Genomic DNA, 144,179 nt, shown 5'->3' on the forward strand with positions numbered 1-144,179 from the left:
TTCCACATAGACAAATTTTATCACACTGATATCAAGAAATATGCAATTATTGCTCAAAACATATATAATTTACAGTTTTAAGACTGACCATGGCTAAAAGGATCCTAAACATTTCCTGAACAGAGTTATTTAGGGTGAGGTTCAATTTGCAGTTAGTGGTGTTCAGTGCTGTGCTCCCTGTAGTTTTCCATCGCAGCATATTCTTTCTCTTGTGTCATATTTGGGTTTTGACAGATTGCTGTAACATAATACGAACACAGGATAATGTATTGCCTAGCGACACATGAACTCATGGCACTGTGTGACATGCAATAGGGAGGCCATATATGCAAACAGGTCTTAATAAGCAGGTCTTGGATTAAATGGCAAAGAAGAACCTAGGTCTGAAATACTTCAAAGTTTGAACAACATCTCAGACTTTGATCTTGGCTGTGAGTCTTGCAGAATCAGTGCAGAGTCAGTGCAGAAACAGTGATGGTGAATCCACTGCTTGCTGTTTACATCTTCACGAGAACTCTTGCTTGCTTGCTTAGTCTCACTCCCCAAACATAAGGCATTTGCTTGTTTACCATAAAGGTAAATACTGTCATGTGATTACTGACCTGGATGCTTAGTAACCTACTTCTTCATTCTTGCTAATAACTGCAAGAAGTGTTTCTGGCCTACAAAACATTGCATAATTTTTAGGTGGCCTGAATGTATTATGCTGATAAGCTTAGTTTCACTGTTTTTTGTTGTGATCCTACATTACATATATACACAGATCTAGAGAATCTCTTCTGAATTTTTTCACTTAATCTTGTGGTGCCCTCAGATCCATGCAGGAAGATTTGAAAATGATACACTAAACAGGAAAATGTCATTACACCAAGAGTCAATCCTAAGCTGTCAATTGGAATCCTAAGCTGCTTTGGGGTTTCTGGTTGGCAGCTCTCCAGTACTGGACAGTTTGGGCCATGTTTAGCATTTTGCCTGTATTGTTCTTGTAATTAAGTTATATCAATGCCATCTCATGCAAATTGTGTATGTAAGAAATATATGCATTGTACATCCAAATATGAATTTCAAAATCGGCTAAGATAATCATGGCACATTAAATAGCATAAAGGGACAGAAGGTTCAAGTGGGAGGCTTTTGGCAGTTTGAGCAGACATCCTTAAATCAACAACATAAATTTTAATATAGTAATTGTATTACACCAAATGTCTGTGTTAACAGGATGCTGCTTCCAGACTATTTACAGAGAATGCAAGAGAGAAGTAAAATAATATTAATGCATTCATATTTTTTCTATCATCTTTGTTTTTTAAATCTTCTGCAAACAACCCAGCCCAAACAAATCTTTGTTTTTATAATCTACTCAATTTCTAAAACCCCTACTGGGTTAGATTTTCCAATTAAATTATGATTCTTTAGGCTTTTTTTCATAGGAAATGTTTACTCAGACATTGCACAGTGTTTTCTTCAATATATGACTTCAACATTGCAAGAAACTAAAATTTCCAGTCCTGTTTAAACTCGTTTCTAATAACAATTCACAGACAAGTATCCAGTAATTTATCGCATCAGTCAGGAGCACCAACACATTGAGACACTCTGTGGGGATGTAAGCAGACTAAAAATTGTAAAGATTATCCCAGATTCCTTTTTTTTTTTTTTTAAATAGGATTGTGATGAGGTGAAGAGAATCAGAAAATTCCCTGATTTTACACAAGAAATCCCAAGACCACGTGTTCACCTAATCTTGGTTCTGGTACCATTCCTCAAGCCATAAACAATTGGTAGGAGGGCAAATTCTGCGGTAAACCTGGAGGACACAAGTAACACAAAAATATTTGATGCCAAGCATTTACTTTGTGCTTTGCAAGGGTTACTTCATACCCACCTTGGGTGGTCTTTGATTGGTGAAGTCCAGCAGGAAAGCTCTTGGAGTGTGAATCTTCCAGTTTTGTTTCCACCAAAAGAAGTTCCTTCTCTATCACTGAGTCTGTCCCACAGTTGAAGAGAGGTGGGTCAGGAGATTAGTTTTGTGTAATCCCAAAGCCATTGGCCAATGCCTGTGTGGCATACCAGGGCTGCTCAGAGATGGTGGGTAGTCAGTCCACTGGAATTCTCAACACCTTGAAACAGCATTTGGTTTTTATGTGGATGAGAATCTGGAAGAATATGGAGAACCCATGAAGATAACTCATTTCAAGCAGTGAGAGCTACTCAATGCACATTAATTAAGGTCTGACACCATGCAGATCACATCCGCTTTCCTTTCTCTCCCCTTCTTCTTCTCTCTCATTTCCCAGAGCCAGTAAAACCACACAAAGAAGAGAGATTATGGTGTCTAAGTGACCATCTCAAAGTTAGAAAGCCACAATGATATAAAAATTGTTCTAATTTTAATAAGCAGTTAAAGAGATTTCTTATTATGTGAAATCCTCAGATTGGGTTCCTAATGCTACAATATATACAAACACCAATAAATGCTCCAAATCAATATTTTGTATTAGCATTAAACTGGATAACCTAAAAGAAAGGTAATTGCTACTTAATTCTAGCATCTTTACAAGTGTCCATTTTAGCTGTTGTCTCAGGTTACTGAGATTTATACTTAGTTTTGTAACTATGTATATTCCATGTTATAGAGTTAGTGTAGAGTGAGACTAATTGAGATCACCATGGGAGTTAAGATTACGTATTGATAAATGTCAGGATGATATTGTGTTTCAATAATCCTCATCAGTGGAGCCGTGAAGATTAATGCTATTTCTGTATTGCACTATTTTCTTCTAGAATTTTGAATGGAAAACATCTGATCTGGAATTGTTTGCAGTAGATAAAAGCAGCTTGCATATTCAAGGATCTGACATATTTGTAAACCAGCAATTATGGCATATACCCAGCAATTTGAAATATTTCTGAATTGTTCAGCACATCCCCAAATTGCTCATGTAATGAAAGCACATGAAAATGTTATTATCATTGTTTCTAGTTGTCTTTCATTTCCCACTGGAAACTTTTTTGTCAGCTTAATACATTTTTGTTTGTTTTCAGCTCTAGCTTTATTTGGTTTTGGTCCTGGAATGAAAATGAGCTAATGACACTTTTTCTCAGTCTGCAGAGGCTTCCTCTGTCTAGCAAGAGCAGATTAGTTGCTCACTGCACGATCTCAGAATGAGATTGAGTGTTGTTGCTTTATTTGTTTATTCATATTTATTTTAGAGGGAGGGGATTCAGGATGTATCTATACAGGACAGTGTGATCTACACCATCTGAATCCTATTAATGGAATTTTGTATCTTAAAAATAAACACAATTGAATCTTCACTGTTTTTTGTTTCTTTTTTTTTTTTTAATTAATAAATTAAAAGAATAAATTAAATAAAAATCTGAAGAACCTCTTGCCAAAGGCCCAATTTAATAACTCATAGTATTTTTAAGAGTTGAAAACTCTTAAAGAGACTCAAGGATTAGAGTGTTTTACCTTCAGATTTTCAGTCTGAAGGTAGTCAGATTGGTGACAAGTATTAACAAAGCATTACTTAAGAGCTTGGAATAGGATACAAAAGAACAGTCACAATCCCCCCTACCCCATGCTCCAAATGTTCTATAGACAGTTTTCATGCTGGAAGCATAGAACATCTGTAGCCCCCCCAAAAAATAGCTCTCAGATGACTCTCCTGCCTAATCCATAAGTAGTGCTGAGTTGCTTTATTCTCTGCAGCATGGCCACACAGCCAGGGACAAGCAGGGATGGCTGCAGCGTCTCCATCGTCAGCTGCTGCCAAAGGAGAGCCTCGGGAGCTCAGGCAGGCTCTTAGAAAATGGAGTGGTTCTCTGGATGCACTGATCCACAGGGGACTGGGCTGGCACATACTCAAAAGAAGTGGTGAATAGGGGAGGCTTACCTCAAAAGCAAATAAGCTGGTACAAAGAATTTTGATGATAATGCCCCAATGAAAGCTTATAAAGAATTAAAATATGACAACTGTCATAACAACAGAAAACATTGTTACAATATGAAATTGTTTCACTAATTTGTCCTGGCATCCCTGAGGATAAGCAGGCACTTTGGTTCTCCGTTTTTCATTTTGTATGTGTGATATCAACCTAAGCATCTAGACTTCAGTGTTTTAAAACACAAACCTTGTAGAAGAATATCAAACTGTCTGCAAACATACTGGAGATAGATTTTCCAGTGCACCATATTGTCTCTGGTACAATCACTCAATTACTAATAAAACCTCTGCAAACAAATGTGTCTTCAGTTTAAACAAGAATATAATAATACATATACTTTGAAACTGCAGAGCCTTCATAAACTAAATAAATCATCAGGCCACAGCAAACAAAAGGATTACTCTAACTCCAAACCTAATGATAGAAGCAGTTTTTAAAGATGTTCTTAACAAGGGACGGAAGAAAATGTGGACAAAGTCAGATTATTTGGATCGCCAGTAATTTTTTCTGGGCTTGTGCAATCTTCTCAGCCCAGAGATCTCATCCATGACCGTGACCCCTGAGCAGTATTACATTACAACCACATGAAGAAGATACAAAATAATTAGTACAGACTTAAAACCAATCTGAACAAATCCATATCCATAGCTGACACACAGGGAAAAACATAGGTATGCTTGTAGTGAAAATAAATTTGTAAGTACAAGAGAAATACACGTTCCTGTTCTCTTTCTCACATAAATTCACAGACACCCTGCTGGCATTCATAAATGTTTTGAGAAGAAGTTGTCTTCACTTTCCATTACTCAATTAAAAACTACTGTCAAAGGAACTATATTTCAGAAGCTATGATTCCATGTAATGTCAAGTTCAGACTCTTTAAAGAGATTTCAGAGTTCCGATATAAAAAAGAGTAATAGAAATTAAACTTGATAAGCACTTCTAGCTGTCACTTGTTAGAGATTTTGGCATATAGATTTTAATTTCTCCATTGTATCATGTACAATGATACAATATATTGTATTTTATTAGTCCACGCAGATGATAAATAGACAATGTCTGTGTAAATTTCCTTATTTTCTTGCAACAAGGATCTCTTTACATTTGTGGTTTTCCATTAAATAGGCTGAAACTGCAGCAGCTAAGAAGTTTGCAACATTAAATGCTGAAAATTCTCAGCATAATCTATTTCTATAGTAACTGGTGTTTGGTATAGTCATGGTTTTGAAAAAAAAAATTACTTGGTTTTTGTTCACAGCTTTTGATAAGAAGATGTTACTTTCATATTATTTCCCAGATTTACAGCAATAAGAACTACTAAAATTAAATAAAGATTTTAACCGTATAAAGTATATAAAAAAACTGAAAACACACCTAGAAAAAGAAAAACATTTCAGACATGCATCTGTATTTAATTTTACCTAGCACTTCCTTCCACTTTTTATATAACTCTTTTCTCCCCTAGTTTTCTTCTGGCACTCAATATTTTCTTGATATTATTACTAAGAGTTTCTTCATTCTTCTCCACTTTCTCCAAGATTCTTCTGCTCAATAAAAATTAATCTCTATAGGTCTTAAAACTGTTTGAGACTTTTTTATTTACTTCTTTTTAACTATTTCTCCTCTTTTTTTTGTGCCCCAACAGCTAAAAAAATTGAATAATGACAAAAAAAAAAAGTTTCATAATTCTACAGTTGAAGATAAAAGGAAAGGAAGGGCAGTACTGCATATGTCAATTGTGAAAATTACCTTGTCTCCATGATCAGCCAGACCTTGGATTTATTGAACTACAGGGCACTCTACAAGGTCTATTTAGTTTCTCATATTTGTTTCACAACACTGAACTGAAGGAACCAAATGATTTGAGCATGGTTATTGATTAGTATTTTTTACTGCATATATTGTTCCAAGCACTTCAGAAAAAATATAGGTATGTTTAAAAGAAAATAAATACATAAATAAGGTGGCACACTGGACTCCTTCTCTCTTGCTCTTTCTCTCCCACCACATGTGTATCCATTAGCCCAGCTCTGGAAAACTCCCTGAACAATTCATAACAATATCAGGCACTTAGGAAAAAGCATAGGGATATTTAAAACTAAGACATATACATAAATAAGATAGTAAGGCAGGCGGTATGCACATGTCAGTAGAGATGTGAAAGCTGTCTGAAGAATTCTGTCAGTAGTAAGTGTGCCACAGGGCAACTACGTGAACACTCACATGAGATGGACCAAAATAATTCCTTCCCTGAGCAGTACCCTGCAAGAGTGAGACTGAGAGATACAAGGGACATTCACGGGACACCAGGGGATGTAAAAGCTCTGCCTGGAGGAGCACTGGCTGCTATTTTAATTTATTTTTTTTTTGCGTATTAAATCGTACCTGAAATGCTAAGGGAAAATTTAAAAATTCAAAATTTGAGACTCACACTTCAAAGCTGTGTACTTAAAAGGACAGAACTTTGCCATGTTTTTATGGTCTTGTCAGTTTAATTCATGGCAAGAGAAAAAATTTCTCCTTAAACTCTCTTTTCTGGAGTGACTTGGGTCATGGATGTATTCTAGGACTGGTGTGTCTGTTACTACTTATTAAAGACATTTTCTAAATGCCTTTGGCTAAATCACAGAGAGGATGCAAGTACTTACTAATATTTTTCAAACAGAGTCTGCAACAGCTGCTGTTTCTCAATTCGCACACTTCCCAGTTTCTCACTAGCGCCTTTGTGTAGACAAACCCTTCCTAGCGACTGAAGCAGATTTTCTGCATCAAAAATGTCTCTTATTTGTGTTGCAATGAAGAGATTTCATACTTCAGTGTCAAACCATGTCACTACAAGACAAACAGAAAACACTTTAATCTCAAACTATGTCTACACAATGTACTGAAGGTGCGATGACAGTACAGACATCCCTTCTAGTTTGAAATTAGCTAGCATAGGAAATGAGAGGAGCCTGCATGTGTAAGTGTAAGCTAGTAGAAACCTGATGGAGACACACCCTTGGGCTGCTAAGGAATAAAGAGGAGTCACACTTTGGGATAACAGATTCCTGACAGAGGAATCATCCTATTTTTGCAGCATGCAAATAGTGAGATTTTCAGCCAATTGATCTATTATCTTCCTTCTTATGTCTTCTCTGACCCTACAATGAATAATCCAGTCTTTTCCCAGAATATATTACTGTCCAGATTTTATATCTACTTGTCATTTCTTGGAATTTTTTCCAGGTCTGTGCAAATTTAATGATAATAAAGGTTCCTGGTTTATTTCAGCATGCCCCCTTTTTTTATAAAATAACCTGGTTTTGACTATTTTGAATATTCCGGTCAACAAGTGTCAAGCAGCCAGTGACAGATGTCAAAAATAAAGGATATGTTAGAAATCTTGAGATGTTTCCTCACGTCAGAGTTTCAGAAATCTATAAACATTGTACATTTGTACATGGCCTGTGCCTCTGCAATATAATCAAATATATTAAAAAAAAAAATACTAAAGATTATAAATAAAACTCAAAAGAAAATGTTGAAGTTCTTAAAAAAATCTGAACATTTACAAAACATTTTCAAGTGCTACACTGATTAAAAGGAAACTCTTTCCCCACTGTAGAAAGAATGAGATTTAATCTTGTTATGAATTAGAATAGAAACATCTAGAAATATAACTTCTGGTAAAATGGAAAATCAAAATTTGGAGCAGGGCTATTAATCCCTATACTAAGTGTGGCCTGTATGACATGAAAAAGAGTCAGGTTCAGCCACCACAGGAGCTGGAAGCTCCACTTGTTTGATAATGAAGAAACAAGTAGACGTTCTCTTTTGTTACAGTTCTAATTCACAGACTGTTCCATCTAACAGAATACTAATTACCTTAAGTGGATTTCACAGTTGACAGAGACCTTTGCCGGGAAGACAAGCTTGACAAAGGCAATTGAAACTTAGCTAATGAAGAATACGTGATCCACCTTTGAGGAATGTTAAGTAAGTGCTTTGCTTTTCATGAAAGGTACCTCTTTTATATGTAAAGTAACCATAGAAATGTCAACATTTCATTTTTAGATACCTTGCTAAGTTCAGCAGAGGGTTATCAAATTACCTTTAGGTTTTCCTTTTCTGTAATTACATTTATTCATAGAGCATTTCCTTATAGTGAAGCTGTGTGAACCAATCCTGAAAAAGGCACACTTAATATTTGCTTAACACAGCTTAATCAAACCCGTCTTCATATTGACAATCACAGGATGGCAGAATTTTTTCTTGCTAATGAGGGCTATGCAGATGTGTGTTTAGTTATTACACAATTACTTGAAACACGCAAAAGTGCAGGTGAGTGCCAGTACTGAAAAAATGTCCTTTTGGGATCATCTTACCTTGGGTAGCTCGAAATATGCAAATAACTGCTGCCTTTGGTGCTGCTCATGCCAGCTTGGAATTTATATGAATTTGGGATGCTTTAGAAGCTACTGAGAAAGGCAAAACCTTGCTTGTGTGGTTGGCCGGCGTTCTGCTTGTTCAGTCAGGATCAAAACCACCCAATCCAAAAACTTATTAACCCCTTCCTTTTTATACAAAAAGTTTCTTCCTCAGTATAGAGGATCTGATGGTATTAGAGAGTTCCTACATACTGCAGGGTACACTGATGTGGTCCTGTGCTACTGTGAGTGTTTTATGGCTCACCTGCATTTTTCAGGGAATTAAGTCTTTAGGTTTCAGCACCAGTAAGATGATTGATATGCAAATAAATTAAAGTTGTTCATGTAGAGGAAAGTTTCAAAGACTTCTTAAAGCCAGAAAGCAGTTTATTTTCCAATACAGGTTTTACAGAAGAAGCCAATCAGAGAAAGATTCCCTTGAAAATGATCTAGTTTAGAGTTGTTGCTCTCCCTTTTCTGAATCATGTCCTACATGATAGTTTCAATTATTTATTACAAGGCAATGGTAAAAAAGTGTTAATTAGCAAAGATGAAAAAGACTGACTCAATGGGAGCTCCTGTAAAGGAGCTCTTATTTCTAATGCCTGAGGTGACCACTAATTTACAGCTTATGATAGCTTGCATGCATAGTTCACAGAATAAATTGATCTTGGGGAAAATACACTGTACACCTTACTCACTGTGGTTAATAAAGAAGATCTAGTTTTTACTGTTGTTTTGCTTTTATTTTTTTACTTCGTGCAATTGAGTTTTGATAAAATGAGAACTTGGCAGTGTTAAATATGCAAGGAGAGAAAGAATGACACTGGAACTGCAAGGTTTTCTCCATTCAGCTGAAATGCCCATACCCAGCCCAAGAGGCCAGCTCTAAAAATAATCATGCTTTTTTTCTCATTTCTGTGCTGATGTCAGCTAGTCTTTTGCATCTTATTAAGAGCTCTTTTAAAAAGCTTTAGAAATACTAATATCCCAAGATCTTTGCTTTTTTTGTTTGTCTTAGTGACAATAAGAAAGAAAAATAAGTCATGACTAGATGATTATGCTAATAATGGAAATCATACAGAAGAGTGAAACTAAAATTTCTCTTAATCTTAATGCATCAAAAATATTTTCGTATTTTGTTTTTTATATTTAATCACAGCTAGGTATACACAACAGTCTGAAACAGGTTTCTTAACAAAATTAAGTATTTCAAGTAATTAAAACACTGAGCAAGGGTAAACAATAGAGTTCTCAGAGGTCTAGTTTGACTCTGTTTGCCTGTAATCTCCATTTGAGATATCAGCTTGTTTCTTGAAAGTTAGTACACAGCAATTCACGTTTATCACTGGTTGAACTAACTGGATTTTATGTAGATGTGGCTGATTAGATGGTAGAAATTACTGGAATATTTTTTTCCAATGATGTCTGAAAATGTGAAATTTTTTGACCAAGTGCCTCTTCCATTAGTGCTAACTCAGAATCCAGACTGTTCATTTACTTCTTTCCAATCCTGCTGCCCTCGCTTATGCCTGTATTCATGTTGTTTCCCAACATCCCAGTCATGCAGGACCAATTCAAACCTCCAAGCAAATGAATTCATATGAAGAGATCATTCTTTTCTAAACTCTTTATGTTTAGATCTTTCAAGCCTTTCAAATCTTCCTCAATTAACACCTCTCCACTTGTTTATTCCTTGTTTATTTGTTCATTTTGTTGTTGTTCTCTTTATTAATGAGATATTAATTGACAGTCTGTGATGTTTCTCATGCTTCAAGGTTTTTTCATCTCCTGATGAGCCTTGCTGAACATAAAATGAGAACAATGAACAAAGTCATTTTAAGAGTTAAGCTGAAAAGGACTATAAAATGGTAGAGTCCAGAATCAACAGCAACAGATAAAAGATTAACATGATGCTGCTGTTGTGATGAGTTCATTATCACCATGTTCTAGTCAGAACAAAGGTGTGAAAGGAGATGAAAGTTTAACAAATTTAGAGTGTGATGTGAAAATAAATGAGATAATCACAGTCTATGGTAAATTGCTATGGGCTTCAGGACATTTAAAATCCAGGCACAACTAAAATTCAGATACTTCCAAACTAACTGGAATATTTCAACTATATAGACAGAAAGGTAAATTTATTGGTCTGAGTATCTGAGGTGCATGGCCTCACCTGGAGCGGAGTTTTTGGTAACTCAGGTTTTTGAAAAGATGTGGTAATACTTGATTTTATTGTTTTAATGACAGAAAGTAATGATCTTCGTTTAATTGACATTCTGTTCTTCAGGTTTTTAATGTTCTGGAAAATATTTTGGATATTTAGTATTACTGAAGATAGACAAACAGTGATTGACCCAATTTTCTTATAGAGGCTTACAGCATTATTTATTACTTTTTATTACCCTCTATGCATTGATCAGAAGGCCCATTAAGAATGGATGTATATTACTTACATAGCTGAGGCTGGATGCCATGAATTTCATACCTGTTGCCATGTGGCATGGTATCACCTGTGAAACTTCATGCAGCCTTTAATTCCCCTTCTCTGTTTAAATCCAGAAAAGCATATGTTTGGGTTTTTTTCATATTTGCATGTCTTCCCATGCAAAGTCTTTATTTTACCAGAAAAGGGAAGTACTAGTAGGTGATTTCAGAGATTGGGCTCAGATATTTCTTTCAACTAGGGCAAGTGCCAACACCAAACAGTAAAAAATAACTTGAAAATACAGAGAGCAGAGGGTATAATATGATGGTGTTGAGGTTTTATACTGATTCTTTTCTCTTTCACTTTCTGGTGGCATAAAAAACATGTCACTCAGTTTTAGAGATTGGTTCTGGGAGTAGGCAGTAGGCTTAACCAATCAGGAAATTAGAGTCCCTATCATGCAGCTTCTCTTGTGAATCACAGAAGGGAGTGAAACAAAGCAAAAGGGGATTTATTAAAGATAAAATTTAATTAAAAGGACAGAATATGAAATATAATAAATATTAAAATAAAGAAATGTCTTCTGGGGCAGGTAGTGACATGAACATGGGATTAGTTTTAATAAGGTGAATAACCCTTCACTAATATGAGTATTGGGGTCAGAGTCTAGCCTTAGCATTTGAATATTTTCTTGGGTTCAAATTATTCTTTTCCAGATATGAAACAGTCAGCTTTTTTCTCTTCTAGCTGCACATAATTTTGAAAATTTTTTGGCAGACAAAAAAGAAATAAGAATGGGAAACTACAATTTTTTTCTTCATAAGGAGGGGGAATTAAAGCCTCTTCCATTTTAATTAAGTTCTTCAAGTTTCAGTTGAGATACCAGAAGTACCATTGGTGCACCAGAAGACACAAAAAAATGAGTTAACTCATGTTCCTGTACAAAAGTGGATGACAAGTAAAACTAAAATGGCAAGGCACATTATGCAGATTTTTTGTGACTGGCAGCTAAAGATTTACATAAAATTAAAATAACCTTTAAAATTAGGACAACCAGGTCACTCTAATGTGATCTGAATTACTGAGCTAATGATATTCTTATCCTTCCATGTTTTATAGCCACTGCTGCTGAAAGTCCAAACCTGTGCAAGAAAAGTTAAGCTGGAAGAGCTACTCTGAGAAAACTACCCCATATATCATTGGTGGTACATCTGAAGGCAAAATACAGTTCTTAAATAGATACTTGAAGACAGAAATGTCTACAACTAAAAATAAACAAAGCAGTTAGCATTTCATGTTACTCTTCCTTCTACATATCAGACCAGTGGGTTTTTTTATGCAGACAGAGATTTGATTTTGGTGCATGTTCTTAATATACTGTAAAGAACAAGGCTGCAAAGTCATCAGTTCAGCAGGAGTAATGAAATTAGCAAATAATCATTAATTGATTTTCTGAAAAGTATAGTCAGGATCCAGCTGCATAAAAGGTATTTTTATGCTGTACTACTGGTAAAAACAAACCCAAAACTGGATTAAGTGGCCAGCTGGGGATACCGACCCCATAATTGAAGACCTGAGTGGTAAACAAGTATTTTAATTATCTCAATGAAAAGAGTGTCCAGGGGAGAAGGGAGGAGTGACCAGAGTACATGGTATTCTGGCAGTCTTCTGAAGAGCCAATCATTGCTTGAGACTATAAATTAGAGGAATCATAAAGAGTATATAATGTTTGGGATTTTATAATCTCACATTTCCATTTCAGGCTCTCCAATGGATGGCAGAATCCAGCCTACTAGTTGTAGATAACCAGGTAGGCAGACTTCCTTGCTTTCAGGACAGGAATTTTAACTCTGTTTTATGAGTGTGTCTCTTTGTGTGGGAGGCTGTTTTTCCCAGTCTCTTAATGATAAAAATGGTGACACATTTTTTTGTATGGTTTCAATAGGGTTCTTAGATGTGATTTGTAAAAATTCATCATTAAGAAAATTATATATAGTTGTCTATGAGCTTCTCTTCCTATTAGAGAATGCTTCCAACCATATATAAATACATACATACGCTTGCAACCTCTACACAGCTATAGGTACATATTTCTTAAGTAATTTGATTCATACACTCCAAACACTGGGCAGTGTTCACAGTGATGGCTGTGGGATACATGCATCTCAGTATTTTGTGCAATGATTTGGATGTAAGCACAAAATCACTGCTGATAAAACGTCTGGCTGATGCAAGGATTGGTTGAGTGGTAAATAATTATAATCGTGCCTTGCATTTGTCTGGAATGATCTGGATCACAATGGTGGTATTTATATGACTTGTGCTAGGTCTGTCTGTGCTGTGAGGCAGCCAGGCGCCGGTGAGCTTCAATTCAAAGGCAGGCAGCCTAAGCAGGGTGTTTGAACTCTCAGCACTGTTCATTAGCTCATTGAGCTCACAGCCCTGCTGCTCCTCACTGCACAGACCCTGTTTTGCTGCTGTCTGCGTTTGCAGTGTTAGTAGAAAGCATTTGTGTCTTCCCTAAAATCCCTTGATACTCTGGGCTCATTACAGCAAAATCAGTTCTAAAACAAGAAAATGCAGTTCTTTTCATCTTAATAGAAAAGAACTGGAGTCCTACCTGTATTACAGGGGACTTAGCTGAGCTAAGGTTCCTAAGGACAGACATCTGTTGTGGGGTTTATATTGGATAAACAAACTTAGTTATGGAAAAATATAATTAAAATAAAGCTATCTTATGGTCTTCTAAACTCAGAAATAATGGACAGGAGCAGTGAGGTGGTGAAAATCCTTTTAGTACCACTCAAGGTGTGGATGCCTGGATGTTCTATCCTGATCTCATGTCCACAGTAAAAAAGAAAAGCTAAAAAATTATGAAAATAACAAGTCAAAAATACTAGACAAAATTTTTATAGTGAAAAAAACATCTCAGCCTCTGGTGTTTTCAGCAAAAGCATTGGGCAAAACCTGATTATAGACTTCTTAGTGAAAGACAAGAAGATACTGAATTTTGAAAGGTTCTTTTTTATTTCTTGGGGAAAGGTCCTTCAAACAGCTGAGCACCATGCAAACGAATGAATGATTGTTTCAAACAAGGGCACTAGCTGATGTGATTTTAACCTAATGATTTCAGATTGCGTTGTTGGAGACTGTAATCATATACTTGTGTTTTATAAGTTTGTAAACAGTGAATATTAACTGTGAGACAAATAAAAATCAAGATCTGTTTCTTTGGGCAAAAGACCTGTGAGTAGCTGAAATGTAATACCTCTGGTACTGAAGAGTTCAACCTAAATTATCTAATGCTCCCTTCTACATTTAATATCCATGAATCTGTTTTCTTGTGCTTCAAGAGCACATTAATGCATCATTTACAATTAGAAGCATTTTTATGTTTTAATGACACGTTTGTCCTGAATATGTGTGGTGTGTGACCGTGTGTGTTACTGTGATATATTAAAACTCCTGCAGCAATATCATGTCTCCCAGATGCAATACTGCAACCTGTATTTGCATAAGCACTTCAGCTATGCAATATAGTACATTTCCTTCTCCTATCAGCACAGATTTGCAGAATTCACTTACATACAAGTCTGTAGAGAATAGAAGAGTACTTCAGGTTCCATAAAAGTTACGCTTAATGACTATTTTGAGTGTGGTGGTATTCACCTCAAATTTTATGTTTAAGTATTCAATGAATTTCTTCCAAATCTATCACAGGAGAATTTTACCCAAAATGACTCAATAATCAAACTGGCAGTTTTTTTACTTTTCAGTTTTTCATCCTGAATGTAACTATCTTATTATCAATTGGCCTATTAGCACTACTGCTTGTTAATTATTGTTTGTTAATTATTTTTTATCCAGATAACTAGTAAATCTTCCAGTAGTCCCATATAAAAGAGAATTTAAAAAGAACACTTTTCAGTTCGTTGAAAAATCAAATCTAAAAAGAAAGGACTTTCTCATAGATCTGTGTAGAAATAGAAGCATACTGATAAATAAATATACTGGGCTACATACAAAATTTGATTTTTAATTAAAAAAAAAAGTTTGCCTAGGAGAAAAAGTCAAAAAGTCTGACATATTAAAAAAAAGGGCCACCTACCCAGTGAAAATCACATCTTTTGAAGTTGATGTTGTTAAGTTACTCTTAAACTTGGGGATCTAAAATTTAAAATAAAAAAAGGTAGCTAAATTTTAAGATATTTTCTGTTATATAAAAGGTTCTGATTAGTGGGGTGTGACATGGACACACAATGGGACAAATATTAATAAGCCACTTAGAGAATAAATATCTAAAAATTAGTAAATATGCAGTTTCTAAGCAACTCATTATATTCCTCCCCAGGTTTCCATTATAGATCTGTGTTCCACAGTCCTCCTCACTAGCACATTTTGACATTGACTGTTCAGCAGTGATATTTGAATTGAGTTTTTGCCTAGGAGCCTTAAATTCAGACACTATATACTCATTTTAGTACAATCTGTGACCACAAAAGACACACAAGAAACTGTTTTTAATTTCCATTTTGACTATGCAGTACAATTACCACAGTTCAGTCACCTTGGACATTTCATGCCACATTTCTGTCTTACATTTTCCCTATTTCCTGAACTCTTCTTACTATACCCTTCTTCATAAAATATTCTATGAAGGCTTTAAATGAAAGGTGAAATATGGAATTATTTAAATCAGGAGAAAGGCTAAAAAGCTGCAGGGTAAAGCTGCCACTCAAAGAGAACTTGGCAAGCTGAGAAAACCTCATGAAGCTCAATATAGGAAAGCGCAGAGCCTTGCACTTGGAGCTCAGTATTCCCACACACCTCTGCAGTCTGGTTGCTGATGAGCCATGGGGTTATCTAGAGAGGCTGGAATACACATCTGAGATTTTGGCTGGGCCAGAGCCTGAGCAACCTCATTTGACTCTAGAGTGGAATCAGAGTTGAAGTTGCTTTGAGTCAGGTGCTGGATGAAACATCGCCAAAAACTCCTCCTGAAAAAACAAAATAAAAAATTCCATGTCTCCATCTCTGCACAGTTTCTTTCAGTGCTGTACCTGAAAGAGCTACAGTGGCTCTTGGAATCTGAACACATACAATAGAGTTGCACATTCTTCCTCTTATATTCCCTCCAAAATGTATATGGTAATTTGGAGTGCAAAAGAAAGGTGTTGTCTCGTCATTTTATTGATTTTTCATCTCTTTAAAATACAACTGAAAAGAATGTTTTTCTTCCATGATTTGATCTGAAATGCCACGAGACTACACAGCAGGTTGCTCTTTCTCAACCTTAAATTTTATTGCTACTACTTCCCAAGTTCTCTACTAAACATGGACAGCTTGTGAAATACTTCAACCTGTCTGGCTTCTGACAGGTCTTCCTACAAAACTGACTTTTCCAAGAACACTCTGTAGCTGTCATGACTAGCACTCCACAAACCTTTCTTCTACAGAAAAATCCAGTGGGAATCATAGAATCACAGCAACATTAGCCAAAGTCCCTCTTTCTGTGGAAGAGCACACAAGCAGAATTTACTTCTGTGTCATAACTGAATTTGAGAAGAGTGCTGCTCCCAATTTCATATGAATGATCAGACCACTGCAAACACTAGAATACATACATACATTTTTTCAGGAAAACGCAGGTAAAGATCAGACACTGTCTAAAAAAATAAAACATAGCAGAACCTTATTGCTAAGTATGTTATTTAATAGCTATTGATAAATTGGGCATATGGGGTTTTTAATCTACTACTAATAGGAATAATAATGTGGATGATGATGAAGGCAAATAGTTTAATACTCTTATATCTAGCTTTGCACTAGATATGCTCTATGACTTGGACACCACTATGGAAAATCCAGGTTGCACAAGGAAATATTGAATTTGTGTCAAGAAAACTGCTTACATAGTAATACACTTATTGACTTAATCAAAAAAATGCAAAATGTCTGTGCTTTACAACACTTAGAAGATCATTAGATTTAGTATCTCTCTTCTGACATATTAACCTTTCTACAACCATGGCAATATATACTTGTCAGGGGTGTTTTTCTTTGGTTTTTTTGTCTTTCAGTAAATATAAAATTAAGCAGCATAACTTTGACTTTCAAAAAAATCAGTTATACTGAGATTGTTGGATATGATTTTAAGGCTATGCAGCTTTAAATGTGTTCCAATATTTCTAAATTGCTGGAACCATAGAAATTATATGTACTTTTATTCATGGCTTCCCCACAGTTTTCTCCATCTGTTTTTTGGGGTTAAATGCTCCAACTTCTATTAGGTTAAAGATTTTACAGTGCAGAATGCTTTTCTAGAGTTTCTGATGTCAAATTTCTCCAGTCGCATTAACAAATTACCTATATTTGTAAAATGCCTTCAAAACACATAAAACTGGCATTCCTTGAGAGAATTTTCTTGCCAGTACATTGATTAGGAAAATGTTCCTTAATATTATCTATTTAAATTACCACTGTTTAATTAGCTATTATTGCTGAATTAGGCATTGATTTCTTATGTCAGGATTTATTGGTCCAGGCTCTCACCTATTGTAGCCAAGTTTTCTCAGAATAAAAACAAAGTGCGGTGAGCTTGGATCCTGGTGATGCTGGATGCCAGCTGATCCAATGGTAAAAGGCCAGATGAATAAAAAAAAGTTATTCCAATTCATTTTAGTTGCCAACAGCAGACCGAGATTGTCCAGGTAGACCTACCAGCTTTGAGGAGAAAGGCTTTTCCTTTTTTAGGAGTAATTAAAATAGTTCTACGTCTTCACGCTTCCTCCAGGAAAACACTTTTGCTGCAGAGCATTGAGCTGGAAGTGTCTTTGTTCTGGGGGAGATTCAGCACTGCTAGTGAAATCCACTCTTGCATCTACTGCCTTCTGCACTAAAAGTGTGGGCCCTATTTTGAGGAGTCACTTCTCTATTGAATTAACTACACTTCTAGCAAATGTTGGGACAAATACCTTCGTTTTTTTGGAATGAAAACTGAATTCATCTATTGGCAAGCTAATCCATATCTCTAGGGTTATGAAATAACAAAAACTGTACCACAAGAATTTCTGAAAACTATTAAAGAAGATGCAGTGAAGAAATAGAATCATCATCTATCTTCTGGTTTTCATGTTCAAATTACAATTTATGAGAGAAAATGGCTATAGTAGAGTAAGAGTAAAGTCTACAGAATGAAGACTAAAGGTAACAGTTTCTAAAACATACAAATGAACATACAATGAAGTCATATTATTCTCCTGAGCTTCCAAATTCACAGGGTTAGATTTTACTCTCATTAACATGAGCAATTATTGAAGGAATTTCTATGGTACACCAGAACATAGATCTAAACTGTCAATTCATAGTCATCCTGCTTTCATTAAATTTGTGGTTTAGACATGATTAAGAAAAAAAGCTACAAACAACAGAAAATAGCTTGCTATTGTAACATTTCTTGCCTAGAGAAAATCAAATATTGCAAAAGATCACTCAAAGACATGCATATGTTTGAGTCTGTGATTTGGAACTCCTATTTATTTAAGAAGGACAGATGCTTGAGTTAAAAAAAAAAAAAAAAAAAAAAAAAAAAAAAGGAAAAGAAAATGGTAAGAACAAAATGAATTTGTGCATCCTTACCCAAGGTGATTGATATGCATGTAATGAATTGAATGACTTTCTGTCCTCGCACCATCAGAAAAAAAGAACCTTCCATTTCCTGTTAAGAAAATAAAATTAGTTCTACCCAATACTGACCTTTTACTAGTTTAACTTTCCCAGAACACTTTGGTCTAATTATTTTAAGAAGGTGATAAGTAATGGCAGTATCTAATGCAATGATGTCTATAACGCATCATCTCCTATACCAACAAAACGATAATCGTTACAAAGGACTTGCCTGCGGTGTTCTCTGTTCCCATGGCAGAAGGTAATGACTGAAGAAATTCAATATTGGGTCTAAGTTGCTGCTTCTTCAGAAAGAAAAGGGATGAACATCTTGGAGAACTGAAAGAGCTGCATAATCAATGGCTCTTCAAGGTGCATGTGGTGAATAGAAAATAATAAAACAATAGATGTGTCAGATGTTTGAATTCAGGATCCATCATTTCACAGGTTCACAGTCATTATTTGATCTACATAATTATGCCGAACATTTGAATTAAACTAAGAATAATTAAAAAAGAAAATGAGCTGAAACTCATTTCAAAAGAAAACTTGGCTACAGTTAGAAAATATTTTTGCATGTATACCTTAAGTTTGCATGACAGTGGAAATATGATTACATCCAAGAATAGGAAGCAATATATGCAACCATTATTTTCAGATGTTATATCAGAGAATAAAGAAATAATGAAAAAATCGCAAATGAACCCCTGACAAAAAAAAAAAACAACAAAAAATCAAAAAAAAACCAAATTTTTTATGTTTTAAGAAATCAGTTTCCCTGTCCAGTTCACTTCTAAGATGTGGACACAGTGGTACCAGCACAGTACCAAGAGGGGCAGGGGGCAGTGGCTGGAGATAAGGATATTTAAGCCAGTATTGCCTTCAGAGAAATTAATGTGGCACCCTTCTCCAGGGAGTGAATTCAGTCCTTGGGAAGAGTCCGTGCTCCTCATTTAAATGAGACAGCAGCTCAAAACCTGCCATGCGTGGGCTGCACCGTGACCCCAATGCCTGTGAAAGCACTCTGGCTCTGACCACTCTCACCCCTAATCTGATCCCTGAAAACCAAGCCTTAGAAGATGTATAAAGTACTTACTCACTTCTGAACATGCTTTAAAGCTATCCCTTGGAGCAGATGGAGTTTATTTTGTAATCTCTGTACAGCAGCTGAGTGACAAAAAATATACTGCAGTGCAGACCAGAGTCAGTGTTTCTCTTCAAATTATTTGAAATATTATAAAAATTACTCTGTCTAATGGAGGCACCGTTTCCTGTCCAAAAGGAAAGGTTATGTATTGTCAATGACGTTTGATTAAATATTTGCTAATTTATTTTTCACTAAAGGATGTATTTTGTTAGTCTCTGAGATAGCCTCAAGAACACAGCACTAGAAAATCTTTGACCATCAGTTTAGAGATTTATGAATGTTTTTGTGATCTAATCAAAGTAAAGGAACAATGAAATATGATTTAAGTAAATGTTTCAAAAAGAGCTAGTGAACAGCTAGTCTATCTTTGCACAATCTATTTTTGAGTAATTTTGAATAAGAATGAATTCCTTATTTTCAGTCTGTTTGAAAATAATTTATGAACAGAATTAGGACATACATTCTTGAATATGTTAAGTTTTGTAAGTTGTTTCCCCTGTTCTAATAAATGCTAAAAATAATTTTTTTTAAAAATAAAATATATCCTCATTACAGCCTGAATTTCTCACAAAGAATATGACACAATCTGGAAGCCAATTTTTTTCTATCTTGTTTTTCCAAAAAATTGGGACAACTGAAAGTGGAGAGTGGTGGGGGGAAAAGAGGCTCTGTACTATTTTGTACTAAGAACATAATATTATATTATTATATAAATTCTTTATCTATGTATTATAATAAAAGCTCTACAGTATCATTTCAAAATGACTTTACTTTTTAAAACTTATCATGTACTTGAAAAGATGAACAGAAGACGTGATGGTGTACTTCAGTTACCACTTACTTATTTCCACATAATATATGCTTTAGCTGATATTAGTTGCACTTTAGCTTTTTATGGTAATTGCCTACTTATCCTGTTCTCATCAACTAATTGTGAGTAATTATTACATCTCTAATTGACCAACAATAACTACTGTATCTTCTTTTGCTAATTAAAGGCCTATTTAGGAGAATATTTAATTTGCTCTAGTAACTTTTTCTTTTTGGCCAGCAAGTCAATGTATTTATTATATTATTATTTTTTATTTTTTTTCTGCTTATATGAGGCAGTGTATGGAAACCTGCTTAAGAAGATTATGTATAACACCTTATATCTGCCATTAAAGGGCTCAGCTGAAGCTTACGTTATTGTTAAATGTCTTGTAAAAGGAATCTGTGATAAAGTTTCAGTTACAATATGGAAAGTGTTCTAGCACTCAAGAAAAACTCAAGAATATAAAATGATTTTTTTCCACAGACAATTTGTTAGGGGTCTTCTTTTCAGCTAACTCCCAGTTTACACAATCTTTAATGAGATCCCACAGATAACATTGTATTGGTGAAGTCAGGGCTCATGTTCCTAGCACAAAGGTGACAGTCACCATCAGGCAGAGCTGTCCTCAGGCCTCAAAAAATAAGTGATTTCAGTCATCTTGGAAGCAGACTGAAGCTTCCAAGACCCCCGTGGCTACTCTTCCAGCACACAAGCTCTGTAAGAGTGCTGGTGCTGCACTCTTGATGCACAGAAGTAGAAGATGTGTAGGAATCTCTGGGGAGATGTTCTGAAGGTGCTCATGGAGGGCGGGCCTTCACACCTATATCAAAGCACTGTGGGAAGTCAGGTGGCAGCCTCAGGTATACAAACAAAGAATGACATGATTTCACATTCAGTTCCTACTGTTACCACTTCTTGCCAAGGACACAACATGGATTTGGCATTGTCCAGTCCTCAGATTTAGCAAATCTATGTATGGGGATGAGCAAATTTATGTTTGACCTCATCTTAGTGTAATTTAGTTCCATGAGCTACACCCCAACTCACAAGTTAAAGGCTAGTGTAAAACCCAAGGAGCCACACTTCACATGGTGTTGACTCAGAAACTGAGGACGGCAGAGTTTCTTTGTTCAAGTGTTAAAGGCCCACAGCTGGTTCAGCTAGAGCTCCTAAAAAAGTGCACTCTCATGTCATTGCTCAATGCAGTACAATTTATGTATGCTCATGGACCAAGACAATGTACACAAGCTTGTTTTGTTGACAAAAAGGAAGAGGTCAATTGGGACCCCATAAAGCATCATCTGGGACTTAAAGAACTACAAAATAAAGTCCTTCATATTTCCTCCTTAATCAATTATTAATAAGTTAAAAAAAAAATAAGTTAAAACAGGAAACATTTGCCGTAGTCTTACAATATCTGAAGGGGGGGAAAAAAAAATCTTTTTTTAATATACCAAAGGTTTTGCTTTCTTTTTTCCCAGGGAAAATTGTCTTTCCATGAAGAAGACAAGGACATTTTATTCTTACAGAAATCTCTACAAATAAGTGTATTACGATAGAAAATAGGGCCAAAGAAATATGCTTGGCATAAGGTTGAAATAATTTAAACTGTGTAGTATATAGAATAATAAATAAAATCTTTTTCTACTGAAAAAAAGAGCTGTTCTGCCCTGACCTTGCTCAAATTAGAGTGGTTTTCACTCGTAATAAACTACTGATGTTGTCTTTGAGAGGCCACACCTTCCATAAGCAGCGACCTTCACTTCCCTTCCAGCATCCTGGGAAGACACAGAGGCCTATTGAGTGCAGACATGATTTTCCTGCTATCCTGAAAATTAATCTGTACCTTATTTAGCAGAGTGCCATTTTTGAATCAAAACATAAGCAGCATCCTTTCACGTCCCATGTGATGCGTCTGTAGCTCAGGTTCTGCAACTGCACAGGTTATTCTTGTCTTGGTATGTCAGATTTGCTGCATAAGGGCAGCTTTTTATTTCCAGTAATAGGGGATCCTTGGAATCTCTCCAAGCTGAGGTAGTTATGTCTGACCATGTGCTTACAGGAGAGGGGACTGTCGTTTTGTGTTTTATGTGTGTCCTTGGTCTCAAACATTTACGACCAGCTCTGAACAACTTGGCCTGTTCTTATCTGTAAAGGCAGAAGAGCATGGAGACTGTTTCTGAAGGAAGGCTTAAAAGGAAAGTAAATCCAGGACGCTTCTAGCAGCTAGAATGGAATTAATTGGAATAATTAATAAATGCTAAATATCATACTGAGTTGGAAAAAAACAGTTTGAATATGAAGAAGCTTAAAAAAAAAATATAAGAAATTTTCTGTGATTGGGGGAGAGAGATTCAAAGTGGTTTTTTTGGCCTAATACAAAATTATTTTATACTAAGTTGCATAGAATAATAATTGTAACATACAATTATTTCATACTATTTCAAACTACGAACAATTAAAAAGAGAGATGTAGAATTACACATGACCCCAATGAGTAGCTCATAAATAAAGCAAAGGTTCTCAATGCAGTAGTTTATAAGAATGAAGTAGACTCAAAAAATTCCCTCTATTTGCACCTATTTCTTAACATATTCAAGGAAAACCAAAACCACTGAGGAGCTGCAGCTCAAAAATTTGGCTGGTTCTGAAGTTTCTCATTGGAAGTGGAACATGTTTCTAGCACCCCCAAGCTAATTTCAGGATATTGCAGAATCTGCTTGTGAATTCAACACCAAATTAAAGGTGACTGTGCTGAATCTAAGTCACAGGCTTTATTCAAATTAATTGATTTTTTTAAAGAAGTAGTCAGACTGGGTTAACTGGGCTTATTAATTAATAGTGACTCAAGCATCTGCTGTTTTTACACACTGCTAATTCCTGGGTTTCATAAACGTGTAACTTATGAGCTAAATCTACAAAATTGTCCCCTACCACTCAGCTGATTAATATCTTACTCAGTGTAAGGTTTCATGCCAATAAATGTATGTTTAAGCAGGCGATGTAGCTGAATAAAAACAATAATAAGTTATAATATGAATAAATAATAATATAATAATAGTATAACCTGAATAAAAACAGATTTTCCCATTTGTTCTAGTGAGAGTGGCTGACTTGAACACAAACTTAGAAAAAGACTCTGTAAATAGGTAACTTCAAAAAGAGTATTCAAAAAAATTTGGATTCAAAATATCCAGAAGAGCTTGTTTTCATGCTCAGATTATCTATACATTTGAAGTTACACAAGATGCAGAGGGAGAATTGTAAAGCTGAAGGGAAAAATTGCTGTTATAGGCAAAGAGCAGCTATTTCTCATTTTATATTGAAATTCAAACCATTTGGGGCCTGAGTCCTTAGGCAATTTTCTACATAGGAATCCATTTAATGATGTTATTATTTTCCCCTCAAATTGATGAAATGGAAGACATTATACTTTTAAATACTCCTTTCATATGTGAAAAAGATCAGAGAACATTGAACTCCTCCAGATCTGATTTTCTGCTAGAGCAGAATAGGATTTCTGGCCAGCTCAGTGCTGTATGAAGCATAACCATCCATTCACAGAATATAACAGCGATGTTAACATTCCTTCCTCTCTATAGGCAGCTAGAATGTTTTAGTATCAGAGAGTCATAAAAGAGGCTGAGTTGGAAGGGACCCATCAGGATAATTGAGTCTAACACCTGGCCCTGCACAGGACACCCCAGAAGTCACACCCTGTTCCTGAGACTGTTGTTGAAATGTTTCTTGAGCTCTGTCAGACTTGGTGCTGTGACCACTTTCCAGGGGAGCCTTTTCCAATGCCCATCCACTCTCTGGATGAAGACATTTTTCAGTTACCATATAAAACCTAAACCTCTCCTGACTCATCTTCACTTCCTTGAGTCCTGTCACTGGTCAGCACAGAGAAGAGGTCAGTGTATGCCCCTTCTTTTCCCATTGTGATGAAGTGGTAACTGCATTGAGGTCTCCCCTCAGTCTCCTCCAGGCTGAACCTCAATCAGTTCAAGCTGGCCACCCAGCACTTTCTCATGATATCCACTCTACTGACAGCAGATCAAGGAGAGCATCTTCCCGAGTTGGCTCCCTTAGGACCTCTCATGCAGGGTTTTTAGGAATCTTGTGGCCCGGGTGATGCTCCCAGATAATTTTTGGCAAGCTGAAGTGACCCACCAGGACAAGGGCAGTTGACATGGAAGTGTCTCTTTGTTCCTCAAATAATAATTCTTCAGCATTAGAATCCTGGCTGGGAAGTCTGTAGCACACTCCCACATCCTCATTTTTTGTTTTTTTCCTTGATTTTTTTCCAGGGGCTCTTAACTGTGCCATTGCCAGCTGTGAGCTCCATACATTCTGTTCCTTCCATTGCTACAATGCCAACCCTGACTCCTTTTGGCCTGCTTATCCCTTCTGAAGAACCTGTAATCATCCAACAGGGCACTCCAGCCACTGACTCTTCCCACCAGGTTTTACCTATGCCAATGATGTCAAATCTCTTGTAGTAGGTCAAAGTTTTGAGCTCATCTTATTTGTTCCTCATGCTGCTGTTAGTGTAGAAACATTTGAGGAATGATGCTTTGTAGCCTTGTGAAGCAGATTGAGGGGTCCCATTAATATTTGTTTCCCCAAGTTTTGGCATACTATCCCATCGCTCATCACTAGCAAACCAGTAAAACCATCCCATTACCTAAGAGTCACTGTAATAATAATAATAAAAAAATCATATGCATTTAATTGAAAAACATATGAGTGTAATACATTGAACAGAGTCTTCACTGTCTAAAACCAGAATACTGATATGGACCTAAAAATCAGATTTTCAAAAGCAATCATGGCCAAAACAAGCTAAGCATATCTTTCTAGGCCAGTTTATACCACACTTACTTCAGTTTCCCCAAACCAAGTGCAATGAAAATCAAAGTCCTGTGCATTTCTCAACCAGTTTTGTACTGACATAAACTGAAAAGGAAGCTACTGTGGTGTGGTCTGTGAACCAGTGTGGGTTTGGCTCCTCAGTTATACATGTCCCTAGAAGTGCAGACACTTTCTTTACTCCTTACATACTTTATTCCTACCTTCTCTACCCCATTTTTCATGGTTGAATTTTCCCAAATATTTGACAAAAATCTGTTCCAACCTCTTGTTATCCTGGTCCCCTGCCTCTGTATCTTGTCACATTTTCTTGTGCTGTGCCCATACACTGTGCCCATTTTGCTGTGCTGTTCTGAGACTGGGCCTACACCCCGTGCTCATACTAAGGTCACGGCAGCTGTGTGTGCAATGCTCATAATGCTCTCTGCTTTATTCTCTCTTTTTTTTTTTTTCCCCTAAAAATATTTGGATTTTGTGACCACAGAGGAAAATTAAGCTGAATTTCATAAAAATATTCAAGGATAATATTCTCAGTGTAAGAGTTAATTCATTTCTTACCGTTAGGTATGTTTAATTGCAATTATTTGTCTTCCTTCATTTACCCTGCTACATATATCAACACAGATCTCAATCTGCTATTGTACCACCTAGTCCTTGTGAGCACCTTCTGCATCTTTTTGTCGTTACCCTTGCCTTCATTATCCTCAGTAACTTAGCAAACTGTGTCACTTCACTGCTCATTCTCTTTTTCAGATCGCTGATGAATACATCCCCCAGGGACTCCATGGTGATTTTCTTCCAGTAAGAAAACTGACCATTAACTCCTACTCTCCATTCTATAAGCTGCTGCTGTGCGTGGTAAGTGTGCAGAGTGGGAGGCTTCTTTATATACTTACACTTTTTGAAAATTATTGCATCTAAGTTATAATTATGTCTAATATACAAATGATATTTTCATGAAATAAATATATTACTGAGAAGACACTCAGCAATTATGCTTTTAAAATGAACTCTTTTTCCTCTTATTGGAAGAATTTTGGATTTGCCCTCTGTCAAACCTTGACATTTTTGGTCTGCTTCTATTTTTTATGTATGTGAATCACTTGCTTTTCAATACCAAACTGTCAGAGACTTGTATATTTTGAAAAGAAGCCAAGTTTCAGTATCATTATACTTACACATTCACCCTGAGGCATAATTGTTCTAATACACAGTTTTCATCCTGCAATTTAAAGGAAAGTTAGTGTGTCTTTCTGCCTTCCAGTAACTGTCACAGGATTTTCAGTATGCATTGGAAAACACAAGACCTTTCCTGTTCCCATGGAAATCGATAGTAACACTTCATACCCATTAAACTATATCAGAGATAAAAAATGGGATCTACATAATTAGGACCCATTTTTTGTTTGATCACTCGTTCATTTGAAATCAGGAGAACTGTTAGTCAGGAATGCACAGGGTGGGTTGCCATGAGCTAAAATTTTCAGACAGCAAAAAATAAAGGTGAAATTCTGGGATCCCACCCATTGGGACCCATCCTACTCCCACCCCCTCAGACACGTCACACCATGCTGGGTAACTCCAAGCTGAAGGAAAAGGGACTCACCTGGGCCCAGATGTTCCCCTGGGAGCAGTGACGCCTGAGGCTCCTCCAGGAACAGCAGAAGACACCAAGTAAGCAAACCCTGTGCTTGCAGATATGCTAAATGAGAAGTTCACTGAGTCCAGGCACCAGAGACCTGAGCAAAGGTAAACACTTGTTTTTTCTAGTCTCATATCTCACCTGAGCACTGCTCAGCATCGTGACACTTAATTCAGAGTGTGATGCTTCCATGGGTGCCAAAGGACCAATCCAGGATAGAGGGTAAAAGTAATGAAAATTCGTAATCCGTGTATTTATTCTTCGGGTTTCTGCATCAGGGAGGTGTGTCTCAGAAGTTCTTCAGAGATTTAAAATCTCAGAGATTTAAGGCAGTTTCAATCCACTTCTCAGAAACAGTGAAGCCAAATAGCGGACATTTTAGATGTACTGCCATCATCTTTTGGTTGGCAAAATAAATTATGTTTAGTTGAGATAAGATTTGGGAAAAATAAATGTATTTTCCAAAAAAATACCCAAGTTTTGAAAAATTTACAAAAGCTAGAGCATCACATACAGGATTAATCATAGACAAGTTAATATTTTTAAAAAAGTGAAGAAGAATTTGCCAGATTTACCAAAACCTGAAAGATACAGAAAGCTCAGAATCAACCCAGAAGTAATGAGGTACAATAAAAGAGCAGAAAGTAACATAAAAATAGAGTAAGACTCAGTAAAATAAATTTATTTACCTCTCAAAGGAATATATATACACAAATATTGGTCAGATACAGTGTATTCAGGAACTTAAAATCCAGCCCTCACAGTAAGTGCCTTAGGATCACTGCAAGGTTTCTTGACAGCGTTTTTTGACTCCAATGAAGGTAGTTTAAAGCTTTGTAGAAACACACAACTACTCTGCCTTCTTGCTGAGAGTCAAAGATGCAGCTCTAAGTAATGAATTGTAACTGCACCCCATGTAGCTACACTGGTCAACTCTTGCCATCTTCAATGTCTTTAGTTGGTTTCAAGTAAAAGTAAGTGATTTTCTAAAACTATGAAAATACAGTTATTTCTTTAGCAACACATTTCTTTATTTTGTATATTTTTTTAGAACCAAAACATCATCTAAGACACACTATCTAAAAATAAAATACATGCTGTGCACGTGCTATTCACATGAAGTAAAAATCAAATACTTTTTTTTTACTGTATATATAGTGCAGTTCTTTTTCTGACTGAACGAGTATCTAAAAAGAACAGAAGCAAGCAGGAAGGCATTAACTTGCCTGTCCACCTGACCCCAAACATAATTTTAAAACACAATTCTCAATTCTTGCAGACATCATTTATCCTCAAACTGTAACCCCGTATTCAGTTTTAGTATTACTTGTGATTACAGGGTCCTTAATAAAAGGTAGGAAAAGTAAAATTTCCATATAAATCTCTTAAGCAGAATAAAATAGTTTGCTCTGAAAATTGGTGTAGAGATTGGTATATAATTGGTATCAATTTAATTCTTCATAAAGCTCACTGTGACTTGCAGAATTTCAGATTTGTGGTTCTCCTTATGTTCCAGCCTTGCTTGGGATCCATAAAACTCTCAAATTTAGAAACTAGCACTTGTGTAGATGTTCTGGGAAACTTAACTGTGAATGTTGCCAAAATGTGAATAAAAGCCTCTAAATATAAAATAATGACCTGGATATTCTGAAAGCATCATTGTGTGGACATTGTAGGGCCACTACAAATCCTGCAAAGCCTACAAAGCTAATTAAAAATTCTGCTCAATTGAAAAAAACCAGCATGACACAGAAAAGTACCCATGAACAACCATTTCATTTTTACATTGTGTTGTTGCTCTATGAACTAGAACACTCTTAGTAATTAAAATATTCCAGGACCACATCCTAACCTGACTATCTCACCCTTTCTTTCACCTGTCTTGCTCTCCAATTTTTCACCCTTTAGTTTTTTTCACATCAAACCATTGAGCCTGCAAGCTGTAACTTTTCTATTATTGAGCCTTAAAAAAATATCGGTATTTTACAAGACTGATTTTGTACTGAACAGGTCTGAAATAGCAGAACAAGTTATTAAAATAAGTATAATTGTATAAACAAAATGTTCTGCCTGTTCTTTAGAATGTATTACACCTATGAAATTACTAAAGAAAAAGAAAAGAGCACATTCTTAGCCCAACTTTTACCTTGCCTGGTTATCATAATATTTTTACAGTTGTAAGAGACAACTAGAAAGAAGCAAAATAATTTAAATAGTGATTACTACCCCGATACATTTCACAGATCTTCTCTACCTTCTCAGCTGTCAAGTACATGGACCTATTTTGGTGCTCTGCATTCAGTATTTGTTTTGATTTCTTTTCAATAAAATCTCTGTGAAAAACGGATCTGCTTACAAAGCCTGCAATACCATATGGAAAGGCATTTTAAGAAAAACCTACTTTTTAAAATAGGGGAGCCAAAACAACAGAAAGTCTGCCTGTATATGACTATAAGGAAAAGCAAATGAGTTTTGATAAAGCTACTGAGATGGAATAAATTCATATAACATCAGATGATTGGTCACAATAATTCTGGTAGCCAGAGAACATTTTCATTTTTCTGAGCCAATCAGTATCCCTCAAACAAAGCCTGTTACAAGGATCAAACCATAAGATTATCTTTCGAACTATAAAGTGTTTATAAGGAATAGGACATGTTGCAGTGGGTTGAATACAGCCTTTACTTGCAGAATAACCCTGGTGGATGTGAAAAATGTTATGCAGAAATACAACAGAGTGAGTTACAAGATGGAAGCATAGTAAGCATGTCTGTGAGCAGTATGCATCTATTTCCAACCCATTTGAGGTTATTCTGCTGAAGCTAGCAAGATAGAAAAGCAAGGAAAGTTCTGATCCTATGACTTTTGCCAACCTCCTTCCTGTAGTACCACTACTGCTGTAAAACAGGAGCAGAAGTAGGTATAAAGGCAAAAAAGTGCAAGGTAAAGTTCAGAGGTTTTTTAACATCAATAGTTTTTTCAATAATTGTGGTGTGACTGACTTAGTGAAAATGTTTTTTAAGACCAAGTCAGAAGGCAACTCAAACATTTCCATATGGTTCCTGTTGAGTTCCAAAAGTAAAATAGATTCAGGTCTTTGTGAATTTAATGGAAGGTATGGCTCAAACCAAGGCTACAGATGATCACAAGAGATAATTCTGATTTTAAAGAGCTTTACATTCAATAGATGAGGCAGATATCATCTATGTGATATTTTATCAGCTTCTTAGCCTGGTGAAAAGAAGGAAATTCAGTTCCAGAGCACTTCCCTGGTTAGCTTTGTTTTTTCTTTATCTTATTTTTATTATTTTTATTTTAAACTAAGGTAAAACTTGTATGCATATAACTTAGACATGTGAAGTTTTAGTACAGCAAACATAAAAGAAGTGCCTTTCAGTTTTGTTGTTTGTTTTTTTTCCTAGGTAAAAGTAGATAAATGTCAGGAAAAGTCTTTAATTTTATATTCTAAAAAAGAATGATTTATGGGGAAGACAAATCAAAATACTTACCTGTAGCGGAAGATTTTTGAAGGTAGTTCCTTGGTTCTCTAAAGGTAACATTGAAAAATATCTGATTATTCACCAATTTGTACTACAAAGTTAGGAGGCAGAAATTCCATTATTATTCCACTTTACAAGGAGGAAAAAAGAAGAAAAAAAATAGACCATAAAGAAAATAGGAAGAAAATTAATAATCAGGAACATGGAGATGAAAAGAAAAACATTCACCTTTACCTCACCTATCAAAACCCCCTGGAAGTTTCAATTGAGAAAGAAAATTCAGGTAAGCTGCACCTTCTGGAAGAAACACTGCTAAATTCACAGAAGCAGAGTTTTCAAAAGCACGATGTCATTCCTTTGGATTCTTTGTCCTTTTGGGTCCCAACAGAGCCAGCTACGTTTGCATCTTTTAGCATGTAAGTACACGTCTTAGTCTGACCATTTGCATAACTGAGCTGGCAGCAGTATGGATAATTTCCTGGGGTTCAGTGCTCTGAGCAGCCCAGGACTGCAGTATTTGCTTTCAGCATAAGCGACAGCTTCAGCTCACTTAGCTCAGCAGCCTCCTGTCCACCCTGGTGCAGCAAAATTTACTCACCAAGTACTAACCCTTAGATATTACCAAATACCTGGTCATGGCAGAAAGATGCTGTGGGCACATAGCAGATGATGTAGTGTGCATGTCAACCCAGAGGTAAGGATCACAAATCCATAATGCAGAAATTGAAATGCCATTTAGGAGCCCACAGCTGGCAAAGGTTAAAAGCAGAGAGGACAGAGAAAATGCACTGAAAGCAAAGTCTCACTATTTCTAATTTATTGAGCAGTGAATTATTATTTGAACATAAAAGAAAGGACTTTTAAACATTAACTAGGACAGTTTACACCAAATTTAAAAGAATGTTATTTTATGGGAGATCTGATGAAGTTCGTACCATAAAGAACTTGATAGAGTTCCTTAAATCCTGGGCATGTATCAAAACTGAATTGAGGAACCAAAATCCATATGATTTGTAGTCAAAAATTCTACAGACAAGCTTTGATGGATCACTTGTTAGATAAAATGGCTCTGTAAAACTGTCTGATATACATGGTCTTTCTTAACTCATACCTTTCTACATTTCATGTGCCCAACACAATGTGTCTGAATGTCTGCTTGCATAGTCCATTATTTTAATTGATTATCATTGATGGCTAAAAGGAAGGTAAAACGATTGCACATCTCAGGAGAACATGATCGATATTTCTCTAGATCTGTAGAATTAGCTTGTCCAAAAAGGAACTGTTAAAAAGTCTTATAAAACCATAAGATCAGTTCCTCAAAGTGATAGTTAAATCAATAACATGTGCAACCTATTATTCTGATTGACATAAGCCTTGAGTAGTCTGTCAGCAGAAGGTTATGCTATGAAACATAATTAAAGAAACATAAAATTGATTACATATCTCAGTCTTGAAACTGGAAAGGATTTCTGATTATTTTTCAAATATTGAAGTGTTTCTCTTCTGTTTGCACCAAATCAGTAGAAAAATCTCTTTTGAAATTTTAACATGTAGCTCCCAAATTTGCTTTTATAATAAGAATGTACTTTTGCACCCTAAGAAGTGGTTATGAATAGATAACTGATATTCTTTGAAAATACCAGTTTGAAATGTATGGTAATGAAATTCAAATGAATACTTCCTAATACATTCTTTGCTTAAATTTCTGTATCTCTCTAAAAGCATTTTTTGTAAATTAAAACTTAGAATATGAGTAATTTCTAAATTTATTTAAGATAGGTTTACTCTGAAGTTTTCAGGACAACAAGAACAAGGCATGTATCTTACTTTCATGTAAATCTCTGGGATGATTTGGATTTTAATGGGTCTTGAATAAGGGAGAATCCCTACAGTGTTACATCTGACAAAGTCTTTATATGGAGCTATGTAGGATGTCATTGTGCAAAGCCTATTTATTTTTCTTTTTGTAGAAAAGAAAGTAATTTTATTGGTCTTTATGCAGACATCAGGGTAAAGATGATGAGAGATCTGGTTTCAGATGTGTGTCTGAAGATACTTTAAATAGGTCAGTTAACTGTTGTACAAATCATTTTGCCTTTTTGTACAATCAGAATAATATAAGAGATAAAAACATAATACATCATAATAATATTTATATTATCAGTAGTTTTTTATTTGCAAACCTTCTTATATAATATGTTTCAGTTACATTGACATTGTGCGGCAACTGTCACAGAACTATGATTAATCTATGGCTATAATGAAAAGACGACCTGGATTCCATTCTTTTTTTATTATACATTTTTATAATAGTGTAACTTCAAAGATTTCAGTGCAAAGACATTGTATTCACATACCCTGACAGGAGACTAGAGCTCGTATATCATTCCCACCCAGTGCTTCTCTGACTGATTTTGTTTGTTGGTTTGTTTTAAATTGATGAGAAAGTAATCATTATTCAGCATCATAATCAAAAGCCATCTTTACATAGGACACTTGTCTAATTTAATCTTTTTCAAATCCATTTTAAAGTGCCTTTTTTCCCTAAATGAAGAGAACGGAATTTCCATGAGCTGAATTAGTTCTATCATTTCAATTGCATTAGAGTGGTTAATAGTACACATTGTGCAAGACGAGGGGAGGGAGCAGAGGTAACAAATTCTCATCAGCCTTCACTGATAGCCAAAGGTAGCAACTGAAGAAAATAAAGCATCATGCACAAATTCTGTCAGGCACACAGGCAGTCAGACTATGAATTTCAGGACTGTCAAGACTGCATGTTTCAATCAGTTTTGATATCTCTTGCCATTTCTCTTCAAATTCTGCTTTCTATAAATAATTTCTTTACTTAGGTGTTCCTTCTAGTTCACTTTTGAGCATATAGAAATGCATCTCACCTCTTACCGCTGTTATTCTTTGTCTTCACTTTGGCAACCTGTATAAAAAAGAATTAAAACTTATTTTGCATTAAAACAGTCTAGAACATTTGGATTATGGAACATATACTGCATTTTCAATTAGATTTTGCATTCTTATACCAAAATCTTGAAGAAATTACCAGCATCCCCTCTTATTTGAGATAGTCTGAGTTTCTGCAGGATTTGAGTGTCATGAGCTTTAAGCACATCAGTACATAAGCTTGGCATTGCTGGAGGTCTGATAAAGTCTTTGGATTTGTAAACTTTCAGAAAAGGAAGTGATAATCCTGTGTTACAAAACCATGGGAAAGCTCTGAAGTCTGGAATAGGGACAATATATGGGAAAACCTTCACAACTTTGCTGAGAAAAACACAGGAAGTTCTAAATGTCAGAAACTGGCTTCCTGTGAACCTTGCAAACAATCTACTATGTCTGGCTTAGCTGAGACAGGCCCCTAAGGGCTCATTTGAAGGCCTCAAGTGAAATATCCCCAACAGTTGCTACAGTAATAAATAAACATATCCTATTTTTCATCTGAAACTGGATTCAACTTGTGAGTTCACAAGCTAATTGAAAAATTAACAAAAACTTTTAGTAGGTACTAGAAGAGTGTTCTTCATGTTTCTTTACTTTCCTGCTGATAAGCAGATATTTTGAACTTCAAGTCATTCCTGAAGTTCCTTCTTGAATTTAATTTAAAAATACAATGAAATGTGACTCAATAATTGGCAATGCTTTCTTGAGTATCGCATACAGTAGAATAGTACATATTTCCTTTATTCCATGTTCTTCTGAGGCTTCATCCAGGACTCCTATCTTACAATTTTAAACAAGGAGCCTGGTTTAAACCAATGTTGCTCCAATTCTCCTCAGTAAGTGCAGCTTATATTATTGTTTCAAGAGAAATATTGATCCATATACATGTGTAACAACACATTGGAAATACAGAAAATGTGATGACCTAGACAATTCTCTAAAAGCTGCCAGTATCATCAGTTTACCTCCATGAAACTCTGTAAAATTTTTCTATTTTTTTAATGCTGTGGCCTAGAGTTAGTCTGCCAGGCCAGTGCAGCCAAATGCAGTTTTCATTTAGAACAATTTGGCCTGTGACTTCAGTTAATAGATATATTGGTATTGCCTAGGATTTGGACAAAACCAGATAGATGCAGTAACTGTTAGAAATTCTCCCAGGAGATGATCTCCTATGTACAATTACTTTTTAAGGTCTATCAATCTATATTATAGGCATCTGTTATTTAGCATAGTCAAAAGGGAAAGTGAAGCTGTAAAACATGTCTTTGCTGATCCACAACAACTGGGAGGTCATGCCATTCCACTCAAGTTAGACTATGAATCAGAGGTGGGAAAAAAATGATAAAACATAGTTTTTAACATGAATCTAGAAGCTGTAGTTGCTATTAGTGTTTCCACCCATTTCAAACAATTATTTTCAGCTATTATTCACCTATTGATCTCTTGTCTATTGGTGGAGTAGGGATTACAAGACTGCAGAAATATTTCTCAAGGTGCAGGATCACTGTCAACAGAATTAGCAGAAAAATATGTTTTCCTTATTGTAACAAAAGGATAAAGAAACAAAATGCCAAAAGCCTTTTTTTGCCTTTCTTTTCAGCCACCCTCAGTGTCTAGAATTCTTTTAGCCACTTCAGCTGGGAAACCTTTTCTTCCTCATTTATTTACCTCTGTAGATTATTCACTGCTGGCAATTAGCAACCAGAAGAAATCCTGCTGAGGAGAGCAAGTTAAAAGGGGACTTAAGAATAACTGTGCCTGGGAAAAAAGCAGGCAATCTGGAGTAGCAGACTTCCAAATTTCAAATACACTCATTACAGAGATGAACAGCCAGAACAACCTCTCTTTTTAATTCCTTTTATCTGGGGCTCCAATCTGCTCAGAACAGTGTTTAGTCCAAAACTTAGTCCATTTCAGTGGGCTTGGAAAGGAAATTACTAAGATTCCAGCCTTCATTCTACTCCCCAAAAAAGAACAATTTAGATAATGGCTGGCTACATCTGGATAATAACCAAATATCACTTTTCACATCCAAACCCATTTCAGTCTGGCATCTTCCAGGAAGCCCTGGAGTCTACATGATGAAAACAGGAGGAAGGCTTTTCCTGCTGCCCAGCTTTCATCTGCAACAGGAAGAAACTGAAAACATTTTCAGTGATTTCAGTAAATCAAAATAGTTGGTCATATGCACTACGTTTATGAGAAGGAAAATAATCTTACCTCTGTGGATTATTTTGGGTTTTTTTCTTAAGGTTATAAAAGCTGCATAAACACAAGACATTGGAGAAAAAACATCCCCCAAGTGCAGCTCTATTACAGCTGCTATTGCAGAAAGTGAATTTTTGAACTTTCAAAGATCTTCTTAGTGTCCTTATTCATGAAGCCTGCATGATATTCTAACAGAGTAAGTGACAAAGACTTTAGGTAAATTATCTTAAAAATATTGCCAGAACACTGTTAAATAAAAGATAGCTTTTCAAACAGAATGTAAAATGTCACATAAAAATATTATCATTAAATAACTGGTTTTTGAGGGAAAGCAAAACCAAAGATGTAAAAGCCTCTTTAGGAATATTCACTTCTCACAAATAAAATCTGAAAATACAGAAAATATTTCAAAACCCAATTAATTTCACAGCTTCCAGCATAAAAAAAAAAAACTGGACATGCTTCATCAAGTTGCCTAATTCTTTTTTGTTTGACTCTAAACTACCACAGCATAACAAGTTCTATAAAGAATTAGGCAAACTTGGGTTTTTTGGTTTTTATAATAAGCTAAGCAGAAATGGTCCAAATGATACAGGAACTCCTTTTCTAGCTGCTCCAGCCTGCTGGCCTCTATCATTGAAACTGTGATTTTGTATTCATGATCCTACCTGCTTTCCAGTTTTGAACAGTTTCCTGCCTCCCAAAATGCTGAATCTTCTAGCCCAGCCAAATTAAGAGACAGAGTGAGACCATTCAGTCATCACGTTAAAGTCTCATGCACTTTGGAGTGATTTATTAACAGGATTTTTAATAACCTGAACATTTCATAAGGGACACAAAAATGTGTCCCTAATTAGAAACATTTAAGGCTGGTCCTGAATTACTAGATTTGATTTCTGATCTGAATTTTCATCTTGTTTGGAGAGAATTCCATCCAGGCCTTTGATTTTGGAATATTCTTCACAATAGTTTAGGTAAGAATGCTTAACTGAGAAAGAGGACGGGATTAAAGCAGGTATTAGGAAGAAATTCTTCACTGTGAGGGTGCTAAGGCACTGGCACAGGTGGTCCAGAGAAGCTGTGGATGCCCCATCCCTGGAAGTGTTCAAGGCCAGGCTGGATGGAGCCCTGAGACACCTGATCTAGTGAAGGGTGTCCCTACCCATGGCATGCCCAGGGAATCTTTAAGGTCCCTTCCAACCCAAACCACTCCATGATTCTAAGGTTTTATGCCTTTGCAAAAGGCTTTCACAACTGGTTTAGATGTGTCAACCATGAATAAGAGAATTTTTAGCTGTCCATTTCAGGTGAAAATTACAAGTTGCAGGCAGGCACAAAGGTCACTGGCTCCAGGAGCTGTAGATGTGCCATCAGAAAGCCAATTTCCATACTGACAGGCAAATCCAGCTACTATTTAAATGAATGCTTCAGAGGTATGTGTGTAGTAGAGGAGATGCAGATTATTTTCTAAGCAATTGACCTATTTAAGAGTTTCTACTTCTTGAATATCTAGAAGAGGTGTCCATGTATGGTATAACCTGGACACCCTCCCCCAGCATTACCTACTCCAATAATAGATCTGTGAGATTTGCAGCCTTTGCCACTTCAGTAATGAGCACAAAATTCTGACTGGATGTGATGTAATTGTGGGACATCAGGTCAGCCAGTCTTCATATTAATCCTTTGCTCCTCATTTCAGTTAAGAGCAATGAAACTGAGAGTGCATGAAAAAGATTGAGATAATTTGCTTCAAGACCACTTTCTTAACATTTTTTTGTGTCTTTATACAGGGTTTTATCTGGGTTTCCATCACTCCTTTTGGGGATGATGGCAACTTGGCCTTTTAGGAATGACAGATCTATAGATACATGCTCTTACATCACTGTATTTTAAGGCTCCAAATAACTAGTACAGTGAAGTTAATTTTATAATTGGAGCATACTTAGATGTTTAAATTATAAACCAAACTACACCAGTTTAAGCCTGCAATAAGGAGAAAATGCTGCTTTCTTTCCCTTTCAGAGTAATATTGGGCAGTGGTTTTCTTTAGGATCTAATTGCTTGGAAAATTCAATTGGTCAGAAGCATCTTTTCTTTAAAGACAAGAACTATTAACTACTTCAATTAAATCAAACCTTCTAAGCTCACATAAAAATTCTCTGTAATCATTTTCATGACATGTAGATTTTTTTTGCTTGTATTAGAGAGAATCTAATTTTGCACACTAAGTGTTCCAAAGGACTATTTGCTACACATGGGGTAAATGACTTGCATTTTTTGTTTTCTTTGTTCATCGATGATGCCAGAAAATACCATAGGAGGGGGAATTGTATGTTCAGCATGAACATACTCCTAGTTTTTATAGTTTCTCCTGAAAGGGTTGGAGATAATAAGAAATAAAGCTCATATTTGCTTTTTGCTTTGTTCATGCCAAATGCAGAGAGGCTGAAGTAGTCAAGGGATATGATATTAAAAGTCAAATTACAATAAAAAACAACAAATGATTTTTTATAACAACCAGAAATTAAAAGCAAATAACAAAAAAACACCCTTTGGGGTCTTTGATTTGGTAATGTCCTAAAATGTGTACATAGATTTATGCAAGAAAAAGAAATGCAATGAAACTGAAGATAAAGTAAAATTGGGCCTATGCTTGATAGCTTTAAACTGAGTTATAGATCAAAACATATGGATATATTTCCCCAAAAAGATGCATGTCCAGCTTTACATATATATACACACATACATATATATACATACATATATATATATATACACACACATATATGAGTGTTTCTGTAAAACTAAATATGTTGATAGACAACAGTTCTGGTTTTGTTCATCCCTTACTAAAGAAAGCCAAATTACTCTATCTTTATGCATTACATTAAGACAAGTAAAATATCCCCTTTTGTCTGAACTTTCGAAGAGTTTCTGTCATCTTTCCCTTCCTTACAGTGAGAAAGTTCCTCTGCAGTAAAAGCAACTCATCACTGGAAATCTAAAATGCAAGCTTATGAACCCCCACAGAAGAAACACTTCCTTTAATTAAAGATATACCTCGTTGCTGATTTTTTTAATTGAAAAAAAAAAGAAGATTTATTTATTTAATAAGATATTGAGAGAATTATTTTTGTCTTTTCTTCCTCTGGGAAGTGTTTTATTATTTGCTTCCTTTCTCTTGCCTGCTTGCTGTGTAATTTAAGACTGATGTCTCCTTCTGGGAAACAAAACTTGATCAGAGAACAGCCTGCACTGTCACCTAAACAAATTATGTTTTAGTCACTGCTGATGTTGGCTCTGTCATAATGGAAATGTATAATTAATGCCTTTGCTTTTACTGCTTTGGAAAGACAGCTCACTGAATCTGGTTCAAGAGAGGGAATTTTAGGACTGCACCCTTTTCCCTCTCTAACCATTATCACAATGGATCCCTACCATTGCCTTTAGAAATGAATAATCGGGTCCCTCATCTCTACAGTTATTTATTAAATTTACAGTCCAGGCAATTTATTATTACTAAATAAAAAAATCTGCTGTGCAGCAAAAATTTGGCAAGGAATAAGAGAGGAGGGAAAACTCAGGAACACAGGTTAAATCCTACATTTCTCCTTTCAGCAGAGCTTGAAAAGATTAAGCTATTTCCATTAGTTTCCTGCAGAGTTGCAAGCAGTGATAATAGACATGTGCTAATTTTGCTACTGCACTGTGCTATGAAGCAGCATTTTAGATCATCTTTCACCTGTGACATGACTCCAAATACCCCCAATTAGCAGCTCTCTTTTTGTTTTCAGTTTTTGTTGTTGAACTTATAGCAACAACTAAACATCTGGTATTATGACTACAAATAGCCTCCATCTCCTCACCTCTGGGATGCAGTGTAGCTTTAGACTATTTATACTTTGATCTAAAATTCTAAATGACCAAATTATTCTTCTGTAATAGGTCCTAAGTGACACTAAATGGATGGTCTCAGCTTTTTCTTTCCAAAATGGACATCTCTCTCACCTCTTTTAGCTACTGCACTGCATAAAGAGCTCAACACAACAAAATAACAGAAACACCATTTTCAGCACTGAAATAACCTTTGATTTCTACAAAGATACATAGAGACCAAGAAACACAAAAGGCAGTGTGCTTTAATCCCATTCTAGTGACATCAGAAGCTCAACATTTTTATTTAAATTCACTATCACTGTGTCTGGGGCTGTATAGAAACCAGACCAAGGCAGCAAAGGTACCCATCCCCAAAGAGTTGTGATCTAGATTAGTTGAAAACATGGACAAAATAGACTTGGCTTCTAAAATTAAGCTGATATTCTATTCCATTTCCTCATCAGGTATTGCTATACATCATTTGCATAAAGCTTCCTATTTCCACAGAAATATTCCCACGTTCTGAAAATCTCTAATTCCGTAGTTGGTGCCGCTATTCAAATAACATTTTTAATTATCATCATCACCATCATCATCATCTTGTTTTATGAAATAGAAAACTGGTGTGGAGGAGTTAAGTCGCTTGCTGTGCTTCATACACTTTTTTTTTTTTTTTTCTCTTTGAGTTAGAGATAGATGAGAATAAATTGTAAACCACAAGTTCTTGAGCTAATGTAAATTGGGTTACTTTTTCTGAAGCCATAAATAGCTAAGATTAATTCCAACAGATCTTGAATCTGTCCCCAAATATCCTGACTTCTAGTCTTGTAACTGAACCATTGAAGTATTCTTGGTCTATTTAGAGATTTAGGAGGCAGATAGATAGATCTGCTGAGTGTGATAGTATTCATTGATGTGCCCAAAACAATGAAACTTGCACTAAAAAAAACAAGAATAAAAATTATACAAGTTCAAGTTAACAGTGGTTCTCCCTAAGGAGAACTAAATCTAAAATGCTATCTCCTTTTTTAATGAAAAGAACCAAAAAATTCAGCCATTCATTTAGAGAAAATAAGTGATTTTTTTATAGAATCGAGACTCAGTCAAAGTGTCTCTCATATTTTGAATATGAATTAACTTCTTTTTTTCCCTTGTGAAAACTTTCCTTGAGTTCCCTGTTTTTTTATTATTCCTCTTGTGTGGGGACTAGGATCTCTTGAGAAAGAGTCTGGGACAGAAGGAGGACAGGGCAGTAAAAGAGACTTCTTCTTACCAGCTTTATTCAGAGAAACCTAGATCATCTAAAGATTACAGGCCAACAGCAAATTAACTTTCTGACCTTGATTAAGGCTGGGTTCCAGGCACTCTGAGTGACATAATCTTCTATTCAGGCATTCGGGTAATGACAGTGGGGACAGGCTTGGCGGCTGGCTCTGGCAAAGTCACTGATACCCTTTGGAGTGGCAAGTGTGCAAACATGATCTCCCTTGCGAGCCTTCTTGACCTGGTCCTTCCAGTTTTCTCCTTTTCAGGTGATGATAAGCCATTTAAGCCCATTTATATATCAGCTGCCAAAGACTGATTTTTACAGTATATGCAGAACTGCAAGTGGGCCAAGACTTTAGGAGGGTGATATAAGCCTTTTGGGGTGCATGTTGTGCCTACAAACACCCCAGTGAGATGCTCCGTGGGCAGCACTGCTGAGGTCTGGGTGTGCCTCAGCAGCTCATGTGTCAAGGGGCCTGATGGGGGTGGTTTGTGCCAGCAAGGCAGCACAGCCCAGCCTAAAACCTTCTCTTCTCTTCTGCAAGAGCAGCAGATTGGTGAAAACAATGATCTGATATGTCTGCAGACAACACAGCTACAAGGCATATTAAAGTACAGAGAAGGCCACTTGGCCCGTGCTGCTTACCTTGTTAAAATCCTCTCCCTGTTCCAACTCATGCGTCTCCTTCCTCTGACGAGCAGCAACAGACAGATATTGGAACACAAGGAAAAGGCTAAAGAGGATGCTTTGCTGCAAGCTCATAGTTTTGGGATTTTAATGTTGTTTTCCCCACAGTAAAAATTTCATTGCCATTAGCCATCCAGCAGAGCAGAGGGAGCCCTCAGAGCTTTCAGCATTACTAATATTTGGGACCTAAAGTTTTGAGACCCTAGAAAGTTTGCACTGAACGCTGATAAAAGGTAACACAGGAAGAAAACTAGAAGGAGCTTTGAGGATGAAACTACAACAGCTGAGAGACACTCATCATTATCAGAAAAACAGGCACACTTCCACACAGGCACCTATAGAAAGTGGCTGCTAGCTGTGTTAAAAGTCACAAAATCTCTCTCCTGACATCAAGCGCGACCCCATGTAAGCAGAAAAATACCAGAAACAAGCAAACCCAAGAGTTATATGCACAGACACACATACCTTCATGACTAGAGAAGAAAACAGGCCAAAGTGTCTCTGTATGTTCAAATAATTGAGAAGAACACAATACCCCTAGGGAACCAGATTTTTTCTGAAAATCTATTACTGGAAATCCTGTTTGCTAAACTTAACAGTCTGACATGGGATTCCTCACATAAATCACTGCAGTCAGGCAAATGTAGGAATCCCTCTGAGGTCTTCATAATACTGTCAAGAGATATCTGTGTGTTAACCTCCCTCCTGTGCAGCTATTTTTGTTCTTCTCCTTATTTTGCAGACACGAAGGGTATAATTTATTTTAATTATTTGTTTTCAAGTTGAATGGCTACAGACTCTGAACAAGAAATATTAGGCTCCAGCATATCACATAGCATTGTCAAGATGCTATTCATTTGGTAGGCACACTGAGAAAATGACAACAATTTCATTTAATATTGATAAGCTGAATGTATTTATGTATAAAGCTAGCACACCAATTTATATTTCAATAAAATATATTCGATACTATTGTGGCAGAGATCTGGAGCTAACAACATTATCAAAGGACAAAAATACACAGAGAAAGTAAATATTATAGCACATTTATAATTTACACACCTTGTGAGGTTAGGACCTTTATCTTTCTCACAGTTTTTTTACTGGAGTGTGATAAAGACAAATGTGCTGTAATGTACCTTTTTCTTCACAGTATGGATAGTGGCATTCTTTACTCATTATGGGCAGAGATAGAAACAGAAGTATGTTTCAGTGACCTGTATTTTATCCATGATGGATTCCTTCTTCATCCTTGTATGTACTGCAGCACTTGAAGTAAATTACTTAATATACATTTAGCTGAATTTGCATCTCTGCACATTATCCATACAGATAGTTCAGAAAGTCCTATTTCAATCCAAATGGGGAGCAATACCACTGGAGAGAAGGAAATTAATCTGAAATAAAAATATTGCAAGACAAGAATTGGGACTAAAACCTCACAATGATAGCACAGAATAACTGTGAGGTTCCTTTATTATTTTAGAAATACAAGGAAAGCATGGACCTGACAATTAAGACTCAGAGGGTGAAAAAACAGCTCTTAGCCATAACAGCTGTCTCAGAAGACCAATACCACTGAGAGTACCTTGCACTGTGCCCTGTGCTTCCCACTGCTGCAAGCAACCACTGTGCCCCCTTGCCTTCTTTCCTTCCACAGGACCAGCTGTATTTTCCACAGCAGGCACAGGAAGGTTTGACTAACACCCACCCACCCAGCCAGGGAGGCAGGTAAGGGAGTTGTGGAAATTTCCACGTTACCAAGCTTACACATGGGAATCCCTAATGGAGGCTGCTGTGTGGGTTTTGTGTGATAGATAAACCTTAATTATCCACCCTATTTACATTTTACCCCTATTTACCAGGAGTTTCTGTGTCATGGACTGGAAATTGTGTGTTCAGTACCTATTATTGCCTGAAAAGCGTGTGGATTTATTTTTCCTTGTAACACCACTGTATATTAATGTAATATTTTCCATCTGAATCCCTAATGGTACTTTCACAATTAAATGAAGAAAACTTTACAACATTCTTCTAGAATATTCACAACCCTGATTTTATACAGTCCACAATTTAGTTGAGCTCAGCTTGAGCCCTTCATCCTTTTTACCTCCAAACACTGACCAAAAATGCTAATGGCTATCCCTTGGGAAATGCCCCTTTTGACAGAGCCTATTTTCACCATTAATTGGTATCTAATACCACCATAGACTTGTTTTCATTCAGAGAAGCCAAAGTGCTTAATCTAACACGGGAAAAAAGCCTCTCCAGTGGCTTTGCCTCTCTTGTCCTGCATTTTGTCTGTGAGTAGCATAGCTCTAAGGAATACATTATTACTGCTGCAGACCACTGCACGTGATTCAGAGACCCTTTATATTGTAGCCAAAAACAGATGAAGAAGAATTAGGTCCTCTGGGACCTAGATATTATCTAGTTCAGCTGAAGCGATTCTCACTTGGTTTATCTGAGAGTGATTTTACATTTTAATTTTTAATAAATCTTTAATCCATCTAAAATGGGGGAGAGCAAATAAAGCAGAATCCCTCTGCTGCTTCCTTCCTTCCTTTCTGCCTTATTCATTTTCCCATTTTTTATTTTTTTTATTTCCATATTCCTCTGTTTTTTGAAGCTGTTGATTGAACATGCTCGTATTTCTTCTATGTACTGAGAAGCACTAAATAGGAGCTGGCAAGGAACTAGACTTTTTTTTTCTATCTTACGTCTTTTTTTATTCAAAAACATCTGTGAAGGCACCCCTTTATATTGCATTGAAAGTTAGAAGCAAGTACAGTCACACTAGAGTTAAGGTTGCCCTGAGTTCTTTATAGATTCTTTCCCTTTCTCTTTCACCTCCTCCTTCTTCTAATCTAACTTTTCCATGCTATTTCTTCCTTCTTTCAATTCTTTCATTTCAGCAGATTTCTTTATCACACTTTGTCTTACCATGGTCTAGTTCCTATATATTCTTTACAGAGATGTGTGTATATTACTGAAACTCCCTCAGAACCTTGAAACATTTTATTTTAAAAGTAGTTTTATCTCAGTTTCATAAAGAAAGAGATTAACTTTGGCTCAAAGCTGGTCTGTGAGGAAAAGTCCCATTTCTAAATGCACAGACTAGAGAGAACACAGCCAAGTCTCAGCAGGTAGCCATTTTTTGCCAGCAATTTAAAAACAAAAGCTATGAAATACAGATACAGAGGGGGAAGCTGAACAGTGAATGTAAGAGAAATGTTATTTACTTCAATCTTCACAACTCCAAAGTCTGAAAAATCAGTGTGGACTGAGCCTGTATTTTACACGTAATTACATGTAATCTGAAGAGCTGAAGTGGAGAGGATTAGTTTGCTCCTAGTTCCAGCGAATGCTCACAGCCTGATTGTATTTTCAGGGCACTGGTGGGCAGCAACAGATGGTGGTCATTTCCCTGGCAGGCCATAGCAGGGATAATTACCAGACACAGTTCCAAGGTTTATGATATTATAAACCTCTCTTTCATTTCTCATTCACTGCATGTGGAAAGTATGGCCTTTTAACTCCTTTCTTATTGATTTTATACTAGTGCAACACCTTTGCCTCTAGTGATTTTGAAATGATTCAGTGGTGAAGTAAAACAAGAAATAGACCTTTTAAGTCAATAAAAATAATAAAAAACCCCCTGATCTTACTGCTGATTTTTTTTTGCATTTGAAGAACATCTTTGTGTAGATTAATGAAATAAAACACAGTAATTGCTAGCAGAATTTGATGCTGTCCTTTAAAAAATGCTGATGCTTAGAATGATTCTGAAATAAATTAGTCAGTGAGTTAACTATGCCTACAAAACCAGTAACACTTGGAATGTGCCAGCCATAATCCAGAATGCCTGTTTTTAACTGGACTAGCTGAAGCATTTTTGGATTAGTCTGTTCTGGATTAGTTTCAGTACCGCAAATAAGGAAGATAAAACTCAGGCCTTTGGGAGTAAACAGAATAGATGTTAAGTCAAGTTAGAGCACATGGGTCAAGAGCAGACACAGATTTTAGCAGCACATTCTTCTTCAGACTGCTTTTTAGAAAAGGGAAAGAAATTAACTGCTCTTTGTGCCTGTAATAACAATGAAGAGACTCACTCTTCTGATAAACTTAATTAAATGTGGTCAAATTGGCTAAGTCTGAAATTTAGCACATTTCAGAGGCTCAGTATCTAAGCAGGGAGTTTTTACCCACTCAGTCCAGAAGGACATTGAAAAGCTTCAGCATCAGGCCAGCTCAGGTTCAACAAACAAAAGCAAGAAGTTTTGCACCTAGGGCAGAATAACCTTGTGTGTCAGCACAGGCTGGAAGCCAGCCTGCAGAGCAAGAGCTGCGCTGGAAGCACTCTGGCAGGCACTGTGGATGCCTAGCTGGAAAAGAGCTACAAAGTGTGCTCTCACAGCAACCAGGCAAACTACATGCACATGTTGGGAAGAGGGCAGCCAGCAGGTCATTTATTACACCCTTTAATTCAGTGCGTGCTGAGGTTCACTGGAAACACTGGTTTTTGAACTCCCCAGCTTGAGAGATGTTGAGAATTCTGAGAAAATCCCGTAGAAGGCTAAAAGACGGTAACATCCTTACAATACAGGATTTGCAAGGAGAGACAGGAGGCTGCACTTGTTTGGCTCGGAGAGTAGGTGGCTGTAGAGTCTGCAGCTACACAGCTACAAACAAAATGCGGCCCATTCTTCTCACTGTGGATGGCGGAGGAAAGAGATTGTTGTTGTGACTGGAGAGCTGGGCTGGAAGGTGTTATCATGAGAGGCTGTGCAAACTCATCCTTGGAAGTTCTCTGGACTCCAGCAAACAAGGCCCAGGCTGGTCTGATTGAGGGCTGGTGACAGCTGGGGTTTGAGAGGAATGCTCCTCAGGGTGACCTCCTTTTCAACCAACATCTCTACCATTCTCTTGCAAGTTTCCTTTCATTTTTTGTGCAGTACTTTGATGATGAACCCACGTCTTAAAAAAGTGCTCTCCACCCTTTCCTTGAAGTGGAAATGTAATAGGTGACACATTTTGCTATGGATTTTTTGGAAAACAGCACTGGCAACAGTGTTACAAAACAAAGAATATAAAACCCCCAGAATACCAGTAAATTTTTATGCATCATGAGTTAATTTATTCTCTCAGTTTCTAACCATATATAAACAGGCCAGGAACAACTAGAACAGCACAGGAGTCACTGAAATACAGCCCAAGGGGAAACAGATGTGCTTAGCACTCCCACCTTCTACACCTCTAAGGTATTTGGTGTCCATTGGGACAGTTGTCCCTTATAGAAGCTGCACACTGCAACTTCACTTCTATTTGAAAGCCAGAAAGTAATACAGTTTGGGATGAAAATAAATTATGAGAATTTAAGAGAGTAGAAAAGATATAGAGAGCATATACCACTTTATTTTCAAAAAGTAAAAACAAAATGAAAGGCAAGGCATGGGTAACAGTACAAAATTAGCTGACTAGAAAAATTCAGGAGTCTTTTTCGCATCTAGTTAGACAAATAACCAAAGGGTTAACATACTTCTTTTAGGCCAAGTAGTTTCCTAAGGTTACGATATATTGCTATGGAGATAATCTATGGTATTTATCTAGTACTCCTTTGTCTCTAATTTTGTTTCAGGTATGGAAAAAATTATACCCCCTTGCAAAATTATACTTTGTATGTGGGTTATTATTGGAGGTAGGTGAAGAAGAGTTTCTTGTTTTGTAGAAGCTGTTAGAGAAAGTAAAAAATGTTCCCCTGTATCTTATCAGAGGCAGAAGGCCTCTGAGACCTTCTTAGGGAGTCCTGTCACAGTGACCTCTCGTGACATTTCCCTTCATATCTCACCAGAACTGATCCTTGGCAAGCTCAAAAGCAAGGAGAAAATGAGAAATGACAGAAGATACTCTTCCTAGGAGTAAATATATTGCCTCACTGAAGCTCTTATCCTTTACTGTCCCTGAGTAATAAGTCCTGGAGTTGGCTTGTGAAGTGCTGTAAGAAAATGAAACTGTGGTCTGTGAGATACTAATAATTCTTGAAAGAAGGAGGGGGATCTTTCCTGTCCTCTGATTAATGCCTCATGCAGTGCTCTAGTCCATTAGAGACATAAAGGTGCCTTTAACAGGCCCCTGAGCAAAGTGCTTTATGCAACGTGCTCCCTGTCCTTGACACAGAGACAGAGAGTATCTTAAGCAGTGTCTCCGACTAACACAAAGTATTCAGAAACAGAGGAATGCCTCCAGGGAGCTCTTTCTGCCAACAGAAATTAGAGCAGCTCATGGTTATTCTAACTTAAAGGAGAAGCCAAGTCGTGCTCTGGGCTATGGGGTGGTAAAGGTGCTGACCATGCCTGGCACTCATCCCCTGCTCAGTGGCTGAGTGGAGAGGCCATGGCAGGGCTTCCCTGCTCTATCCTCCTGGGCTGTGAGGGCATCCTGCTGGTCCCAGCCATCACTAACACAACCAGGGGCAGGTTTAGCCCCTACCAAAATCATGAAGGGGGCAAAATTTCAGAAAATTATTGTACTTTATTTGTTTAGCACAACTTAAACCATCCTAAACCATTTAAACAAGGAGGATTGATGTTTCAAATACGTTTTCATTTCCAAGCCAGACTGATACAGATAGCAGCATGCACTGACTAATGGCAGTGTTAGACTACTATTCAATAGTAGAGCTGCATTAAGTGTCTTTACATGTAAACAGGTGCTACAAGCCCCTTTGTGGGCCCTGCCTGGGGACATTTTTAAGTCCACATATGTGTGCACCGTAAGGCCTGATTGCCATATGATCTTCTCTGTCATTTGAATAGGGTTTTCTTGTAAGTGTTGGAAATTACTGTTTATTATGAAAGATTAGCCTATCCACTCAAATAAAACAAAAAATTGCACAATGAAACTACAGAAGTTGGTCTACAGAAAACAGTGATCTAAAGATCTGAAATAGAAAGGATGACTGGTAATGAAAGGAACAGTTTTAGAATTTTAACAGACAATCAGAAATTTTGGGAAAAGGGAAAGTAATAATGGAAGAAGGAAAAGATTATTTTTCTGTAGTATTTTTGCTAGACTACTCTCCAAAATTACTGTGATAAGACCATGAGTTCCTCAAGATCACCAGCACAAAAAACTAATATAAACTCACAGTAAGAGTTACAGAGCTGACAGAGGTAGCCAATCTGTTGTCACTCTTCTGGTCTGTCACTTAACATCTTTATGATAAGCATCATGTTAAACCTGAGTACTTGAGCAGAAAAGATTATTTCCCACCAATAATCCATCAAATATTCCACCAATGTCACATTCCCCACAAGGACATTTTCCTCCAAAGTATTTTTCAGCAAAGCACTCAAAAGAGAGTTATGAACAGCAAAATTTTTAACTAGTAGTAATCTGCTCTTCGACCTCCAAAATTTTCTTGCATTTAGGATCTCAGCAATATTCTGTGGTTCCACAGAAGCTCTTTCAGAAACAATTTTACTATCAAAGGTGGAAGCCAATGTCAGGAACCTCATGTTACTGTTTATGCAACTGAAATACCTGCCAAACAACTCATCCTCTGCTGTGCTCTTGCACTTGTCTATTTCTATATGCCAGCTATGGTATTTCCTGAAGTGTATGTACCCTCATGGTATCTAATCACTGACAGTCAAACACTCCACTTAGGTATGGCTCCAGCAGTGCATAGGAGCCATAAAAAAAAACTTAATGAGCTTCCTGGGGTTTGCCTGTAATAGAGACATGTGCATGTGGCATAGAGCTGCTTGGCACTAATTCTGAAAGGGATAAAAATAAAGGTGTCAAATCTAATACAGGAAGCATTTCTCCAATGGGAGAAAACTATCAAGTGATGAATTTATAGAAAACCATTTTAAAGTGCTAACCTAGAAATTAATGAAAAGCTCTCAAACTCCAGAAAATGTCTGCATTTAAATAGCTTCTTTCACAAGTGGTATGGCTAACAAACTTCTTCCTATATATTTATGACTTACATCCTTTTATCCTAAGTCCCTCTCTACAGAAACTCTACTTCTCTCTATGAATTCCAGTATCTTTCTTTGTCAGTTTTGCAGTATTAAGACCTTCCTCAAAATCCTCTGAAATCCTCATACTGTTCTCCCATGCCCATCCCATCTCCCCCCAAAACCTAGTAAGAAAGAGGAAAAAAAACATGAATGTGAGACACAATTTTTTTTAAATAACTCATCTAGCACAACCAAACAGACCAACTCAAACTCCCCTTATTTTTTCCCCAAATTCTCATTATTGAAAAAATATCTTCCCTCAGGACAACTATTGAAAATTGAAAGCAATTTAAACCTCTGGGAGGTTTGAAAAACATTTTTTTCTCTCAAAATTAAACTGCTTAATAGGTTGAAAAATTACTTGGGATAATAATAAATGTTTGCAGAACAAATAAAACCAGATGACCACAAAAAAATAAATAAAACTAGGAGCCCAAGAAATCTGATTTTTACCATAACTTTGAAGGACAGATGGAGGCCCTTCCTAAACAAATATTATACTTTTTTCCCATCATTCCTGAATTTGCTACTAGTTTCATCCCATTGCTCTTTTTCAGTCATCCTCCCGAACATCCCACAGTTTTCAGAGTGAGCTCTGTGTTACATCTCAGCACTACAGCAGCTGCAGTGTGGAGGTGTAGAGCTTGGGCACCAAGGGAGAGTCCATGCAGAGGCTGTGGGCCCTGTTAAAGTGGGATTTAATTCCTTAACCAGAGCTCCAAGGGGATATCCCAGGACCCAGCAGGTACTGGTAGTGAGCTACAGCATCATGTCTATGCACCATCTTCCCACTCCTCGATTTCCATGGGAAGAAAATCCAGGTACTTACACAAGGAGATAGAAACATTCCTATAGAAACATTTAAGGGTCCTCTGTATTTTTTTTTCCTAGTGCTCATTTTCATTTTACAAACAAGAATTTAATTTCTGTCTTTACAAGTTCCTTTTATTATCTTTCCTCTCTACCTATAAATACAATAAATAGAGCAAAACCACATAGACATGAGATACATTGTAATAATTTCTTTAAAACCTAAATGTTTTAAGATCAGACAGAGAACTATATGTATATTTTATGAAGTTTGCAAACATTAGATGCTCTCTGATAAAAATATGTTGTGTCTTATGCTGAGGAATACCTGAGATAGAACATTTTCTTTTATTTCAGATATACACTTGAACTTTCTATTTAAACTGAGAATTGAGTCACCCAGTCCTACAGTCCCACAGGCTTCCTTGTTTCGGTGATGAATGGCATTAGCTACTTAAAATCAGTGTTTCAACTGCACAACCTTAAATAGTTCTCCACCTAAGATATATTCTGATCAATTGTTGGGAAAAGCTTTGAGATTTGAGGCTACGTGGTCACTGTGCAACATTTTGCTAAGAACTAAAACAAGGAGAAAATATAAATAACCATTAAATAGTAACTTTAAATGAGGCAACGATTTTAAGAAAAACAAGTGCAAATTATACTGCAAATTCAAAGTGGTGCAAATAGAAATTTTATCTTTTTACTAGCTCAGAAAAAGTTGTGAAACTATGCTTTAGGTTGGAGTAGTGGCTAACAATTAGGATAAATTTTAGCTGTTCTTCTAAATTATAAGCTCAGCTCTATATCAGTGTAGAATTACTACTGATACCATCAAAAATATCAAGTTAATAAATTTTGAAAATTTTGAAAATATTTATTTTAGTTTTCTTTCCCACAAAAATTATGTAGCTGTAAATTAAGATATTTGTAGGAACTCCAAAAATTGAGAGTAAGATTTATTTATTATGGCTCACTTTTTATCTGTAGTGACTTTTTAGAGGTCTTGTTTAGAAAGCTGCTTATGAGGTTTTGTGTAAGGAAGTGGAAAATAACCATATGATGCTCCCTATTGTACTAGAGATTTTATTTGACGTTCTTGATGCTTATTTCACCATCAAATCAAAGTCAGTTTCTCAAAAACGGATATTTAGCCAACGATTTTGTTACTTTTCAAAGCCATCTATTTTTTCTCATAAAAATACTTATTGTTTTATACTTTTCCTACCAGTGTAAGAAAAAGAAAACAGGGAAGAACAGAACTGCATATGGTGTTCTCCAAATTTGAATCTAAAAACTGCTAGCAGCAGTAAAGAACAAACTGCCAGAGCTACAGAAACATGCTAAGCAAGAGTTCAAAGATAACCAAATAATCTCAGTCACGTTTTCACATAAGCAGTCCTACTACAAACAATGGATAGAGTCATACCAGAACACTTACGTAACATTTTATGAAGTTGCAGTCTTCTTAAAAATTATGAGAAATGTTACCATTTTTTGCACAGTCATATTTGTGAGGAATGCTACGTAAAATCTGAACCTAATTGTTCTTAATAAAGACTGTGGAGATGCATCATTCCCTCACTTGCCTCATCCATTTCTTGACCTTCTTTTTCCCTGAAAAACATTCCCGGTATGAATAATAATTCAGCTGGTTATGGTAGTCTTTTAGGGATACACTTAGTTCTTTTCATTGACAAATGTTGCAGATTTACAGTACACTGTAAAGACTAAAGTGCAGGCATAATTACCTCATTTCTTCCTTATGCAGATGATTTCTGAATTCTTACCACCTCCACACTTATGACTCATTCCTCTAGTCATTCTCCTGAAGGAACAGCCCAAGACATGTCAAGCAGAAACTGTGCTCAGCCAAAAGAGCAGGCATGTTTCTTCTGGTTCCCCTCCAGGTACTGAGCCCCAGAAGAGCAGAGAACCGCATGATGCTCGTTTCCTGAAATGAAAAAGATCTGTGCTACTGACTCGGCCAAAAGCAAATCTTTGCACTGTCTCTACTAGGAGCGTGTACCCTGTGGATCACAGTGCCTTTCCATGCCATACCATAAGGATTCTGTTTTTAACACTGTTTTAGGATCATATGATAATCCGATATATACACAGTTGTAATTACATTTTTGACCAATTAATTATTCAGTTCATATTGAATACATCTGAGACTATCTTATTTGATATACTTTTCACAGATGCTCTGGTATAATTCCTTCATTTTTACATTATAGGCTGCTTGGACAAGAAATTCTCAAATCTGTACTTGTACATCAATAACGACAGTTTTACTTGGTCAGCCATATTCTGAACTCCTTTCAGCTTTCAGAACAGAATTCTTTCAAAATGCTAACGAGATACACAGTTCATAGGGAGTGTCCTCTCTTTGTACACACTGGAAGTGGTAAGGTCAGAGTCACCAGCTGGACTTTGCATTCTCGTGACAGAGGCAGACTGTCCTCTCTGACTCATCCCTACATGGTGGTGAGGAAGCTGACAAGGAGGTTCTTTTCCCTGTCTCTTTTTTATTACATTGTCCCACTGCTATTGCATTAATAGCCTTGTTCAGTACAACAAGATTTTTATGCATGTGTTTCCTTGTTGTAAGTATTACACTATGATGAAGAAGCAAATGCTTTTTTTCAGGGGATGTGTTGAGTGAATATCCTTCAGGGGATAAAAGCAGGTCAGCTATTTCAGTAGGCAGCATCTCCAGATGTAATTCCTCTATGAATTATATACACAGATATAAACTCACAGACACTTCTGAACTGAACTGGCATTTGTAAAAGGAGAGGCAGCAAACTGAAGAAGATAATTTTCTATGGCAATGATCCTACAACATGAGTTGTAGCTGTCTTGTACAGACTGACTTCATTTAACTCCTGAAAACAGGTCTTGTACACACTGACTTCATTTAACACCTGAAGAAAGGCTTACTTTGATGTCAGTTGACGTGGTTACTTTGGTTTCTAAATCATGTCATAGATACTGTATTTAAAGAATTCTTTTCAGAGACTGGAAGAAAGAAAAATTGGAAGGAAGGTGCAATTATGAACGGAGAAATTGTTCTTTATGATGTGAGGTACAAAAAGTGTCACAATGCTCTGAACTAATGAAAGTCTCCTATAATACAGGAAGCAGTAAAAATAGAATCTCAAATACATTGAACATATGCCTTAGGAATCCTTTAACAGATAAAATTAGTTTATTTCAGTTGCCAGAGAGATAAATGTTGGTCAGACCGTATAAACAAAAATACAACCTCAAAAATTTACTAATAGCTTAAATAGTTATTGTCAAACAAGTATAGAGATGAGTACCATAATTATGTCATGTGCATATCTTTTTCAGTGCCAGATTGCAGTGCCCACTGATGACAATCACCATTTTGTGAAAGTAGCTGTTTATCTTGACAGAAGAGATAACCATCTCTTCCTCTGAAAGCAATCAGAAAGTTTTCATCAGACTTGAACAGTGATGTATAAGGAGTAATTCTGGAGGATATTATGTCCTGTGGGCACATTTTTCCCTTGCAGTCTCTCAAACAGTTTATTTTCAGCCTAAGATTATTTGCTCCTACTTTATACCAGCAATATTACATTTTCTAGTCAATGTGTCTATGAAAGCAACAGAAGGGAAGAATTTCAGACTTCTATTGCTCCAGCTATCTCCTGCCCATATATTCAGGTATCAAGAGCAATGGAAAAACATTAACACAATTTAGAATTTTAGACTTCTAGAGACAGCAGTTATTTGGCCTATGTTTGAAAAGGTCTGCCACAAAATTAGGCCCATATTTGGAGAGAAGACACTGGAAGTCAAGGCAGATGCAAACCCTCAGCCTACTATCCACATTTAGTGTGAGCGGTGAACAAAAGTTTAACTCAACTGTGTCCTTGATATAAGGTAACATTTTTAGGTGTAAATGTTGTTTTGTCATCTGTGGTTCCTATCCCTAACTTTTAGGGGTTGGGATGAGACTTCACTGGGAGGAAGAGTAGAAAAGAGTTGAAGCAGGAAGTGGATGAGGAAGGGAATTAGCAACCAAAGACTGTGTGCAGTATTTACTGGGAAAGTAAGCATGTTTTGTGAAGAGTACCACTATGAATATTAACTAGAGGTCAGACAGACAGATTTAGGAGTGTATTTGTGAGATGGTAACTAGAATGTCCTCATGACATTATTTTTTCACTTTGACCGTGATCAGTAAAGCTTCTTTTATTTGTTTCCGTCAGTTTATGTTAAGTCATCACTGAAGAAAAAGAAAACAATCTGCTTTATTTGCTTCATAAATATAATTATAAACTTGCCAGAACCAGGTTAACCACAAATTAACATGACAGCTACATTCACTTTCACATGGATTATTTATGAAGAAACTTTGATGGGCTAAAGCTACTGATAGGACCAGGTGTTGCTGTAGAAGCCAATAGAGTTGCTATAGTGACAGGGCACAAGAATGGTCTAAAAGGTATGATAAATGACAAACATCTTGCAATCTGCAATCCAGAAAAGCTTTTCATTTAGTAAATACTTGCTACATCTGCAAGTTTATTTTCTCATGTGGGAAAAGGCAGGTATATTGCATCAGGGTTCACGTTAAGCTAATATACTCCCTTGGATGTTTTATGCCTATAAACACTGCGCTGATCTGAATGTCTGTGGAGGAACTGAATTACTCCCTTCTGCTATGCAGATAGAGATAGTGTCTCTTCCATTACTCTAAGCATTAGACTTAACAAATTCCCACAAGATGATTCTTCTCAGTACCTTTGGAGTTACCAATGTATGCTATCTGTGGTGGCACCAAATCTTAAATATTTAAAGTTCATTCACCTTTTTAGATCTCTGAACTGCCGTGGAAAATGGTAGCAGATTTTCCAAATAAATAATACAACATAAACCTATTTTATACATCAGTTAACACTTCCAGGCTAAACAAAACAAAACAGGGAAAAAAACCCAAAAAAAATCCAAAAACAACAAAATAAACCAAATTCAGAACCCCCATAGACATAGTAAAGAAAGCCTAGAAATTTTAGTAAAGCTGTTAGTAAAATCTCAGAGTTGTCTTTACAATGTCAGATCTTCCTGTGTGATAAATGTTGCATTCATTGATATTTACATGTTATAAGGTTCTTTTTTTTCTTCCACCTACTGAACTGCAGGAGGTCAGAGACAGTTTATGAATATATAGTGACAAGGCTTAAGACAGGAAGTGGGAATCACAAAGCTAAGAAATGGCACTTTTGCAATAGGATAATGTTGAATATTGGTGGCAAATTAGTACTAAACTTTGAAGCAATACCTGCAGCACTACACCCGTATGCAGAAAGCTTGAAGTCATGGCAAACTAATCAATCAATACTTGAATGTTAAGAAAGTCACATTTCAAAATGTTACTGGCTGCAATGGACACTTGAAGAATCAATCCATTGCAGTCTCAGATGTATAATATATTTAAGGTTCAAATGAATCTTTTAAATGGCCTTCTGCATTTTTGGTCTAAGTCAAACTGTTACTTGTCCACTTGCTTTTTCTCCCTTCCACATCTTGTGGTAAAAATACTAAACTTAAGTAGAAATAGCTATGACTGCCTTCTTTTTCCAAGGCAAGAAACTTATGTACTTCTGAACTTGTAAAACAACAACACGAGAACAAGCACCAAAACACATAAATTTCAGAAATCATCACTGTTCATGAAAATAAACTATAGTTTATTACTTCAGACATAAGATGTGTCCTGGGTATGTGAAAGAAAGTCATCCCCAAAATGACTGTATTTTAAGGACTGGAAAAGCAGCACACCCAGCATGAGTTTGCTGCAAGCTGCTAGAAATAAACCTTACAAAATGTTGAGTTGCATCTTCTGTAGCACACAAGGTTATGCAACAAGCATCAAAAGCAGGGGGAGGTGACAAGGGAAGAAAAGTGTGGAACTGTATTCAACCTCTACTCCAACACAAATGACTGTTTCATTCAACCAAAGTCAACTTCGCATCTCAGCAAGTTGCCATAATTCCATCCCAAGCAGAGGGAGGAGGAAAAACTCCCACTGACTGAACTGTGAGCAAGAAAAAGATTGGGGTTGTGCCCCCCATAATGTTGCATGTTACACAATTAGCCTTTTAATGCTCACTTCAGTGCAGCCTCATTGCATGCCATGGAAGGAGTGATGAGCACAGATCCCTCCTTAGGGGCTGGCTTTACTTGGGGGCTTCTTCCTACCTTCACCTCCATCACAACTTACTGCCAAACAACTTGCCCTTCCATTGCCACCTCCAGCTTGTTCCCCATCTCCTCAGGGCTCAGACATGCCTTTTCATTTTCCTCAGCCTCTGATGATGCTCTCTTCCACCACATGTCCTCACAAAACCCCACAGCCCTGAAGAGGGTGTGATAATCTGCATCCCTCAACAGTGGGATCCTTACCACCTGCTTCTCACTCTGTGGCCCAGGTTCCTTGTGTGCCTCTCACTTGCCTGATGGCTTGTGCTGCATGTGGTGGCACCCATCACCTTGCTACGCAATTCACTGCCATCCATGGCGAGCTGCCTTTCCTCAGAGAGATGGGGGAACTGCCCTGTGTGCTCACCAAAGATAAATCAGCAGAAATCTCAAGCTTGGAATGACATATCACTGTGAAAGGGAATTTTGCTAACTCATCTAGGCTGCTGTCTGACCTTGCAGTATCTGCCAGTCTGGTCCAGGTCTGGATTTTTACTTATAAATTGGCTTGAAAGGAGTCAAAAGGAAATAAACACGGGGGTATCCTCATCCTAGCCATTTGTCATACAATGGGGGATTTTCTAGGATGTACCATACTGTATTACACAGTGCAAGACTCAGAATATTTTAAAGGTTTATGAAAAAAATGAAAAATTTACAGCCTTCTATCTCAATTTCTCTCTTCTGAACACTGGAATATTCATGTTCTCTACTTTTCTCTCCAAATTCTGTTAATTTTATATGAGGCACCACATAAAGCACTCAATGATCTCATGGACAGAAAATTGCAAATTCTCCATTTTTCATTTCTCTTATCAATAGCAATAAAAAAAACCCCAAACTTAAGCAACAGAAACTGATAGAATTTAAGAAGGCTGGAACAGTCTTACAACCCCAGAAACTTGTGACCTTGTAGTGAGCTTTGGAAAGACAAAGCACATCAGAGGTCTGAATTCAAATGAGCCAACAAAAATATATATTAAGAACCAAGAAATCTTCTAGACTTCAGTGAAATCTATCTTCAAAGACTCAACATGTACAAGTTTTATATGCCTGCAGTACGTCAGGGTTTTTTGTTTGTATTTTTAAATACAAAATACAGACATGAAAAATGTTTATCATCATAGAGGAAAGGAAATGGACTGTTAATGCTATATGAAAATGTTATTTACAGAGGAAAAATAAAATACATTATAGGCAGAAAGCCAGTGTTTTGCAAAAGTGAATATTCTTCAATCAAATGTATTTTAACTATGCTTACTTTGATTTTATTTTAATTTAAAAAATAATAACTAAAAATAAATAAAACAAAAATAAATAAATAAAACCACTATTTTTTTTAGTTCCTCATAAGATCTTGTGGTTCAGAGGAAGCAGAGACTGGATAATAGAAAAAGATTAACTAGCAACACGTATCTTTCTTGTTTATTACATGGGAGTTTAGCACAGGACACACCTTAGATTTAAATTATCTACAATTTGAAGAGAGAACAGCATTTAAAAAATAATAAACCATCATTCATCTCTAGGTGAATTTAGAATCAGCCTTTTTTATTATAAGGATGCTAACATATTCCTCTACTTAAAAAATACTCAGAAGCTTTATTTCAATATTTAATAATAAGATAGGTGGAACAAAACATTTTGTTCTGCCTGGTACTGAATAATTTAGCTTTTTATTGATCTTTACAGACCTATTTTCAATATTTGGTTTTAAAATACAACTACTGAAATCACTTCTGGGGCTGCAAAAGACAAAAAGGAAATATGTACAGACAAGTCTATAAGGAATACAAATGTAAAATACAGTTTTAGATAAACTTTTGGTAAATGTTCTTTGCCAGACTCCACCAATATTCTTAGTATTTTTCTTGTAACATGTAATAAGATTTTAATGTGATGATTTACAAAAAAATCCCAAACAGACTACATATAATTTATATTTTTTCAGATTTAAAAAAAACAAACGTTGTAAAATCATAGTCCATTTGCAACCTCTCCATATCATAATTCAGCTTTTATTTTTATCATTTCCTTTTGTGCCCTATGAGGCAGAATTATAACAGTATACACTGAATAGAACAGCTTGAAGACTTGCAAAGGTATTTCTTATTATGTCAAATAACTTTTCTCCCACTCAGAACCATCCTAAAACCAGCCTATTTTACAGTGCCCATGAAAAGTACATATATTAGAATTTTAAAAGGAAGGCAGAAAAAAAGCCCACACCACAAACAAATCCTTGTTTCTAGACTGCCTTATCTGTCTTACTTAGAGCAATTTTATCATTTAGTCTTTCTGTTGTAAAGACAGTGTTTTAGTATACAATGTAAGGTAATGACAATTTATTTTTGTTCTGTTTGCACAACAAGAAAGTAGATGCAGTATATAAATTAATCACTGTAAAACATTCACAGAATTCTGCAATTAGAGCTTTCTTATTGAACAACTGCACTCCCACAAATGCTTTTATAAATCTTTATTTTTAGATGGAACAGCATTACCCACCTTGCATAATGCATTCTTTATGCACCGGGAGCAAAAGAGTAGCAAAATTAAGTACACAGTTCACAAAGTAATAATTTTGGATTATTACAGGTGATCATTCACAGGGATGGAGCCTAAATGGGTACAATAAATGCATGTACATGGCCCCTGTATGCCACACTTTCTCATGCTCTGCAATTGAGGTGCTTGCAAAAAGGCCTTTCTCTGAATATGGAAAAGCATGGCAAGTACTTAATGAGAAATGTTCTGTTTCTGTGAAAATATATCACATGTGAGCTGGATCAATAAAGAAACTGGTTGCAGACTCCTTTATGCTATCTCTTCTGAATGAGTCTGGTTCCAAGAAAGGGGAGAGCTGACAGAACAGGCTGAATTCAAAGCAGCATAAGTTTTGGCTTCATACAAACATGGAAGTGATTCCTTGAAGGGATTTCTTTCAAGTGCTTCTGTCCTTCGATCTTGGATGAAGTTTAGAAGCATATAGTGTCTTCATTCCACGACACCCAAGCCTTGAGAAATTCAGTAACTCATTAATGATCACCTTTCCTCAGAATTAAAAAAAAAGAAATAATAAAAAAAAAAATCCACCACAGATATACTTTGGATAAGCACTTTTTTAAAGCGCAGCAATATTTCAATGAAAAGTTATAATAATTATTCAAATTACCTTTTTTCAATGAGAAAAAAATAAAATTTAAAAAATGTTGCCAATCAGAGTATGAAGATCAAGGAGAAAACACCTGTGTAAAAACAAAAAAAGTTTTGACAAACAGCAGGAGAATACGAAGCATTTTCATATATATTTGAAATATTTTTTGTATTGTCAAGATTCAGCTTACACCAAAGAGGTTCAAAATTAATCATACAGAACATCTTGCTGGAAAATGTGGAAGTAAGTTTGGACTATTCATAAGAAATTCTGAAATAAAAAAAGCCAAATAAGAGGCTAAAAAGTGAACAGAAGCCTGAAGAAAAATACAATTAAAATCTCGTAAAATGAGAGCTTCATTTTAATGACAAAACATAATTCAACTAAGCAATTTCAAATGGTTCTTCACATAGATGGTTTCACATTGCCAGATCATGATTCAAAATCAAATTATTAGAATATACTTTTTCAGATTACTCCTATTCATCATTATTTGATCTCACTCCAGAGCTGCAAGTCTGTCTTGAGATAATAGGTCAATTTACTAATTAATTTTCAAAGACAGAGACTTCAAATGCACTGCATAAGAATGTATTTGTCCTATTAAAGTAAAATTACATGGGAATCTTAATAGTTTTAAGTCATATTTCTGCTAACCTGGCTATGAAGTTATGTCAGTTTGAGAAACTTTTTGCATGCAGAAGAATTACAAGTCTTTGATGCTCTAGCATAATGAGGAAAATCCATTTCTTGACAGCTTCATTTAGAGAAATCATAAAATTCCTTATATGTTGTTCCACATACAGCATGTGTTAAATTATTGGGAATTTATTGGTGCCTAATTATAATGGGTGACCAGTGTAGTGGTGCACAGAAATTATACAGAAGGGGTCTGAATAAGTCTCCACATAGCTTTATGATCAGATTTTAGGTACTGTAAGCAGGAAGGACTTCAGACTCTAAGCAGGCAGTCATTGTTCCACGAGTGGAAACTTGAAGGCAGAAGGAGCCTGAGGCAGCACTCAGGGGAACACACTGCTCCTGACACCAGTCAGACTTTAGCAGTGCATGTGAATGAGCAAATAATATAGTGAGCCTTTACCAAATGCACCACTGAGTCAATAGGAGGCTCCCTGAAGCACAGCTCGTCCAGGAGGTTGGAATGTTGTCAAGGCACCATGGCTAACATGTCTGTGCTTAGGTGCATTTAGAAATAAGTTTATGGAAAGGTAAAAAGAATCTGAGTAATTAAAAACTGTTTTATACTTATTAGAGGTATCTTTACAACCATGACGGCACAAGTTTATAATTTAATTCCACTGCATTTCTCCTGACTTAATAAACAAAACACACGTGCACAATTGCAGACTGAAATCAGCCAAAAATGAAGCCCTAACTTTGAAAGACTACACAATTAGACTTTATCCAAAGTCACATGGATAGTGTTGATCTAGTTTTTGGTGAATACAACACATTTCAGGATCTACAAGATTTGTGTCTTCCATTTGTGTATTCCATAGCAAGGAATTTTGTTGCATTAGGTATAAATTGGCCTCAGTTTCCTGACTTTTGTGGTACCTGGCCAATAGCTATAGTCCTAAAATTCAGCAAAAAAGGATAATCATTAACTGCAGATCTCAGGCAATCTTGAGACATTAATTAATCAGCTGTTTACTTAAGATGTTAAAAAACCCTGCCTGACTAATTATACATAGCATAGCCAAAAATATAATAATATTCTATAGAATACCATAATGTGGTTCATGTGTAGAAACTTCCTGGGCACTACCTATAGTGTTTACTTTGGGAAATACAAACTTAGAAATTCATCTGAAGTCTGACATGTTGGTGGTGTATTTTAATGTATGGGAGTGATGGTTAAAGGTGATGTGAACAAACAATTGAGAATTGAAGCATTAATTAGAAGAACCAGGGAAGTGTGGAACAATTAGTGATAAATAAATAAAGTCATTTTCTAGTGGAGGGTGTCAGAAAGGTTCTTAGGGAGAATTTTAAATTATTTGAAATTGATTTATGAAAATTCAGTATTATTATATGGATTAATGATCCATTAATGTCTATCATTTGTAATCATAATAAAGTTTACTACTTCAAGCTACGTAAAATAATGGTGTATTTAATATATCACCATGAAGATGGAGCATCAAACTATTGCAGTTATACACTGGACGATAAGCTTTTTCATTATGTCATAAAGTAACAGTCTTCAGGACTCACAATTCTTCCTCTTCAGCTCCCTCATGATCAATATCATACCTGAGGTATGCACACTGTTCTTAGGACTTAAACCTCCTCCTGTGCTTTCCTCATTTTAAAAATAGTGTCAGAGGAGGATGTAACTTCATTTCCTCACTTCTGGAGCTTCACCAGCACAGTAGCCCCAGCAGATCTGTGTGAATGTGAAGTGTCATTTGGGTGGGCCATTCAGTTATGAGGACCCACATTCTCTGCATTTGCTAAGTGACAAGATTGCAGTGCTAGAAAAGACATTTAAAAACATGCTGGATCCCCCTTCATGAAGGGACTACTTAGATGTTGGTAAAGAAAATAAATACCAGTGCCACAGTGCACGTGCACCATCTGTATTCTCCATTAACCATTGCCAAAGTTTTGTGCAGCCTTAGCTGCAGCTGGGGAAGCAGTGCATGGATCTTAAAGCCCAGCCCTAACTGAGCCTGAATTTTTCCATCTCAGCCAGATATGCTGGACTAAGATTACAGAGATATTGAAATAGTAGCTCAACTTTTTGGGTGCAGAAGAAAACCGAGGTGTCCAGTACTGCACACCGCATGAACTTCGTTTGGGTGCTTCTCTCAAAAGGGAAGGAATCCTATTATTAGCAGTTTTGTTGAGGTGATGTTGACTCCAGCTGCAACCTTCAGAACAAAACAGGTGTTCCCATCCAGCAAGGAACACAGCAGAAATACATTAGGGACAAATGAAAGATTTTATAACATAACTGTTGCCAGATTTCACTTTTGGCTTTTTTGATATAGAAGCCGAAAATATAAGTTAATCGATAGTCTTTACTCCTCCAAGAAAATCATAGGATTTGAGAATATATTGTAAGAAGCATAATTTTCTATGGGAAGAGTGACAATCTCATGTCAGATTCAGCTGTGACCCCCTTGAGTGGGGAGGTTCACATTTCTATTGTCCGTGGTAATATAGCCTACAGCGTGTTCAGGTGTATATTTTACAACTGTAATTAATACTGTGGTTATTTTATGTGAACGCTTCCTGTAGTCTCCAAAGAAACTAAAGCAAATGAAATGGTTTAATTCATTGAACTGAATTTAACCTGATCCTATCACAGTGACATTGATTGCGGATGTGTTGTAGCTATTCTGGGATAAATTAGACCTGATTTGCATATTAAAAGAAAATCTGAGATGCTTCCAAAGTTCAGAAATTGAATTTGATCCATAGAATGAAGCAAGAAAAGACTATCTAATCTGACCTGTTGTGTAACAGCACAAGGCATGATATGCATGCAGATCCTGGTTCTGATTCAGACAGTTTATGTGCAGACATGCCTTCAGAAATGTAAAAGGTAACTATTTTGAATTACTATGTCTGACAAATGTGCCTAAAATTTTCAAAGTGAATATTATTTCTAGGTGATACTGGCATTAGTATTTCTCATCTTGGATAGAAATCCTGCAAGATCAACTTCTGGTAATTTTGTCTTCTTTTCTGTCACCTTCTGCAGTTGTATCTGTTGGTTAGACAAAAAAAAAAAAAAGACTGTAAATTCTTTCATATTCTTTCATAGTTCTTTCATACTGCATCTGACAAGGAACTAAAATGAAATTCTCAGTGTTACCAGAATAATTTAGTTAATAATGTAGCTACTCGTTCAGGCCCTTCTGTCTGACAGTGCCACATCTTGATGTCCAAAGTTAAACAATAATAACTCCACATTATTTAGGTCTCTACCACTTCACAATGCATCCACTGGCAAACTGCTTCCTTGAACAAACAGTATCTTTCAAATTTGCTATTGTTTCACTGTCATCACAGTTTAGACATTAGCCTTGCACATTCTTCAGGAACAGGATATCTAACCACCATAAAAAGAAGATATGACTCAAGATATAGGATAGAGGTTTGTTGTTTTTGCTTGTGTTTTTTTGCAGCTGCATCTGGTTTTGTCTTGTTATTGCCACAAGTTTCACAGCATTTCTTATAAAACCTGTACCTCTTTTCTTTTGCTAAACTGTCGCTTCTGCTTGCTAGCACATGGTTTTGTTTCCTTCAGGGGAACAGCAACAAAAAGTCAAAACCAAATGCTGTAAAATATGCTTGCTGTTTCTTCTGCTGTAATAAGCTCCAGCCCACCTGGTTACAAGGCAACAGGTGTCTCTTCTAACATCTCATCTTTCAGGTGTTTTTAAAGGAATGTATTTCAGATCTTAGAAACTTTCAGGACACAACCGGTAGCACTACTATGTGATAATCCACTAAATATCAGAGCAACAGCACCATTTTATCTGCTTTGAAGCCAATGAATGGATAAGCTCAATAGCACAGTATTCCTAGGGACAGGATTGTCACTAATGAGCAGGAATATTGGTGTGGTGCCATGTCCCTTTTACTGGGCTCCACTGCAGAGAGGATAATAAGGAAAAAAGGACAGATCTGTGATGTCCCTAAGTTCCAGAAGCTCCTATTTGCCAGTAAGCACCACCAGGGCAAGAAGCTTTAATTTTTTCTAATTCATGAAGCAAACTAGCCTGGCCAATGACCAATTTTAAAGCAGTAGCTCAAAGCTATCTGACTTCATCGGAGTACATTATACTATGCTAAAGCTGTGCTGTGCTAAATCAAAAGAATTTTTCTGAAATTATTGAAGTGAATTCTCTTAAAGTTTCCTACTAAGAAATAGTTAATAGGAAAAAAAAATCCAACATGTTAATAAAACAGAAGTCCCCCCTAGCTGGTATGCAACTCCTAGATTTTTAAAGTTATAAATTGTATGTACAGTGCTGACTCTTAAGCAGTATTTGTCTATGGTTTTAAAAGGTTACTCATTAAAAGATGTTGAACTAAATTCTAATTAACTGTGGGAAATCTTGCTGCAAGATGAGTGGGGTGAGAAACAATTGACTTATTACAGAGCTTGAAAAAGAGCAATGAAGAGGGAATGAAAGCCCTTGAAGTTATTATTAGGTTGCAAAATTTGTGAACTCAACAGTATCTATGGGCAATACAGTTTAAATCCAATTCATATCAATTTTAAGTGATTTCTTTCTCACATAAAACTAAATCAATGAAATATTGAACAAAATTAATAAAAGTGTCCATACGGGAAGTTGCACAGTTTTAAACAAAAGAGCTCTAAAAATGACATCATGAAAAGCAATGTAGCTCATGTGAAACCAAGTGATAAGATCATCTGCTGATGAATAGGAATAAGAGACACTGCAGAGACAAAGAATTCAGTTTGCACACAATCTGTTCTATTTTTGAATATGCGGTAGAGGCCCTAAATGTTATCCCTGTTCTTTGGAAAGTCCTTTTGCAAAACTCACTGACATTGGTAAGGACAGCAGTAGGCCCCTGCTACTGCCTGCTTCTGCCTGTACATGGCCACAGTAATGCAAACCCAGATCCTAAAAATATTAGGCTAAATAATGAATGAACTGTAACACACACACATACATGTGTTGTGTATAATCACAGTGAAATCTCTGAAATTTCACTGCTAACTCAATTAGGCCATTATTGTCTAATTGTATTAGAGCCAGCGTTGCTGGGCTTAATTCTTAGAAAGGCTGTCAGCCAGCTCTCTCTCCTATGTTACAGTTCTGGACTTACTCACACATTAAGACTTAAAACTTCCAGGAAATCATCACAGATGATGGAATGGTGTAGTCGTGTCCTCTCATTACCAAATTTCTATCCCAGATGGCTTGGCAGTAACACGCCTCCAGGTCCTGCTGTCAGACAGGAGCTTCATCTGAATTACCTCTATTCCAGGCTCCTGGACACCTTCCTGCACTCCTTTCCTAGACATAATGTCTTCACCAGGCATTTGTTCTCACTATCCTTCACCCCACTGAAGCAGAATGGGGACAGCTGTCTCCAGCATTAACGAGGCAGGATGAGCAGATGTGGGTGAAGGAGCTGCTTGCTGTATGACTGGTGGCCTTGGTTCAGCACAGAGACACGGCACCCGCAGCAGCTCCAGCGCCTGGGACACGCTCACAGCAGTTCCTTCACATGCACTGAGCTCTTAGCGGGTAAATCTACATCCAAGTGTATCAAGCCAATTGTTCTCCTTGCTGAGCATGAATTTCTTGGTGCTTTAATTAATTCACCCACAGCGTGAGGGACGCTGAGTTTGATGCACACTCGAAGAGTCTGGGCATATAATTAGTACAATGAAACAAAGACTAAGGGATTGATAGAAACAGTGGACTGGAAACATGCAGGAAAAGAGAAAAGTAGAGTTTTAGTGAGATAGACTAATCTAACTGGAACTCATTCTGGCAGAGGCTGTCACCACAAAATAGGCACACAATTTTTTTTAAACTTCACTCAATTCCCTGAGCGCCCCAAACACTCTGTGGTTTGAAAAATGACTCCTTTTAATTTTAAGTTGTACCTGGAGCTGTATTTAAAAAATTATGTCTATTCATGTTTTCATTTGGCTTAAGAACACTTGGGGCAGTTAGAAAAAGAAAAATCATAGTTTTCATTTGCTTTTGTTCTTGAAAAGCTGTTTTATGTACCCTATGCAGCAAGTTGGAAAATCTAAAAAAAAAGGGGAAATTAAATCATAGCAATAAAATATGAAGGCATTTCTCTGACTTACCCAATAAATATGCTAGTCCAGAAAAATGAGAAATGTTAGCGTTCTGAATTCTGTTAGTGTTCTTCTTAAATATGAATTTTTTTCCTCCACTTCTCTCTCAATTCTTCTGTACCAGGGTGCAACCTTCCAGGTAACTCTTTTTAATTCCTGGAATCAGGTAGCAGGAATGTAAGTTTTCATGTGGTACCTATTATATGACTTTACAGATCTGGCCAAACTTCTGATTTATGGAACTAGCATGTTCTGGCATGCACTTTCCTAAAATAAATGAAAGGTAAATACAGCACCAATTTTGCATCAAACAAGCCCATTCCTAAATTTACCAGGAAAGTGAATCATTTGAGCCAAACATAATAATGTAAAAATTTTAGCCTAAGCTACTACAAAAAATTGAAGAAGTCAAATTAAACCTGAATTAGATAAAAAATTCCAGAGAACATTATCAAGAAATGCAATGACATGCTAATGGTTTAAATTATAGCATTTTTTTACAAGAAATTATCTATCTTTAGCCTCAACAATACAAAGCAGTGTGAAAAAAAATGAAAGGGAAAATTGATGCCTTTGGTCTCAAACTCAGATCAAAGACTTCCGTGCTGTACATCTTAAGTAAGTGGCTAATAACTACAGGATATTCAAAGATGTCACCTACTTATCCCACAACTACCTGAAGTTTTCCCCTTTGCACAGAAAAAATATTTATCGCATCTATGAAAAGCTGAATTCAGGCAGCTACTGGGACCTCATCTGGAATGTGCTAATTGGAAAGAAATGTGCATACAAGTGTCCCAAAAACCCAGATGATTGCCTTGATCAGCAGTCTAGGTAATTAGGACTCTATTTCTGGGGTATCGTATTTGGAATGTAATGTTGTAGTGTTGTCACCAATAAAGAAAAATTAAAAAAAACAAACAGAACAAAAAAAACCCAAAAAATAAAAGGAACATACAGTCATGTATTACATGTAGAATTCATTGTGTCCAGATAAATCTACCTGCATTTTCTTTGCTATGGTTTGCAAAATCTTTACGTTTTTTTAAGAAATACCCTTGCTTCACTTTCAGGAAACAGGACATTTTCACACTCAGCAGTTCCCTACAGAAATCCAGGCTTTCGTAGCAGAATTAAAGAAACAGAGAACAGGCGCAAATGAACAAAAGGGGTCAAAGCATGAGGATTTTTAGGTACATTTCAGAGAACAAAACCTGTCCAAATGGGAATAAACAAACCTCTCAGTGTGGCAAGCCTTTCAGAAGGTTTACCACCTCTGATTAATGCTGACAAACTCACATGAGTCTCTTTTCTGTGTTCAGTGCTACAGTAAAATCCCAAATAATATCCAATTTAAGAAAGAGCTAGTGTCAGCTGCCATTCAACACAAGTTCTGCTTTACTATGTATCCAATTTATCCTCTAAGAGGAGCCCCAGGTGTAGTTTGCTGCTCATTTTATTTTATAGTTTTCTTTCACTGTTGCAGCTTGGTTTTACTTGTCTTTACCACTCTGGATGAAGCTGTTGCAGGGTGTTCACATCCTGCACTGTGCACATGCAGCACAGTGGTTCCTGTTGGTGTTCCAGAGCTGTTCATTACTGTCAGCATCTCAGCACATGGTGATCTTACTGTGGGCTGCCAACTACTCTTTTTCATGTGCTTAGATTTTATGCCGAAAGAACGACAAGTACTATAGTTACTTAATAAAATGACTATAATAATACTACCTTACATTTTTATAAATCCCCTGTTATCCAAGAGCCTTAAAATATTTTATGGTTTGTTGTTTTTTTTTTTTCCTGGATATAATGCTATGATTTTTTCTATCTGCCACTGAAAAAAACCATCTCCTTTTAATATACAACATATCTACTTACCAGCACAGAGCAGTGCTCTACACCATTTTTGCTAAGGAAGCTGTGGATGCCCCATCCAGGTAAGTGTTCAAGGTTTGATGGGTCTTCTAGAAACCTGGTCTAGTGGAAGGTGACCCTGCCCATGGCAGGGGATTTGGAACAAGATGATTTGAAGGTCCCTTCCAACATTAACAATTCTATGAATTTAAACATGTCTGTATGACTATAGCAGTTACAGAAAACAGTATCACACCTGTCCCAGCGCAGAAACACAGCAAGAAAACATTAGAGAGTACCAGTATGGACAATTTTCTGCTCCTATGGCCACTGCTACAAATAAAATGGGGCCACATTTCTGGTGACCCACCAAAGTAGATTTAAGGGGAAGTCTGAGGCACTGCTTGCAAAAATAGATGAAAGGAACTCAGGAGTAAAGACATCACTGCCTAAAATTCTACAGTTCATTTTTAATCCTGATTATATCCAAAAATACCGTAAACAGTAAAACAAGAAATGTATCAAGTTTTAATTAAAACACGGGAGAAGCAGGTGAGCTGTTTAGCATAGATGCAAACTAAAACGGTTTTTGCCTCTCTAGCTCCCAACTAAAAGAAGGTCCTGACATGGTGAGAATTTGCTCTCAATTCACCCCCATGACCAAACTATCCCAATGGCTTATAGTAAGTTTCTTACTTTCACATGACCTTTCTAAGTGCCTTGATTTAGAGACTGAAACTCCATAACAGCACCAAACAGTTTTCTTTATTCACTATTTCTCATAAAAAATGCAGAAAAGTCTGCTGCAGGAAAAGGAAGGGAGAAGAGATGGGATTACACTATTTCCACAAAAGATATTGCAATACTATAGGGAAAAGATCAGTTTTTCTATAGACTTTATCACCTAGAGTTATAGTATCTGTTGCTTCTTGGAGGGTCATTTGCATTGTGCCAAAGAAAACTCTGCTCACCTATGAAATAAATACAGGCTATCATAAGATTAATTGTAAAATTAATTAAATTTTGGATAATTTTCCACCAAAACTCCTTCTGTACCTAACAACTAGCAAAAATTGTTTTTCTAAATATGTGTCCAACATGAACCCTTGAAGCTCTGTATGTGCACATCAAGGACAGCACGTGACCTGAAGTTTGCTTGAGTAAGTTTTTTTTTTGGAAAAAGGCTGTTATAGTATTGGCCCAGTTCTTATCTCTTGCAGACAGTAGCCCAAATCTTCCCTGTTACACAAGTCCAATCTCACATTGATTTCAATGGGTTTCAGCAGAATAACTGAAAAGAGAATTTGGCCCGTAATCTTTGACTATATCATATAACTAGTAAGTGTTTGGCTAAGATTAGATTTAAAGATAGCCCAGGAGGATAATTCAAGGACTCCAGAACCTTTATATACACTAAAGTCTCCTTCCTTTGGGGAAACCACAAAACAAAAGAAAGTGTCATTAAAGGCACATATACTTGAAAATTGGGAAAACCCTTAACTGATTTGCTGCTTCTTTTCCTCTACCATTAACACAAGTAAGAGAAAATACTTATGTTCTAGAACAGAAGTTGGTTTTCCCTTTTCTGATGTCTTCTTTCAAAAATGTGTATGTGGATATATATGATTGTCTCAGCAAAGGAAGTAACTTTCTGCTACTCTTTAATCCTGTGTACAATATAATTAGAAACAGGAAGTGCCTCCACACACATTCATCTGCGAAGATTTTCTTTTGACTACCTTTGAATTGGTTGCCTAAAAAACATGGGCCTGGTTTCTCTTATGGGCTATTCTGTGCTACAGGTGAGCAGTTTATGAGCTCAGACTTTTTTGAAGCTTGGGCTGTACACAAGGTGAATTCCAACAGCCTCAAGACTATCAGTACTTGCAAAGACAGCAAGTTTAAATGGTTGTTCATCATTGAAGAGGTAGCTTATTAGCTACTACTTTATTCTACTCCCCTATATAGCTACTTTATTCTTTCTCTCTTGAAATGGACTGAGACTTGCAAATTAGCAAGAATTAATTCCCAAAAGCAGAAGTCACCAAGGAAAAAGGACTTGTTGGATTTCATAGCCATGTGGCTTCTTACTACTGGATTTTTTAACGACAAGCACAACGCTCCTCATGCTCAAACAAACTAAAAACAACAAGAAAATAAAATCAAGAACATCTTCACTTATCTATATTCTTTAGTCATACACCACCACTTAATTTATATTATGAAATATTATTAGGCAAGAAAAAAACAACTGTGATTTCTGTCCAGCATGGATGAGAAGGCCAATAAAGATCACAGCCACATTTCCAGATTTTAGAAAGACATTAATATCAACAGATGCAGCAAATAATCTTTTTTATGAAGTAAACAAACATCAAAATGCCCAAACTTTGAACCCTTGATGTAAAATGGATCAAGAAATAAAAAGCTAATGGTAATTCTGCAATCATTTTTCTAATAAAATTATACTTGAAAGGCAAAAGGAGTAGACAAATACTAAGAGCACAGGATCAGTGAATTAAAACAAGTCCCAGGAGTAACGGGTAACTCAGAGCCACTTTTGCAAGCTTTCTTGTATTTAGATTTTTAATCTATTATACCTCTAGAAAGAAAATCTACCCTGGGTTTAGGTGCCTGCAGAAATGTAACTTATGAAGAATACTTGCAGAAGCTCTGCTCTCTCCCAGCTCTCCAGAGAAGGCACTGATCAGGGCCACAGGACTACCTGCCAGCTGAAGGTCTCCTGTTCCCTTTCCAATTTACCTCAGGCTGTACTGACACACATTTAATTAGCAAATGGCTGGGGCTCTTATGGATGCCACAGCCTGAGTTGTCTGCTAGCATCCCCCTGGCTGAGGTTCTCATCTTAGAGAATGTTTCAGAGAAACATTAAGAGCTGATTAAAGGGAGCTCTTCCATTTGAATCCATCATCACTGGCCACATGAGGTGAGTCTGGACCTTGTGCTCAGGGTAGTGCCCTGACCCTGGTGGAAATCACACCCTGGGCAGGGACAGCAAGCAGCTGCTGGCAGCTCAGTTCACCACAGATGAAGCCTTGGCAAGTCTCATCAATCTACAGCTCTAGGAGACTCTGTTACCATCTTCTGTTGCACCACCACAAAATATAAATGAGGGGATGTAGTACCTGTCTGCAGCTCTTCCTGCTCTCTCCTCTTGTCCTTCATTTCTTATCCAGGCTCAGCTCTATATGGGTAAAGTCAGTAATGGCTGTCATTATCAGACAGAGAGGGAACGTCCCAGTGTTGTCCTTGTTGACTGGTGGAGCAGCACAGTAAGTCTACTTATTTTACATTTGTGTAGTATGGATTCTGAAAGCTATTCCTAAAAAAGAATTTCCACAAAAATAAAACAATTCCAACTTACACCCTTATGCAAGGTCAGCCTCACTGCACAATTACAGGGAATTACACTCTGCCAACACTGTTAAATTGAGGACCTCTCGTTTCCTGGCTCTGCTACTGTTGGACAGCTTATGTTCATACTGCTTTGTTTCCATCTGTGCTAACAACAGAATCCTTTTTGATTAAAATGTTGCCGAGTTATATTGTGAAAGTTCATTTGAACTGTGCACTTTCCTCCCTTAGAAATACTCCTCCTCCATTTGGGTATAAGATATAAGCATTGTGAGCACCTCCAGCACGAGTTATTTCAGGAGGGGGGTGGGAAATAGATCTTTTAATTAATGTACAGTTTTTCGAGCAAGGGGAAACTTAAGCTCTGGAGGAATAGGCTTTATCTATTATGTGTATATCCATTAGTTAGGGTTTGACTGGTTTGGGGTTTTTTTTTTTAATAATAGAGATAGTTAACAAAAATTTCTGAAAAAATGCCTTCAGGAAAGTACAAGTGGAGAATATCCACCCATGGGGATGTGCAGGCTCTGATTTCAGAGCTCTCTAAAATTATAAAAAAAAAAAAAAAAAAAAATCTTTGTAAAAATCTTTTTAAATGAGATGCAGAAGAAACCATAACTAAGTAAATAGAAACTGAGGTTCTAAACATTGGATTAATTATCTTTCATGAAGAAATCTGAGGACACCGTAGTGTCCATAATAAACCTTTTTTTCCCCCGTTTCAATTGTGAGGAAAGATTTTTCCTGTATTCTGAGCAAGACTGATGGTTGCATGGTCATTCCAGTTTCTAATGAAACCATGATAACTGGAAAGCCATATTTAGGTATGTTGTGCAGCGGGTAGGGAAATACCTTTTGTCATAGCAAAAACTGTAAAGTCTATTTCCCAATTAAAGGAGAAAGGATAAAATTGTAACATATTAAAACAGGGACTAATAAGGAAATTACCAGAGGAAATTAAGATAAATTAGTAATTAATTAGACTGTAATTAGGAGATAATTAAGAAAATTAAGGAATTTAGGATGTACATTATATGTTCTAGCTAAAACAATAGTTCTAGTTCGAAATCTAATGTCATTAAGCACTTTTGTAATTCTCTGGGACACGTTTCAGATATTGAAGTAGCAAAGTTGGCATTTTCAGGTGGGCCTTCAGCCAAAACAATATCTCTGTGTTCAAGAATAGTGGCTATATTCTTCTATAAGTAGAGTTGGATCTGTTTCTTGGGAACTGTTCAAAATTTGGGGAATGATGCAATTCCTGCACTGAAAAGAGATCAGGTCTGAGTCCAGGGTTGAAGTGCCATTAAGTATTTGAAGCCAAGATTTGGTATTTTGTATGAATCCTGCTGACAGCAGAGAATTTTAATGTAAGCGATGAAGACAAACAGAAAACTTTCCTGACATTTCCGAGTCTCAGGATAGGCTCATGCTGGAGTTTTATACACAAAATACTCCTGGAATAGCTAGTTCCAGGAAGGGTCACTTAGGCTGACAAAAAGGCAGTTTTCACAGGTGCTGTGATAACAGAAGCACTGCTCTCTCTCACACTGGTGGCCAAACTTCTACTAATAACATAAGTAAGATCCTGTTTGTTTTCACTGGTCTCCAGAGTTCTGGTGCCACTCAGATCTAACATTTACTTGGAATATGCATTATTTAGTGCTCTGCAGCTCAGCCCAGGTACAGCCAAGAGCAGGCATTATGTACAGTTCAGAGCTCATGGGTCCAACCTGACCAGGCTTTTGTAGCAAGTTCTTACCCTTTTGCAAAATACAAAATTCCATCCACACAGTGGGAAAAGTTGTTTGTAACAACTCTATGACATTGGACTTCAGCTATTTCAAAGCAATCAATTTTCTAACACGCTTAACCAGGAGTAAATTTAAGTTTCAAATTATTAGGTTGAAATTAGCCTCTCTGCCTGTTATTCCCATCTGATATGAATTCGCTTAGACCATAAAGCTACAGAGCTAAAGCCTGATTAAAAGTAAAAAATGAGCATACACTGTTTTCTCCATGATGAAGTGTCTCTCTCTCTCTCTTCAGTGAGTTTAAACGTGCAATTATGTTTGAAGACTGATGTCAGATAAATGCTGAACTTCTGTTCAGGCAGTGAGCTATATCTTTGTATTCACTAGCATCAGGAAAACTGTCCTTGTTGCTGATAAAGAGGATTGAGTAGGAATGTTTCTGGGAGGAATCCTGAGGAAGGAGTACCCAAAAATTTGCACGAAAAAACAGGGGCAAAGATTTAGGCTTTGTTCTGTAATTCTGTTCCCGCTCTTTCATCAGAATTACATCAAAATATGTATAATGCATGAATACAAATAATCTATTATTTACATGGCATTAATTACCTGGATGGAAAACACACTTGTGAAAGAAATCTGTGTAGGAGCCATGGGAGTGAGCCACTAAAACACAGTCATCCTTTAAATAAATATAACTACACCGCAATAAATATAACTACACCGCAATAAATAGCAGCAGCATGCACTACAGTCAGAGAGGAGGAGTAGAATAATATGTTCAATTGTAAATCACTGTGCATGGAAATTTAGGCAGGCATAATACAATTACCCGACTGGAGGTCAAATGCAATTTCACAGGGTGAATAGCAGACTATGACCATGTATCTGTTTAATTTTTTTTAATTTCAGAATGATCCAGCTATTATTTAACATTTTGAAGTATATTTAATTTTTCATATGCTATTCCAATGAACACAGCTAATTAATATAGCAGACAATTGCAATTTGCATAATATTTACAAGTAACATTTTTTTTGAGATTTTTATTCCAGTCCCACATTTAAACTAAAAAGGGGAGGGTGCAAAGTGGACAGAGACAATCTATCAGAATATTCATCTGAAATCACATCAAAACTACCTATCATCACAGGAACAGATACATTTTCTGGAGAGGAACAGTACTATAACTAAGAGACACAAGGCATTAAAATTATTTTTCCAATGACTATAGATACATATGCATATATATATGAGGAAAACATCAGAGATATTTTACTGACCTATAAATCCTCCATGAGATACAAGAAACAAATCAAATTAGAGAGTCCCAGTTTTATCTTTCAAGTCCATACCAATTCTCAAGTTTGGTCTCACAAAAATGAGGACCTTCTTTAAGTCCTTCCTCATGCTTTGGAGCTAATGTTTACTACATACATCCTTTATTGTTATTTACTGATATTCAGAGTTTTGTTTTATTCCCCTTCTTTGAAGACCTTGATTCTGTAATGCACACAAGAAACAAAAAAACAAAATAGCCAGGCTTTTTGAAAATGTGAATTTTTTCATCATGTTGATTCAGAGTCAGAAGAACAACTCTAAACAGAGGTGCTTGGGTCAGTTTTACCTCTGAGACACTGCTCTAAACAGCATTCATGAAAATGTTTCTATCCTTTCACTGGCCAGCTTCTGTGTTAGCTTTCAAAACCAAGAATAAAAAAGTCATTATTTTTCAAGATGAAATTTTAACCGTTCTTCTAGAGGCTCATATAAATACCTGTTTGATGGTATTCAGATTGACACAAATTGTTATAACTTGCAAAATATAATGCTTATTGCAGAAAATTACATGTGTTGTTCATCACCTTAAAAACCTTTAGTACTACCCCCATAAATACAGTGCTTCATCAGTAAGATGCTGAGCTGGATCAGTGCTGGCTCTTCCTAGCAGTTCTGCACTACATACCTGTCTCATTTTGTTGGTTTAATAAACTGGTTCCCAGCTCATTCCCACAAGTATAGTGTGGTCTCTGTTTAAAAAAAAAAAAAAAAAATTAACAATATGATTCAGCTGATACATATTTTAGAGCCATTCAGCCATGTAGTACTTAGTGACTTCTTTTGGCCAGGAGTCAGCAATGAGCAGCAGTGTGAAGCAACATTTTCTGCTGCATTGCTTTTTCATTGTGAAGACTGGAAACAAATTAAAAATACAGCTCAGTGTCAATAATTAAAAAAGTTCCTTGAAAAAACATTTGCTGTGTTCATCAGCCATTCCTTAGGTGGGGACACATATCCTGTACACCTGAAACACAACTTGGACAGGCCAGTGACACACTGGTGCTTCTGGCCACATGGCTTTTTGAGGCTGTCCCAGAATTAAGGATTTTTTTTTCTGAGTGCAGACTGATAACATCAGTGGAGTCACAAGCCAACAAATAAAAGGTGAACTTGGCAATGTCAAAACTGAAGCCATAGGGTAAAATTTATGTTTACTGTACATAGCCTAGTTGTTCAAAGAGCTGAGCATGTTGGCATGAGTCCAGCAAAGCACTTAGAGGACGGCTGGGACTCCTGACGTGCCAAGAGCTCACCCCAGAAATCAGGGCTTTGCTGAAGCAGGGCCTGAGAACGCAGCACCCCGTAGGGCAGAGCCCACCCCGGACAACTGCAGCTCCTGTTGGTACTTGATGATAGCAGGAATGGTGGTGACCTACTCAGAGGGACCTGTGGCAAATCAGGAAAATGAGGAATTCCTACCATGGGAACTTCACCTAAGTTAATGAAGGTTTTACTGGCTTTCAACACAGATGTAATTTCATTTGGTTCTTCCACCCAATTGTTTATTGTTATTATTATTATTATTATTATTATTATTATTATTATTATTATTTCTTCTCTATTTTTGTTTAAAGCATTTTCCCAATTGCATTTAACAATAATTGCATAGCTGGGCTTTGGCCACTGAAAGGGGAAATGTTGGTCTCTGCCCTTAAAACCTCATTAGCACGTGGTTTGATTGGTTTTGTTGGTAATGATCTTGCACTATATTGGTGAGAAGAAGAGAAAACAAAGTTTAAATACCAAAGAGCTCAAACTATTAACTTTTCTAAGAGGTTTACTTATGACATACTGGGAGAGTTTTTTTCCCTGTGCCAAAACTGCAGGGATACATTGCTTGATTAGCAACAACCTATCCCCAGGTTTGGACATGGTGAAAGATTTCAGGGTTTTAATCCCTTAAATACAATATCCAGCTTTGCATCTAAGAGCATGCAAACATTTAAACATAAAATCTTCTAGAAGGGTGTTTACTAATCTGATAACATATTTATCTACTAGTTTATCAAAATGTGTTTGGGTTTATGTGATTAAGGGGAATGACTTGATGACCTCAGAACAGGGGATCCACATTATTCATCCTGAAATTCCTAAAGCCATGAGGAAAACGTTCAGTACACTGACAAAATTCCACACAGGAATTCTTTCCCATTCCCATTTCACAGTTTACTATTTTTTTTTAATTTAGACAATTCATCAAATCTTTGACATTTATAACAAGGATTTTCTACAAGACAAAGAAGATTGTAAGCTAAAAACCTTGTATAAAAGCAGCACACTTTCTCATCTCGATCCTAATAACTTCCTAGTAATAAATCACAAGAGAAATTCAAAAGAGTGATAATCTGAAAATAAAAAAAAATGGGAAACAGAAGATTTCCTAACAGCATGGAAAAAGCAAACATGATTGGTTTCCTCATTTCAGATAATGTTTCTCCAGGAACCCATAAAAAAACATGAATTCCTTTAATATATTTTTAAAGATAAAATTCTATCAAAAATCACTCTGAGTACAGTCTCCTGCTTTAGCGTGTTCCTCAGTTCATGTGAGATTTTTTTCTGCCACATTCAAGTATATAAATCAAAGTTTTAATCTGAAAACTTGTTATTTTTGCAGTGATCTTCTCTCTTCCCTCCTACATATTAGCCTGCCTCTTCATCATAAAATAATTTTTAATTTTCCATTCACTTTTGTTTCTCTTCTAATTCCACTGTCTTGGAATAAAAGAGATCCCCGCCCCCAACCTTTCTGTTAATTATTTAAAATCTAACTTGTCAGTCCTAGCACAGCTCTTTTCATTCTTATTTCAGCCTGGCCCATAAAGATCTTTTGCAGATATTATATAAGTATTAGCTGTCCAAAAACACAACCAAAGAAAACCTAGCAAAAGAAATGATAAATCAAGTGTTGGGTATAAAATCTGCAGCTGTTATTCTTTGACTCTGCTTTTGCAAGTTTGCTTCAACATCATTAGGAGGATCTGCCCCCTGCTCTCTATTTCAATGATTTATCTTCATTAATAACTCTAAAGGCATAAGTAACCAGGAAGTTTAAAGGGTTCTGCCTCTTTTTTTTTTCATGTCTTCATTAAGTGTAATTTTCAAATGAAACCTATATCTGGAGCCAACACATATTTTTGATAGAAAACAGAATTACTTCCCTTTTTTCCCTCATCCCTGCATCCTCCTCCTGTCATGCTCCTACACATATATTAACAAGAGTTATGGGACAGACAGCCCCAAAAATGATTTCTAGAAGAAACTCCTCCCTATGAAATTAAAATGCTAAGAAAAAAACTTCCATCCTTTCAAGGTAATGATGCTAGGAGGGAATTCTTTTTTTATCGTTTTTCAGTGAGGCTGACTACCTGCATATGATTTGCAGAATTCTCCTTGTCTTCCAAACACAGACACAGGATATAAATTCATATCTTCCTGCCATGATGAGATGGCTTAATGCCAGATGCTTCACAAAGTCCACAGCCATATCTCTAAGTAACCTGTATACAAAAACGAGGTTTTAGTTCACCTGGTGACACTTCCTACTACAACACTATGATTTATTTTCTTTAACTTTGGGCTAATAATAATCAGGAAATAGAAATTATTTTTGAAAATAGAGTTGTTCAGCAGTTGTATAAAACACATGCAGCAGTAGTAGAATGGGGTGAGTGCAGAAGGATGTACTTTATTCAATGCAGCTGAGAAAAGTAATAGAAAACTTCAGCCTAGAAGAAAGGGAACTTCCATGGTTTCCATTATTCTGTCAGTCTTTTCCAGCCTGCTGCCCCTGTGCCATAACTCACCTGGAGACAAATCAGTGGGACTTAATTGTCACACATCTTTATCTGTGCAAAGATACAAAATCAGAGAGAGAGAGGCTCACAGAGAAGAGGAAAAAAGCACCTAAATTATATATACAGCAAGGCTCTAAATCAGCCTTCCCTTCTGTTTCCTACAGACTTACTTCCACCACCCAATAGGTCACAGCCAGGTTAGCACTGTGAAGAGATAGAGCTTCCTCCCTCAGCTCAGAATCTGAACTGTATGTTGGCTTAATTTAGTCACTTCATTATAAAAAACAAAAAGAAGCCTTGGTGTATGGCACACTGTAACTTTAATTTCCTTCGATAAAAAAATGTAAAAGCTTATTAAAAAATTCTCATTCTGCTCCAGAGCCCCGAAACTAAATCATTGATTTCATAATCTTTAAATTTTAATTAAAACTAAACTCTCTCAAAACAAATTAGAAATACATAAATACCATGTGTTAAGAATACCAAAGGATTGTTCTGACAAGGTACAATGTCAGTCCCCCTGTCTCTGTGGATGCAGCATGGTACATAAATGTGTTTTGAGGTTTCCTTAGTCCCAGCTTCAGTTCATGATCAAAGGAGCTTGTCAAGTAAATGTCACAAAACTGTCACTGCATTGAAAATGAACATAATTTTTCTTGTTTTTTTTTTTTAAATTGGCTTAGGTTATTACTATTAGAAACTACTAAATGTTCCAGAATCCACCAGAGAATGCACTTGAATAAGAAAGCCCCGTTACCCTGTGTGCTGTGTTCAGCCAGCTCCCTTGGTTTTTGCCCCAAGGGCTGCTCCACCACGACAAATGCTAGGAGAGTCTGCCTGGGAATAAGGACAGCAATGAAAACCCTTTTTTTCCCTCACAGGTCACTTATCAAGTTTTAATTTTTATCTGACACATACAAAAAACCAAAGAAACCACCACCATCAACCAAAAAAAAACCAAAACAAAAAAAACCCAACCAAAAACCCAAAACCCAAAACCAACCAAAAAATCAACCAAAAAACACCACCCAAAACCCAAGTCTGAACATTATTTTAAGTGCAAAATGTTTCCACTGGTATGGAATTTTGCACAGATAATTTTTCACATAATTTTACATAGAGAGTGGTAACAGTTTTTTAATTGTTTTGCAGAATGACAAAGAAACCACTAGAAAATTTTTTAAATCTTAACTTAAAATTACCAAAAAAACTTGGAGAAGACTGAAGGTTCAGTGAAAATTACCACAGCAGATTCTTGTATACCTGGAGCATGCAGCTTTATTCAGACTCCTGAATGATCTTAGTAGATTTCCTTTCTCCAGCAAAAGCTTGGTATGTTAAAACCTGTACAAGTTTGAACTTCTAGAAATGATGCTTTGCATTTACTGTCCTGGTTTCCTATGTTGTCAAAGTCTGGATATAAACAAAATATTTTTGGTGACAATTTAGCTATAAGGATACAGAATAAAATAATTGTGAATAAAATGTGTTCAACAGAAAATATCCTAAGGAAATCCCTAGCAGCCCTCTTTATTATTAGAAAAGAAAATATTTTTCAATTCTTCTACTAGCTGCTCAAACATTTTCTAATTTCTATATGTAGGCCTCATTCCACTCAGTCCCCAGTCTTGAGAGAATGTAGTGGGTGCTGATTATTGTTAAAATATTTTGAAAAGCTTTAGGAAAAAGCTGTTAAACTATTTCCAAGACTAAAGTAGGGTGAAATAATGTTTCAAATGCACAAACAATTTTGTAGCCAGCGCCTTGAAAAGCTTTAGCATTTCCAGTTGAGAGGCTCACACCTGAAACTTGGGTTTTTCTCTCACTACTTGTCTTTTGCTGGATAGGGGAAAAAGCAAATGCTAAGGCCATGCTAAGACTTTGATCACGCTTTACGTATGCTCAGCATTTTGGCAGATGACCTCTCTAAAGAGCCCATCTGCAGTGACCTGCTTGCAAACAGGGCTGCGCAGGCTGTGTGGAATCCCATCCGTGGCTGCGGCAGCTAGATGCCACTGTGGCACAAAGCACTGCAACTGCAAGTGCAGATCCTTTTCACTTCCCTTCTCGCTGTCTGCCAGGCACACAGGAGGAAGCTGAAAGCAGCCAAGCTTGTGCACAGACAGGACCAGAAACCGGACAGGTTCAGAGGCCTCGGCTCAAGGAAAGGTCAGGATTCAAATGGGGACCTGCTGTGAAGGAATGAGAGAAGGAATTAGGCTCAATAAAATACTGAAAAAATAAGCTAGGATTATGATTCTATGAATTAGAGTACAAAGTAAGCAGGAGACAGGGGGTATCTCAGGGTACTGTGATTTCATACTGCAAAGTGAACAGGCACAAAAGGAAAGAGAAAACAGGTCCGAGTCCAACATTCTTATTTTATATAGTGCAGAATAGAAATTGAGAAATTTGGTGCCAAATATTTGTCTCCTCAGAATCCTCTACCTTAATGACAGATAGATACATCCTGTGGATCTTGATTAGACACAGTCATTCTGCTTACTATTCAAGTATTCAAAAACTGAATGAAGAATGGGAGTGTGAAAAGAAAAAGCAAGCCAAATCTCAGGCTCCTGTTTGTTCCATGCCTGGTAAAAAAAATTCCTTCACTTGCATTTTCCTCTTTTGGTTCCAAAGAAACATTTGTGTTTATTAATATGTATAATGTTTCACATGATTCTTTAAATGAACAATGAAAGTCTTATGCCTGATAGGATAAAATTTTGAGTAGCTTGTTTTATATCTGGAGGACAACAAAGAAATAAATTGGACAACACATCTTACCTCTGTGAAACACTAAGTTGTATCATAAAGACCCCTGAAAAGAATCTGAAAAGCTGCCTTTACTCAATGCAAAAAAATGTTAACCTCTGATAAATGGGCCCCTGAAGAGAAATTGAACATCTTGCCTTAGAGCTGCTGTCATAGCCTGAACTTCTGGTAAATACTATTTGTTTGAGGGAGAGAGCTCTAGTTGCTTTATAAAGCTAAGCCACTCAGCAGTAGTGCTCCTCCAGTTGTCCTTGACAGCTATATTTTTTCATGACATTTATCTGCTTGGATTTAGAAGTTTCAATGTTTTGATCCTTATTACTGCAGATCTGTAAAAATGACAAAAATACCACAATACAAATTACAAGAAATTGAAGAGATGGAGTCTGATGATTTCTGCTGAATTTAAATTTTCAACACTGCTCTGAATATATAAGAGAAGCATTTGGTGAGTCCTCCCTTCTACACAAGTGACAGGTGAAGCAATAGAAGCTGTGCTGAAAAGTTATGTTGATCACTGGTGAGGACTTTATTTGAAGGTAAAAAACCCCAAATAGCCCTATACTTCACTGTAGAAGGCAAAAATATACATACATAAACAGGAAAGCCACACCCAACCCTTCCTTTGTCTCCCTCTCCCTTGATTTTAATATATCCCCTTCTCTTTCTGCAGTTTCGCAGCATTTAAACTTTCTTCTACCTTGGTTTTCTCCACATATTTCAAGAATGAAAACAACACCAGAGCTGGACCAGGCTGGTTCACTGGCACGTGGTTTGTTATCCATCACCAGGGGACACACAGGCTCCCACTCTGCCATCAGGATCCTGCCTCTGCCTCTTCAGCAGCAGCTCCAGCCCTACTTGTTCCTGTCTGCAGGCAGGGTGCTGCCCAGTGGAAGAAGGGGTGCTTGACCCCTTGATGTTTCTGGTGACACATGAGGGCAGAGAACCAGCACACATGCAGCACTGCAGAGAGAACATGCAGCACTACAGAGAGAACAGCTCACCCTCCAGATGCAGAATGGGACTCAGTTCCCTGCTGCAGCTACAGCGATGTGGAGAGCATGAACCTCCCCCATCCTGGACAAAACCAGGAGAGCTGGCTGCTCAGCACTCTGCTCCCTGACCTGGTACACTCCTTCAGAAACAAAGTTGACTAGCAGGAGATTTCTGCTGGAAAAGCACTGTCAAACAAACCTTCAGGGAAAGGAACCAAATCTCTTTTTTTAGGTTTGTTCCAAGACTTCCTTGCTGCAGAACATGTTATGCTGTCCACATTAGACAGCCTTAAAGTTTTTAATGCATTGCAGAGACCTTGAAATCTCAATCTGATATACAGCTGCTTCAGTCTGTGCTTCTTCCTACGTCATTATAAACTTGACCTTAATTAACCCTCTTAGTGAAATGGAGTTTGTTGATTCTCAAGGACAGTCTCATTGAAAAACAATGTTGCAATATCACTCAAAAGCTAAAGTAAGGCTGCTTTATAAAGGGATTTGTACTAATAATCCTTGAATATTAACAGCTTCTTATGCTATGTGGTTTATATAAATTTATCCATATAAGCTAGGATTGAGCTCTGTCTTTCTCAGCCTTAAAAAAAAGTCTATATTTCCTTCAGCAAAAACTAATTCTCTTCGGCAAACACTACATTGACCCTGTAAAAAAAAAAAAAATTTAATGCAGATTTAAAATCAAACCAGAACATCCAGTAAACATGCTCATGTCTACTGTGACTTACTAATAGCAATGTTTGTCCCTTCACACTTTCAGTAATTTTATAGAGAACAAATATACAGAGAAGATCCTTAGGGTGGATAATTTAATTTTAAAAGCCTCAATGGAAGAGTTGGGTGTGCCAATAATGGCTGCCCTACATCATTTGAGGTTCTTGGAATATGCTCAGGGCTGATGATGAGAAGGGTCTGTGTTAACAACCAATCTGTATGCAACAAATAGGACATAAGATAACAGCTACTGATCTTTAACAATTCACTTTAAAGGCAGCATATTCTTTCTTATGGAAATAACTGAGACCACTCAAAACTAAATTGCTTTCTTTGTCCAGAGTTTAAGAGTATAGGCTTCAGAGCTGATGCTCACACATCTCTTTGTCCTTATGCATCTCCATGCCTGTCCTCACTTTAAAGAGCTATAACAAGCTGTAATTATTTCTCATACTATTTAGAGACCAGAGATTATGAGTTGGTTTAATAATGAAAATATTCACATAGAGAATGTAAGCACCTGAAATTACAAAAGATCCAACAGATATTTTCTGAATGGCAAAAATATTAATGTTTTTATCCCCATAAATAAAAAACTATTTTGTGGATATACAGTACATTTATTACCTTGCTATGAAGTATGTTTGATCCTCCTGATTTTGAATAGCAGTGTACATACATAGTACATATATAGCACAGTATGCATATATGATAAACAAGGAAATTTAAGACATTTGCATACTGAGGAACCACAAATAAAAGTTATCATTTGCCAGTGGGTTACTGTGCAAACATTTCTTGGTGTTGTTGGTATTGCACCTAAAATTTGAAAACCCTACATTTTCATTCAGGTCTAGAGTATTTCTTATTCCACTTATTTTTCTACTACTGTGCTGAAGTATCTGAGTAAAAACCTGAATATTTAAATACTGTCTCCACTACAAAGCATGTGCTACCATGGAACCTCAGTGATGAGGGAAGCACCCTGCAGCATCTGAACAGACAATTCAAAGGGTGATACTTTGTATTAGAAGTTTCTAGTCTTCCATGAAAGCCCAGTGCTGGGGAGAAAGGCCAATGCTCTGCATTAAGGGGGAGCTCAGAGCTTAACCAGTCCTTTGCCAGTGTTCCTGCACTCCTAATTGCATGGACAGGAAACTTTGGTTCATCCAAAACTTTCACCTGCCCTTTTACAGAGACTCCTTTCCCTTATGGATACAGTAGAGAGAAAGGAAATTTGTGTCATTCTTTTGGATAAGATTCAGCAGGGTAGGGAGACTTTTCTGCTCTGCAGTGTGCCCAGGGACCCCATCAGCTGCCAGTCCCTGTTCCCTTCACCTGTATTTTCTGTCATTAGAGAGTTCACTTGCTGATGATCATGATATTGGAAGTTTCTCTCATATGTTTCCTAATATTAGCTATTTTATTTGAAAATTAGAAAAAAAGATATTAGACCTTAAATTGCTGATGTTAATGAAGACAGAACTATGTGTTATTCAAAGAGGAATAAATCTAAAACATAAATTTAAATGCTGCAATTAGCTCACAGTCAAATGCTCGACCTGTTTACAAGCATCACTGTGTCGACCTGTCACTATAAAATTAGCAATCCTTTGCCCAAGTCATGCAGGGATGTTAGCACAAAACCCCACTCATTTCTCTCACACCAAAGTGCACACTATGACTGTGACACACAGGATCCAAGTAGAAAAATCTCACTGCTCCTTTTTGTCTCTCCCAAAGCTCTTCCAGATTTTGTGTGCTCACAGTAGCCTGGCAAAATTAATTAGGATAAAATAGTAAATTTACCTACATCATAAGAAATGCTCAGCTGTCCAGATACATCTTTATTGCAAAGACTTAGTGAATAGAATTGTTTTAATCATAACAAGTCTCCTTGACTACTCTTCTCCCCAGCTGGACTTCGAATCAAATATTTTAAGGGCCTGCCACATATTTGATTTTTTTAAAAATATTGTAGGAAAAGAGAGGGTCAAAGCATGATTTAACTGAATTACCATGTCTTTAAAAACAAAGAGAAAAAAAAAACTTAGAACCAAACAAAAAAATCTGCCAATGTCAAATCAATTAATTTTTTAAAGGATTTAGCATGGTGAGCATTCAAAATCTATTCTATACCACTGTTTTCCTTCTCCACCCTTTTCTTCACCAGGTTTCACCCTGGGAAATGATCTACTGACCACCACTTCCCTGTTGTTTACACTTATATGTCAACAAAGGCCAGACTAAACCACAACTGAGTGTGATGAAGCTGGGGACTGTGAATCTGAGTACCTTGTTCCCAACTCTAGATTTATCATCTTTATTTGCCATTCTGGTATAGACAGAGCGTATTTCCTCTTTCTCCTATGACATATAACCTTTAGGACCTAGGGCTCAATTTTTCAAATATGTCAGTGTTTAGCAATGCTTAAAAAGGTAAATTTTTTCTATGTGGAATGTGAAACTTTTTGATTGATGGTATTTTTCTGGAATATTTTACCAAAACAAGGTGGTTTGGTTTTGTTTTTCATTCCCTGTAAGAGCATATAGATTGTGCCAACTAATTCAATTTACTTTCACAGATAGAGTAATATAAATACATTCAAGAAAATATTTACTTTTTCAATTTACTTTGTATAAATTTTAAAAGAAGACAGCTGCTTTAAAATCAAAATGATGAAATATATAATAAATGTGGGCAAACAGCTGAGTGTATCTTTCCTATTTTTGTTATTCTAAGATGGAAGAACTTGACAATTTTCCTTAGGTAACAAAGTTTTGACATGATTTATTTTAACCCAACTCAATTTATTTTTGCATGTTTGTAGCTAAAAAAAAAGGGTTTTTTTCAATTCTAATATCTGTAAGAATTCCATCTGATCTACCCAGCACTAAATATACATTTAATTGCATCCAAAAATGATACATTTCCTTTTCAGAACGTTCTAAACATGCAGAGGCTGGCAGACTGAAAATAACATTTACAAACGAGAAGCCCATGCTGTGCTTTCATTTTTTTTTTTTGGTAGGAAAAAGAATAACTCCCTGAAAATGAACAAAATGCAAGAATATCTAACCTGCTAAAGGTATGAGAATTTCATCTGGTCATTTCCTGAATGATACCTGACTATTAATTTTTTAGCTGAAAGATCAACTAAATATTTTACAGAGGGAGAGCACATTTATCATCCTGCACGTGGTGAAGGATTTCTCTTGAATAAATATGACCAGTGAAACAAATGAGGAAAATATTAACTCATTTAACAGCATTAGAAGGACAGGCAGCACATGTAAAAACTTCTGTAGGAATGAGCCTATCCTTATGAAAGTGCCTCACAAGTGAAAATGAAAAAAAAGGAGCGATCTCTATTAATATAACTCAACATCCCCTCACTTTTGGCTTCTCAAGCCTGATGCTGAAGAAAGCCCATGGGAACCTGAGAATGAGGACCGACACTATGTGTCCTACAGATGTGGGGACATATACATGCACACACACTAGAATGTTGCATTCTAAACATATCTAAATTGCTTTGTTCAAGAAAGCCTTCCCTATGATCCCAATGCTTTATTTTTGAGTAAGCGTTGTAGATTTAGACAGATAGCGAAAAAAATGTTTTGTGTTTTCGGATTAAAATTACTAAAATCATGCCAGACAGTGCAGAAATTCCAGACCATGCCTATTAATCCATTGTTAGAAAAATAATCCATTATTAGAATAAGAACTGTGTTATTAATAAGGATTTTCTTCTTGTTAAATAATACAGTTCCATCTGTGATACATGGCCACCTAGTGACTAATTTAAATTGATTGAAACATTTATGTGAAACATACTGTTAATTACATTTCACCTTCATCACTTTAACATATTCTGCAGCAACTGTCATGGATGTAGCACTAACTTCTGTCTAGTGGCAGTGAAATGATAAAGACTGGGTGAAAAACTGGGCTTACCATTATATTAAAACATTATTATAAAAAAGTCAAAGACAGCTCCATTTTTTTAAAAAAGGTGGGCATCCATTCCTGTTTGGAAAGAAATCATCTAACTTACCTAATGAGGAACAGGTTTGGATGCTTTTTTAAAATTTAAATCTAAGTTCAAGAAGGAACTGGTTTTTTGGGGTTTTTTTGAATTCCAGTTTTCAGTAAAATATAAACCTCTTTGATCAAATTTAGCTGAAACCAAGTTGTTTTCAGAGTTTGAAAAGTTAGTTCCTTCTAGGTTTGGCTTCTTTGAGGTTAGGTGAAACTGATTATTATTTTTACATTTCAGCAATTCCAGATTTTAACCTAAACTACAAAATACTTACATGGTCCTAACACACATCCCTATTACTGATGCTGCCATTTCACGTTTTTTGGGTTTTTTTGATGCCTTACACCACATTTCCAAAAATTAAAAAAAACCAAAGAAAACCACACAACCCCCACCCTCTAAACCACCATCAAAATAGTATTTGAAGTTTCAAATAGAAATTTGAATTCTGCACATTAAGCTGTCAAGTTATTACACCCATACTGAATGCTCACAGATCTCTATTCAAACATACAGAGATTAAAATCCAGGCTGCTTATTTTGAATCCTATAATCTTAATTACAGATTCACATTGCTAGCAAATTTTGTTTACACATACCATTTCTTCTGAGTGTATTGTGAAATGCACAGAACTGCTACTAACCATCATGAGTGAAATAAGCAATAGAGATGGGAAATATTTTTTATTACCTTCCCCTAACTGATTTTATTGCTGTAATTCCCCTGTTCTCATTAGATTCAAGAACAACACATTTGTACTTGCTAGTGAGCTGAACACGGACCAGGAGAGGTAATTCGAAAAGTGATGATGACATTTGGATTTGTGGTCTCTTGGACTCCTGTTTCCAACAAAATGACCATACAGCAGCAAAATATGGAGAAGGAAAAACATCCATGACCTCCAGGTGCAGACGATGGAGAAGGAAGATTAAATAAGCATACAATCCCAACAGTTCTTTTTTTCTTTCCTGACAGTTCATGACATTTGAAGGCTTCTGTATCATTAGTCATGACACACGACTCTCAAGTTCTCTCTCTCAAGCTTTCCATACATTTTCAAGCTCCTTTCCCTTGTAAAGTTTAATTGTACAATTGTTTTAGCATTGTTTTTTTGGGTTTTAAATTAAGCTTGAGTTTTCTTTTCCTCTCATTGTGAAGTCAGTTTATTTCTGGGCTAGTTATGAATGAAACTTTGACAGAGTGTAAGAAACTAAATTTGCTACTACAGAGGAAAAGATTGTATCCACTATGTATCAAATTTTCATTGGTGATATATTCTGTAACATTTACTATTCTCTGTTCATAATTACAAGTTTAAAAAAGCTCTGGTGAGGATGAAAACAAACAGCAACTTTCCCCAGCTAATTATATTTGACCTTTACTTTCTGTGCAGTTTGCAGCATAAAAGTGCTGAAAGTAGCAGGAGTAATCTCAGATAATGGGTGTTGCTCAACAAAGAAAATACTTCAGAAGTTGCAAGTGGTGACAAAAGAATGTGGTGTTTTCTACACTGCTTGTATCAGTTATTATTTAAATCACTACCAAGCTGGGATCAGTTCCTGGTGTGTTTCTGTATTATTGCTGCATTTCTCCTCTGACTCTGACACCTGTAACCAGCCAAGGCACATCAATAATCACCACAATTCATTTCTTCTCCTCTTGGAAAACAGAAACTTCTTACCCATCTATAGTAAGTTGAATAATAAAAACACAGAATGGCTTGGTTTGGAAGGGACCTTAAAGACCATCTATTTCCCATGCCCTGCCATGGGCAGGGACGTCTTTCACTAGGCCAGGTTGAAATGAGACATTTTATTTCCTCCTCAAAATATGTAACTAAAGTACTACACAAGAAAAGAACATTACAGACCTGATTCTTATTTTTGTACTGGATGTTTCATAACTCATATTATTACCAATTATCATTCCACTGAGCTTGTGACAGCCAGGGATAAAAGGAGGAAACAGGCTTCATTCTCAGCTGATCATGTTTGGAGAGGTGATAGTCCTGCCCTCTCTGTAAAGGAGAAATGATGGGGCTAACAGACTCCTTGATGTGAAGCTCCAAAATCATCCTCAGTCTAGAAGATGAAATAATTTAGATCATATAGATTTACAATTTACAGCACACCTTCCTCAGATCTGATTTGCATTAACAGTGTATTTTTAAAAACATATAGATGACACAGAAAATACTGCTGGGAATACAGAGTCTATGGGAGGAGACTGTCCATTATATTTTTACTTTTGATAAAAGGATTCCAGAGTTTAACAAATCAGATTATCAGGAACTTGAGAGTCATCTTCTAGTCAGAAGACTTCTTGACAGTAATTTGGACAAATCTGCCCAAAAGAAGAAGGAGAAGAAAGCAGACTTTTTTGTTAACCGCTATTTGTCTTTTGGATTAGTTTTAGAGCAGTGAGCATCTCCAGAACACTCAGTTTTATAAAATATAATGTCAAGCTCACTAATCACTTGCCATTTTCACATACTATCCTTCAGAATATTTGTCTAATATCTCTGCATAAACCTACTTCTGAGAATATTTGTGTTTATTCTTCACTAATGGAATTAATTGCAATATGCATTCCCTACTGTAAACAACTTATAAGTTCCTTAATCATTACAGAACAAATTGTCTTTTCCATCTTTGAATTACTAAGTGCCAAATAAGAAAAGTATTCATAATTACACAGGTCAGAATCAAGATAACCATGAAATATTTCATCTTCCAATTAAAATCCAAGTAACATTTTTTGATAGAAGTGGGAACACAATGCAAGGTACAAAAATGGAAATATGACAGTATAAGCATCTAGTCAAATTTCATTTTATTTTAAAATTTCTACCACCCCTACTGTTCATGCCACAAGATGTTGACTTGCTCATGTAAAAGTAGAAGAATATTAATTGTTTCTAATGAATTTTTTTAAATTCCTGAGCAGAAGAAAACCTTGCTCTGTGTACACTGGTTAAGCAAATCCCTTCCATTGAATGCATATTTATTTAGTGTCTGACATGTAAATTATTCTAATGGGAGAATGTTGTTTCAACGCAGTGTGTTGAACATTCCAGTTCGCTGAGAGTGAAATGCCATTGCTGTTCCTAATTAAGCTATTTTCCTTTTAAGTTTTCCAGAGAATGATGTGAAGGATGGCAATATTGATGAAGATTAATTGGACTGAAACTAACAGTGATAAAACTGCAGATAAGGTTATTCTGCTGGGTAGCAAATGAAAATTACAGACATTTAAAAACTGAATACTTAAAGTCTTCACATTCTTAACATTAAAATGGTGTACAATGGAAAAAAAAATTAGGAAGTATACATATTTCAGGTATTGGATATGTTGGCACTCCTTTGCTCAATGAAAGAACAAAGTAAAAATGTAATGTAAATTCCAAAATAAATAAATAAAATATACATATTATTTTAATGTATTATTTTGCTTTGTCTGGGAACTTGATAGACCTATTTATCTAATATAATTTAAAAAATATGGTGAACACAGTTTTGTCCAACCACTCTCACTAGAGTGCTATAAGTATACCAAACAATTCCAATCGCTTCAAAAAGAGAATTTTCAGAACAGGCAAATAGATGCTTCCTTGGATTCTTCAGGACAGTGATGCCCAGTGGATTTCTTCACCTACACAAAACTAGGCTTGTCAAAATTCAGCTGATAGCAGGATTGATAAATGGCTATGGAAAACAACCAACAAACATCTCAGCCCGGATGCTGTTACATTTTGGAGTAAGTAATTCAGAATCCATCAAACAAATTGATTTTCCAGATGCTAGTTAGTGTTTTATTAAGAGAAAAATAAAAGTCTACTCACAATTTACTTGTTACACATTTGTTTACATAACTCTTGGTCAATAGCAACTCTAACACAATATTGCCATTTCCTAAAACCTGGATAGAAAGTCCTTCAAGAATGATCTTCTCAACGCCAGGCAAAGTAACCTCAATCGCTCTTTTATCAAGAGATTAAGAAACAAACGTAAAGCTGTGTAAGCAGTAAAGATATAGTTTTGTGAGAAGTCAGTCTATTCTGCCTTTCTGAAAAGTCATAGTTATACTTACATCCGGGGACACAAATAAGGATATAAAGAAAAGAAAAAGTTGAAAACTCAAAGTATTTATGTTTCACAGTTACTTAACCAAGCAACTCATTTTCCTGAGTGTGACAACACATTGTAAGAACAGCAAAACCAGCAGCAAACTAAAACCAGGGCAGTCACCTGGAAAGAAATGAAACCATTGCAAAGATTTTGTACAAGCATTTTACCCTGACAGTGCAAAAACAAAAGTACCAGGCACATCTGCTAGTGGTATCTTTACCTTTAGGTATGAATTATAGCACATATTTCCTCCATTAACTAAGTCAGATGGTATTGAACTGTGTATAAGTCAGTATTGCAACTTCATTAACCGCCTCTTGCTCCAACAGTCTCACATTCTGACCAGTTTAATAAATTTAGTTTCACATTTGCAACAGTTCTGTAGAGATAAGGCTTTAGTGTTTATTTCCTATATATTCATATATACATATGCATAGGTATGGAAACTAATCAATCAAGTAACATACATAGATCTATACATATTTATATACACATTATGTTTATACTCATTTCATACTTAGTTCAAGTATTATGAAAATCAATTAAATCATTTGTTGTGCATACTTTCTTGTGAGTAGTGAGAATACTGTGACTACAAATCTTCATATACTGTGTAGAGATGCAGTCCATAATGCAGAGATATTATTTACTACCCAGGTATAAAAATATCTTTACAGTCACATTTTTATTATGAGATACACGTTACAGCCTGTAAAGTCACAACACCTGCTTATACTAAAAAAAAAAATAAAAAAATTCTTACTGCATAAATAAGATGTAAAGATGTATATCTCCCTCTTTTCAGATTTTTCACTCATATGCAAAATTTCTCTAATTGCTATAGCTGCCATCAGCCATCCATTAAGAAAGAAACTCTGTTTCAGTCATCCAGAGATCTGGATGCCTTTATAATGTACTACCCACGGCAGCATCCAGGTTTAGCACAGAACCATCTCGGGGCTATCAGATCTCGTTAGAAGGACCTGTGTGACAGAGATGTGTCTCTCTTAGGTAAGACAGAGCAGAACCTAAAATGCTCAGCATTACACAGCACTCGGCACCAGGCTCCAGCAAGGAAAACAGCTGGCTATGAAAAGGCAAAATGGCTTAACACAAAGTTGGTGCCAATCATGGCCAGCAAATCTTAAAATGCAAAACCTTTGTTGTCTCCTTATATTGATTGTTTTGCTCACTGTACACAAATAAGGGAGACCCTTACTTAACTTTTTAAATAAGCTAACCCCTGTAGGAGAATGTTCAATGAATTTCCTAGGAAAGAAGAATATTTCCTGAATATCATTAAGCAGAGCAAAGAAATACAGAAGCAGCCATTTAGCATAATAAAGCTCCAACTCAGTTAAGCCCCTTGAGACTTACAATTTTCAAACAAAAAGATTTCTCCACTCTCATAAAATCCCAAGCCAGAACACAAACAAAACAAACAGCAGACATCCATCCATTCAGATCTCCCTCAGATACTTGTCATTTACAATTTACATGCTATTGAAATTCATGCAAGAAAATGAAATGGTGATTTAGTATGTTTGCAAGTCAAAGGAGAAAATAATTTTTTTCCTATCTGCCCACTTTTCTTTTCTCAAGTGTTCCAGAATCCTGCTGGAAAACATGTGTATGCCTTAAGCCTCTGTAAGGACTTGTCTTTCATGAACTGTTATGGTTTGTAAAGATACAGTATCTTTAGTTTTGAAGATCTGGAATCTTCCCTATTCCACATCACATTAGCAACCAGTTACAATCAATATTATCCATGAAAAAGAATCAGAAAAGCTGAAATTTAACTACATTTCAAATTAAATAACATGTTTTACAGTCCATACTTGTAGCTGAATTAACTATAATTTCTAAGTTATCCATGTCAATACGCTCTTTGACTTTTAAAGACAAATGAATCACTTAATCTTTGACACCAAAGACCTCAAGATACCAAGACATAATCTTTGACACCAAGAAATGTCTTGGTGCAGTGTTCACTTAGGTAAATTTTTTTCTAACACAGTAAGTAATCAGATGAAAAGTAAGTTGTGAGTTGCTGTCCAGCTGCCTACATTTTCCCCAAGGCCACAGCTCGTGTTAAAAGCTGTATTTAAATTGCTACTTATCTGTGTTCTCCACATGTTTCAAAGTCTTTGGCTCAAGTGAAACTCTCATGAGATGCTGCAATGTGATTATGAAAGTTTACTTATTAAAGGAAAGACCAATTTTAAATCAAGATTCTTTTTAATAAAAAAATGGGGTGTCAAATCCCTGACTTTACATTCCTTCCCAATTTTAAAACCACAATTTCCACCAGGTCTGCAGGACAGAGAAATTCCAGTATCTTTATTTTCAGATCAAATTCAGTTGCTCCTTCACAATTTAGCAATACTAAAGTATTCCTATTATGATTACCAGGACAAGATGCACATGGAAGCCTCTTTCTTCTTCTGCTTTAGTTGCAGAGTTGCAGAGCTCCCTTTGATAGAGATGTTGGACAGGGATGTTCCACAAGACAAGCATCCAGAGTGCCAAGAGCTGTACAGGCAGATCTCATTTGTATTGATAGAATCACATGCTGAAAATGCCTCCAGCTCAACTTTGGTAATTTACCTCTACTGATGCAATTTAGTTGACTATCAGTACTGACCTGACTTTTTTTCCACGTAAACAATGTAATTACTCTACAAAATAGAAAATATGTAAATGCTATGATTTAACTTTACACAGCAATTCTGTACTGAGCTATACTATGTCCCAGAAGGTTTTGCCACTAGATCATTATTTACTGATGGGCTGTAGGGGAGCCATAGAAGATAACCTCCAAAGGCACAAAGATGAATATTTAATCCAGGGTTTCTGCCCATTAATATTTTATTAAAGCCCGGCTATTTTCCACCATCCAGAAAATATTCTATTCCATTAATGATAATTGTGAATCTCAATGGATTCGGGTTTAAGCAGCTTCTGGATATTACAGTGAAATAATTCCTGTGCTGGTCATTAACAGCAAAGATGGTACTATTTTCAGCTTCAAACCCCAATACTCCTTTGTGAATAATTGTATTTTAACTCAATCATTACAGGGTAGGACTTGGGTTCAGAAGTCACAATGGTAAGAGTATTATAATTTTTTTTTATTTTTTTTTCAAATACCAAAAGCAGCACTTAAGTTTCAGTTGCCTTGTGGAGTGAGAAATAAGTAACAGGTCCTTCCTCTGCTGTGAACTGAGTCAACTTTACAAATGATAGCTCCTCACTCACCCAGATAACACTAACTGGATATCAAACCCTGTTTTTTTTTTCTGTCTCTGTGCAAAACAACGTACATGATGATAACACTAGCAACAAAGGAATGGGCACCAAATTGAATTTTCTAGATCAAGCTCAGTAAAAAAACCTTTCCCTGTCCTTTTCTATGACTGGAAGACTGATCACAAATGAATTTATTGAATGTCTTTCACAGATATTTGATTATCTAAAACAATAAAACAAAACAAGGCAGTTTTTTGCCTTGGGAACAACACATTTCCTTCATTACAGAGGTACTGGAAATAGAAATACACTTTTTTCCAGTCCTGCCTATAGGACTGGGATGGAAAGAAAATTGTTAAGCAAATGTTCAGCACCAGTACACATGGAAAAATAACCTTCCTTAAGCCATTAAGCTGCAGAAGAAATTGCACTAAGAAGTTTTCTGCTATTCTTTTTAACAGCACTTCTATATATGTTTAGTGATTGTAATGGACTAACCAAGATCTGTCTACCGAGAGGTACAAACCCAGTTCCATGTGCTGCCTAAGAACTTGAAACCCTTTCAAAGAGACAGATCCATCATCTAAACCCCAAAAGAGCTGGTGTGGTGTCCTTTAACTCCTTGCAAGACCAGCTTAATTTACAGTTTCACTCACTGGTGTAAACCCCAGAGACATCTAAGCTACATTTGATGAGCAAATGTTTATCTTCTCTGGTAGCTTTTGATCTAAAAATATATGTTAAAAAAAATGTTCAATTTCATTTACATTCATGCTTACCTGTCACTTGGAAGGTTATTAATGCACATAAAATCAAACACATTTTGTTTTGAAGGCTAAATCTTCAAAACTGTAATGAGTACAGAAGTTACATAATTGATACACATGTTCATTAACAAGCTTATTTTAGCAACAGATTTTACCAAATAATGCTTTCTATCCAAATAAAAGAAACAGAATTTATTACTTTCTTTTCCTGTGAGAATATTACTCAAAAACATGCTTTTAAGGAAATATATACATATATATATCAATATATTTTGGCTATTATGTGTGTCTACATACATGTATCTAATTTCTATATGCAAAAGGACCCCCATGTACTTCTCACTTTGCACCATATGGTCCATTTATGTGCAAGATTAATCCCATTCTAAAGGTATATAATAACACATTTGTCATGGCTCTGCTGTTCCATAGATGTCTGCCATGCTTTGTTTCTGTTTCATTGCTAAATATGCTCATTTTTTTAAGTGCAGTTTTAAGTCCCACCTGACAGTACATGTGTTCAGGCCTTGATCTCATGCTCACTTCAGTAAATAAAAGCTTTCATATACCTAAATGAAGTGTGTAAGTCCATCATTCTTCAGAGTGCAAACTATCCTTCCCTCACAACAATTTTGAGTTCCTCTCTGTGTTTCAGCATGTGGTAAGTAGATGCTTTCTTTCAGAAAGTTTTCACTTTAACATTAACTTTTGTGAAAATGCTTTCACTTTGTAATTAAAAGCATTCATACATTTCCTTGAGAAATTGTTCTATGTAAAGCAGACTTTCTTAATATTTTTCTTCGTTATTCTTGCATTATTTCTACACTTAATTCCAATGCCAGTAAAAGGAAGATTTTTGTTACAGGACAAATAAAATATTCCTTTTCCCTTCTCAGTCACACAGAGACACAAAAATAAGCTGGGAAGTTGTTTTCAAAAAGAAACAAATAACAGAGTCATTTACTTTTTTTTTTCTTTTTTTTTAACCTAATCACCAAGGGAAGAGACGCTAGAAAACAAACTGGTATGTATTCTCATTTCAGGTTTCAAAATATTTTCAGAACAGTGACTATGACCATAAGAGTGTCAGCAAGTCAGGTTGAAAGGGAAAGGTAGAAAATTGAAAAAGTACAAAAATAAATCAAACATACAGGGACTTTTGTGTACTTTCATCACAAAACTTGCTATATTCAGCACAAAATGGTCCTAAACAGCAGTTCTGATGTAACAGCTGATCAGTTTAATAGATGGTAAGCATTTTGCCCTGTTGTGATGAGTGACATGCAGGGTCTTTTATTCCAGATGAGAGCTGTATTTTTGCCCACAATAAAGACTTGTACAAATACTTGTGTTTAGTCAGACTCTTAAATGTGACGGTCTATTAATTATTTAGACAATGTAGGAAGTTATTAAGGGTTGCATAAAATACTGTCACCATGCAAGTGTGAGCAAAAACATAATGCAGAACATTTGACTGATGATAGGTGGCAAAGGCCTCACATATCCTTACAAAGAACAGGCTTGATAATGGCAAAAATGATCATTAATTAAAGCACAGAACTGAAAGATGCATATCTAGAATGTCATTAACTACAAAGCCTGCATGGGGTGAAGTTGAAGGATATACATATATCTAGAGCTAATGGTCTATGGCTGGCTTCTAAAGATCTTCTGCCTGATAAGGATTTTGCTTCTGAGAGATAAGGAGTGACAAGAGATAACTCACTTGATGGGGCACTTCCCAATTTGCATTCTGATTTGGACTACAGCAGAAAATAAATGGGGAAATGTGTAACAAATTTGGGGATACATTTAAATGCTTTCCTATTAAGAGATTTCTTTAAACACTCAGAGTAGTAAGTGCCATTATTTCCATAAGTGAATGTGCCCTACACTGTCTCTTACACTCAGCTATTTCTGTCATTTTGTCTGACTTGAAAGGTTACAGATTTGTGTGAAATAAAATAAATAAATAAATAAAAGTGTAAGTTTATCACTTATTTTACTAAGACAAGAATATCAAGTTTTATGGGTACATGGTAATAGTGAGAATGTGTCTTTATATGAGTAGCTGAGTTGTACCTTAAATATAGCCTAACATTAATAAAGTTAGTGTTTTACACTAAAATGTCTTCATGCAAAAGCACACTCAGCTCAAAGACAGACTTATTATTCACAAAATTCTTGTCACATATTATCTTTATACTTTTTATGTGTTTTCACTTACTTTTTCAAAATAATGACACAGAACTTTGATGAGTAGTTGTCCAAAGATTATATTACTGGGAAGAATAGTGCACAAATTAGAGAGAGAACAAAACATTGTTAAAAAACCCCAAAAAAACAAACAAGAAAACCCCCAAAGCTCCACCTCTTTTGTGTGCTTGTGTCCATTCAAAAGATGTCAAAGATCTTGTGAAAAAAAACATTGAATTGACTTTTAGGCAGACTGCAAGCTGTTTGAGGAATCCAAGGGTGGAGTGGTTCTTCAATTACATCTGTATCATTCATCTATGCATCAAAATCCTTTTTGGTCCACAGAAATTTTAGCTTTTTTTTAATGCAAAAAGCAAGATATTGTGTTATGTTTTCCTGAGAGACCTAAAATTCTTTTTTTTATAATTTATTACGTATTTTAAAGGAAGAAAAATGTTCAAGTTAATGATGAAACCAGAAGCCTTTTGTATGACTTTGATAATCTACACATAGAATGACATGGTATAGTGTACGAAAAAATGTTAATTTCTAACTCACTGGTCTAGGTCTAGCAGGAAAATAAGCAAACCTCCTTCATTTGTTCTACCAAGACATAATATGCCTCTTACTCCTCTGCAAACTCTCAAAAGTTAGATGAGCATTCCTCAAAACTGTTACAATGGTCAAGAGGCTGAATATATGTGTCCACACACAAGTATGTTCTCCTAATTTCTTTAGGTTAAACTTTAACTAATACATAAAATTAGAAAAAAAAAATTAAAAAAACAAAAGAAAAAAAAACCAACCCAAACCAAAAACAAACCAATCAAACAAACAACAAAACCCCCAAAACAAAACAAAAAATAAACCACCACCAAAATCCAAAAAATGGCCATTATGTTTGGAAAAAGTTACTCATGCCTTATGAGAAATTTAAAAATAGAAAAATAGTTCTATAACTAATTATTAGTACTTTTTAAATTTAATATTTATTTCATGTCACCTTTTTAAACCTAATTCTAGATATTTATAGTGGCACCTTAACCTTTCAAATAAGGAACTTTAAATATATACATGTATAAAAGTTGACATGAAAAAGATCAGATGTTTCAAATGTTAAAGCCAACAAAGTCCTCCCTCAGTCCTCCCTTAAGAAAACTGTATCCATAAAGAAAATTATGTTTATTCAAAATAAACAAGATCAAATTGGACTATGTGACTGATGTTGACAAAAGTATCTGAACCTGGAAAAATACAAATACTAGCAGTCATCACTGAAACGGGTGCCAAAATTGAGGCATGATTATAGTTTTAGGTGAATGCACAAGGAAGTATTTTCCATCTGCCCTCCTTCCTAGGAATAGGGAACAAGAAACCTCAAAACCTACAAACAAACCCAATCCCCAATCAATAATGTAAGCAGTGTGCTGACATCTCTGAACTGCTGTAAGAATGCAAACAGTGAACTTCTCTAACAGTTCCAATTTTATGCAGAAGCAAAGGACAAATATAAAACACCAAAGACAACATTTTTAACATAACTAAAAAACAGCTACAATGTAGAAGGACTAAACTGACACTATAAATTAAAATTAGAAACAGGTTATGATGTCTCTCTCCAGAATGCACATTTCTTTAAACCGCAGATAAGAATCAGTGGTGTTTTTCCCTCACAAATCTTGGGAGCAGAGAGGGACAGAGCTCTTGTTACACTGTTCATCATCGATATGAAATTGGCTTGCTGGAACAGAATATTACTTCTTATCTGCCCTGGATATGCATATGTGTGGATCTGCTGCTCTCTCCTATCTGATTAGTACAGGAATAAGAAATACTGACTTCTGCATTATCAGTGGAGCTTTAAGCAGTGGAGCTTTTGGCCTGCTGAATGGCTCTGGAGCTCAAGATAAAATCTAATTCATTTTTTAGGGAAATTATCAATAGGAATTCTACCAGCTATAGACAACACATTTCAGCACTCCTAGGAAAGACTGCTAAATACATCAGAGAGCACAGACTCACATGAGTGCCTCCCAGCCAGAGCAAGGAAGATGCACCCATTCCTTGCTGACAGTGCTAGAGACCACCAAAACCAGAGAAGATTCATCAATGGAGCTCCTGCCAGAGAAATGCCATGAAATTAACAGCTAGCCCATATCAGAACCAGATAATTAGCATCAAAATAAATACCTGAAGCAGAATTCTTTCTCTTTTTAAATCAAAACTCTTGCACAGTAAGAAAAATTCCCAAGTAGGCAGAGGTATCTGTGAACCACCAGGGAACATTTTTATTTGCTTCTCCATTTGAAAGCTGAAAAATCAAGTCTTAACCAAACCAGCCCAACTCAGTTTTATAACAGAAGTTTGGGTACAGAGATAATCTTCCTTTCAACGAAAACTGAATATTTTAAACTTGAACTGTGACACTGTAACCAAAATAATAAAGAACAAACATAAAGATTTAATCAATCTCATTTGATTCTGTATGAACAGCCAGTTAATGTTAATGGTGACATTACCCAAATGTAAAAGATAAAAACAAAATGAGAGATCAGGTGGTGTTTTTCTCCAGGTGCATACAAGGCACAGCGGATGTGATCTGCTGCTTTACACTGCAATTCTCTCAGGACAAGGGCCTTTTCTGTGGTTTCACGGGTTTGAGGCACAGCTTGACTCCCGGGGCTAGTGTGGATTCCCAGGCACCGCCAGGAGCTCGGGGAGCAGGTTGGCACATTCCTGACCACAGCCCACGGGCACAGGCTGGCCCTGGCCCCAGCAGCACGATGACCACAGCAGCTGCTCTGCTCAGGCACACGGCTGGTGCTGCTCGCCTGCTCTCACCTTTAGGTGCCGGTGAGGCACCAAGTACAAATTTTCAATGCAAGAAGACAGAGAGCAGGATCCAAGTAGAAAAACACAACAGAGGAATTTCTTTCTCTTACCTATTGCACTGGAGCCAAGAGGTCAGCCACCTATTCCACCTGGCACAAACTTTCCGTAGCTGTTAAGAAAGAAAAGGAGCTGCACAGCTGTTGCTTCACAGTCCTGACTGCAGACATACAAGCCAAGATATAATATAGCTAAAGAGATGCTTAATATTTGCCACCTTGGGTACAGAGTACATTATTTACCCCCTCTGGTGCTTCCTGAAGCTGAAATACTGTTATGTACCCACAGATGTACACAAATAGATGGTTCAGCAAAGAATTCATTTGAAAATGTTCTGTTTCAAGCAAATAGAGAAGTGAAAACTGTACAATCAATTCCTTTCCTACTTATTCAAGCACTATGGAAATATAATACATTATCAGCCTGCTCTGAGCATAAAAAAATTTCTTGGATTCATGCTGGCAGTAAGTGGTCCTTTGAGGATTTGGGTGTTCCCCCTCCAGAAACTCTCCTTATTCTTCTGGTTGATCTAAATCTTATCAATTTCTACCTCCTCAAGCAAAAAGCAGTCCAACTCTCAGACAGCCTGTGGTTTGCAAGATTGAGGTGGAGGGAGGATGACAGTCTGTCTGTCTCAAAATCTATTTCTGAATTCATTTATGAGTCCTCATAAAAGATGTAAGAGAATTATGAAGGCAGAGAAATAATGAAATAGAAGTCTTTTCCAAACTGGTCTCACTATCCCACCACGTTCAGATATCTGATTTCCATTGTGACACACTTTCTTCCGCATTGATGAATTTTAATTTCTGTTGCTCAAGGGTAACACTTCAGGAGCAGTGCGAGTGGTCATTATATCACACACATATTAGAGTCTACCTCTCTTTAAACTAGATGCCTGAATTAATAAGGTCCTTTTCCTGTACTGTGCTGCCACACTGGCAAATACTTTTTGACTGAGTAAAACTAAAGTGAAAAAAGTGCTTTCCCAGCTGTCTTGTGAAGTCAAGATCAGAGAACAGCATGTGGTCTTTTGATATTTCATGTTGGCATTTGCATTCTCCACATCTTCCCATATTGCCGATGGAGACCTCGTTCCTTAGCTGCCTTCAACTAGACAAGGGGTCAGAAAAAACTTCTGCTTCTCCTCCACCACACCCCACCACAAACAAATAACAAGGCACCACCATAACAGAGTATTAAAAAATATGTTATTTCTCCCAAGTACAGATTTAGGCTATCGAGGGCCAATTCGCCCTGCTTGATATACACGTACAAACATTTGGAATGATGCTTCAGCTTTCATAACTGCACTCACTAATGTTTTGACCCCTTCAATTTTATCTACCCTTTTCTTTGAAGGCAGGGTATAATGAACAGTAAATATGGGACCTGATTTAATTATACTGGATTTGAAAGATGGGTTGAAGACTAATGATGCTTCCCTTTGGCTGAAGATGGAAAACTGGACATCTACCAAAACAATGCACATTACTTTACTGACAACAATTTAGTTTCGTTTTTTACTGCAGAGTAATAATTTTGCCATATGCTGAAAATGCTGCAGTACAAAAGATATAAAACACCTTTAAGAGGTTTTTAAGAGCAAAAATGAAACCCTATTTCCTTACAAGAAAAATTTTCTTGTATTATATCATACTTCCTATTTTTATATCAAGGAATCAAAAGGCATAATAGTGCTACAGAGCTGAATACTGTCTAAACACTATCCCAACACATGGACTCAAACTTCAGTGCAAAAAAAAAGATGTATGCCCATTTCCTTATGGTACAGCAATATCTTCATAAGCTGTCAAGAGCAAAACTGTCAGTCAACATCACTGAGTTATTCAAAAAACTCATTTGCTTGGTTATAATGCTGCTCTACAGTTTTCTGAAGCACCTTTTCAAAATACACCTTGGGTATTCCAGCCCAGCAATGAGTTTCTACATAAAAGTATGTAAACTGTGCAGAAGCTGCCAGCAATTTTTCTTTCTAAGTGCTCAGTCAATACTGTCTGATAAGATCACATCAGCAACACGGCCAGCTTTTCAATATGAACCGATTCTATAACTTATCTTTTCCCATGTGGCTGGCTGTGATGCCAAAAAAAAGGATGATGAAGACCTCAAAACATGAGATAAATGATAGATGCCTGCAAATTTAATTAGCAATCAAAAGTCCATGGATAGCTATTTAGTGGAAATATGTAAAACCTGGCAAGATTTCCATGGGTTCTCCTATTTCAACTTAACAAGAGACACATCAGCAAGTGGAAAGGAAGATCTAGTTTCTAATTTTTTCCCAAATTTGGAGAAAAACTCTATCTCACCCCATGGCTGGTCTGCCACACTGGTCTGTGCTTGAAGCTACTGTTCCAGCCATCTCACTCACATGCATACAAACTCACACCAAGTGGGCATATCTGCATAGGAAATACCTCCCCAGACCTGTGCCAAGCTCAAGTGTGTTTACTTGGATCCATTTCTTTAATAAAAGAGCTCCATCATTGCTGCAGATAAGAAAAAACACAGTTTTGGGAGAAAGGAGAAAAGGAGGAGAGGGAAAGGAAACAACTATATAAGGAGGAAGTTAAGAAAAAAATCTTTAGAAATTATTCTGAAAAATAGTTATTTAAAGGCAAATTAAACTAATATATCAGTCTGTATTATTGAACCCATGAGACAAAATTTGCTCAAACCTGGACTATCAGTTCCCTTATATAAATAACTTCTGGAGCATCTATGAAAATTCTTGAGATGCAGATAATATTGTTTTAAGACACGGTATCCTATTTTTTTTTTTTTCAGGTAGGGTTGGAGAGACAATACTAATATATTCTTGGTAGAATGCACACTCTTACTTTATGATTCCCAGATTTCTTACAGTTTCTAGAAATTTACATACCATACAATTTTTTAAAATGTACACAACATTTTTTTAAACTTTTTTATTATTATCTTAACAATATCTAATTGTAGCAGTGTTGTTCTAAATGTTTTAAATTTTATTCCTCTCGAGGTGACAGCAAGCAGAAACCAAAAAAGGAGTAACTTATATTTGAATAATCTGTTTACACTGCTGTTATTTGTGTACTCCATCTCTCTCAGAATAGGAACTGTTGGCCAGATTTCTGGAAAAGGAGCTTTGTAGTATGCAGCAAATACTAGAAAGACAGAAATGTATTAAGATCTGAGATTGACAAGACAGCTGGCTGGATTTATAGGGAAAGTAAGTATAGTGGAGGTAGCATCTATGTGAACTTAATAGCAGAAAAGTGAGAGTCATGGGACATCTGGGATCAGATCAGGTTCTGTCAACCAGAAGATGATATTACACATTTAAAACCATCAGGGCTCCCAGTCTGGTGAGGAGACAGAGGGTTTAAAAATACATCTGTCTAGAGTTAAGGGAGCCCAAAGGAGTTTGAGCAGGCAGAAGGATTTGTAAAATTGCATCAGTTTAGGATAAAGTTCAGTCTGCTCTTCCTGGCTAGTTGAGAAATAGGGGAATGCAGTGAGAACATCCAAGTTCTTTTCCCTTTATATATTTTCCAATTATTCTTAAACTGGTTTTAGGTTTGCACATACTTAGTATGGACTGGCATGCCTATGGCTATTTAAGGCCATTCCTACTCTTTGTATCTATAGTTTCGCTTTTCCTTACTGAACACCAAAAGACATCAAATAAAGATCACCACAAAGTCACCCAATGACAAAAAGGACACAAGTGCTAAACAACCCCATGCAATGATGATATGAAAGTGTAATGAAGGACAGAGGTTTTCATGCTAATGATGTCACCTCATTTACTTTGTCATGGAGTCATGGCTACACTGGGTTACTTTCATTACACCAATAATTTTAATTGCAGCTGCCAAGGTATGAACAAAGTATTCCTTTTCTTAGGGATTTACATTTCAGGGAACAGGTAAATTATATAAAACATATAAAAAGAAAAGCTGGTAGAATTAATAAGACAGATTACCCCTGGAATATAGTCTCCAAATAATTAATTCTACAACTTCAATATTAGAATTCATTATCTTACATGACCCTCCAAAATTATCTCCAGTTTTTGACCCTCACAGAGACTGAAAAGCTCTTCTGTTCTGTCATATATTTGAGAGGGTCCTTTAGGATTTGCATAGATTCTGAATAATTTTTTCTTCCCAACTAGTTGTTTAAATTTTAAGTCTGTTACTGATGAGTTTAAACATTATTTTTAATGTTTCCCTTGCTGAGAGACTGCATGCATGGACAAGATTTTCTCAGATATTTTGCTATTACTTTAATGATTTCTTGCTATACGCAAATTTCACAACACATTTATTTTCCTTAGAGCATCTAATTTAGTATCAGTAAACAGCATCTAGCAAGTGCAGTGATGACTGTAGGTCTCTATTTCTAGTGGTCCCACTGCTGTTCCTTGCCCCTTTGTCACACTTCAGCTCCTCTGCAGGCAGCATAATTTGGCAAAAGTAAAAGAGCAATGCTGAATGAGTTCTTCTACTTACTCCTCTGTGAAACAGGGTAGGGATTGCTTAAGAAGTGTTAGAACTTTCCCTACAAAGTTCTGTGAAGTCTAATAAGTAAACATAAAAATGACCCAAATGTAAGGCATTTGCTAAGAGTGGCAGAGTAAAAATAACACCAGATATGATCCCAAAACCAAGGAAATGCTTTTCTGTAATTAACACAGATTCAAGGACATTGCTGATGATCAAAGGTAAGACAGCCAGGTCAAATATGTGATAGTGACCCTATATCCTGAGGCAAGAAAAAAAATCACCAAATTAAAGTTGATCAAAGAAGGATCAGGGAAATGATATTAAGAGGAGAGACATATTATAAAACAGCAGGAGAACTACCATATAAAACAACAGGAAAACTGTAGATCTTGTACTTTGCTTTAAGAATGAAAAGAAAAAAGTAACACTAGGCAAGCAAATTTAAGAGCATTAGTTTTATCCCAGTTGAGAAAAACTATAAAATATATAAAATAAAAACTAAATTATACCTCAAAACTTTTGTGTAAAAGGCAGACAAAAAAGTTAATGGAAGTTTGGTAAGTTTGTGTTGAAGTTTGTTGAAAATAGATTGTTCCAGAATAATGCAATAATGGCTTTAATAAACAAGATAAATTTACTAAACCTAAATAAATTTAACCTAAGATCAAATAAACTACTCTATATACAATATTGTCCTACAACACAAAGGGTGAGATCAGGTGTAAAAGACAGATTGTAGTACCAGAATTTCAAATTGTGCAAAACATCAGCTAAAAAAAACCATAACAGTAATTTGCACTGGACTGAAAGTTGTTCAAATATTCCCACAAGGATGAGTTTCAAAAGTAACAATTTATTGACATTAAAAATTCTGTGGGAGAAAAACTGAATAGACATGTAAACTGTGTTGGTCAGAAGAAATCACGAAATAAAGTTAGGTGTAATGGTGGGTAACTCATGGGAATGATGGGACCAGTAATATTGTGATGATACTCAGCGAAAGCACAAAATCATTTGTTCACCAATAAAAAGAATTCTTAGTTTTAAATATTAATTATTTGGATGTGACAAAGGAAGACAGACTTAGGTTTCTTTTTCAGACTGATTGACTGAGCTATTAATTCAGTGTAACTGTGGGAGAAACACAGTGAGGTGGCAGGTGATATATTTCCATTTTATAAAGTATCATTAATGTCATGGTACAAAAGTCCTTGTGAATCAAAACAGCTTAAAACAGTGACATATACCCTGCCCATAGCAGTGAGATAATAAAAACGTGCCTCTTAGAAAGCAGAAAATTTAGTCAACTACTGCACTGTCACTTTTCAACGAGTAAAAAACTCATTAAAACTAAAGATGATCAGGCAATATATTCCTGTGCCTGAAGAAATTCCTCACACCAACTGGATATCATAAATGATGCAATTGTTATGAAGAAGCACAAGCTTCAACCAGTTGAAGGCAACTGGACCAAGTTAATCCATTGGGCTGCTGTTTTGTGTCTTGTGTTTAGAATATGAAGACAGAATTTCTAGTGAAGCACCTCTGCCTGAATGGCAATCCATCATCAGCTAACATATCTAATGGCCTAGAGCAAACTTCAACAGTTCACCTTACATACCTCAAAGGATCCTTTTATGTCACCTTTTTATTGCTGTTGTTGTATAAAGCTCATGTTGCATTTTTGAAGATTGCATAAAAGACTTCGAGATTTACTTACATTTACTATAAATGTAAGCTACCTAATTAGGTATTTCTTTGTTCTAATGTTCCATGTGTAAACAGATCTCTGTATTTTCATTGCATATTCCCTGGTATGCAGGGCTGTTACCTCAAAACTCCAAAGGATTATGAACAGAAGCCAGTTAGAATGCTACATCATAGCAAAACAAGACAGGGTTATAATAATCACCACAATTAACCTCTCTGCCATTTAAGATACAGCTTCCTAATATCTCATATTACAGTAAAGACTAATGTATTTTTTTTTCCCTTAAGGTAGCCCTTTGGAAAGGATACAACTTAACATGCTCTGGAAATGGACATATTCTTTTTACTTAGCGAAAGAAAAAAGCACAATATTTTCTGATTTTCCACAAATGTTTTGAAGCCTTTCTTTCTGCAGTACCATGGCAGCAGCTTCTTGTTGTTCAACATCTACTACTTCATGATGGGAAAAAAAAGTGCTAACACAATTTTATCGTTTGGATTTTCGTTGCTTTCTATCCTCCCATATGTGCATTTCTCAACAAGCTCTCAGCACTCAATCATTTTGCCAAAAGCTACCAGACTGAACAAAGCTTTGTCTCAGTCACCACAACAAAACAGAGGATTGTCCCAATTCAGGAACACATCCTAAACCAGACACTGGTTTTGGGGAGAGTTTCAATATGGCCAGAGTGAGATTAAGACACAAGTGTTGTCAAATGTTAACCAAAATGATACTTCATTTACTATCAAGGAAGAGAGTAAGGAGGAAAGATAGGAAAGGAGGAAAAAGTGAAGAATTAGAGAAAGCAAAAGAGGCAATCACCCCCATGAATCTGCAGCATCCCATGAAGAGCCTTTAACTTTTGTATTTCAGTGGGGAGAGCTCTGCCAGGACCCAAAAAGTGGCAAGAAAAGTTGCTTTCCATCACTTTTCTACAGGGATCAAAGTAGGAAAACTGGCCAAAGCTGCAGCCACAGGCTTGACTTTCTATAGGGTCTGCATATTTTTCAGGATTCTCTGTCAGAATCTATCTGGGAGAGGCTGACATGAAGCCACCTGTGTTATTGGGGTACCATTTTTCAAAAGTCAATTAAAACCCCCTTCTGTTAAAGGAGCAAGAAGCACAAACTCAGCTTTCAAAGTCCTAACACTGATCTTGCATGATCTCTTAATCTGATTCTGTGTAATTAGAACATACTCTTCCCAAATATGTCTCCTTAGCTAATTATAGCACTGAAAGGAAATCTCACAGCAGTCCAGAATCAGGCAGGGGAAAAGAAACTGAGGGTTTAATCACCAACCTAAGGGCAAAAGGAGTACATTATGCAGCATGATTTTGAAAGTAGTTCTACTAGTTCTCTATCCAGGGTTAGATACCTGCAGTCATGTTTATCTATGGCATAAATCAGTATTTTTCAATGAAGATACCCTTGGGAAGAATTTGGCTCATCTTAGGACATCATTTAAAATTGAAAATTCATTCTGGAGTTGTCAGAGAATTTCAGTTTCTATAATTTTTATATTGTCTTTTTCAGAATTTTCTGCAAGACATGAAGGCAATGGCCAAGCTCAAAAGACATACAAAAACATTACCATTCTAGATGCAACTTAAAAACAAGGACATGTACATAGGGCTGCATGTTTCTATATGACTTTTTTTTCTCTAACAATGCCTTTTAAAGCTTTGGAAAATGCATCATTATTCACCAGGTAAATCAGTATATTGATTGCAGAAGTATTTCTTGTACAATTTTATCTGCACTTTTGAAATAATCACACTGTTATTTTTCATTTCAATATATTTGACACATTGGGTTTGATATGTGATTTGTGGAAAATTTTGACTGAAAAGGGATAGAACAAAGAAGGATTTTTATTTTTTTTTAACATGGTAATTTTGCATTAGCTTTCATATAAAAAACCCCCAAAAAAACCAACAAAAAAAAAAAACCCAACACCATGAATGCACAGAGGTTTTAAGGAAAAATAAATAAAACATAGGACAGAAATTTAACAATATCAACTGCAGACTTTTTATGTACTTGCCTGTTACTCATCAGAGATACACAGTAGATATTCCAGAACTACTGTGAACAGCAGAATAAAGAATCTAAGCTTCAGTAAAAAGTTAGGACAGAGTCTTAACCTCGGTAATGTCCAAGTGAGCAGATGCTGTGCTGTGGGAGATATTGAAATGCTGTTCAGGAAAAATCTTTTTTGTAATTATGTGCAATAAAAAGTAAATTCCTAGTTTTTGTCTGAAAGCACTTTTGTACTGAGAAGAGCTCTTCCTAAGTCATCATTGCCACAAGTGTCTTTAGCCTTTCCTTCTCTTTCTGGCACAGCAATTGCTACTTAATCTTCGTCTGCAGCTGTTGGGCTGCTTCACTGTCCAAACAACTGTCTGCAGGCCCCAGAAATAGTCTTTTTGTTGATGACCTGGGTTTAATCCTCTTCATTCTACTCCCACCAAAAACAAGCAAAAAGCCTGCAGCTTAAATTAAGCAAAACCAATTTTGCCTGATGAGAAGCAGGAGAAGAACCCACCAGTCTGGGTCTCATCCTCCAGCGCACATTATTAAATGTGTATCTGAGGGGAAGGAGCCCTGCAAGTGAGAAAGACAGACACATTGCAGACCTTTTTCCACAGTCCTCGAAAGAAGAGCTTAGGTGAGCTCCTTAATTCCTGGTCACAGGTTCCCTCTGACCTCCTCCTAGAAACATTAATGATAAAGGTGATAACACTCAATGAATGCTTCGTAACCCTGAACATAACCTATAGATTTAATTCAGCCATTCTTGTCTCTTAAAATTTCTGCTGGATTCTTGTTCAAGAGTTATGTTATCTTGGCTTATGACTTTGACCTCTGAAGGCTAGGGGCATGGAGTCAATCAATTTTTCATATTTGACACCTATGTGAAAACTATTGCATTATGTCTTGGTACTCACTTCTTGAAATACTTCAACTGAATATTGCAAATGTGTTTTACTCAAAAGTACTATGAAAAAAATGGATCATTTCCAGCTGTAGTCATGTTTTAATCCTCCTTATTTTAGTTGAGAGGGTGAGTGGGGCTGTGTGAAATGGTGGTGTAGAATGTGGGGAGTGAAGCAACAAAAAAAATTCCTGACACGTTCAATAGTAAAACATAAGTGTGCTGGTATATACAAACAAATAATTTTTTACTTTTTTGCTTCCAATTTTCCAAACTAATGCTGTGTTCTATTTTTATTCTCACATTTCACGTGTTACTTAAAGTCATGGGCAACAGAATAAAGGGGAGAAAAAGGCACATAACAACTCATATTTACCCATCCCTCTCACAAGTCTCTCATTATGAGCAGCCCTTATTTCTACTGTGTCGTTGTATGTATGAATTAGTTCAAATATCAAAGTAGGCCATTAAATAGGTAGCCAATTAGATAATCTCCATTACAGGAAAATACTGCTTTTTAATTAGCTTGTTAAAAAACACCTCTATACACATACCCTGAGAATAAACCTCCTGTAAAAGTACAAAAAGATATTTATACGCTACAGCTGCCAACTTCCACAGGTATACAAATGCCTTTCTCAAAAAGAATATGTAGAGTGCACTGTGAGATTTACTCCTCTTGAAGTCACAGGATTCAAAAGTGCCTGACACCTCTTCTCTTGGCCAGTATGGCTGAGTGCAAGAGAGCAAATTCTGGCCAGATGTGTATAAGAGGAAATCCCTCTTATCCCTTTCCAAAACAAGATACTCAAAGCACTAGCCACCTCTGAGCAGTCTGCAGAGAATTCAACTTTCCTGGCACTGCTGCAGCTGTTCCAGTTGCTTCCTTGTCCCCATCTTCCCAGGATACACATCTGCCATTCCATCTCCTACATTCATTATTTTCAAGGATAGATTGTAATTTTCCTCCTAATGAGGAAAACTATGCAGAAGAATTCATTGACCCTCAGAAGAGCCTGTTCACTGTCAAGCCCAGAGTCAGTGCTTAGAAGCATAAGTTATTTTTCACTATATTTGAACTGTTGCTAAATCCAGAGGAAACACCAAACAACATCATTACTCCACCAAAAAAAATGAAATTTGCTACATTTTATGTAGAACATGCATATTCTTGCAAATGTTTCTGTAAATTTACGTTGCCTTAGTAGCAGAAACAACTTTTCCTACTTTTTCATGTTACCCATAAAATAGGTTTTGTGAAGATAGAGACATCATGCAGAAAAGAATCTTTGCTGCACTAATAAACTTTCCCGACAAAAGGAAAACCTTCAATCATAGACTATCCTGAATTGGAAGGGGCCCACTGGAGTCATCAAGTCCAGCTCCTGACCCTGCATGAGACAATCCTCAAAATCACCCCATTGTGATTCAAATACAGGTTATGGGAACTAAGTTTTGACACAAATTGTGATGGGATGAGAAGATATTTGGAATCTGAACTGCACTTCATAAAACAAATTGTTAACAGAATCAGTCAACATCAGTAAGGATATTTCCAAAACACAACTTTGTAAACTCCATAATATCTTTATTTTTCAAACACAAAGAAGTAAGATTAATAATGATAACGCTATAAAACTTTAAATACCAACCTAATTTTTTTTCATCTACAAAAGCCACTACAATTATTAATTTCAGTGTGGAAATACCTTACACTGTCCAAGGGAAATTCTCCCAACTCATTTGAAATGATCTAGTTTAATGAATTTTAACAAGACATCTGACTTAAAAGCTCCCCACAAGTTTATTTTACTGTTGTCAAACAGTAACTCATTGGCATACTGGCTTCGTCTAATTTTTAGGCAATCAACAAACCTGCTCAGTCCAACAGACATCATGATCTTTGATTCCATATAAAATAAGAAATCCTAAAATGAGAGTTACAACTCAGGCATCATATGTAGAATTCAGTGCAAACATAGGTGCTTATCATTTTAACTGTCAAATAGCACGCCAACTGCCTTCACCTGCTTTTCCAAAATGTGTACCTTGTTTCATCTGTCAGCTCTGCAGTGATTTCTTGAATACTCAAAGCCTTCTATCTATTTAGGCAACTGAATCCCAAATGGCAGCAGGCTCACAACCCACCAACCAGCAGCTGAACATCTAACGTGTGTGCATTTGATTTTGAGCCAAGAGACATTACTTACAATCTCATCTACAGTAAAAGATTATCACCATATATTCTCCAAAGGCTGAAAGCATACCCAAAAACCTGAACTTCCAAGGATAAAAAATACTAAATCTGAAAGACCTTAAAGGCTGCATTCTCAGTTTTGTTCTTCAGGAAATAAAATTTTGCTTCAACACTTGCTCGACGACCTACAGTAAATCTGCTCTGTAAATCTCACAAGTGAGAAGAAGGAATTGCCTTTGAAACTGAGGCATAGCTCATATCCTACTTAGCAATTCTATCCTATAAAATTGCATCAGGTTGTCTCATTACAGGCAATCTTTCAGCTGCATGCAAATATGATTCCACAGTGCTTTACAAGCTTCTCAGTACTACACACCGTTTTACCAAAAAGGGTACATTCCCAGCACTTGGTGAGGAAAGAGCCTCCAGGCAGAAGACTGCTTGATACAGACATTCAGCTTTTCCACAAGCACATTTTCTTAATCAATCATGGCATATGTAATTATTATATAAAAAGGCAAATAAGCTCACACCAGCTTCCCTATAAATGCTTATGTATTGCAACTAAGCTTGACACAAAGATCACAAAGGTTCCAACCTAAAATGACATTTTACACCTCTGTTGTACTATTAATGAAGCCCAGAATCAGTGGATAATAGGCAGGCTGGGGCCTACACTGTAGGAACAAAATCAATTGTTTGGTCAGGGCAGGATGCTATAGATTTCACTGGATAATCTGTCTGTGAGATTGAGTTTGGAGGACCAATTAATCTCTGTCCAGTTGTCAATGTAGCTGCCCTCACCCACCTCACTCCAAACAGCAGCTCTTACTTTTCTTGGGTACTGGGACTCTCAGCTCTTACAGAAGCCTCTGTTCACAGCCCAGAACCCCAGGGGGAGTTGCTCCCTGCTCCTGGCCATATTTTTTATTCCAGTTATTTGTACCCAGGTATCTCCCCAGCACAAAGATAAAGTAAACCTGCATTCTAGTGTAAAAGAGACCTTCATATTGCCCCCCTCAGCTATGCCACATGGAGCAAAAAAACCCATGATGGAGGATATTTCTCCATCCTTCCCCACCTTACAGGAAACACAAATGAGTGGTGTTACACTACATAGGCAGGAGATTTTCCTCTGCCTAGCAACTGCTGTTTTCCCCTCACAGCATATGGTCTTGTTTAGTTTTTCTCTCCTAGCAGTGAACTAATATACAATAGGAAAGCCTCTGTCTTTTCACCAAGGGAAAACCAGAAACATACTTCTAATGAAAGGTAGACACTTATCTTGGTGCCATCATGCCCCATTAAACAGAAGGTAGATTCTTGTCTCCCTGGTTCTTATGTTTGTTGCCTCAGATTGTTAAACAGAGCAAGGGCACTCCTACTTCCAAGCACCTGCATTTAATTGCAGCTTATTGCATTCCCCACAGGGAAACAGGAACAGCTGCAAAGGAACACTGTACTGATGCAAGAGAAGAAAATATTATTTTTTTCCTGAGCAGGAAATGTGCTCCTTTCTACAAAAAACACACCACTCTAAAGAGAAATCATTAGGAAAAACATCTAGTACTGCTTGGTTTTCCTGTTTTCTTTCTTTATTTTCATTCAAGTAAGTTAATAAATTGCTACCATAAAATAAAATTCAAAAAATTTAAGACTCTACAAAGAATATTTAAAACTCACTTTTCTGGAAAAATAATGTTTTTTGGCTGAGCAACCTTTTTTTTTTTTAATTGAAAGGTTTTCCATCATGCCTTGGCAGGTCTTTGAGGCTTAAACTGAATATAATTCAATAAAACTAATAAATAAACTAAGTTTAGGACTATGTTCTAAAAAAAAAAAAAAAAAATAATAAAAAAATATGGGTTTCTCCCAAATCCTTTTGTTAACTTAATAGCTTATTTATGGAGGACTGTGTAATGAAACTCTGGGGAGACCATGTACATTTACCTTTGCTGCATTCAGACCCGTTTTTTTCAGCATTTGTTCTATTTATTTGTCTTCTGAATAAAGTATTTTTAGTATGATACTTAATAGATAGTGTATTATAAAATAATACAGAGAGGCTATCTTTATCTGCTATTTTTTCTGGATTTTTTTTTTCCTTTGTCTTTTTAAGAAACTACCTGTAATGAAGAAGAATGCTGAAGACCTTTATAATCATGCCAAGCCCCAAATGCAGAGGCTGGCCAGCAATTCCTGATTTGAATGTGGGTGCTCTCTACCTGCTTACAGAATAAGGAGCAAATCTTCATGTGGCACAGGGGTGGTTTGAGAGCTCCTCCAACTTAGGAGAGCAGAGAAAATCCTGAAAGAAGCCCTGTCCTCTGGCTTGATGGAAGCCAGCAGAAAACAAGACACACCGATGCGAGGAACTACTCATGCTCATCTCATGTGGAAAAGCCAGCAGGGAAGCTTCTCCTCATACATTAAATTCAGGACTTCCTGGCCTAACTAGGTCACCTCTACAAAATTCAAATGGAAACAATAATCCTAGAGTTTGGAAGCCTTAGGGCTTCCCAGCATGGTAACAACAGCTCTTTTAGATTGCAAAAGCTTTCCGGGCCCAAGTTTTAAAAGAGACATTTGCTTTCTCTAAATCTACCTCTGTACCCAGAGGTGGCACAGCAAACAGTAAAGGCACAGCATCACTCTCTATCTGGGCCTTCTAATACAAGAGATGGGAAAGAACAGTTGTTTCTTTGCATACCTCTCTCTTGGATTATTGAATTAAAAAGTGAGAATCTTCCCTTTTTTCCTCCCCAAACTACTAAAGAAATAGATTATTTAACCTCCCACCTGCTTACCCAAAATAAAAAGAATAAAAATGGAAATGTTTTATTATTCTCTTTGAAGTTCATTGGATTTGAACAGACTGTAATAGTGAGGTTTGGTTAGTTGCATGCATGGCATCCTTCATGTTGTGCTCCAGCTTCTTTATTTATTTATTTTAGACAACTGAAACAGACTTGTTTTTAGTCTAAACTATAGACTAAAAAAGTCAAAAAAAAAAAGATCCAATTTGAAAGCCTCAGTGTATGATGATGCCTTTGACATAATAGGCACAAGCCAAAAGCAGCTTTCTTTCCCTGCCTTGTTTATTTGCTTCAGCCTTAACTTTGAGATACTTCTTTTGAACTGAAGATCAGCTCAGCTTTAGCAATCTTTCTAGGCTTTGCCTTAGGTCTTGTAACAAGGAATTTTCAGATGGGGGAGTTGAGTTTTCATTTAGAAACAAGACAGAACACACTGCCACTCATGCAGGTTAAGTGTAGGAGGAGACAAATACACCATACATAGTTACCAAGTCATGAAATATCTGAAATATATCAGGGAATCTCATCTCCTTCACATCTACTAGCCTCCAGTCAACTGTTTAGCAAATGACCTGTAAAGGGGTGGCTGCTGCTTGTGTTCCCTTCTTGGACTCATAACCGCATTGCAAATAAAGACCAGAAACCAGAAGATTGTCCTAAATACATGAGAACAGCACTTCTTTCCTGCCTGTCCCTGAGCATCTTAGAAACCACCTAGTTCAGGAAGGTCTGTACCCTCACTCCTGCAGAGGTGCAGTGACAAACCTGCTGTGTCCCAACTAACTCTGCTGTGTAAACTCTGGCTCAGTTTGCTCTGATTTCTGCCTCATGGCCCTTTGCTCTCCAGCTAAAAGATGAGGCTCCAAATATTAGGTGTTCAAGCATGATCACCCAGATAATTTTCCTGCAGTGGAAAAATATTCTAAATTTGAATGAATATTTAAACTAAATGGATAAATGACTAAAATGAATATAACCCTCTAAGTTAGTTTCTTTCCTCACAAGAACTTTCTAAGGGTTTAGTTGAGAGGTACTCATCAGTATTTCAGTCTCTGGTAACAAGTATAAACATGGATGCTAGATAACAGGGTCCAGCTCTCAAGGAAACTTAGAAATCCTTGGAAAACAGTAAGAGAACTGTAGATGAAGAGAATTGGTTAGTAGTGGAAGGATATTTGTTAGTACCACCAACTTAGAATTGAGCTTTAATATTTCTTTCATTTGCTGGACCTGCCTCAGGTTAATTAATTTTCTGCCAGACCAGACCTTGGTCTCACAGTCACCAGCAGTGATGACAGGCCTCAGGTTGTGAAAGATGAAGTTGTTCTGAGGTGCCAAACACAGACTGACATCACATTTACATCACATTGACATCCTGCCCAAGAGTATTTTCCTTTACCTTGAAAGGTAAGGCTGTTTCTAGGTATTAGTGGGCAAGAGCAGGGATAGGAGCAGTTCCCTCTGAAGCAGCTCACTCTTCCCATGTTCACACCTACACTTCTCCTCTGATGAAATTTCTAAAGTCTCAGTCATTCATTTGCTCATAAATCTGACTGAGGTAATAACTCCCCACACTTAAAAAGATGTAATAATAATGTAATTATATGAACATTTAATATTTTAATAGTAATATGATGTCATTATTTACTTTGTGGCTATATCTCATCAGCATCCTCAAAAGCAGGATCTAGAAGAAAATACAACATAGAACTAACAGGATTTCAGACTGGGTTTTTATCTTTGTTATCACAACCAAGAGAAATGGTCCTTACTTGTTACAGCAACAGATCCAAACTAAAATATTCCCAGAGTTCTGAGGGGCACATGACTTTAGGTAAAGCCATTGTACAAATACCATTTTTTATAATTACCTATATACTGAGAATTAGATGAGAGTCCTACCAGTTCCATTCATCACATGTTTATTTGTAATTGAAAGGTGACACTTGGCATCTCTCCTGCTTACTTTATATTTGTCATGCTATTTTTCATATTGACAAGCGACGTCTTGTCAGACCTTGTGAATATTATCTACACTGGTTAAACAAATTGACAATTTAAAATAATCATTCATAAATCATTCCTTCTGCTGTTAGCCAACTAGTCAGTCCCATTTGTTCCCAACTCCTTTCCTAGTATCTGAAGTTCAGGTATCTAAACCTTTGGGATTATCTGAAGATAAGAAAACACACTTTTATTTGGCACTTCAACAGTACATTCTGCTTGTGTATGTTGGAGGCAGCAACTCTGTACCCAAGGCTTTTTTTCTAGCCCAAATTAAATGAATTTGTGTATATGCACACATCATTAAAGTACAACATTTAGAATTTATCCAAGATCTAATTGCCTGTACACCAAATGGAGTTTTTATTGCTCTCTGTAATAGGAAATCTAGATAACTATTTTTGTTTGCTTGTATGTCTGCCAATATAGAACTTGACATAATTCAATCTTTCAGATTCAAAGCAACCAAGATGATTAAATTACTTGCATATTATTATATCTTGACAGAAACTCTCTCTCCTGAAATAACATTAAATCTGAGGGGGTTTGTTTGTTTTTAAGAATATTGAATTGAAACAGAAAACAGCCAACACAAATTTGCAGTCTACATAAAAACAGGGAATCTACAAAATATTTAAGACATGTGGAAAATGAATGGCAAATGAGTGATGGATTTCTTGGCGAATACAGAGGACAAAGGAAAAAAAGTATGTGCATGGAGGCCTTTTCTGACAAATATATATATATATATTCTTATTAAAGATACTTATTAAAGATACATCAATTTGAAAAATATTTTGTGTTAATAATAAACATATGCATCACAATTTGAGGCATTTTTTTAAGCTTATTTGAATGTTTTTCTGATTATCCTGTATGTTAAGGTTTCACTGAAGTTAGTCACATCTTGCAGCTACTAGCTCCTGTATTTCTTGTAAACATGAAAAGCTAAAACACTTCTATTACTGTCTCATAACAAAAGTGCTATTAAAAAAAGAAAACACCCTGTGTACATCAAGTGCCATTGGCAGCAGAACTGCATTCAGATTTCTCTATAAAATTCCTCAGTGAGTCTTGATCAAGTATGAGTCATAACTTACTCTCACAGAGTGTCCAAGAATATAACATGTAAAAAAAAGTAAATTTTAATTATCAGTTGAAACTAAGGAGATCTACTCACATGATGTCTGCCATCTAAGGAGTGTAAACTACTCTGCCCCTCATCCTCCCCTTCACCTGTGTCCTCCTACCAACTCTACCTCGCATGCTGTTTCTCTTGGAGATCATTATCCTAGCCCTGGATTCTGAAACCCTGACATGCTTCAAACAATCTCTTAATTTTGGGCTACCTAGACCTCCAGGTATTCAGGTTTCTTGTATACAGATACCCACTTATAAACCCTTGTGATGCCTGCAACACCAGCAGACCAGCTGGCATGTGAAAGTAATGCCAAAGTACATAATACTTCTCTTTATAGCTACGGATCATGCCATCAATATTCAAACCCTGAAAACAATGAGGATTTTACCTAAATGGAGGTCCAGTAAATCTAGCAGAGATGTTACATGTTTTCTTAATTTAGTTGATATAAAGTCTGACCTGAATATGAAAAAGAAACTATTTTCAGTGAAAATTATCAAATTTGCCTGACTCTACTGAAAAACTAATCAGAAAAATATCTCTATAAAAATAGTATCATTTGCAAACAATGGAAACTTTTCATCCACTTCTCTCCACGGCCAGAAGCAAAAGAGCACAAAGGAGCCTGGAAAAAGTGTTTAATAAACTTCTTTAAAGGTTTTCTTAAACCCTAATATAATATGTTTTTAGCTGACTAAAAGCTGAGATAGAATCACTCACTCTTCCTTCATGAAGAGTCAGGACACTCACTTCACGTGCTGGCTGAACCTCATTTAGTTCTCATTTGTTATCAGTAAAGCAGAACATTTTAAAGAAGTTTCAGGTCTTTTGGCCCCATCAATCACTACTTTACAGAAGGCATTATTTTATTACAGAGATTTGGGTAGTTTTCTAGATGTGGCATATATCAGTAGTACTATGCCAAGTTACAGAGTTGTAGGAAGCAAATCTAAAGATATTAAAGCAAATCCATATTCTTCCCTCCTAATCTTCACACAATGTGATTTACACAAGTCTTTGCTTATAAATCTATTTTTTTAATCCAGTGCATATTCATAAAAGTTTCTTATTTAACAATCACAGGATCACTGAATGGTTTGGGTTGAAAGGGACCTTAAAAGTTATTCCATGCCATGGGCAGGGACAGCTTCCAGTAGACCAGGTTGCTCAAAGCCCCATTCCACCGAGCTAATTGTCATTTAAAAATGCAGTACATGTTTAATAAAGCTTTTAGACAGTGTGTGAATAGTAAATTCAACACCCATGAAACACACCATGAAACATCTCAGAGAGCTCAAAACCTTAGGCTAATTTTGTAAATATTAGTGTAAAACAAAAAAAAAATATCAAAACCTTAACAGGTACAAATCCAGTGACATGTAAATTAAATTCACAAGAATGTCTTTCCTTGGAGATTAGTGCTTTCACTGATGATTCACAGATACTTTAGCAATAATCCCTTTACATAGGCATTCAGATTCAGTTTTACAGATAAAGTATCCTCCAAGAGCCTCAGCTTGAGGTTGTCTTTTCAGAAGCCAAAGGGCAGTATTTCAGATTACTTCAACAAAAGTAAGATGGTGATTAACAACTGTCTTCATTTATACATTTGCTGAGATATACACATTTTAGCTGCACCATGGGTTTACACACATCCACTGGCATTTTCCTTTTTCTTCATATTGAATGCAGTCTGTGACTTTTCTTTAATTTTTTTTATCCTGCCTTTTCCATCTGTTGGCTCTTTTATCTCCATCTAACTAATGAAGGTTTGTCCATTTCATTTTAGGAGTTTCAGCTATGACAGTTGTGCGTGCTCATTTCAAGCACTTCTTGAACAGATTTGAACAGATTTAAATCTGTTCTGACTTTGCTGTGCAAGGACTTGGAACTAGAACTAGTCTGGAATTTATTTTATAAAATGGGCCTCCCCTAAAAATTATTCTCATCAGCTCAGAATAATTAATGAATTAACATGAGAGATAAAAATGAATGTTCAAATAGATGTGATATTGTTTGGTTGTGTTGCTATTAAACTAGCTTCCTAACAATATTAGGCTATTCAGAATGTTTGGATTTATTATATCAGAACTGTTTTTAAAGCACCACAAAAGCCTCTCATATTTATCGCATGGAGCTCACCATGGAGCTCAGCCCATAAAGGTTTCCGCATGTGCTACTTTGAATAAAGACATCAACTGGATCAGTGGGGCCAGTTTTAGCAAGTCTGTATAAAAAAATATCTCTAACCTCTGCAAATATGAAGAAATTTAAGAAATTGTATTTAGGAAATACAGTGTCTTACCCCTACTATGGGGAACTTACATTTCTTTTAATGTGCAGGAAGAAGGGATGCTAAAGCATTTCATATATTAAGGAAGATTAGCTGTATTATTTTTATCTAACAGTAAAATAGAAAAGCACATTTATGTTTAGAAACAGAACTAACCCATATGCATTCTCTACCCACACATAATTAAGACAGTACCAAATTTAGGTAATCACAGGCACATTTGATCATTTACAATACAATTTTCCCTTTGTTTACCAAGGGCACTTCTTACGTGAAAAGAATTAAATCAGACTGCAAATACAATCTATCATATAATTCATTCTCATATTCTGTATGGTTTGAGCATAACATCAGAACACCTATTTCTTTTATAAAGGTCCTTCACATTTTATGTCTTCACTCTCTTTTTATATTTTACTATATCAAATCATAGTGATTGGTTACTTTGTTCTCAGTCCCACTGGGCCTGTTATCTGTAATTAAATATAAGCCTCCTTGATATTAGTAGTGTGCTGATGGATTGTTGCTTACCTACCAGGCAGCACTTAGAGAAATGGAGGTCCTTGAAAGCAAACAGCATCAGAGCATAAATCAGCTAGAATGAAGACAGGAGTGAATATAGATTTTTGTGGTAGGAACGCTCAGGAGATTGTTCTTCGAAGTCCACAGATTGGAGATTACATTCATATTGATTTATCGTCAGACATTTATTGATCATTGGCTAAATGACTCTACAGATAAACATATGTATCTTTCCACTTCTGCCACTAAACCTCACCTTACGGATGATGCAAAACTAAAAGCATAATCCTCTCAAAATGTTGATTAAATGCTGCATGAAATTCTGTGCGGTACAATGGGCCTGCAACAAATTACAAAATCTCACCTTACCTCCTACTCCCATTAGAACAAGTGAAAGTCCAATTAAGATATTCCAGATTTACTTTCAACATTTTAAGTAAATATTAGTAAACTATTCTATTGCTATCCCTGGAATTCTGAAATCTCTTTACAGCATTTCCTTTAGCACCACATACACATTAAAAGAAGCAAAACAAAACAAAAAAAACCAACCAAACAAACATAAAACAAACAAAAAAACCCTACAAATTTACAGCTACTTCCAATTTTCAAACTACAGGGTATTGCTATGAGGAATTGATGACATAGACAATGGACAACTTGGTGAGTAGGAGCTGTCAGCAAATTCCTAAAATTATTTTCAGCTAGTCTTATCAATTCACACCCTGTAGTATCATAGTACAGATCTTACATTCTATGGAGCTGAGGCAGTTTACTATAGTTCAGTACTGAAACTTTTTTTACTTAAGGTCAGATTTTTTTCTGAGTTTTTTCAGAAACACTTTTTTCCATTTGCATGTTGCACTTAGAAATATGAAATTCAAATGCAATCACACCACAGATCTATTTTTGCAACACATGTAAATCTAACATTTCAGAGATACAAGTCTCCAACTACGTGAAACTTACTCTTCAGTGTTGTCTGCCATTTGCAACACATTGATTTGGTGAAATCCTTATGATGCTGTGCTCACTTAGTTTTTGTATTTACTCAAGACCAACCAAAGTACCATCAAAATTAACAACAGTTACCTGGTTATAATCCTGTCAAAATGAAGTGGAGAAGGAACGCACAAAGAAAGAACCAGTTAAACACAAAGATGAAACCAGCATCCATGCAGTGAACTGCCAGCCTAGTTTTAATAGACCATGAGTTTTGCTATAGACATCAGCAAAGATTTTTCACATGCTAGAAAGCAGAGAGGGTCACCTGAGCTCAGCCTTTGCTAATCAAAACTCTTTCCAGACTGGAAACTGGTAGGAAGGCACTTAGCACTCCATCAGTTACTCATGCCTCTGCAGTGTCCTTATCCTCAGCAGCAAAACATTTGGTGAGAAGAGACATCAGAAGACTCTCCCACCCTATCCATTTCCAAAGCTGGTTTTAGGAGTGCCTGAATGTAATCCCCCCATTAAAAAACCCAGGACAAACCCATTAGAAATACTACTTCATACACAGTCTCTCTCACAAGGAGTTTTTGGTTCTCATATGCCATGGTAATTTTTTCCAGATCACTGAGGAACTCCTTTGAAACCTGTTGCTAGAAGAAAATCACTTGCACTTCTCCAAGCCATCTGGTCTCCTGATCTTTCCCTGTCTTGCTGCTACAGACTGTAATTAATCCCAGTTGAACAGGTAGATAATCTCCTTTAAAAACCAGAATCACCTGGGGCATATATATTTCATCGCAGAGCATGGACCAATATTTACAGATTAAAAGGAGTTTCCTGTTATCTTCCTTTCCTTATCTTCAGAATCCACACAAATAAGATTGGATTGGAAGTTAATAGATAGGAAAATTATTCACCACATTTTATAATACAGGTAGAAATTAAGAAAACACATATTATTAATTCAAAATTCAAATTGACATATATTAGAGCTTTCTCACTGGAAGAATAAATCATTAATTGAGAAGATAAAATACTTATATGCAAATAGCAAGTATTGGTTTTGTAGAAAGTGATGTCAGAAGCCAAGGGTTAGAATTTACCGCCATAAGGAAGATTTTAAATTAGGAAGTGTTAAGTCAAAGAAATTGTGCCGAATTGGAACTCTGAAAATGCACCTAGTGATATTTAAGGTTAACTTATGTATAATATGCCACTAGAGCAAAAATGCCTGGATAACTATACTATCAGAAATGCTTTTAGAGAACTGCAGAAAATGAAATACCAAAAAATAATGAGCACTTTGGAACAGAAAAGACTATTGCTTGCACTTTATTTTATGAAAAGAAAAAAAAAAAACAACAAACCAAAACTAACGAGACAGTATAAAACTGTATTTTCATTTCATGGTTATAGCTCCAGTGAAATGTCTAAACCAAAACAAATTTTGTTCATTATTGTTCATTATTTATGTTGTTATGAGAAGACAGCAACAAACTTGACTTATAAGAGTTAATGCAAATTGCTCTTACCACATCCATACATTCCATATTCTTAGAAATGTGGAAAACTCATAATGAATAATGTGAACTTTTTTCATGCTTGTTTCACTACCACCATGAGGTTATAACATACAGCAATTTGAGTGGAAAAAGGAAAAGGAAAATAAAAGAAGAGATGTAATTCTGAGGGAAGAAACAAACGTAGGTGGCAGGCACTGCCTGCTTTACAATGACTGGGCTACACTCATCTGTATACCTTACCCCACTTCTTCCCTCTGTCCATAAGAACATACATGTATTTTGAATACATTGACTTGAATTTCACATTATTTATGGTGTCATTACTGTGATCTATGGTGGAGACAGACTTACAGACTCTTGGGTGGCTCCCTGCCATTCTCAGACTAGCAATAACCAATATGTAGAAGCAGAAATAGCGAAACACATCGAATGCCTTGGAAAACAATGCTGTGACAACACCTAGGATAAATAAGACTAATATTTTTGGTGGCTGGCACACAGTCTTCCTTCACTGACAGATTCAAATACCACCATCACTCAGAGGCATCTGAATTAAACACTGTAGATTGATGCTGTGAGTGCACAGTGCTCATTTGGGTCGATAACGGCACCACAATGTCTTTGGAACCTGGAATCTGCTGAATTCCACAGTGTACCAAGACTCACACACCCATAGCTGGAACTAAGACCCAAAAACTCACTTGTTTTAAATGTTGCTGTTGAGATTCACAAATAATAACACAACACTACACATGGTGGGAAGGGGTGTTTGATGAAAATCCTGATTGGCAGCCATGTGTCCCTTGTTCTACTCCTGATTTTGCAGCTGACCTGCAGTGTGGGATGAAATGTTTTTATCACTTTGTGCCTTTATTTACCTATCCAACAGATAAGGTAACTCAAACTTGCTTTTCCTTTGAAAGCAATTGGAGATGGATGTGGGAACAGCAAAATGTATACATTGAGAGCAAAAAACCTCAAGCAAGGGCACAAAAGGCCTTGATGGACGCCTTCTTGAATAACATCTTGATGTAATTTCTTCATCCCTCTAAATAATTGTAACAAAAATAATGTAATCCTCCTATAGAATTTGATGATGATATCATTTTGTTCTGCAATTTTTGTGAAGACCTGAATAATATCATGTGGATTCTGTCTTTGACAAAATGAGGCCAATAACTACCAATCAATCAATTCTGCTCAGATTTCCTATAAAAGAACTATAGACATACATTACAAATAGGTACAAATTCTAGTTAGTATGTATTAGTAAGACAAAAGGATTTTACTGTGGAGGCTCCTTAGGCCCAATCTAACAAATAGATAAACCTGAAAATGTGTTTTACATTGGGGAAAATGTTTGTGTTGTAAGCCCTGCTCTTTTAAAGTCAAGTTTATACCCCATGTGCTATCATGTGGATAAGTGTTTTTCCCAGCCTTAATTTCTTATTTTCCCTTCTTATTTGAATAACAGCTGGGAATGCTGGCATATTATAAACTGCCAATCTCTTCAGAAGCTGCACTTACAAGCATTAAGTAAACATCAGTTATTAAAATTAAGTCTTCAACATGCTGAGAAGCATGCATTTTTATCTCAGATTACAAGTAAATGTGTTAAAAATGAGGATGGTAAGCTCTTTTCCTGCCTACCCCTCCTGCTAAGTGAAAAATGCACTGATTTTACTCAAGCTATCCATCTCATTGTGATGATCAGAATAGTTTGCTGCAAAAAAGAAATACATTTGGACAAAGGATGGGTTTTTGTAAGATATCTTCTCCATGCTACTTGCATTCTACATGATTTACATGCAGTAATGTCTTATAAAAATACATTTGTTATATAAATACCTGTGATGAAATGCTTTGGAGTTGGCACAGAGAGAGGTACATCTAGATACCTTGGAGAGAGAAAAGCCACATTAATTCTAGAATCTATGTTTGACATCTTGATAAAGTTTATCATTAAGGAAATACACAAAGCAAGAACAGGAGGTGAATGTGATTGAAGTAAAGAAGATAAAGGGAACAAAACCAAGTTTAGGTGGACAAACTACAGGAGAACCTATCTAAAATAGTGAAGGTGAAGGAAAAAGTGAGTGGAATATGACTATCATATCCTGTTATCAGAAGGGAGTCTGGCCAAAATGAAAGAAGGAACTGTAAGCAATCTAGCTATAATCAGTCAAGGGGTATTAAGTGAATGGATTGCCAGTCTCATTTGTTCAACAAAGAGATTAATCTCTGAATGAAGCAAATCTGCATGAAAATTGTTAGAAAGAACCACCAAGTTTTGGCTCCTACCCTCAAACATCACAGGAGCTATGTTCCCAAATCTCATCCTCGTACACTGAAAGAATAGCCCAAAAATTATATTAAAGTCACAGAAAACACCGTTGAGGGCAGTTATCCTCCTGTTTCTGTGCAGTACTTTATGTATATACATGTATAGCAGTATTATATATATAGAAGTAGCGCATATACATGTAATAGAAACTAGCAGTATTCAGTGTGAAGGTTAAGAACATATTTGAACCCTAATAAAACCACAGACCTATTTTTTTTACCTCTCCTATAAGATGTACTTCAAAAACTGCTAAACCTTCCTTGCCCAGCACTTGTGCTTCGAAGCATTGCCCAAAATAACAGCAAAATAAGCAGCTGCATTGTAAGTTTGCCTCAACACAACTTGATTTATCCAGTTGCTTTCTCTTCTGTATTCCTTTTGGTTTTATTTTTTCTTCTTCCCCAGCACATGTACAAAGTGAATCTGATGCCTGGTATATGTGGTACAGCTGAAAGTCTTGTTGTGCCTCAAGAAAACCTTGTTGATCAATATCAATTCTATGTAACTTACCGTGCATTCTTTGATCCTTCTCGACTAGTTATTAAAAAACCATGTCCTTGTGTTAGTCATCTACACACAGCATCGCTGGGTTTTTCTCCAGCCAGTGATATGGGCGCACGCAGATAACGTTTTAAGGAAAACATAATTCCATCTGGACAAATAACACTGATTGACAGAGTTATTTTTAAGAACACTTATCGCTTAGGTTTTTATGTGTAAAATGGGATAACAGATCTCTTCGTATTTTTTTTTTTTTTTTAACTGAGAAATGCTCTCCAAATCCATGGAAATGATGTTTCACCAAGAATTCTCGAGTGATGTATTTGCACTGTGATTATTCACAATAATTCATGGTTTTGTCAGCTATGCATTGCAGAGTATATATGAACAAGAATCAGATGATGGAGTATCAATAAGAGTAAAAATATTATATTTATCTTGAGAGTTTTCACTAGATATGTTTGCTAACACATTCACACTGGAAGCAGAAGACATTAAGGATGAGTTAGGAGCTCTCTTCATATTTTACTGATCCAACATGGAATGAATGAGAATCTGGCCCTGAAAGTGCTGCACAGAGTGAGTGAAGTGTTATTAACACCAGCTTCATTTCTACACATCACACCAGAAACCATCAATCAGAAAGTCCTAAAGAAACTGCAGATAATTTCCATTGTAACTTTTTACCCTATTTCTTTCAAGCAGGATATCTTCCTCATGTGGACAAGTGAATTTTAATTTTCTGCCTAACAGTAAATCTTCATCTCAAAATAGGGCAACAGGTTCTGTTATGGCTTTGATATTAATTGATAATTAATTTGACAAGCAAACCTCAGTCATTAAAGCTTATGTTTCTATAAACTTCATGTTTTTTAATGGTACTCCAGAGTACCTGTGGAGCTCCTTGGAGTTAGGTGCTGTAAAAGAACACCAAAAAAAAACAATAAAAGCAACCCAAGAAATGCCTCCAAAACTAAAAAATTCCTTTATTCTAAAGAACTTATGTTCCAAACAGAGTAAGAAAAGTAGCAAAAGAATGTGCAGCTAAACTATTGTGAATGAGTTTCCTGATCAGCAAGTTAAATCTTATGACTCTTCCAGAGCCACTGATCACTCCAAACTTTCACTGAATGAACTGAAAAATATATTTATTTATATGCATTTTTAGTCTGTCAGCTGGAGACCCTGCTAAAATCACCATTTAACAGAGAGAAATTTGAGGAGAACCTGAATAACTATATCACACTGAAGAATAAAGTTCAGAATATATCTATCTGATATATATTAGCTCATCAGATATACTGTGAGCCACTTTCAAAAGAAACCTTCACATTGCTGCTAGGATATTTTCTATGAAACATTCACCAGCTCTGACACAATTTTTGTAAATGCTTCAAATTCATATGAAGAAAGTATATAAAATCACTGTAGATATTGTTGTTTATTTTTAATTTTCTATGGGTTATAAAATGCACACTTAGGACTAAATGCCAATCGTTTCCTCTTCAGTGTTGCTGAACAAGATATCAGATTCCTAATGAGGAAAAACCAGAACATCAGTTTGTTATGCATCTTATTCATGAGTACATCCAGAAAGGATGAATAGATGACTGACTGTAATAAGGAATAGCTAATGATACACAGCACAGTAGACATTTTTCATTATACATCACTTCTCTCCAGTTACCAAAAGTATGGATTAGCAATGATGCTGGGAAAAGGAACACACCTGACATTTTGGTGCTTCAGTCAGCTCATACAAATGAGCTAATTTTCAACACATTGTTGTAAACTCAACAGAACTTCCTGAACATCTTATATTTTCACATTAGAGATACAGGGAGCAAAATTATAGATTCCTCTCTTTTGCATTTAGTTGAAAAGATAAAAGGCAGTGAAAATACTTATATATGTATCACTCAAATGAGTGAAATATGATGAATGAATGGAAAAGCACCAATAAAAAACACATTTGCTGTTAATGACCCTAATTCGTGTTTCTGCTTTTTTTGCCTCTTGCAGTTTTAACAAAGGCCCTGCCATAGCACAGAAACACTTCCAGGACAATGGGAAAAAAACAGGTTTGTTTGTTTTTAACCTGTTTGAAAGAAAAGCATGTTTGCATAACGTGATGCATCCAGGCTTGTGTTACTAAGAGCTATTCTTATCACAGAATTTGAAAGAGTCTCAATATATGTTTATAAAGCGTTATAACCACGAGAAGCCTAACTCCTTTTCTAACCTTGAACAGAAGTTACATCTCAGCTACAGTGATTGCTCTAATGTAGTGGGGTGGGTATTCCTAAATATGAAGGTTAGAGACAAACTGCTTGTGCTAAATATGCAAAAGGGTTTCTTAACCATGTACGTCTGCCCCATCCTACCTGTCAGAGACCCTTTCTTCCTTCCTGCCCTCACATCAAATATGACCATTGTCAACCACACAATATGCACAGGGTCATGCAATCTTTTCTTTGCTGACCTTTGCAAAACTGCTTTATAGTCTCTCATAGGAGACTGAAATTAATCCACTGGGAAAGAGAGAGATATCTGGGGTCAGAATATTCTTTGCTTCCTGCAGAAAGCATGTTTTATAACTGTGTGAGAAATACTTCAAAAGGAGATGGTTGTCTTTTCTTCCACTCTTTTATTACTACAACCAGAGCTTGAAAAGTTCATGATTCCACATATTTCTGAGGTGTGCTTTATTTTAACAGGAAATATCTCAAGGAAATACTGTAAATGGAAATCCTGTGACTTAGAAAAAGAATCATAGAAATTTTTGTGCTTCCAGTCAGTTTTTTTTTTTCTCTCATAGAACTCATATTTATAAAAATATGAGTTGTTTTATCCTTCTTATGTAAGTGAGGATTGCTCATGCACCCAACAGAAAAATAATTCTATTCAGACATCAAAAGAAATTATTAGAATTTTAATTGAATAGCAAACTGTGAAAAATTATTTCACGTAGTGTTCTAAAAGAAAAATAGCATGGGTATCTTATTCTATTAATTCTTTCCTTTGAGAAATATACTTCGTCCATAGGAAGTAGGAAAGGAAACAATCCAAAGTTTTGGAGTAAAGCTCTTACACATAGCCAGAAGTACTACTGAGGATGATGTACTTGCTTACTATTTTGAAATGACTAATTAGAAAGTTGTGTAGAGTAGCCTTCTGTAGAAGCTAAAGGGATCAAACATCAGATTTCCATACCTCCAAACTGATGGTGAGGAGAGATTTGACAAAATGCAGTATCTCTGAGCAGTGGGGTTGATATCTCATTAATTCTGTTTTACTGCATAATGATGCTTTGGGATTAGCAAATACGGTTTGTCATGCAACTTAAAAAATTTACAAACCTGTAAAGATCTATTTTCTGTTCTAGCCTCTCCTTTCTCTACATCTCTCTTTTCTCTCTTTCTCTACCTTTGAGAACAAAACTCTGTTAATGTTCTAATACATTTTTAATGAAGAATAACAAACTGTTAAATCACACATTAATTATTTTACTACATCACTAATGCAATGAATAAGAAAACTCTCTGACAGTACTGCTCTTGCTATATGAGTAGAAAGTTGCCAAAACACGGCTGATAAGTGAGAAAGACACCATCCACATTCCAGATTACATCTACTGACAGGTGATTACTGTCTAGCTACAAGATAAACAATAACCATCCATGGTTTCAGGAATATACAAGCATAACCCCATAACAGATGTAAAAACCAAGCGAATATAATGAGATACTGCACTGAGGTACAGCTGTCAGATGTATTTTGAAATGACTGTAATTTTCTAAATATGCCAGTGTAGGTCAGGTGGTAGTTTTTTCTTGTTTGTTTTTTTAATGTACATGCTTTACAACAATTAAGAAAAGGAGAGCCCAAAACCAGAACATGAGATCCAGCTTCCTTCTAAAGTCAGGATCTTGAAACCATCTCTCTTATGAATGCTATGGACCAGGTTTATTCCTACCTGCCAAACTAGAACCTTGAAACAAAGATCTCTAGGAATACAAATATATCAGCCTTAATCTAAATCTTGACCATAAATCTGCAACCCAATTTTCAAAGCTCAGTTCTCTGTCCTAAGCAGTATATAAATTGATATAAGAAGTGCTAAACTTTGAAATCAGAAAACCAAAGGAGGTAAACCTGCTCTGCATGTCTGAAAGACAGACCTGACAAGCCCAGCATGAGAATAAGGGTTTCCTTCATGGTGGAATCCGCCTTGGGCTAGTATTCAAAGTCAGCTGATATCTTCACTGGGGATTCATAGACAAAACACCACCTAAAATATTAGAGACATTATTGTGCTTTCTAATTAAAATGTTGGGCAAAACACAAGGCATTTTTAATGCTGCTCATGTATCTGATTCCAATCAACCATATCAGCAGGCATCTGCTTCTTCTCTGTAAGGAGTCTTCTTTAATGTTCTTTAATGTTCTTAAGATCACAAGCAATTTTCTGAGTTCTTCTCAATGGATTATTGCTGCTAATGAAAGAGTCAATGGGAGCTAACTGTACTAAAATTGGAACTGAATTTAGCAATAGTGAACGCTTAAAAAGATGTGTTTTATTTATTTATTTATTTATTCATTTATTAAAATATCATTTAATAATATTGTCTTTATAAGAAAGTGTGGTCATACCGGTAACATTCAAACCTCAAAATCTTCATTGCAGCAGGTAGTCGAGGCTTAGGCAAAAGTGGGCAGAAGTGTCCAAATTCCCAGTGTCAGCCCAAGGGCCATGGACTGCAACTTCTCAGAGGAACATGCTGGAAATGAGGACAAGTTCTTTGGGAAATAGGATATACTTTTCTGTCATGATTAAACATGTATTTGCAAGAAATGAAATGCATGACCATTAACTTCATCTTGAGAGAAATCTTCATAGTCAGGAGTGGTCAAGCTCTGTGAGTTTCCCATCCTCGCCAAGATGGAGACACTTTTCAATGATCTACCTATGTCTGATCCTAGCTCATAGAGAAAAGGTCCACAGGTTGCATCTAAAAGTAATAGAAATTACCACTTTATTTTTTTAATCCCATCAGAGAATCTGGCCATATATATATCTTGGGTATGAACTGTTGAGAGTGCAACGTTTTCATTAGGCAATGGACCTCTGTCATTAGAAAACCCTGCATAGTTAACAGGAATACAGATTCATTACAGACATGCTTTGTGCACAAAAGCTTCTCCATAGAGCTAAGGTCAGCTAAGCCACAACCTGTGTCTATGTAGTTCTGTTTCTGTCATAAGCTAGTGAAGGTACAGCTCAAGAGATAAGGCAGAGTGGTTTCTCCCCCTCCAAAAAAGAAGCTAGTGATAACAAACACAATAAAAGTAGTATGCAAATAGTAACCAGATGAGTACGAAGAGCATCAAAGTCAGGAAAAACTCTGATTTGCAGCCTTTACCTGGAACAATTTTGCAGCCCAAGTGACAAATATTTAGTTAGTCCATTGTATAGTTGCACCTTCAGTGTCGAAATATTTTAACTGTTTTGATTTTTGGCAGTTTCTTAAAATACTAATCCAACTCTTTTTTCTTCTTCCTCTTCCCCAGTCCTGATCACTGTCAAAGCCAAATACTGTCCCAGCTATGGGGATAGCTCTGGATCTGCAGTTCAACTTCCAGTCAGGTCCCCAGTCAGCACTCTGCCAGGAAAAAACACTTGCCAAGAAAAGGCGCAAAAAAAGAGGTGCAACAGAGCAGCTGTTGAGCAGCATGGCTCAAGTTGGTAGTCCTCAGTCTTATAGTTTATGTGGTTAGTGGCTTGTAAAGGCTCATTGCCATTCCTGGTGTTGGCCTTACAAACTGCTTGGAGTAGTTCAGCACTGGCTTTAGCAGATATTCATCCTTCAGTTTTAATATATAGAAAGAAATATATGTAACAACCTTGAAAGGATTGTCCTTGCATCAACTTTATGTACCAAGGGTGGCACCAGCAGCAAACAGGGCCTAGGGTGCCCGGTGCATCTTTGGCCACCAAAATATTCATAGAGGCTGTTTCCAAGCTGACTCAACTGAAGGCACAACAGGTCCCCCACTCGATGTGACTGTTGTGGGTCACACACATATTGGACTGTATTTATGTGCTCCATTCAGCAGTTCAGATGTCTCCTGCCTTTTTAATTTTATGCATGCAGCTGAAAGGGTTCTTGAACACTAGATAAATCTTGTGCCTGACTGAAGAGAAAGGGCAAAAAGAGATTATAAATTACATTTTCTAGTTTTCCAATCTGCTTACCAAATCCTTCTTTTTTAACATGTGCAAGTAGCAAGAGCCTATTGGGTCAACTAGCTTATAATTAATTATTGATTAGATATTAAAGCCATATGCTGAGACTCACTTGGAAACCAAAGTGCTTCCTTGGTACTTATGTTAGCATTTATTAAATATGCATTATTAATCTGAATTACGTTGTGTTCAAATGTAAGCCCTTAGAGCAAAGATAATGATCACAGCATTAGTATTTGTAAAACAGAATTGATTTTCCAACTTCACCAAATTAGCTGAAATATGGGATAGGCTGCAGGTGTTGAAGAATGAATACCACTAGAGTAAGTTGGCATACTTAGTTTTTTCTACGTACCACAATAAAATAAATAAAAAGCAAACCTAAGCCTAATTTATTCCCCTAAATAGTGTAGGCATAAACAAGATCTAAAGGTCTTTAAAAAATAATTAAGAAACCCTATTCATGCATCATGGTTCACACATTTTTGTTCCACACATAGGCCTTGCAACGTAAAAAAAAAATTACTCTAGTTTTCCACATGCAGCTATTTCACAGAAACCTGGTACAATTCAATGAACTGAATGGTTCAGTATTTCACTATATATTTTGAAATAAATTATTTTCATGAAATTCACACCTCAGTAGCAATTTTAAAGAAAAATGCCAGAAACTAAAAACTGTCCTACTGGTGTGAAGGGTTAACGTTAGTCTTTACATAACAACATTATAGGATAATTTCATTCCTTTGATAGCACTTTTATCTAATGACCAGTTTATAGTTTCTTTAGAGCCAAAATGGTATGTGATTTGCATAGAGAATTTTCACATTTATATTCATACTGTTCTCACTCAACAACAAAAATTCAAAAAGAAATATACCGACATGGTTATAAGCTTCACAAAAATTTCTAGGGTACTGGGTGGGAGATACAGGATTTGAAAATACCCTTCTGTCTGCTTTTTTCTTTGTAATACTTCAAAATTATGGTTAAAAGCGGAGAAGAAAGAGTAAGTGGGTTTATTCTCTGGTAATCATGCAATATGCAGTTTCTCTGACAAGACTCTTCAGTGCTTGGAAGGGATAGGGAGCTCAAGAACAGGCTTTTGCCTCATGATCTAAAATTTCAGGGTGGAAAAAAATCAATTAAAAGTTATTTCACTTTCTTTTTTGTTGTTGTGGGATTTTTCATTACGCCTCAGATAGAGACTGGTATTTCATTTAAACTATGGCCACTAAACCTGAAATATAAAGGGAATATTGTAACAGAGAAGACAGTGGATACTTGGAGTTAAGTTGTTTGTTATACCTACTAACCTACTTACCACTTTGCATGAATAAAATATTGGCATTAAACAACAAGAACAACAACAAAACCCCATCACTTTTGGGTATACTTTTATTTAGAATTTAAATAAGGACACGAGCATAATACTGTTTAGATGTTTGGTTGCACTAAGGGAGGAAAAGGAATATTAAACTGAGTGCAGCAGGTTTAAGACATGTCTGTAGGAACAGATGCCCACACACAAATTACAAATACAGAGCAGACTAGGGAAAGAGAATATTTTTTTTTTTATTACAGTCAACCATGGTTTTACAGCCACTGCTCATGCCATATCTGCACTGCACTTTTGCTGTTTTCTTCTCCCTTAGCTACAATTACATTTCAGCTCAGGTATATTTACTTTCTGTTTCAACTCAAAAAGTTGATAATAATCAATTTACAACTGCACTAGACAGAACAAACAAAGAGAAATAAAAAGAAGAACTTGATGCAGTGAATGCTCAAAAAAGAAATTAAAAGCATTTTGATCTTTAAGGAGCAAGTCCATGTATGAGAACGTTTTCCCCCATTTGTATCCATAAGTATTAATAGGTATTAAATTAATACTGAAGACCTCACCCATTCTTCTCCAAATAAAATGCAACATGATTATAAGGAATCGAGGAATGTTTGGAAACAATGAATGCAAAAAAGCACCCAAATTATAAAAAAAGAAAATCTGTATAATAGAGTGCCTCCTGATGGTTTACATTTTCCAAATTCAGCCAAATTATTCTAAAGGTAATACCACTATTCATGTACCTACAATTATTTCATCACATATAATGGAGACTTCATTTTTGATTTAAAGGTAATGCAATGGTATACAACAAATTTTCGAACGTATTTTCCCTTATTATTGTTTAAATGGCAACTACATTTTATTTAAATAAAGAAGTTACTGCTATTTCCATTTTAATATATCAGAAAATTGATTTTTTCCTTACATTTTTAATGTACCTGCAGTTTAACATGCTTCAGGAGTGGAATCACATGCACTTTTTATGCAGATTTTGTTCATATAGACTGTTTGAAGAATACAAAAACAAATTACTTTTTATGGATAAAAAAGGGGTTTTGAACTTTCTCACCTCACTCTCCACAACAAAAATCATATTAGTACTCTGAGAAGACTGTATATAGGTGCATGTGTGGTCTGGAAATTTTGTATCAACCAGGGTGCTCCCATGTGTGCAGGTATTATGCCATACCACTAAGCCTTCAGTATAACTAGGAACACACAAATGTTCTCTGTTCTGCTTTTTTCAAGAAGTTAATACAGCAGTATCAGGTTAACAGCTTAACAATATTGGATCATAGAGGAGCAGCAAAAGGAAAAAGGGAGAAGACATTGAGTGAAAAAAGGAGATGAAGCAAGGCGAGAACAATTATGGGTACAAAATTACTGTTCAGTCATTTGGCAAGTTTTTTCCAGGCAGCATTGGAATGACTACTGGGAGCAAGCATGCCAGAAGCTGTTCCTTGGCTGATATAAAGATTAACAGTTTTTTTTTGGTTAATAGAACATGTGTGAATTTACTCCCAGGTCTTTGATAAAGGTTGGATGAAGGGCAGAATTTCCATTCGCAAGGAAATTAAAAATCTATTTTTCACTCTGATTTAAAAAAGAAAATTGACGGCTTGTATTTCCTGTAATATGAAAACCTTTCCAGAATCCATCTACTTGAGAAAGGAAGTAGAAAATAAACATGAATGAATGAACAAATGAATGAATGAATGAATGAATTAATTAATTAATGGAAAAATTGTTGCTGGGTTGGATGACTAAATTACATACTTGAAGGTGGCTGTCCCCAACTACTTTGGAGAAAGGAAACCTTGCTTTATACAGCCCACAAGAGATGTGAATATACTTTTTATTAGTAGAAACAATAATGAGAGCTGGGTATTGCCTCGTTTAAAGCTTCCTCCAAAGCATTTTATTCCCATCTCAGTGCAGACTGACTCCAGTCCCATGGGTCTGCATAACTCACCACTACCTACCTCTGGTGCCTCACCTCTCCTCCAAACACATTCCTCCCTAGACCCTGTGCTCCTGGGCTTCACGGTGCAGCACAGCCCACAGAGATTAATTTACTTTAACATTGATAACAGACTATAAAATGCTATAGATTCTTCACATGCTTTACTTTAAAAAGTAGAGAAAACAAATATTTCTGATTTGATTTGGTTGCCAGATCTATAGCTTCCTGTGCTCAGTTGTTAACTGGGATTGTGTGCCTATCTATGAAGCATTATATTTGGAGATAATGAGGGGATTCTTTGTGGTATTTCTTAATTCCTGTCTCTCATCATGATTACTTAAATCTAATTGCAAAGTAAATGAATTGGTGCAGTCCCCATGCCCTTATTCAAGCAGAGGATGACTGCTAGCCCATGTGCAGGCTTTGCAACCTCCAGATGCTGAAACCAGAGAAAAAGGGCTTAAGTAGCTCTGAAATCTTTCAGTTTCTCCTTCCAGAATCTGAATTTCATTTCTAGGCTTGTATGACCCATTTATATCAGATCACACTTACTCAATACCTAGGTCCCATAATGAGTGAATTTATTATGGCAAATAATATTAATAAAGTATACACTTAGGACAGGGATGCATTCTAACAAAAATACAAAGACTACATGGAAACTGTACCTTGAAATACAGAGGCAAGTAATTTAAAATTTAATTCTAAGATTGCCCAGAATTAATTTGTATTATAGAAAATAGAAAACAGAAAAAACTTAGTGGCTTAAACATATTTGACCTATTGTGTGAAAAGAAAAATTATGTACTTCAAGAGTGAGTATTCTTGGAAACAAAATGAAGAATATAAATGGTAGTTCTCTGTAATTAGATATCCTTAAAAACCATTAGAGAAACATCTTTTTGGGAACACATTGTATGTTCTGTCATATCTCCTCTGATTCCAATTATTTGTGTTAATATTTCTGTGATAATCTATCTATATATATACATATATATTTCATTGCTCCTCACACAAAAAGAAGTATTCAAAGCCAGAGTGATTACACTTTATATTTCAGTGTAAGAACATAACTTAGAGTCTTCTAGAAGCCTTAACATGTTCTTCTGATTCACAGGGTCTTTATGAAACAACTTCAATAGATAAATGAAATTGGAAACGTGTCTTTTATGCCTGTCTTGTTAAGCTACTATGAGCTGCTTTTAGTCTTTCCTCTCCCAGAAGCTAATTTTCATTTCTAATTCCAGGAATAGAAATCTGATATACAGTAACAATTATGTGGATGTAAACTTCAAAGCAAAATTTTGACAAATATAGCCAAGAAAACTTCATCCAGAAAAGATGTCGATCAGTGTTAGTGCTTGCTAGTAAACAGTCTCCTAAGAGATGCAAAAGCTCCTTTCTCCTGCCTCAGCTAACCCTGTAAGTGCATGTGTGCATCAGAGCAGCTTCATGGATCATCTGATAAGACCTGCTACCAGCCAGCTAAAAATGATGAATGAGAACACAAGGAAAAGCAATAATTAACCTTTTCTGTATTCTGAAATTTGGAGATGAGCTATCATTAAATGTACAAAACTGACCCAACCAATACTTCAAATTCTGCCACTAATAACAAAAAAGAGCTTATGAAGAGAATGTTCAGTTAATCTTTGTTTACCAGATCCCATTTGGTAACAAATAATGCATGCAAACTTGGAAAGGTCCAGAAAGTCTTTGTCAAAGTTCATGCTAGGTCTCAAACTTTGAGGAGAAATGTTAAAACTCTTCATCCAGTGAGTGAATTGCTCATCATCTATGTACAATACATGGTTCACTGGCTGACTTATCATTCTGAGAAGGAAATCCATTTGTAGGCTGTAAATTACTAAGCTGAAACTTCCATGTTGGTAGCTTTCAATGCACTTTGTTTCAGGAATGCTGACAAAAAATCCAGGCTGATGCATCTTCTTTTACTATAAAATATGTGTTACAATTTAGAAATATTGATGAAAAGTGAAAATCAATTTCTTCTGTCATACCTTTGTGCAGATGCCATTTGAAAGGTGATATGCTGCAGTTCTAATCTCTCTTCCATTTTGAAGCATCTATGGAAAAAAACCAAGTAGGTAAAACATAATGGTCAAAAGGGAAAAAAAAAAGAAGGAAAAAAAGAAGAGAAATTTAAAAATACATGCTTGTGGTGTCACTATGCACTTCTCCATCAAGAAGTCTAGCATATTCTTTTTATTTGGTGCCAGATCCATCATCCACTTAAGTGAAGATACAGGCTATTACTTGCTTCAGTAGGAGTTGGAACAAACCTGCAAATTGCAATTGTCAGGGTCTTTCTTGCTTTGTGGTATCCAATATCAGCAGGTATTAAAGAGATTCAGCACTTTGAAGGCATTTTTACAACAGGCAGATAAAAATAAATTACCAAATACTCATTGAATAGTGCAATGTTGCCCTATGCATGTTCTTATAAACATACATTTCACCACAGAACATTTGAAGATCCTTAAGAATGTTTGGAATTTAACCCCAAAGAATTCACAAAAATACACAGAAGTGTATTGGGACTAAAAAGATGTAAAAAGGACCCAATATCAATGGATAGATAAATAGTAAATTTTACTCTTAATTTATGCATTTTAACAAACATTTAATTTTGGGAAAATAAATTTTTTCATCTCCTATTTTTAGTATGGTTAAATACAACAGTCTGCGTTCTTTGGGTGTATTTTAGTTTGATTGTTTTCCGAAGATGCACAATGTTTTATGAATGTTTTCAAGGTGGAACATTTCAACTTTCCATTTTAAATTTGAAAAAAAAAAAAATCTCAAAAAAATAGAGATGGATTAGAAGAGGTTGAAACACATACATGCATCATTTGCCTTTGATCATTTCCCAGCTTTACACAGGAAGCCATCAAAAATAAAATAAATTCAACCAATTCCCCTTCCTTGTTTTTATCTGTTTATTTTTCATCCCAAAAACTAAAGCTGTCTTCCTTGTCTGCTTTAAAGTTCTGCTTACATACAGTAAGAAAATGAAGTGTTTAATTCAGAGATTTTAAAATATAAATACCAAAATATGTCACGGATGCAGCTACACTTGCTGTCGATCTCCTCAATGATTCATATCAATCATGTACAAAAGCAAGTGGCCCTGACCTTTTACTGTTTGGGGGCAAAATGTCCCAGTATTTCCTCTACAAAACATCGGGAAAAATGCCAGAAAGCCCACTAGGACTCCCCACATTAGACGCTTTGCTGGTCTGTCTTCTCTAATCATCACCAGTGTGTCTCTGCATACTGATTTAGATGCTTTAAATCAGCCACATCTCTTCTCAAAGGTGCATATATATACATACATACATACACACATACATACATATATATATATATATATATATATATATATGTTATGATCTACATCCCTAAGATCACAGATTTTTATTTGATATTTATTTATCTGGAGGCAGCAGCAAGCACAGCTGGACTCCCACACTGATCTACAGATTTCAGATACATTTAAGCAAGGCAATGTTTACAGAAGGAGGAAAGACATGAAAATTTCTCAGCACTTTTTCTCACCTGAACTCGTGCAAACTTGTGTAAGCATGAGTGTAAGCTGTTATATAAGATCTCACAGCTGAAGTTTTTGGTTTAGAGATCAGTAGCTAAAGTCTCATGTTTTATTGCTGTTTGCAGCCATTTCTCGTCAGATGAACCTTTTCGCTTCTCTCCTATAAGTACTCTCTAATATCTAGAAGTGATCCTTTATGTAACTCTTATAATATATCCAATGCCTCTCTTACATGTGTCTTCCTAATGTAAAATGCTCTGAGCCTCAGATCCCAAAATGTATCTTAAATTTTCTGTATTGTGTAAAAATCTCATGAAGCATAACACCATGAGAACTCTGCTTCTTCCAGTCAAAGAAATATGATAATAAATGCGATGAAGTGGCCCTTTCAAAAAATATTTTTGAAGTCTTCCAGGGAATATTTCAATATTTACCACAGACTCAAGGAAACAGGCTGCTTACAGCACTGTCCTGACAATCTTTGGCTCCCCAGGCTACCTCTTATTCCAAAGTCATAGCAGCATGCAACAAATCCCAGGAGAAAGATTGTGTGTCTGTGTGTGTGTTTGGGTGTGAGGAGGAGGAAGATGAAATGGTAGAAAGAACAGTTTTCCCATCTAGAGAACAGCATAATATTGAACACGTTTACTATTTCCAAGTGTGACAGGACCCAAACCCAAGAAATTTTCCCCTAAACATTCCTACAACATAACAACTGAAAGATAAACCTCAAACAATTAAGGAAGGACTCAAGAGCTGTCACACAGTTACATTTAAAGTGCTTTTTAATAACTAATCTACAAAGGGAAATCATGTTCCAAAAGGTGGTTAGATATTGAACTATTTATTTTTCTTCCTCTGGTCTCTCTATAATTATCATATTTTTCTTCAGCTTATCCGAGTTACTGTCCCATCTGAACAATAAAACAGGGTCATCAGTTTGGATTGTTTTCATTATTATTTTGTTTTATTTTTGCTTTTAGCCCCACAAGCCTAATTAATTCCTGCTTTGTTGGAAAGCCAGCTGTATGTACAAAGTAGGTTACAGACATTTTAATAATCACTCAGTGGCTGCATGTGGTATTTATTTAAAACTCTTATATAATACATGTTCATGTTTTCATAGCACAGAATAACACGTGCTTTGAACAGAAGATTAAATTCCTACTTATAACCCAGTACTTATAGTCCAATTCCATTCCTACTTATAATTATTTATCTCACATATAATTTTTACCTATACCCTTTCTTCTCTAATCACAGATATCAAGCAATCTTTCCTCAGGTGATCTGTGCCAAAGAAAGTTCCAAAGCTCCAGACTTAGAAACAGATTTGCTGTTATGATTCTTCAAAGGAGAAATGAACAGGCTCAGGAATTGTTACAAAAGGGAAAAAATGCTAAGAGTCAAAAACAAAGAGTGAAATTTGCTCACTGTAAGGAAGTTTGAATTGTTAAACTGGAAGATCATAAAGTCAGAGAGAAATTGAGGCCTTAACTTTTGAGGGATATAAAGTAGGATATCTCTTGCAACATTTTGTATCTATCTCATTCAGGAACAACAAAGCCTACAAAGAAATTATAAAAGTAATAAAACCTTGCTTAAAACTTCAGACTCATACAAGCTTTTCAGAATCCACAGTAGCTTTGACTTTGCTTGCGTGGTTTCGATTAGATTATGTACTTCAAATTGACACTAGAGAAGAGAGCAATGCTTCCAAGCACAGAAACATATTTCCCTAAGAGCAATTATTATAAGATTTAAGATTATGGGTATATTCTTTTGATACTTCTGTATGAAAAAAAAAAAAAAAGCAAATATTAGATAATCTTAATTATTAGCACCTATAATAACAAAATACTTCATTTAATTGAAAAACACCTTTATAGTTTATAGTTAGTTCATAAACTTGATAAACTGTAAGTACAATGTAAGTCATTAGCTCCTTTTATTAAGTAAATAAGGTGTGTTAAAATTTTGGCATTCGTGTGAGGGATGTATGGCACTCCCCAGTTCATGCTCTGTGTGCTGCAGCTAATGTGTTTTTTCAAAGTCATGGGGCACACATGAACTTAATGCCATGTCCCTTTGCTCTATTTTTATTACTTTAAATCTTATTATGTCATTGATTTTTTTAAAACAGAACTTTCCACAGAAGCCAACAGGACTCTGCTTGAAAATCGATGGTATCATATGGCCTTAAGTATTCCATTATTTGGCTGTAGAGATGGACTGAACATGTTAAAAAGGGTGAAAACATCAGCATGTAGCCTTCAAATAGACCAAAAAAAAAAAAAATCTCCTTTCAACCAATGAGATGAGTAAAAGGTAGGTTTTCTTCTTCCTTCCCAAGGGGAGCACAGTTCACGTAAGGAGAAACTAAAATCACATCCCCATGGCCCACAGGCACTGCTTCATCCCCGTCCTCCAGGTACAACGTTCTGAAAAAAGAATGGGCTTTATTTTCCCATTAATATACCCCATTGCTTCCCCTTCATTAGGACATCAAGACATGCTTCTCTGCTACTTTCTGTGAAAATAATAGGCATTTCATATATGTGAGTGCATGTGTATATTTATATATTTTGTTCTTGGCACTTCCGTAGCCATAATCTTGCACACAACTGAAAAATACCTAGGACCCAGAAACTTCAGAAATCTTTAAAAACGTGGCATTGGTTAGCAAAGAATTAACAGGAATAAAATCAGCTGTGATCCACTTAAGACAGAGATCATGAATGGAAAGGGATACAATCAGTTTATCCACAATTACAATGCAGGTTTGCAAACTTCTGTAAAAGAAAGCTTGAAAAAAATGCTCACAAGAACTGGTCATTTATAAAGAAAAGAGAACATAAATAATCAAATTTCTCTGTAATGGTCATAAGTTGCATATCAGTGACTAGACATGACTCTAAGAGAATCCAATTTTTTAAAGGATTGAGAGGGGTAATTTATATTTTAAGGGAGAAAAAGATACATAGTGTACTACCTTAATCTCTCAGACCAACTTCAAACATGGTCAAAATCATTTCCCTTCCTATCAAATTGCCCAAACCTGATCACATCACTGTTGCTTTCCCATCACCCATATAGCTACAGCTCAAAGGAACATTAATTCATGCAGTAGAGGTCATATTTAATATATAAAATTCAGTGAAAATAAAACTAATGTACAATCCTTTATACAAGTGGCAGTGCTTCTGGGAGGGTAAGGAGACTAGATGTGGAAGAGCAAATATCATGTGTGGGGAAAAAAAAAAGCATCAATCTAAACTAAAATAAAATTTTCCACTATGCCCTCACATGGTTCCTCTCTGATTAGAACAAGTTTCTTTTTAATATTAGGTGCTTAGTAACAGAAAAGAATTTGTAATAACATTTCTCACAGATGAAGCATCCGCTCTTTCCTTTCAGGAAGAAACATTTTCTTTTACCCAGCACACATTTTAATTGCCTAAGATGCAATTTCCCTTATGAATAATTTGAATACAGCTGACTTTTTGACTAAGCAAATTTCCTTCAGAACTCAAATGATGTGTGCACTGTAAAATATGGAAAACCATGTGGCAGGGTAGCAGAAGCAAAGTGATGAAGTATAGCATTAATTTTAATGTCATTTAAGAAGTCACCAAGGTTCACACTCTGTCAGTGACACGTGCCTCTGACCAGATGTGTAGCCTACATTTTAGTTCACAGCCACAAAACATTCCTCCACAAAGCTCCCTTCACATCATCCCACTTAATGTCAGCTTTGCCATTACAGACCCTCTCTCAGTACCTCATAAGGGCTCTAAAAAAAACATCCACTGCAAAGTGGAGTTTGGCTATAAAGCTTTGTCTCTCCATCAGAGAATTTGTTACTGCCTTCCCCTCGTATACAGCCCACATGGGGCCGTGAGCTTCCAACTTAACATATGAATAACTTGAACATATGAATAACTTATTGTGTCCTGAAGTGGGAAAGCAAGATTTAGCAGATAGAATTAAAATAATTTAATTTTCTTTTGGCTAAAATATAATGAATCAGAAAAAAAAAATATTTGAAAGTATCTAAAGAAACACATCTTTTCTAGTGCAAGTTGCAGGTGTGAATTTTCGATAAATCATGCAAGAGACTTAGATGTCACCTGAGAGTCATAGATAACTTATAACAACTAAAAATTAGATCAACATTTCCATTAACAGAATCAAGCTGTAGTCAAATGTTGGGTTTAATGATACCACAGGGCCCAAACAGGACTAATAAAGCAGCTTTGTTGATATTGTCAGTGCACATAATTTGTAAATCCATTGTCTCATCCTAAAAATGCACTTGAATTCTTTGTAGAAACCGTATTAGCTGCCTAGTCTAGTAAATAAATTGAAATACTAATTACTCTTTATTTGGAAAGAGACTTTATTGTTTATTTTAATGTTTGAATTATTTCACTAAGAGAAATTTTATCTTACAAGGACTGTGTTGGGAAAATTTGTCTGCTAAGGGAAATAAACAAGTTGTTTTTGTACCAACATTAGCTATCTCAGCTGATGAGTAACCACTAACCATAACTTAATATAATTTCAGATTATTTGCATTTTCACTTGCCCATAGCAGCTAAGCCATCTGTTACACCTTTTTTTGGTTTTTTATTCTTTTTAAAAATAGCGAAGTAAACACTCTTTGTCTGTGCCTTTTTAGTGGTAAGACAGTGTTCAGCTAAACTGTACCAATGAGTAAGAACTAAAAAATTCAGCAGTTTCTGATGTCTCTTCCAAATGTCTGATACAAGATTTTAGTTCACTGGACCAGATGCTTACACAAACGGAACTTTGGCAGATGAACATAAATTCCATTAAGTTCATCTTCAGTGTGTTTTAAAATATTCAGCTTTTTGTTTTTTTCCCTAATCAGATACAAGTAAAATCAATTAAACCTGCTAAAACCTTATATTAAGCTCCTTTTTATAACAATGATTTTTGATTAATGTACTCTTCAGTAGGAAAGATCTTGCTCAATTGAAAGAAATCCAGCAAAAACAATCTGCTTTGGTATCTGAAATAGTCATGTTACTTAAACAGAAATATTCCCTCCTTTAGCAAGTAGCAAAACCCTTGGAAGAAAATGAGCTCTCAGCTCTTACTCATTTAACCCCATGTAACACCATGAGCATGGTGAGTTTTTCCCAAGAGGCTCTTTCTGATTTTATGTGATGTGCACTTCTTAAGACAGAAAGTACA

The 144,179-nt window shown here is 36.1% G+C and overlaps 2 long non-coding RNA genes across 3 annotated transcripts; one reads left to right on the forward strand and one right to left on the reverse strand.

Moving 5' to 3' along the window:
* Positions 1 to 61,284: 61,284 nt before the first annotated feature.
* On the reverse strand, positions 61,285 to 113,112 carry LOC147653258 (uncharacterized). Of its 2 annotated transcripts, XR_015286785.1 has the most exons (9): positions 112,996 to 113,112; positions 100,433 to 100,491; positions 80,665 to 80,797; positions 79,869 to 80,018; positions 79,363 to 79,442; positions 78,177 to 78,308; positions 75,434 to 75,497; positions 66,497 to 66,643; positions 61,285 to 63,394 (listed from the first exon to the last, which is right to left on the reverse strand). It is a non-coding gene; the product is annotated as an uncharacterized LOC147653258 (long non-coding RNA). The 2 variants fall into 2 exon arrangements; XR_015286784.1 differs by lacking the exons at positions 61,285 to 63,394; positions 66,497 to 66,643 and adding an exon at positions 74,335 to 75,165 and having other exon boundaries at positions 79,808 to 80,018.
* Positions 113,113 to 113,124: 12 nt separating this feature from the next.
* Positions 113,125 to 116,133, forward strand: LOC147653259 (uncharacterized). The gene is made up of 2 exons (XR_015286786.1): positions 113,125 to 113,344; positions 113,855 to 116,133. It is a non-coding gene; the product is annotated as an uncharacterized LOC147653259 (long non-coding RNA).
* The last annotated feature ends 28,046 nt before the right edge of the window (positions 116,134 to 144,179 follow it).

The sequence above is a fragment of the Cyanistes caeruleus genome, chromosome 5 (assembly GCF_971803275.1).
Source record: "Cyanistes caeruleus chromosome 5, bCyaCae1.hap1.1, whole genome shotgun sequence".
NCBI classification, from domain to species: domain Eukaryota; kingdom Metazoa; phylum Chordata; class Aves; order Passeriformes; family Paridae; genus Cyanistes; species Cyanistes caeruleus.